Genomic DNA, 122,447 nt, shown 5'->3' with positions numbered 1-122,447 from the left:
CACCGAGGCTGGGACAGACCCTACCCCTGCTCTGCCACAGCCCCCTGCGCGAGCCAACACCCGGCTGTCACCTCTGCTCCCTCGGGGCAGCTTTTCTGCCTCTCCCCTTCAGTGAGGTGGGAGGACTATTCCGGGACAGGCAGCTCGCCAGCGTAAGATGCGTTGGGTGAAATGGTTTATACTGCAGGGCTCTTCAGCGGGATTATGCAATAGGCTCTCAGCCCAACAATGTATGTGTGCTCAGATGTCTTTATGCCGCTCTGTATCTAATTTAATTACGTCCTTCCTGTCTCATTTAGCTTAGCAGCCTCCCGCAGCTCTGGCTCAGTTGCCTGTATTATCAGTCCTTGTTTAGGAACACAAAAAACCTCATCTGTGTCGCAACGCCTGGGGCCAGGCTCCCATCCCATGACTGTGCCACAGCCTTGCTGGCACAAAACCCGCCTCTCATCCATGGGGACCAGCCCTCTCAGAGCTTATTTCCACTAGGGAGGTCCTAGAAAACCTGGCAGGGTTCTCTGGGGGGACTGGCTTCACCCTCGGAAACAAAACACACAACATCTTAGCCCCAGGTATTGCTGCTGGTGTTTCTGGGTTAGGATTTGCAAAGTGCCAGCAAACTTGAAAAATAGGTAAATAAAGGTTTCAGCCCCAAAACTGCACGGCTGAGGTGGGTAAAAGGGAAACACGGAGGGATTGGTGACAGGGTGCAGGGTGCACATGTTCCCCAATGCACAGTCAAGTGTTTACAGTACAAAGTATTTAAATAATTGTTGAGTGGAATAAGAAGGAGAAGATACAGCAATGGATGGGAAGAGAAGGTAAGGGGGAGGAGGAGGAGAGGAAGAACCATGCTGCTGAGGTCTCGCTACATCACAGAAGGTGTGAGCCAAACAGACCCCCCCAAGGAGCCTGACACCCCATTTCTCCTAAACCAGTGGGTATCCAGAGAGGTGGCAACCAGGAACGGTAAAACCTGGAGACAGCACTACACACTCCCTGCACTCCTTCAGCAGAGCCTCACAGAAGCGTGATGAGCCTGCATGAAACAGGGGAGATGCTGAACCCAAAGAGAAATGGGAGGCTTAAAGGCTCTGCTCATGTTGCACAGCCCATTTTTCCAGCTACAAAGTGTTGTTAAGCTCTGGATGCATTTAAGGGGAGATGTAGGTAAAAGAGATGGGGAAGGAGGTGCTGGCAGGGGGGTTGCCTGTCATGAAACTTGCTACTGTGCCAACAGGAGCACAGCATCAGTCACAACCTGGTGATGGGCACATGCTTTAGTGGTGGGTTTGGCAGTGCTGGGTTAATGGTTAGACTCAATGACCTTAGAGGTCTTTTCCAACCTGAACAGTTCTATGATGGTGCCAGGGAGGACTGGGGAAGCTGCCGAGGCTGAGACAGCAGCAGGGTGTTTTCAAGGGGTCTCCTAAAAGGAGCCAGATTGAAGCTGGGCCTTGCCTTGGGCACAGCTTATGAGACAGGGACAGGCAGGGGCTGCTGTGGGACATTACATCCATGTGGTTGCAGGTGAGCCTGGCTCCATCCACGCCTTCCCTGTCACAGGACAGGCAGCTGCCCACACAGGCAGGAGCGTTGGTCCCTGGGCGTCCCTCACCCCAAACCCACGGGGTGCCTAACTGATTCGCGGTGAATGCACACGTTGTGTTCACATGAGGCACATGAGAAATTAAAAAGAAAAAAAAAATAAAAATTAAAAAAAAAAAATTTAGAATTACAAACAGGCAGCTGTTATCCGCTCTGCTCACGTGCTCACTTTGCACAGCTGCACAGGGGGAACGTAGCTGACAGCAGGTACTCTTAATCTTCTCTTTCCGTTCCCGGCACCTGCTTTTTAAAGCCACCGAACTGCCAGGAAAAAGAAAGCTAAATATGATGGCTAAATATATCCTGACTAAGAGGAGAGACAGAGATGCATTCAGATTGGTTTGGCTCAGAGGCGGGCTTAGAGGGAAGAAGCAGAAAAGGAAAAACAATAGAAGAAGGGATTTAGGGAAAAGGAAAGGGGAATAGAAAGAAGCCAGAAGGACCGATAAATTCCACTGCACTCATTTCTGGAGAAAAACAAGCTCGTTTAATTTTTGTTTTTAAATGAACCCCTGTGCAGACCATGGAGCAAACACTCACCTTTTGCGGGCTCAGTGGGTTGCGCACCGGGCAAGGAGCGCCCTCTGTGTGCCCAGGGCTGGGTGGGGTCCAGTTCTCTGCTTTTCCTTGCTGGCCAGACCTGCTCAGGAAACACTCTGCTTGGCCTCAGCCCTTTGCTGCTGAAACCCCAACAGGATTTCTGCAGCAGATCTCCCAGCACGGAATTTTCTGCTAACACCCAACCTCCCCACATCTGCTCTGCACCTACTTAGGCCTCCCCTTCCCCTTTTATTATCTGGGATTGCCCTCAGCTGCTGCCTGACCCTCCTCCAGCAAGCCCAGGCTCCTTCAGACACCCTAAACTGGCCAATGACTGACCAGTACCTCACAGTCTGTCTTGTCTCTCCTCAGCTTATCCCGTAAGGATGAATGAAGCTGAGGCCTGGGTATGAGCTGCCTGCTGGAGCCCAGGGCTGCTTTTTATGGACTGGAGAAAGCTCTTCATTCGTTGTTTTTTTTCTTCATGACCTGGTCATGCTTGATCCATCCACACTGCTCCCTTTTTTTGGGAGACCTTACTTGTGCATCCCCCACCGCTGGTCCTGATGCAGGGAGCAGACTTGGCTCTTGTTTTTATGTCTGGTGAAGAGGGAACGTGATGGAAAGGCTGACAGAGGGTCAGGTGAGAGCTGTGCCACCACAGAGCAGCTGGTGCCCCAGCTCTGCCCCTTTTGGCTGCTTCTCTGTGGGTTTATTGGGCTAATAGAGAGAGTTTGCTCTGGAGCCATCATCTCTTCTTCCTGCCTGAAGGCAGGATGTGTATTGGAGATGGTCAGGGCTCTCCCTACCACCTGCCTTTGCAGCCCTGTGTCCCTCTGCCATGGCCCCAGCTGGGAAAGAGCCCATCCCCTTCTGGAAGGTCCTTTGAGTTGGATTTGGGGCTTGGGGTGGACAATCCATCAGAGGCTGCAGTGAGGCATACCCAGAAAAGGACAGCAATGCACTGGCTCTTCAGATTTTCCTTCCTTGTTGTCTCCCAGGTCCTACTGACACATTTCTGACTCATGTCCCCAAACTGTACCTCCAGGGAGCCTGGTTCTTAATTGCTTCAACAGAGCAGACTGACTGCTTAGTCATAGTCCCTCTTTGCTGCTCCCTCCAGAATGTCTCCACCAGTGAAACCAGGATCTGAGGAGGCACCAGCTTGTCCCATTCTTTTCCTCCTCAGCAATTCTGCTAGGAGACCCCTCTCCATCCCCAGGCTTGCAGTTCCCACTTTGCAGACAGGAAAACCTGCTTGACTCGCACCTTTTCAGACACTCAGGCAGAGAACAAATAGTCTCAGGCTGTTTATTACATCCTCACGGTCTCTATACAGTACAGGTGAGTAACACTTCACAATGTGGTGACACGAGGAGCTTCTCCAGCCTCACAGGGAAGGTGAGCCTAGCAAACAAGCAGCTAATGCAGAGGGAAGGTCAGACGGAACCCGAGCCCATGCCTTTCCCTGACCGGGAAGAGATCAGACTGAACAGCCTGCATAGTCTGCCCCAACAGCTCCTGCTCTTATCTACCCACACCAGCAGCACCCAAACACTGCAGAGGCAGCTACAGCATCTCATTAAAATAAAAAATGTGGCATAGGGAAGCTCTTTTGAGCTAGGCTTTCTACCTGGTGGCTCACTTCTGAGTTCAACCCATACAGTACTGCCATCCTCAGTCTCTTCTGAGACACCCATAAGTGTGTTTCCACAGGAACAAGACACCTTTATTACCTAAAACAGTCTTATTTGATGCTTGGGTTTGGACTGAGGTCCTCAAGGCCCCTTCCTGCCAGTGGGACACTGCCATCCCACTGAAGGTGGAGGTGCCAGAGAGCTTAAAGGCAAATCTGAACTCTTACATGTCCGATTTGGGTTGCCTGTAGTGGAGTAAGCAAGTCCTCTAGAGGTTAGAGGGGAGAGGTTATAAGGAGAGGAGATCTTCAATCGTGGTTTTTAAGGAAGGGGGTCTACCCCAGGATGTATTTGTATCCTGCTCCCTTCATTGCCAGTAATCCTGCAGAGATCTGCGTGAGTAAACACAACAGAAGGTGCCTCCTTCCCCTTCTTGCTTTTTAGCTGGTGGCTGCAGGCACTGATAGAGCAACGTGAAGACATTTCTCTTAGGATAACACTGTTATCTACATTGTAAATGCAAAGCTGAGCAGCTCCTCATCTGTCATATTTTAGATCCAGCCTGGGGCACGCAGCCCATGATGCAAACTGGGAGTTGAGGGGCTACCTGAGACAAACAATTCACCCCACAGCTGGTCCTCATAGCTCCCTGGTACACCAGGTCCCTCCAGAAGCAGGGAAGTTTCTTCTGCCTTTTCTTCTGTACTTCTGTGCCAGAAATGTTTGGGTTTTTTGATAAAAAACTCATTCTCTTCTGCCACCTCCCTCCGATGCCCTCAGTTCCCTGAACTCTTGAGTTTAGGGAGTAGTCTCACATTAGAGATACATCCCTCCAGTAAAAGCACAGAGCAGAACAGCTGACTCTACCAAGCAAGTGCAATACAAAGACCTTTACTGACACCATTTTTTATGTACCAGAAAGCAAAGGGGGAGCCCAGCTGTGACCCTGCTGATGCAGCCACTGCCTCTGCACAGCACGGCTGCCCTCTCCACCAGCCAGCCCCTACCACAAGCACAGCACGTGGAGCGTGGATGGGAAAAGAAGGAAGACAAAATACTGGGGACAAGAAGAGCCTCTGCAAAGCCCAGGGTGGGGGCACGGTAGAGAGAAGCGTTCTGTTCTAGCAGCAAAATGGGTTTCAATTCTAGTTCTGGGATATAATGCTACGATGCCGGAGGGAGCACAGCACTGAGGAAAAAGACAAGTGCAGCAGCCCCGGGAATGAAAGATAATGCAGAAATTATGTGAAACGTCTTGTTCTTATATAATGGGCAAGGAATAGCTACTGGGAGCTTTACAATGACAGTGGGAGGTGTGTAGGAGGGAGGTGGCATGGCCAGAGACAACTGTCTGGGAAGGGAAAAGGCAAAGAAGAGATAAGGGATTGATGGGGACGGAGAGCAGGGAAACAGGAGGTCATGGGGGGAGTTATGGGAGACTTAGGCTCAGATTTCCAGGGACAGACAGTGCTGGTGAAAGGAAAGGTGCTTGGAGAACTTTAGGGAGGAAACTATAAGGAGGAGGAAGGACCCCCAGGACAGGACATGGAAGGAGAGAGGGCTTTGAAGGGAGAAGCAAGAGGCCCCAAGGAAGGGGAGAGCTTGCACTGATGGGTGAGAGGCACTCCAGGACTGGCATGAGGTATGCTTTGCTATTGCTCTGAACGCTGTAAACATTTTGGTTTTGTGTCTATCAGTGAACATTCAGTTCAGTTTGATACATGTGCTCTTATGGGTAACTGGAAGCCTAGCAGAGTTTTACATCTCTTAGTACTAGCCAAACTTACACACAAGGCAAACACAACACTGGCTAAAAATTCTCATTTTATGTCATTTGTGCCTAGTTCTCCTATTTTAACATGCACATCTATGTCTCAGAAAAGCTTCTGTAGTAGAGGACACTAAATAAGGTACACATGAAGTCACATGCACTCTCCCCCACCCACACCTGCAGACACACACACACACCAATTTTCCTCCCCTGCTTAGACCAGAGAGACTTTGCCCCTCACACCTCCCCAGCGTGAGGACACAGACCCCTCTGTACATTAAGGAGTCCACTAAAAGTCATGGAAATCATCCCAAAGCAAAAGAATCTTAAAGCAGATTGGGGTTCTGCATCTCCATCCTGGAGTTAACACCACTTGAAGGTTATAGAAAAGAGGAGGGAGATTTGTAAGCTCTTTTGCTCTCAAAGGACTTGGGAGCTGACTGGATATGCACCAGCAAACAGAATAAAAACAGCTGAGTGAATCAATTTTTTTCCCTTCTTCGTGTGACGGCACACTCTGACATTACTAGGAACGGGAGGAAAATTTCGAAGGTGTGGGCTTGTGGAGAAGAGAAATGGGGTTTGTAAGTTATGAATATCCCTTTCACATCAGGAAGAGATGAATCAAAGACAGGATATTTGTCCTTGATAGGGATTAGTCATCACTCAGTGCTCTCCAAAGTTTTGGTTCAGTCATTATTTCCTTGATCAGCCCCTGATTTAAGGGGAAGAGCCATAGGCTGTCTATTTTAATTCACTTCAGACCGACATTTGGCATAAAAGAAGCAACTGGTGCCAATTTTTTGTTTAAGAAAACTCTAATATTGCTTTAAATAACTAGTCTGCTTTCCTTCAAGAGACGTGAACTGTAAGGGCAGCAACAAAAATAACTGTGATAGACTCATATGCCTCAGACAATACTTTTGCTCCACTCTGTGCTCTAGGATGGTGTTTCCCGCAGAGGATGTTATCTGGCACAACTTTAACGGGCAAAACACTTCTACATCAGCCAGTGTGATTGCAGCTCCTGTCAGCGCTGCAGCAACGGCATCTCTGGATGTGCCCACTCAAAGCGATTTCCCAGGCTGATGGAGGAGAGTGGGGAGCTTGGATTTACAGGGTGTTGGCTACTTTGAAGTTTCGTCATGAGTTCTGACATTAACCGAAAGGACAACAGCACCAATGCTGGAGGAGCTTGTGGAGAGATGTTACCTCCTGGAGTCACACTCTGAACAGGACTGGCCTTTGTAGCCATCAGGGAAGCCTGGGGATTGTCCTGACTCTCATTCCTTGACACAAACCTCTTGTTTCTTCTGTGTCCTCCTTTCCTGGCTGTATCTGTGATCCTCCCCACCATGGGGGGCTTTGCTGCAGAGCCTCATCTGGGGTGCATCAGCTGGCATTAGAGGTCAGCACCATCCAAGCCCACTCAGAAAGCCTGTCAGGGGCTTGCAGAGAAGTACCACAAGGCAGTTAACATGGCCTTTTGTCTTCTCTTTAAAAGCTATGACTGCATAAGCCTCCTGCTGCTGGCTCTTGCATCCTGGGCAGCACTGGGATGCTTTTTGCATGTGCAGGCAAGAGAAAGCTGGAAGTGAGGAAGGCAGGGGCAGACAAGGTGGCCTCTCTTCACCCCTTGCAGGACTCGTTTGATGCCACAGTGTCAGGAAGCTGAGCTACCTGTCACTGCAGTGGGATCACCAGCTGCAGTGACACTGGCTACAACTGGGACCACAGGCCACCTCAAGGGGAATTATTTCAGCCGAAACAGCCTGTGCCCCTGAGAGATCCTAGTCCATTCTGAGTTACACAGATGTATTAGACGGTGTTTCTTGGAGAGGGCAATTCTTCCAGTCTCTCCTCACAGTCAGTGAGGGGAGCTTTGAATCCTCCCTTGCAGGTCAATCACTGAGAGTGTTTTACCACAACGTGGAGGGGGGTTTGCCCTCATCCCCTGTGTCAGGAGGGGGCTATATAGGGGATGTGACTCTGCTCCACTTCCTATGGCCCAGATACCACCAGGGACAGCCACTGGATGCACAACTCTTTATCCTTTCCTTCCATCTTTGATTTCTTCCACAGCATTGCACAAGTTTCTCCAGACAACCTGTGCTGCTACACCTTCTTTGTCAGGTATCTTTTTTGCCATAAAGCTTTGGACGACATGGACCTCGTGGTCCATGGATGAATCATGGCAAATCCAGGGCATTTCTCACACCTATCTCATTGCTCCCACTTTCAAACAAGTAGCACAGACAGTTTGCCTGAAGCCACTGCAGTCAAATTTGCAAAGCAACATTCAGACCTTGAGCACTGCCTCTCTGGACACACATTAGGGACATCACATACCTCTACAATTCCAAAAGTTGAGCCTGAGTGTGGCTGCAGAATGCCACGTCTCTCACCACACTCCTGATCCTTGCAGTGGCAAAGGACAGCTTAGAACAATGGCCAGGATGCCAGAGCATGTTGCTTTTTCTGGCCAGTCCTCAGGGAAGGTTAACTGGAGATGATATTTGCCTACCAAAGACCTGAAGAATTCTGTTGCTGACTGAAAAGCAGGTTTCCTTAATGAACATAAAATTTGCAATTCTACTGTATTTGGACTTTAGTGTCTTAGGAACCACAGGAATACATCTCCAAATAAACCAAACATGCTTACCATCTCTATCTTTCTCCTAGAGCTATTTGTCCTAATGTTCTGCACAGCGTCCTTACGAAAAGCCTCAAAAACTGTTTCCTACCTAGTTCATGGACAGTAATTTTTAATATCCAAGCAGGCTCTCTGTATCCCATTCCAAGCACGTCATGCTCAGCTTTAGAATTCACTCTACCTAGTTTAAACCACACTACACTAAGTCTTTATCAGCAGGTTTCTGATGTATCCAACCTACCCACCACCCTTGTACAGAGCAGAGGTTTAAAGCCTCTGGTCTGTCGATAATGGAGAGAAGGAAAAGATCCATGGGGTCACTTTCCAGGCCTTCATAAAATTAAGAAAACAGACCTCTGGTCTGTAGGCTCAAATCCACAGACAGGCTGTCTGCTTCTCCACTAGAAAATATTGCAAGAATCCGACAAGCTGGAACAGCGATGCCATGGAAGTGGGGCCATCAGATGGTAGGAATTATTGCACAGCACGGAGGAGCTGCTACACCACTGACATCTGCACAGTCTCCTCCTGCAGTGGCTATCCAGGCTAGGGGAATAGGGCCAAAGAACACCTCACACCCCACTGCACACCTGGACGCCCGTCCTGCTCACCCCATGCCCCCCTGTATCCTGTGTGAAACAAGCACCATGCAGCAGGGTCTGTGTCTTCAGTAGTTGGCATTGAACCCACAGTGGACAATCGGTAGGTAACGACAGTTAATAATCAGTCAATAATAAAAACATAATTGTGATTTTTCGTGTTGCCATGCGCTGGTCAGGTACCACATAAAAAATAACCGTCTACCGTAGCAGACAGGTCTTGTGCTTTTCTTACATCTCAGCAAGGGGCAGAGAGGACATTCCTTCTCTTGACTCTCTCCCAACAGCTGACAGATCATTCCTGAGAAGCCACCAAGCCTGTTAATGTCTGCGGCAGCCAGGAGCCTCTTCTTGTTAGGTTTTGGTACAGTGCCTAACACAACGAAGCCTGAACGATGACTGGGGATCCTGAGGCTGAGCTACAGCACAAATAAATAATATTAATGAAAAACGATCATTCGCACTAGAAGGCTCGTCTGACCGTGTCTAGTGAGAGCATTTGGGATTACCTTCCTCGTGGGAAAATCTCAGCTCCTGGGCAGTCCTATGGAAAACGACCCTTGGCCTCCATCCCTGAAAGGTTAAGGGGCTGTGACGGGGTAGCAGCTGGTGTCATAAGGTGTGCAACCAAAATCGAAAGGTGAGCTGAGTTTGCTGATGGTTTCTGCTCTGAGAAGCAGCATGAATCGTTTGCCTTCTCCTTCTCTCTCCCTCCCCTTGGTCTCGGGGTCCAGACCCCAGCAGCCAGTGTGGGAGACACTGATTTGGGCTGGACATGGCTTCACAAGAGTCAGAATAGCCCTTAGGGCCCTTCCAAGCACAGGGGAGAGGCGAGAGCCAGGGAGATGTCTGGAAGGATGGAAAGGTGCCGTGGTGTTATTTACACACAAACCAGTGCAGTAATTTTAAAGGAAACCTGCCTTCCCAACAGATAACCCCGTGACTGGAGAGGATTGTGGGTTTGTGCTAGAGAGAGGCAACAACTGCAAGGTGCTACTGCTAACCAAAAAAAGAAGCACAGGAAGTCAAAGAGTCTTAATACCACACCTGGATCATGATCTGGAAGCCTCCTTTTACCCTTTCTCCCTCTTTTCTCATTCCCACTGCTTTTAACACCAAGAAAGTTTCACATTTAGACATGGGTTTTGGCTGTTGTGGGAAGCACATGGTTTCTGAGGGCCCCACAGCTGCTCTAGCTGAGCCTCCTCTGCGTTTGAGACAGCAGGTCTGTGTAAATTTTGGATCTCAGGAACCTGGGATACGAGTCTTTCTCCATCAGGCTGTGCACCTTCCCCTGGGCTTGATCAAAGCAAGAGAGGGAGGGCTCCTGCACATTTCTTCTCGTCAGCTCCCGTGTCTGGAAGTCTATGTTCACCTGGGAAAAGCAGCACAAGAGAGTTTGGTACTGAATGACCAGTTTTTCTCCTTCAAATGGCACATTCCCTCTCAGCTGGGGCTGTAAACCAGCAGCAGGACCAAGGTCCTTCCCTAAACCCGTGTCTAAACAGCCCCCACAACTCTGAGGAATTTAGTGACCCAGTGGTATGAATTCTGCCCCAAGCCTGGAAAAGTGGAACTGGATTCATAGAGATCTGAGCACTTCTGAAATCAAATTACTTTTGTTCAGACTCTTATGCAGCACGTCATCTAAAACTGCTGACTCAGCCTAATCTCTCTCCTGCCAACCATGACTTCTCTATTCCCTTTATTCTTCACTACATGCCCAATATACAGATGAACGAACTTTTAACTGGGGTTAAACTATTAATACATTCTTATTAAATGCTTTCAAATGCTTTCTGTTGATCTAAAAGAAATTGTTTGATTTTTCCCATAACAGCTTAATGTTACAATATCTGGAGCAGAGGCTTGAAAAAATAAACCACCCCGATGTTATGACTGCTGTTTGTTTGCAAAGCCAGCTAAGGGAGTTTTCCTGTTTTCTTTCCCTAGCAAAGCAATCAGCATTTGTTAGGGTTATTGTTTGGAAAAAAAAATGGCTGAAAAGTTGGTATTTGTTGTTATTAACCCAGTGTCCAAACTCAAAGGAGCCTAGAAAGTAAAGCTTGTCTGCCTTATTGTGGGTGACAGCAATACAGATTAACTTTCTGCGTCGCTTAAGGGTCATTTCACATTCTAACATGCCAAAACTATAACAGTGTTAAGGAAATTTCACAACTGGACCAAATTACAGGAGAGCCCCCATCCTACCTATACTCTACATTTCTAATCAAGATTCAGCCCTTCAGTCCTTAAAATCTCATCCAGCTTCATTAATAACAGCAAGAAGATGCTCACGGAGAGCAGTGGGCATTGGAGCGTTCCCTGAGACACCCACACACTTCGGTGTAAATCTGGGTCCTTCCTGGTGGCCTTGCAATAGCCTTCCTAGCCCAAATATAAGAGTAAAACGAGCCCTTTTAGGGGGCTCCCCTCGCAGGCACCTGGATCGTGACAAGCACCCGTGCAGTGGAGCGGAGGGACCACCGTGGGAGGGCGGGTGCAGTAAGGCCCTCGTGGTTGTGTTACGAATACAATAACACAACCCAGCATCACGACACAGGATCTGACAGCCACATCTGCCTGTCAGTACTTGAAAGAGGGCTTAACAATTCCGGGCTCTGAGTTGTGACTGCACTTTTTGTTTGGCTCGGAGTTATTGTTCGCGTCTTTTGGGAGGCCTAATTGAGTTGGGGAGTTAGTCAGTAGATAAACACTCCTCCCTGGAGAGTCAACACGTTAGTCACTCCAGGGATTATTCTATGTAAAGTGTCCTGTGAGGAATGAGCCCAATAGCCTGCTTGAGGATTGATAGTAAATGAGAGGAGCAAGGTGAAATGCTTCCAGGAAGCTCAAAGAGGTTAGGAAATGTAGGTTGAGGTTGCCAGTGAACTCACTGGCTGTGACTAATTTAGTATCGTCAAAGTGGTTGCCCTCGCTGGGGGTGAGTCACCATGAGCAGAGGCAGCTGTAGCAGCCTGGATGGCAGTGCCACCCTCCTTACCCTCTCATTACCATCACCTCTAAGAGGGGAAGGAAGGAGGGAGGGCTCCCTGGCACCCCATGGGTCCTGTGTGGGGGGAGATGGACCTGCTCCCACGGCGCAGGGATGCCGTGGCAGCCCAGGGTGCTGGGATACCCACCTCTCGAGGAGCCTGCACGTCGATGAACTCCTCGAAGATCCGCTGGGCCTTGGCAGCCAGCTTGGCTGCCGAGCGGGTCTTCTTGAAGTCCTCACAGGCGAGCCAGAACTCCAGGTTTTCCTCGCTGAACTCGGTCTTCAGGAAAGCACGGAAAGCAGCCAGTCCATCTGCAAGAGAGACGTGGGGAGGTACAATTGGAGGGGAAAGAAGGCAGGAAGCTGCCTCTTGAACATACACCCTTCCATCCAACCGTGACAACCAAAGAGCATTTGATTTTTTTTCCCAAGATCTGCGATCCCAGGATGTCCATAACTTACACCACTGCATCAGATGAACTCTTTTTAGCTGCCACGAACCAAACATCGTTTGATGCAGCTCTGAAAAAGTGTTTTTCAGCTGTCATGGCGAAAGGTTTTCCTCAAGACTGAGACACCGAACCTTTGAAAAGTTCCTCCTGAAATCATCAAGCTTGAAAGGTACCATCGCTTTGCATCTTGTGCATATTAATGCAACACTTTATAACATCTTGTTATTAAGAAAAACCTTTAATAAAACATGGCAGCTGTGGACTTGTCTCCTATGTTTTCTGTCACTTTGCTTTATTGCCTTGTGCCATTTTTAGTTCTTATTTAAACAGAGGAAGGATCTTGGAGAGTCTGTTAGAGCTACAATAAAGGGGAGAGGAAAAGGACGTGGCATAATTACAACTTGTCTGGTCGGTGGTAAAAGTGTTCTTATCACTTGCTAATGCTTAGCAATTGTGACATTTCAGTAATGTAATCTGAGTCAGCCGGGGCAGATTAGAAATATGGAAAGATTTATTAGGCAATCTGTGTCTTCTTAAACCCCTGCCTGGGCCTATTTATGGACACAGCTATTGTTTTTTATTTCCTTTCGCAGAATGGCACCAGCAGAGTTGAAGGAGCTGGAGGTTTCATACCCTTTTTCCCCGGCATAAATTTATCTCCCAATTTTTTTTCCAGTAACATGTTTCTAACTCTTCATGGTCTTTTTCTATAGGGTCTGAGTTTTTATAGTTCATGACTGGAAAGCTCTTGAGTCAGCACTGGCTAGTTCCCAGCAAGTGCCTAAAAATATTGCTGGAATCGGGAATGCACTCGGCAAGGTCATACTCCTCGAAAGGATGAGAGGAGCAGCGCTGTACAGGATCTGACAGAGACTGATGAGGGTTTGTAGGACCTGAACTCCTGCAATGCTGTGGGTTGAGGGCTCCACCTGCTCCTTTTTCTGCTGTGGGAGATCTTGGCAGTGTTGCCTTCCCTCCTTTCCCCCGTGGCAAGGACATGGAAGCTGCAATGCTTAGTACGGATCATTTTTACACACCCACAGCAAGCCCAGACCCACCAGGGACAGAGGCTGGCCATCTCACAGGATCCATCACAAACTCCCTTATAGCTTTGTCCTTGTTTTCTTGCCTATACCAGGCATGTGAGGAGAAACAGCAATCATAGAATCCTATGAGGGTTTGGGTTGGAAGGGACCTTAAATACCACCTATTCCAACTCTCCCTGCCCTTGGCAGGGAGATGTTCTTTATATTAATAGTGCCAGCCAAGAACCGTGCACCTGACTACAGATAGTACCAATGTTTAGTAGTAGGCCAAAAAATTTATCACAGACCTATAAACGGCTACAAAAAACCCCAGACACCGAGCCTGTAACTTGTGGGAATTGTTTTCTCACACTCTTGCTGCACACAAATCAAATCGTAGAATCACAGAATCACAAAATGGTTTGGTTGGAAGGGACCTTAAAGATCATCTTGTTCCAACCCCCCTGCCATGGCCAGGGACACTTTCCGTGAGACCAGGAGATCCAATCTGGCCTTGAACACTTCCAGGGATGGGGCAGCCACAGCTTCTCTGGGCAACCTGTGCCAGTTCCTTGTCACTCTCATGGGGAAGAATTTCTTACTAATCTAATCTAAACCTACTCTCTGTCAGTTTGAAGCCATTCCCTCTTGTCCTGTCACTCCATGCCCTTGTAAAACGTCCCTCTCCATATTTCTTCTCAGCAGGGCTGCTCTTGGACTGTTCATCCCCAGCCTGTCTTGGTACCAGGAGTTGCCCTGACCCAGGTGCAGCATGTTGCACTTGGTCTTATTAAACCTCATGAGATTCCCATGGGGGCCCATTTCTCAAGCTTGTCCAGATCCCTCTGGATAATCCTAAAATCTTTCAACAGGCTATTCAGATAGTTCCTTCTCTATGCTGTATATGCTATCTATATGCTATCTATAATACACTGTGCTATGTATAATATGGTATCTATGTGCTATATGTAATAAATGTGCTGTTCATATTATTTTTATATATATATATATTTGTTGTAGATCTTTAACAATGGAACACTGCCCTGTTTCTCCCTCAGAGTCCAAATCTTATTCCTGCTTCTCTTGTTTCTGGTAATTGTTTAGGACGTGGAGATATTTTTCAGCTCCTGCTGAAGCCTCAAGCCCTAAGAAATGGCCCTGGGTATTGGACAGCAACAGACAATCCTATTTCTGGCTACATGTCAGTCAGCAGAGACTGCCTAGGTTCTCAAAGGCAAAGGCAGAAATGCCTTTGGTCTTGTCTGCCAGCCAAGACCAAATTAGAGGCTAAACCCCTCTGTTCTGGGTTTCTCACAGCTCCTTCAATAATGGGCTCTGTGCAGTAACTGCTCCATCATCAGTCTGGGATAGGCTATGAAAAATGGATACACCTCATCTCAGCCGTGCTCCCTCCTTCTGTCAGCCCCAGATATAGCTGTATTATTCCAACTCATCCTGACACTTCCTAATTGAAGGACTTTTAGGTGGAGATCAGGGTTTTACACTGCTACAGTGGACAAAACCAGAGCTCTTGTCCGCAAGCACTGCAGAGCAATTAACAGTGTAAACTGGGGGTCCAAGCCGGGGGTGACAACAAAGTGGCATCAGCCCTGAGAAGTAGAGCAGAGTGCCAAAGGCATCTCTGGGAACAAGGCACCTGTCAGGATCATGCTGCCCGTGGCTGCTTTGAGCATCTCTGTGGGTAGATAAATATGGTGAAGAAGAGGGATTGTTTCAGGGCTGCTCCCCTTCCTGAAATCTGGGACACAGAAACACTTTCCAAAATCTGTGTCCCCCTTAATGCCTATACAGTTCCCAGGTCCTGTGTGGGAGAAAGTGGAGGACTGGAGAATAGAGCAGGGAGTCTTTGCAGGAGGGAAAGGAGAGGATATAATGGCAGACTGACAGGTTTCAGAATGAAGAAAATAAAAAAGGGAAGAAGTTGCAGTTCCTCAAGATCTGTGTCATTTTATATATCCTCAGCTCCTAGGATGCTTGACATTAAATATTCCAGCACCCAAGCACATTTCTCTGACTAGATAGTGAAATCTTGCTCCCCTGGTTCTGTCCTGGTCTTCTTTTTTTTTCCCCTCACTCCTTTCCTGTACAACAGCTCCAGTGTCCCAGCACTGACAGAGAATAATTTTCAGGAATGGGAGTGTTGTCGCATGGAAGTATCAGCTCTGTAAAATATAATCTGCAAAATTATCTCTGACATATATCAGAAAAATGTAATATCTGAAAAGTATCTGAAAAATGTAATAGCTGGAAAATATAATCTCTGCTGAAGGAAGGGAATGTCATGATTGACAAGGAGAGAAAGGCGTTTGCTTCAGCCCTGCCCTGGAGAGCAGCTGCAGCAGGTGTCCCCTGGGACCAGGAGGTTTCCATGTGCTCTGCCTCCTGCTCTCATGTCAATCAACTCCTTTTTATCTTGAAGTAAGTTTAGACAGCGAATGGATAAATAATAGTGTCTGGCTGTTCTCTGCTTTTTCATATATTCCTGTCGTACACTCCTCACAGCCTTCAAGGAGCTGGAAGTGGTGAGGCTGAACCTGTGAGGACCTTGCAGAGGAGGCTTTGGATACTGGAGAGGTCATCCTTGACTCCAGGCTGCCTTGGCTTTCATCTTTAGTCCTTGACTGCCAGCCAGCACTTACAGCTGTGCCTGACAGCCAGGTTTGGGGATGGGAGCCCAGGGGACTGGGTGGCAAATCACTGCATCGTGGAATAATGACAAATCTGAGTGGACGGGCAGGAGGATAATTAAGTGGGGGGACTGCCACCACCTGAGCTGGAATTTGCCCTGGATGTTTGCTTTAATCTCCTCCTGCCCAGTGAAAGCTCTCCATTTTCACTTATGGATTATCATCATTTCAAAGCTCACCCTGCACAACTGGACAGCTTTTTGCTATGGATATCAGGACTGGATTGGAGTATGGTATGAGCAGGAGAGCATCACCTCCTGAAATATCCTGGAGTGTGATTCCAAAGGGATGATTTATACAGAAAGCACAGAAATTAAAAGCAGTATTAGAAGCCTTCAGATGCAGCAGCAGAAGATATCCCTAACACATTGCTTAAAGGCGTGGCCATTCAAGAGGACAGGATGTACTGGTAGAGGTGCACAGCCCTTTGAGACAACTCCTGGGCAATTATTCAGGTGTTTAATTCAAGAGATTTGCTTGAAGCCAGAGGAGGAAATCAGTACTGATGGATCAGATAAGTTGAAGGTGAAGAAACGGAGCTCTTTACCGAGTCTCAAGAGTCTGAGAGAGAAGCCAAAGACATTTAAGTTTTTACTTTTGCAGTGTAAATATAAGCTTCAAAATGCCTTGTTCTCCATTCTTACAGACAAGAGGATTGCCAGGAAGGATTGTGCAAGTGCTCTCACATTACCCCATCCCAAGGCCTTGCAGGTGACCTGTGAATCAGACAGTGACAGGAACTTGTTTCAAAAATGGGCAATGTCAGGCAGTTTGATGACCATGTGAGGACAGGGACTCAGGTGCTCCTAAAATGCTGTTCAGACGTTGTTCTTCAGGACACAGAGAATGAATCCTTTCCAGCAAGAAGGGCTGTAGAGGAGAGGACTGAAGTGGCAAGCGGGAAACATAAGACAGGTCTTAACTAAGGTGAGCCTCAGCAGCATGAGGAAGGGCCAACATTAGTGGCCTAAAGCACTCAGGCAATGCAGCTTAATAACCACACACCTGCCACTGTCAGAGTAAGAAAGCAATCAGCAATCATTAATTTAATGCCCACATTTCACTCCATCAGCAGACTTCGTGCAGGGAGTAAAGGTAGAGTCCCCGTGGCTGCTGGGTGAATGGATTAGCTCCATGGAGCAGGATGGGTCCAGGGTTGGAGGGACAAGGTCGCACATGTACGTGCTCTCACTGCTGCTGAGCGGTGCTTCATTTAATCTTAGCTGCCTGTCACCAGCACAATGCTAATGCTAATGCTGTTCTGGCTTAGAAAGAACTAGGAGTAGGTTGGGATATTCCTGTGCTGTGTAGGAAGAGGAGGAATGTGTAGACAACAGAAGGAGAACAACAATAAAGTTTGGGCAGAAGATCACAGAGATCACAAAAAAATCTGGAGGGGGGTGGGGAGAGAGGTGAAAATTCACCCCTGAGATAAAAGTGGAAATTCAGTGCAAAGGTTCTCATTGTTGGATGCTTCGTTGAAAAGTGAATAAGGGTTGAGGACAGACTGTCCTGCTGGATTCTGGACAAATGACAAGCCATGTGTCCAGCCCTGCAAGGGATGTAGAATGAAACATGCTACTACTTGTATTTCCCTCCAGCGGCCTGTCAAAAGAAATCCTCATCTGGGTGACCAGGCTGTACCTCCTGGGCATGAGTACACAGGGGGGAATTACTCCTCAGTTACTCACACGCATGCACACACGCTCTGGGGACCCCACTGAGCTCCTCTTCCCTGGGAGCCATCACTCTGGCACAAAACAGGGAGAGATGCCAAAATCCAGCATGTTAAAGCTTAAAGCCACTGCTTCTGCTCCCTGAGCTCCCAAGGAAACACGCTGCATACAATCTGCCTCTTACTGTCTCAATTCCCTGAGAAGAGTAGGATCAGACTCCTCTCTCCTGCTGCTTGCTCAGAAGCCCTGACCCCAGGGAACGCTGCTACACTGTGCTTGTGTCCGGCAGTGAGCTCAGACAAGGCTCCTGATGTAAAATAGGGATTGTCTGGCTGACCCCAGGGTTCCAAGCTGATTTGCTTTACCCATTAGCAAAAGCAATTAGGATATTGTTGCACTGACCTATCCATCTGGGGTTGCCAGTGAAACAGAGCTGTGCTGCGTCCTACTGCTCAGCACTGCTTACTCCAGGAGGGCTGAGGGACCTGGATCCCAGTGCCAGTGCAAAAGGAAGGTGGGGGTGCAACAGCGAGAGCCTTCCTGCCTTTCCTACTCACAGTCTCTTGCAAATGTCAACACAAATTACCCTTTAAATGACTGGGGAATTAATCCAAATCACACCACTCTACGCAGAGGGGCATTGTTACCCAGCCTGGGAATGTCTGCAGACCAGCAACTGCTTCAGATCCCAGGGGTTTTCAATCCATGGTGCTGCAAGACAGCAGCAGGTCAGGACCAAACATTATCTACACAGATCATTCATTAAAACAACGTGGGGAGAGAGAAACAGAGAGCTCCACAGGGCCATCACACTTCAAGAGATATTTGGCAAAAGTGAGCATAGAATCACAGAATGGTTTGGCTTGGAAGGGACCTTTAAAGATTATCTAATTCCAAACCCCCTGCCATGGGCAGGGACATTTTCCACTAGACCACGTTGCTCAAATCCCCACCCAGCCTGGCATAATGACATTCTGTACAGTCTGTATAATGCATGAGACCTATTCAGGTCACTTCCATTTAGAAACCTTTCGGAGACTCATGAAAGTAGGAAGGGGTTTGCCTGTCTCACAGAGTACTGCAGCCTTGTGTGCCCGTTCTGAGTATGAGGGCAGCCTGCTCACCCTGACACTTTGGAGAGTCTTTAAGGGACCTCTGATCCACTTTCTTGCTCCTTGGAACAATTTTTGCACCTGACCGACCCCTTGCAGTATTGCCCACAATTTTTTTCAGCTGCTGTATCCAGCTCCCGAGTCCTGCTTGAGCAGCCCAGGGTTTTTTTTTCCCCAAATAACAGAAAGGCTGGAAGGGACCAAAACCTCTGTAACTGAGGGAGAAAGCACCACACAACCCCCTGAAATCAGCATCGCAATCTCCTTTCCAAAATAAATGAACTGTCCATCTAGTGAAGACAGAGTTTATGACAGATGTGTCAGGCAGAAGTGATCTACCTGCGGATGCTGTGAGCCTCGGGGGAAACTCTCCCTGAGCCCAGCTGGTGCTTAGCTCATGCCCCCAAGCACGAATTTTCCCTGGCTTATATTGTTCACCTGAGCAGTCACAGGGAAATTAGGAGACAATTCTGTCCTCATCTTGGCACTAAAAGCAGAATATTAGCTGGCAGCTTCACTACAGACAGATGCCAGCAGGCCAGGCACTGCTTTTTTTTTACTCCCGAATTTTGGCCAGATAAGGCATAAGGCTCCCTTACCTGTCTAATATCAGCACATCACTAACAGCAAAAATGCAACTCATACAATATAATTAATTTTATGAATATATGTTCTTCTCTCTCTTAAACCAGTGTAACTAAAACAACATTTCTGTTTCAAGAGAGCTTTTTGTATTTGCATCATTATAACCCTTGATTGCCAGGCTGACAGTTCCAGAAGCTTCAGGTGCAGAGAAGTTATAATATATTCCTTTAGAAAGTAGTTTATTAAACAACAAATTTCTTTGTCACCAATCACCAGGCAATGTCACTGTGACTGCTGATAAAAAAAGATTAATTTAAATTTTAAAGATCACCTTCTGTTGCTATTAGGAACTGAATATTTTTCATTAGTGCCAGAGAGTTATCAGAATTCCCTTCCGTTCTTGAGACAGGAAAAATCCTGATAATTCATTTTTCACTCTATAAGGCTAATTTATTAATAAAACCAGACACTCTCGGGGAAGCTGTTGGACAAAATAATTGAGCTAAGGTTTGATTTAGCATTTGCAGTAGTCACCCAAAGAGGGAAAGATCTGTATAATGTCAGGGCATAGATGGGTAAATTTGCTGGGTTTTGTAACCAAAGCATTTTTGCTGCAGTCTGTATCTAATAAGGAAAATTTCCAGTTTTACATCAGTGAGGGCAGAGCAGGGACTCAAGTTCAGGACGGTAACAGTGATGTGAATATCCTGTCCTCCTCCTCTTCTTCATCCCCCAGGCATCCCATAGTCTCTTTGGAGCCTTTTTCCCCTTCTTGTTCTGAATTTCCACAAAAGAATTGTTCCCTCTTAGCCATACCCAGCTATACCATATATTTTTTTCCTATTGACTGCAAGAGCAATGATCTCAACTAGATACTGCTGCTAAAATTATATACCGTTTTTTTCTGCCTTGGTCAGCCAGCCTGCTTAAAGTTGTCACTTAATTCCCTGCCAAAACTGTTGTCAACTCAGTAGAAACCCAGCAAAATTACATTTTTACTTAATAATATAATTCTACACTTATATTTTAAAATGTAAGTGCAGAAAAACCTGGATCTCTAAGCAAGCCAGACAGCTCCTTATTGCAATAAAAGAGTCCACCGCCCACGTTGACTTTTCCCCAACCTTGTCTTGCTCGGGTTTTATTCTCCAATAGAAACACATGAATGAGCCCATGCTGTGAACTTCTCTTTCTTGTTTATAATTTCTCAGCATGAAAATATTGGCAAAGCAGAATCATATTTGCTGAACAGAACTGATACAATTGATCTATTGAACGGAGTGAGGTGCGCTGCTTATAGGCCGGCGTGAGTTTTCTGGATGGGAAATTTTCGGGTCTGCATTGACAACTGTAAATTAGATTCTGCTCAGGGCGACCACGGATGATTTCTCTGCGACAGAGCGAGTTGTTCAAGGTTACTGAACCAGGCAGGGTGTTGTGTCGCGGTGCTCCCAGCAAAGGCTGCGCTTCCGCACGGCGTGGCTGCACAGCGGCTCAGAGAGCAGCTGGAGGGAGAGGGGAACGAACTGGAGCCGTGGATCTCGGGGGGATTTAGTGAGTTGAGAACCTGCTGTGTGCCTGGACCCAGAGGCACGTGCAGGGTTGCAGCCTCAGGGTCCTGCCTCCAGTACATCCCCAGGGGCGGGAGAGGGCTCAGGCTGCTGATTTTAGCTGTTGTGGGTTTCCAGGCAGGAGCAAAGCCGGGAAAGGAACACACAAAAACCTTTTAAACAGAGGGCAAGTCCTGCCTAAAAAGCATGGTGACCACTGGGTAGTGAGCAGGTGTCCAAGGCACCCTTCCCGTACTATGCAACACACACTTCGCCCTGACTACAACAGGTATTAATGGTACAACAGGGGAAAAAAAAAAAATGTGTAGAATTTGATCTCTACTCACATTTATGGGACAAAAGGACATCAAAAGAGTCTGCCCATCTTGTTGCTTCTTCTGTTGACAGTCTTCTGTAAAGAAAGGAAGAGGCAAGTTACAGGCAACCCATGGCTGCTGATCCCCTCTGGAGCTGTTGGGTGAGGACACCAAGGAAGGCTGGAAGTCTTCTCACCTAACTTTGGAGGTCTACAATGTACAGGTCTCCGGGTCAGCCACGCTACCCTGGGTTTACTTTAGAATCAGTGAGGAGATACTAAGGGACTTGCCGAGACTCAGCTCAGTTCCTCTCACACCTGATGTGTGATAGTCAGGTAAAATAAGCCAGAAGAATCACACCTGAAAAGGGACTGATTTTCCCTTATTGACTCTAAGCAGAGGCCCAGTGAACAAGCTCAGGTGCAGACATTTACATTGTAAACGCCAAAAGTCAAGTGAAATGAAACCCACTGCTGCAGAAATGTTTATTTCTCTTGCTTGCCTTTTGGGGGAAGATTAGATCTTAGCTCAGGTATAAGCAGTGACTTGTGATCAGATGAATCCCACCCCAGTCATCTCCAATCAGGACTCTGGATGTTCTGAATCGTCAGCCTTAAGCATTGTACAAACTATCCCCCAAATTTTGGCAGTGTTTGATAGCAAGGCTCAGGTGAAGATGATTGTGGCCTGAAATTGCGGGTCACCTCTTATACCAAGCCAACTACTCAGGCTTTGATTTGTGATGACAGAGGTGTAAATTACATCCTCAAGTAAGTGCAGACATGTCCCACCTACAGCAGTGGAGACTCTGCAGGTGTCCTGTCTCACAGGAGAACTTGTATCAACGATCCAGCTGTTTCCTGAGGCTGTTCCTGCTGTGTCAGTGCCGTTTTGTTGTCCTTCCCTGTGGCTAAAAGAACTGGTCGCTGCTATACAAAGTACAACAAAAGGAAGACAATACTGGAAGGGGGTGGTGGGCAGGGAGGGGGAGGACAGAAGTGGGGTTGGGGTGGGATGCTGCAGCTATACTCACTTCAAAGCCCGGTTGGGCTTGTCCGGAAGAATAGCTGTGAAATCATTATATGAGTCTGATTTGTGAGACAGGCAGCCCAGGCGAGTCCTCATCCCTCTGTTCCTGTGGTCGATGTGGGGGAGCAGGGGTGTTAGCAGGGGAAAACCAAAGAAGATGATGATTATAAGTCTATCCAGAGTGGCAAAAAACAAAAACACTAACCCAAAAAACCTCAGTGGCACTGTGCCTCATCAGACCTGTGTCCTTGGCTCCCTCATCTGTGGGAGTGGTACTGAGACATGTCCAGGCAGATGCCAAGGATGGACACAGCACCAGAACAGCTGAAGGCTCACCCACACCAGTCATTCAGCTGCTCTGACTGGGCAAAAAGGCTTTTAAAGGCTGTGCTTTGGGATGGTTTCTTGGAAAGTCCTGCTCTGGTCAGGTGCGGGAGGAGAGCAATGGGCAGCAACACAAGAAATCAGTCACCCTGTTCTAGCAGCACCAGAAACACCACAAACACCAGGCCTGGAGGACGGGAGGGGGCTGGAGGAAGAAGAGTGGGAGTAAGACACCTGCAAGGTGAGCCTGTGCTGCAGAGCCGTGAGTCCCCGGCCAGGATCGATCCCAAGCAGCTTCTTTAGGCTCAGGGTTACATAAGCAGGATAAAACTGCCTCTTTCCTGACGCGCTTACCCAGGCAGAAAATGGCTTTATTGCTTTTTTTTTTTTCCCCTGAATTTCAAACCAGCCCCAGAGCCTTCGATCCTCCGCCAGCCCCTCGCGTCCTTGCCAGCCCCTTTGCGGGACAGCAGCCGCAGCATCCTCGATTACATAACCCCGGGATGGGGAGGAATACAAAGGGAGAGGGAAATGGAACACACACGTGCATCATACGGGACTGGCACCTTCTCCTCTCCAAAACATAAAGGGGCTGGTGATAGGTTTCCATGGGCTCTAGGAGGGCAGAGCCTGTGATTTGCCTCTCCATCCCAAGCGCATCTCTTCTACCAGATTCCCTGGAAATCAAACCAGACCGTTCTCTCCTCTGGACCATGGGAGGAAGATTTAGCGACTCAGTCTCCACTCCTCAGCTGCTGGACCTACTTTTGGGCTGGAGGCAAGCCCAGCTGCCAAACAGATGCTGAATAGTTTCTGTGGCTGTAGGAGTACAGGATTTTTTCCCTTTCATATGTAATTCTTGCAGAACACTTCAGCACCAGCACCTGAGCCAATCCGTAGCGTGCCTGTTTCCCCCTTCTCCTCCTGCCCTTTGGAGAGCTTCTATTATTGCACATTTTAATGTAATCTTAAAGTAAATTAAATGTTAATTAAATGCACCAAGTGTCTCCCCGGTGCAGCACAGGCAGCTTGCAGCATTTAACAGGCACAAAAACCAGGAGATCTTCACTTGCAGGAATTGTTGCACAGCCTCCAACTGCGGACCCACGGCCATGGGCCGGGGATGCTGCGCTCCATAAACCCCAGACATCAGCACAGAGAGTGTCACATTTCCAGCTGAGGATGCTGGACCTGCAGTGCTCAAAGGGACACCAAATCTCCTATGGGAACCTCCTGGTACCTTTCCTGACGCCTCTTACCTCCAGCCTTTCTCTTCCCTGCTCTGTTTGCTCTAGCAAGCTCACGAATTTCCCAGCAAGAGGTGTGACACACATTACCGCAGTGCTGCTCAGAATTCCCTCTGATGCCTGAGATCAAGGGACTGCAGCAGGGAATCAGAGTGTATGGGGGTTAGAGACACTGTGCCATGGGCAAGGAGTTTGTCTGTCTCTCATGGAACACCCTTCTCTTGGTGAGGACTTCCAAGACAGGACACGGCAGAAAGAGAGGGAAAGAAACTGGGTCCACAGGAGGTGGAGAGGCAGGGGAAGGGCAGGAGGGAAGAGGGGACACTGCAAGGAGCTGAAGAGCTTGCTGGACAAGATAGACAGCGACAGGATGGGCAGGGGTGAAGGATGCATTGTGTCTTTCCAGTTACCTCCGTGGGATCAGTAAGGCAGCCATTCAGGCATCCGGTTATGGTTAACCCTTTAACTGGCTGGCTTGGACCGCAGTCTGGGCTGTTTGCAGAAGGCAGAAGTGCAGCAAGGAGGGATTTACTGTCTCATGTTCTGGCACTTAAAAATATATCAAAGAATCCTCTTTGCCAAAAACAAGGAGGGCCAGTTGTTCTCAACCCATTTGATCCTCGCCTCCTAGCGCAGAAGGTCAGTTTTTCAGTGGAAGATGTTCAGAGTTGAGGGATGATCACAGAGGAGAGACAGCATTTCCTTCTAAGACCAGGACCGTGGGCTAAGTCCAGCTTCAGGTCTAAAGAGATTTGAGTTTGGCGACACAGTTTCACCACAGAGCAGCAGGAGTTGGCATTATCGCACTCATCATTCAACACCTCTGAAGGTCTCTCCTCAACGGGCAGAGCTCCGGGCTGACCTCGCTAAGAAGGCCAAACTACCTCTTGTCCCTGTCCCTTCAGGTCATGGCTGGTGTTACTGGCCAAGCATCATGGAAAAGCTGGCACTGCAAATAAAGTAACAGGAGGACTTCACGCGTCTGCAGGTGCTAGTCCTTTCACCACCACAGGCTCAAGCACTCACACAAAAATGACTCAAGGCAAGCAGCTCCTCTTTGGGGTGGTGGGAGCCTTTGGGGAGCCACCAAGGAGATGCACAGTTTGCAAAGGGGAGGGAAGGAGGAAGGAAGAGAGGGACACTGGGGATGGCGGGGTGCCCACGAGCCTTGGCACACAGGCAACTGGTTGAACGAATCTCACAGAGAGTGAAGGTGAGATCCACCAGCCAGGAGACCAAGGAGACAGACAGCAGAACTGTACAATGAGCACAGAGTAAAGGTTTCTGATGTGACAGAACAGGGCCAAGCTCCAGGTAACCTCCACGTCTTGTTCTCTTGCCCACTGGGAACAACGGAGGAGGAGACAAAGGAGGTGATGAGAGCGGGGAGGGTGTGCAAGGAGTCAGGACCCTGCTCTGCTGGGGCTTGGGAAGATCACGGAGCTTGGGCTGCCCAACACAACATCCCTCTTAAAACCTGATTACATTAAAAACGCACAAAGCCTCTTCCCCACTAAATTAATGGAACTGGGATTGCACTGCATGCCACTGAGTGCATTCTCTTAATCCCTACCCTGACCAGCTGCTTCGATGCGCTTTAACTGAAATCAATCCTTGTAATTCCTTAAGCCCCTTTAAATTTCCTCATTAACAGCCTCACCCGCATGTGGGGCCACAGCACACAGTCAACTAGAGTCCAGCGACCCCTGCTCCTCTTTCCCACTGCTGCTCCAAATCTACAGCTAGAAGCAGAGCTGAGTGCCCTCTCCCTCACAGCCTCCTTTAGCAGCCCGATTTTTGGGGTACTGTTATGAAACAGCCTTCTACTCACCCCCACTCCCACCCACTCGTCAGCCCCCTCAGCAACCACCTGCGCTGCTGAGCAGCACCCAACTTCCCTGCAATCCCAAAGTCTGTCTGACTTCACGGATGCTGAGACCTACATTTCCCAGGAAGGCAATCCCACTGCTCAGCTGGCAGACCTGCGAATATTTCCTCGCAAATAAAGCCAGAGAGGTATTACTTTAAAATATAATCTGTAATGTCTGGCATCACAACAGGGGTCCTGGTGAGGGGTTTAACCTCCCACTCCATCATTCATCCTGCCTCCCCCTCCTATGAAGGGACCTTGGTCAAGGAGAATTGCCAGTCTCATCATGGATGTGTTTTGGGGGTTTCTCCTTGGGAGACAGAAAGGGAGGGGTGTGATTAGGACATTCAGGTTATCAAACCACCTGAGCAAAGATAAAGAAGCCATCCCAATAGAAAAAAACAGCAGCACGGAGGTTAAAAAAAAAAACAAAACAAAACCAAAAACAGCAAACCCAAGCCTTGAGATCTCAGGGGTTTCAGTAGATTAGGACCATCCATCCATTCACATGCAGAGAAAGCCAGAAAAAAAAGCGATCACAGAGGCAAGTGCGGACAGACAGACACAGAGATAAAGATACTCACTGCCTTTGACCTGTCCTCTCTGCTGGTGGGTCTGTGCCGACAGCGTGGTCAGAGAGGCTCTGGGGAGAGAGCAGAGCGTCTTCTTCAGAGACAGCCCCCTGCCCGGGGCGAGAGTCACACCTCGACACCCCTCCTCTCCCCACCTCTCTCCGGGCAGCAACAGCAGCAGCAGCAGCAGCAGCAGCAGCAGCAGCAGCAGCAGCAGCCGCGCCGCTCAGAGCCGCTCCCGCATCCAGCCAAACCCTCCAGCAGCCCCAGCCCGGCTGCGCAGCCGGCTCAGCGGCGGCTCTGCCGAGGAGCCCCCCGCATCCTCACGCTCCGCCGCATCCCCGCCTCACCCACCTGGCAGCACAGCCCCAGCTTGTCCCCCCGCGGGGATGGGGCCCCGCCGCGCACGGGCGGCGGATGCCAGAGGCTGGCGGGGAGCATCTGGGGGCGGGGAGGGGGGGATGCCTGCGAAAGCGCTCGCCGTTGTCACCCTCGGTATGTTGGAATAAAGCACCCGCCTGCATCGTTTTAATCGGCTCCTCAGAGGTTTCAGGGAGGCTGGTGCTCTCTCTCAGATCGCAGATCACCAGGAGTTGCCACAGACAGAACGGGTGGGAGAGTTTAATTAAGGAGCCCAGGTGTCAGCAGGGCCAAATAAGATTTTAGCACAAGGCGAAGGAGGACCTTGTTGCTGGGCGTGGGATGACAGAAGGAAAAATCCACCTGGCAAGTCAGTGATGTGACAGACCCCTTGTCTCACCTGGTCTGTGCAGTCCTGCTCACTCCCTGCAACCTCCCTCGGTGCCCTCACCCCACCCTTTAAGCTCCAATCCCTTTTTTTTCTCCTGCACCTGCCTCCATCCTCCAGAGGATGTGTGTGGGATGTCCCGTGCACCCCAGTGACTCTAACAACAACCTAACCCAGGGCACAGACACAGAGCCCCCCAGCTCTGGGCTCAGCTCCACCATTGGTGACAACATCTGGGTGTCACACAGGCTGCACAGGCACTGACGGGGGTCCCTGGCTCACTGAGAGCTCAAGCCACGGGGCATCCATTGCTTTTTTGATCCTGACAAAGTTGATTGACTAAAAGAATAAAAATAAATTAAAAAATAAAAAAAAAGTCTTCTGCAGTTAAATGGGCTGGAAATTTTTAGTCACCTTCCTCTCTGCTAAAACATTGCTGGCCTTGGCATCCTGGTGCTACTAGCAGGAAGCATGGCTTGAGATAGAACATCATCACCAGGCACCACACCTGGGGAAAGAGAGAGTCCTGCAAAACCTCCTACAAAAACACAGGGATTAGCAGCGCTGCAACAATGGTCTCAGGTCTCCATCAGCTTGGATCCCCTCCTTGACAGCTCAGTGTGGCAAGGAAGTATTTGCCTTGTTCTCATCTTCCCATCTCAAAGCCCAGGTCATTCCTGACTGGGATTAATCATGTCTCCAGTTATCAGAAGACAAGCACTGAAAAAATGCTGTGGCTGGCTAAATCTCCTCTAAACCACAGTCAAAGGTTGAGGTTCATCTTGTGCCTCTGCTCCCACAGGCTGGTTTGTTCAAGTTAAATAACAGTCAGCTGCAGCCCTTGCCCCAAACCCCAGCCAAATTTAACACAATATCACCAAGGGTTTAATTTCTAACATGTCATTTTCGTTTTAATATGTTATTTCCACTCTCCCAGGTTCTCTCTGAGCACCACAGGGTGTCACGGGTGACAATGTTTTTATAATACTTCCAGGACATCCCTCAGATCTCATTTACCCCACAGACATTGTGGGGTGGAGGAGTTCGGCAAAATGTTCAATCAGCAGAGCTCTGGATAATTCTGGTCCGTTATTCAGATACTTTGAGACTTTGCTGCAGTCCCTAACAGATCAAAAACTTTGATCCACTAATTCTGGATGGGATAGGTCAATGGATCACTCGAGTGCTCCCACTCCTCCCCCTGCTTTTACACCAGTTTTATATATCACAATCTCACAGCCATCACAGTATGAGTCCCACAAATTCCGTCTTTTCTAGTACATCATTAGAACCTTTTTGTGACCTCAGTGAGATCCTGAGCAACACAAATGACTCTAAATATCAACATTTTTTTCTTCTAAAAATTTCCTGGGGCAGGTGTGAGTTAATAGAGAACCAGAATAAGTGAACTGTTCTGACACAGGCACTATGGGAAATGTAATTAAATTGCAGATAAAGAGAATTATGGGGTTTTTAGAGTGTAATATTTTAGAAAGCTTCTGAGCAGTAGGTTTATAGCAAATTCCTTCTAAAATAGCCCTCCTGCTTCTGACTACTCTGTAGCTTCTATTTAAATGCTTTTGATAAATAAACAAACAAAAACCAAAAACAAACAAACAAAAATCCAAAACAAAAAAACAAACAACAAAACTCATTTTGATATTAGGCTTGAATCCCATCCAAAATTTTAAATCTCGCCAAAAATTACTCTACAGCAATTTCCTCCTGACCTGCTAACAGCAAACACACAAGCAGTAAACACGTGCAGCACTGGGTGTGTTGGCTGTCACTTGGGAGGAAGGAAGGGAATCTGCCACCTTGCTCCCTGGATGTTAATCTTCTCCCCCTCCAGGGTTCTTCTCACCCTCCCTATTGTTTTCGGTGCCTCCCCACCTATTCCACGTGTTTTGACCACTGATCATCACTCAAATGGTTTTTACCCAAAACCTTCTCCCAGACCAGACAGCTCTGCCAGCTTCAACTGATGCCCATTTCTGCCACTCAGATGAGAGGTATAATTATGTGGCCTGAAGACAGGTTATGTGGCTTTTACCTCTCCAGGTACAGGGATGCTCCTCCTAGGGCTGGAAGATCAGAGGATGTTAACATTGACTGGCTCATTTACTTGGCCATGGGTTTGCCTCAAAGAAATCCCCTCACCCTGACATATAAGCAGACTTCTCCCTATCTTCTCACTCTTGTTCTCTGTCCTCAGGGGTCTGCTGCAGCTCTGGAATGCCATTATTTTTTGTTTAACGAGACATCACACTGAGCCTGCCGCTGTCGCTTCCACTTCTCATTTTCAACTTTGTAGCCTTGTCGTATTTACAGTGATCCCTGCCACAGGAGCTTTGAACTTCTTTGCATTGTGTTTGCTCTTACTTTGTGACTTCTCTTGGGTCCACGGCAGAATGTCTCTTTTCTGGTGCAGCGCTGCAAGGAGCTCATTCGAGGGGTGTGCTTTCACAACCTGCTAGTCCAAGAGGATTTTCCACAGTGCCAAGAAAACTATCCTGTTGCCTCTGAGATCTCTCCAGAATGTGTTCAGCAACCTGGTGTAATGGAAGGTGTCCCTGCCTACGGCAGGGTCTTGGAACAAGATGAGCTTTAAGGTCCCTTCCAATCCAAACACTTCCATGTAGGCTCTGTGACTGGAAATTGCCAGTTACACAAGGCCAGCTGCCTCTCGCAGTAGTCCTGGATTTGGGAATTCAGATGGGCTGCATTCTGCAAAGCTGCAAAGCCTGTCTTTAGCTTTAGCACAATGACAAACCTGCAGCCACAGTCCCCTTCTGCTATATTCCAAGGGGTATTTGGTCTTTTGCTGGAGGACTGGAAGGAACAACCCCCGTTGACCTAGAGTGACACTCTGAGCAACTCTCTTGTGACACGAAGCGTCATTTGATCTCCTCCATGGTCATTCAGAATGTATCCAGAATGCAGACTGGTACCTTTATTGGGCCTGACCCCAAGGGAATTCAAATTAGTAATTAATTTATCTTCAGAGCTTTCTGTTCTCCACCCCTGTTTGCACTTTAATCTGGAAAGAAATCATTAGTAACTGACAACTGAGTCTGCTCACTGTGCCAAGGCTGCCTGATGGCTAATCTGAGCGTCCAGGAGAAAACACCGTAGTCCAGCACAAGATGATTTACTTGGAAGGAAGGAATTAGGACTTACACAGATCACTTCTTAAACTGCAAAACAAACCACACGCTTCTCTTACTTGTGAAGAACCATCAGAACAGATCCCCCTCTTAAAAAAGATCTCCAGTAGCACTAGAAAATATCCACGGATGCAGCTCAGAATGCTTTCAAGGGGTTAATTTATCCATTCACCTTAAATCTCAAGTCATTCTCCACACCAGGCAGGGAGGAAATCCTGAAAGGTGAAACAAGGGGAGCTTGCGTTTCAGGTAAAGGCGAGGAAAAGAGGCAGCTGATGTACTGGATGGTGGGTCGATCAAAGAAGCCACCTCACACGTGCTAACAAGGAGATAGGAGACACCCACCGAGTCAAACTCCCCTTGAAAATGAAAGAATATATTTAAAAATAAAAACGAGTTACATAAAGTGTGATCTACAGTTCTGTCTCTGGCTTAGCTCGAGAGCATGGCAGCTATTTAAATCCTCTTTTGTGTCAATGATAAAAGTGTCTCCTGGACATGTTTGTGGCTCTCGGGCATCGCAATTCCGTGGCAGAACAGATGCTTCCTCTGCGAGATGGCTCCTGGCCCCCGCCTGCGCTCCACGCTCCCTCCCTAGTTCCTCCAGGCAGGTAGGACACAAAAAAACCAACAGCAAAGCAGGGTGGGAGGCTCCAGGCTGAGAGGGGCAGACAGGAATCGAAGGGAAGAATTTCCCCTTTTAAAGCACTTTGTAACAATATCGTAATCGTTCGCTGAGGAAACACGGTGCTGTGCCCAGGAGCAGCTCCAGGTAAAGAAGCGTGTCATGCCTCTGTGTGTGCGTTGGAGAGGATGCTGTTAGTGTGGAGCAGGGAGGCAGAAAGGATTGGAGTTGACACAGAGCTGCTCTGTGCAGCCTTGGAGCCCTCCCAGCTTTCAGCATCGCTGCTGCTGTCAATATGGCAGCGGCTGTAACACAGTCAGTGTGTGTGGCTGGGAAGCCAAGACAGATCCACCCCAACAGACAGAGTTCCACAGTGATCCCCTGCCACAGATTCTCTCTGTCCCTCCAAGGTTTTGACTGAGATCTGATGCTCAGCACAGGCCAGGGAGCGAGGTTTGCTGGCAGACGAGGTTAATTTTCTGCTCAGAGATCATCCGAGGTGCTTGCTATCAACCTGCATTTTGTGAGCTGAATACTGCAAACTAGCTGTTTACTGAATGCTAAAAATTAGCCCCACGACCTCAGGGTTGCAGTCCCAAATCCCTTTATGATGGGCAAGGTCTGTGCTGCTCTTCTCTTATCGTTGTTTCAAAGACTCGGGCTTAGAGGGCATCCAGGTCCCACAGCAAGGATTTACAGGGGCTATTAACCACTGCATGGATACACAGCATGGAACTGGCAGGTCATTCCCACCACAGCAAAACACCTGAGCACGTGCTTCACTTTAAACACACAAGCAGCTGAATGGGTATTTGTAGGATGAAATACAAACAGAGTAGCCACAGGGGTGAGCTGGGATTTCTCTTTCATCTCTGGAGGCTGCTGCTCTAGCCTTAACTAAAATATAAGTGAGGTGAGTGAGACAGGCTCATCCTCTTTCTGCAGCAGACAGTGGTTCTTTCATAAAAATGTCTGCTGCATCCAACACTGATCTCTCCTCAGGAAACTGGCTGCAATCAGTGCCTGCGTCCTGCCAGGCTGGATAGAGACTCCCACTGAGCTCTGCCAACGCCTGCACCAGTCACGCTCTAAGGCCTGGGCAACGTCCCCAGAGCCGCATGGAAGGACGGAGGGCAAGAGGCCAGGCTTGTCCCAGTGCTGCTTTGGAGGAGCCAGGGGCTGCAGGGACAAGAGAAGGGCAGCACAACGGGAAAGAGAATGCTCAGCCCGTTCATTATGCAACCCCTACACTCCAGGTGGAGGAATGCAAGGGCATTCCACTGGGGTGGGTTGCAGACATAATCAGCCACAGGGAGAAGATGCCAACACAACGGGTCCCTTGTATTTGTTAGCTGTGCCAAACAACCAGCTCATTTGCCCCACCCATAAAAAGGCAAAGAGATGACCCTCACTGCTGCAGGGGTCTCCGTGAGTTGCAGCAGCCCTGCAGTTGGGGCAGTAGGAGAATGAGCCCCCAGCCGGTTTAGCTCCCTGCTCTTCCCCCAAAGAGTGCACATGCCTCTGCCATCTGCAAGTTTTCATTACAGTCTCAGCTCAGTGCAGCTCTTTTGCCTCCAACACAGTCTCTTTTCGCTCCAATTAGCCTTATTTTTAACCAGCTCAGCCCCAGCATTCAGCCCGGGTGTTAGTCACAATGTCACAGATACCCAAATATTCAAAGGAAATACAATCCACCATTTTAAAAACACAACAATAGCAAAGCAGAGGAGGGGGGAGGGGGGGGAAATGAAAAGATGGTGAAGATCTCAGAGGTGCAGGCACCAGCACAGGCTGACGTTTTCTCCCAGCATCAAAGGCCCAGCGCTAATCCCATTGCAACGGAGATCACCCCAGGAGCAGTCCCGCTCCTCCATCAGCCCAGCCAGGGCTGGGCTGGGCTGAGTGTAAGAGACACGCTGCTCTTTCCCTGCCTGCTAATTACAAGCAGTGTCTGTGTCCCTTTGACCATTCATAAGATGCCACCGGAAGATTAATGTACAGGGAGAAGCGCTGCCGTGCCATGAACAGGGTTGACATCTGAGCAGCACCCCTCTGCTCCCGCTCTGCCTGCAGAGTCATTCTTTCCCGCAGGAAACTGGGACAGGAGCAAGGAAAAATCCCTCCCCCAGGGGCTCGTGGCTAAGTGAAGGACCACAGGGCCTTTCGTGACCCACCAAGGCCCTCCTAGCTCTTACCTGTCTTGCAGCTACGTGGCTTTTGGTGCTTGATGGACATGGCTGGCTGGGGCCCTGAGGAACAGTGCCTGCAGACTCCCGGTGCATCGGGGAGGGAGAGGGGACCCAGCCTGGCCACAGTTATCTCCGCAAGAGCAGCAGCACTGTGCCACTTTTCCTGGCTCCCCAGCCCTGCATCTCGTGAAAAGAACAAGAGCTGGTGGAAGGAGGGGGGTTAGGAAAGAGAGGGAAGGGGGAGAAGGGAGAGCGGGAGCGCGCTCTCGCAGATGCATACACACAGAGCAGACAGAGGCTTGTATAGGATGGCACTGCCTGACTTGCTCTCATTACTGCCGCGGGCTGGCTGCTGCCCACAGAGAACTCACCAGCCTCCGCTGCTGACCGGGGGCACGGTGGGGGAAAGGGACAGGGAAGAGATTAGGACCTCATGGACCATTGGAGCAAGGAAAACTACCGCTTGGGCACAGGGGGCTTTGTTGTCTTTGTTTGCTTTTCCCTGGGAGGGGAAGAGTTGTGCTAAGGGGCAGGAAAGGGATCACAGCGACAGAGTTCAGATTTTCATGGATGACTCCTTTCTTCCTTTGAACAAAAAGCAAATTCCCAAGCCCAGTCGTCCGAGGGATGGCACAGGGCTGGCCTGACCTGGGGTTTTTAAAGATGACATTGCATCAAGACAGACAGAAAGTCGGTTGCACATACCCAAAGCACCAGCACAAAGCTCAGCCTCCCCCTCTCGTTCCCATCATCTGGGTTGTGCCAGTACAGATCCAAAGGCCTGGCAGGGGTGTTGAAGGGGTTGGAAAGGCAGTCCAGCCATGACACCTCCCCTTTGGATGCCGTGAGAAAGCTGCATGCAGAGCTGCCAGCAGTCCCCGACACTGCTGATCTGTTGCAATGACAGATCCAAAACACAGGGATTCAGAGATCCAGCTGTAATCCTCCCCAAAGGGACACCAATTCCTCACTCCACAGGCTTTTACAATGTGCTGTTCTAAAGCATCACATGCTTAGAAGCGTGTGCCCCTCTGGAAGAAAGCAAGAGCTTTGTGCCTAATGCCTTTTTCAGCTTTTTGAAAGCTCCCAATGCCTCTTCCCCTCCTCTGTCCCAGTGCTTTACCACTCAGAGGGGCTGAGTCTCACCTGAGGGGCTCAGTTTGGTCAGAAGGATTAAAATGAAAGCCAAGTCAGATGCTTGAAACCCTCCCCAAAACCCCCAGTCACCCTTTTATGGCAGCTGCCCACTCTGAGGTTTCCCACTGGTGTTTGCAGACACATGGATCTCCAGCCCCAGGGCAGCTGTTAATAGAAATCAATGGCTGATGCACAGAATTACAATCACAGAGTTTCCAAGTCAATACCCTCCAAAGCAGTTAAGCTGAGAGTGCTAGGCCCATCTCTAAGTGACTGTGTTCAATAACACACCTTTAACACTCACCTGAGATCACACACAAATTTCTACAGTAGAGCGGGATAGGAGCAGTCCTACCAAGCCAAAATCCAGCACCCTAACTGCCTGTCTGCTCCACTGGCCTCAGGACATCAGCACCTAGCTCCAGGAAACCTTCCCCCTCACGGGTCACTTTGTCAAGAGCTGTCAGAACGTATTTCAAGTCCCAGCATTCCATCAGCCCTGCAATAGAAAAAGGTCTCACTGTGCATCCGTAGCTGTGGATGGCTTCTCTGCCTGTAGCAGCACATACAAGGCCCAAGGGATGATTGTTTCAGGACACAGAACCCGATATTCCATCCTTATTCCCACCACAAGAGGAGCAAGAAGCTGAGGCTTGATGGTATGTCAAGATCCTGATTGTTTTCCCACCACAGAGAGAGCCCAGTGGTACTGTGGACCTGGATCCCTTCAGGATGCAAGCAATGGGAGCAATATCACTGCAAAGGGAGCTGCAGGCATCTCTCTTCCAGCTCTCTGCATGGGTATTACTTACATCACTAATAAAGCTGCCCAGAATCCCCGTGGATGCACATCAGCTTTTTTACACCCCAAGGCTGGGAGGTTTCCAAGCGTCATCCATTCTCCACAGGGCTTGTTCTCAGTGAGGATGTACTGCAGTGCCATCTCTCAGCATGTCTAGGGGAGGTGGGCATGAACCACCTTTGGGGAAAATAATACCCATATCAGTGTCATCTGGGGAGTGAGGAGCCATCTGCTCCGTGCCCCAAAGCAGGAAGCTAAACTTCCAGTCTCCAGGAAGACAAACCCTCCAGCATCCTTGCAGTCATGAGGCTGGGGTCTGACTTTCCCAGAGGGGACAAAAAAGGACAAGGCACCTTGAAAGATCTGCAGGGTTATGCCCAGGACCCACAAGGGGACACTGTCAGTGCCACTGTCTGTCACTGCTATGAAGGCTTTGTAGGGGCAGGCACAGCTTCTCCCCGGGTGATCCAGGATTTCCAGCTGCGTGTGAAAAATCAGGTTTGTTTCGTATGCATGCAAAAGCCTAAACTTAGCAAGCAAGATGTTAATTTGCGAGGGGAAAATAGGCCATATTTATGCAACTGTGAAAAGCTGCAGCGAAGGCTACAGATCCAGTGGGAGAGGACTGTGTGCTCCAAGCTAACGGCTTTGTCGAGAGCTTCAGCAACCGCGTATTCATCGCCCCACACCCCAAAGAACCAGCTTTGAGGCCTTCCAGGCTAAGAATAGAGGTCTTGTTGTGTTTGCTGCTCTGCAGCCTGGGTTTTGTCCGGGACTAGAGGCACCAGGGTGTGGAAGCCTGGCTGAACGAGCACTGCAAATGACAGCATCTCTGCCTGCCTGCGAGCAGGGCAGGGCTCTGGGCTCAGCATGGACGGAGGGCACAGAATAAAGGGTGAATTCATCCACAGCCACACAGGACAGCATTAGTGCTGGCCCTCTGCTCACAGAGACGTCCCCCGTGGTGGATGGGGCACCCGCAAGACACGACTCCCTTGTGCACAAACAAAACCCAAGCATCTCTCCAAGCAGGCAGCTGGGGCAGTGCCATGATCGAAATTAGCAGCTCGCCCTGGCTGTGAAGCCTGATGGCTTGGATCCCACTCGGGAACCCCAGTCCCTGCAGGGACAGACAGCTTCCCGCTGGCCCATGACATTTCTTTCCCCTTCCATTCACACACACACATTCTCTGCCCTACTTAAACCAGGTCATGAATCCAGCAATCCCCAGCCTTAGAAATGGAAACCCCAGAGCTGGCCACTCCAGGGTTTTTCAGACATTCCACACTTAAGAGGTCTTTCAGCTCCAGAAATCATCATGTGGCAATGCTGGCACTGGTGGGAAACAGCATGATACTGCTACTTGTCTGGTTTGGAATTTGTGACTTTGGGATGCTGGGGAAGCCTTTTATGGGCTAAACTGGGCTTGCAAATGGCAGCGAAGGCAAACTCACTCCTATGGGGAAACCAAGAAAAAAAAAAAAAAAGGACTGAATTTTGGATGATTCTGTGGCCTCTGGCTCCACTAGTCCCTGATCCTGGTGGCGGTATTCCTGTATTCCTGGACACTTACCTGAAACCAGCAAGGGATGAGACTTCCAGAAAGGATGGTGACCCAGGGATTTGAGTACCTGCAGCAGAGTCCAAGTCGGGGGCAGCACTGAGCAAAGGCATTGACTGCAGACAGCGATACTGGAACTTCTGTGTGTCTGAAGTCCAGCCTAGGAGGTGAGAGAAACCATCACATCATCAGGGACCAACAGACCAAAGGCTACAACAGATATTAGGTGTTGTTTTCAAATAAAAGGGGACAGAAATTAGTCTTTTGAAACATGCAAGGAAAAGCTCTGCAAAACAGATTAATTTCCTGAGGGAAAGCATAGTCTCTGGAGAAGGTCTTTCTTGCTAAAACATCACATAACAGAGAACTCTCTTGGGAAAGGACTCCTCAGATAACCTGTCTCTCTCCTAAAGTAAATGCCCGTGGGAGCAAACTCTTAGCAAAAAGTGTTTCTGGAGGGAAAAAAAAAAAAAAAAGTCTTATAAAACCTGTTATTGATTCTGCATTTACCCTTGCTGCAGCAGCAACACACAGAGTTCAGAGGTGAGCCATCATCTTCCAGTGCTCCTTCCTAATCAGAACTGAGAAGGATATAACAATAACCCTGCTGCTCTCTCATTTCCTCCAGCTGTAGCTCACGGATCACTCAAACCAACCCGCTGTGAGCAGCAACTCTACAAAACGTGTTTTGGAGTCACACTCTGGCTTTGTGGAGCACAACAACAGGGGACATCCCATCTGTTGCTGTTTGTTTAGCCCTTGCATTGCTGAACTAACATCTGAGAACACTGCTAAGCCTCTGTTTAAAGAGCAGTGCACTTGGAGGAGAGACAGGTCTTTACGTTCTGTGGAAGACGGATTGACTTGATTGGCAAAGAACAAGAGGCCTGAGAACCAAGTCATCCCACTCCACTGCCCACTGCTGCAATTAGATGCTCTCATGACACTGGCCACAATCCAGACACTTGGTCAAATGCAATCCAACCCCTTTGACCCTGAGAATTGGCTCCCATGCCCGGAAAGCCACATGCCAGGTCTGACTAAGCACCTGCAGATTAATTCATCTTTCAGATTTCTATCAGTGTAGGCCAGCAAAACCCAGAACCACGCTGTGAGCCAGCAGAAAGTCCCTTATAAATAGCCATGAGTTGGGAAGGTCTGAAAATTCTATAGGAAATTCTCACAGAGGCAGAAGACAGCAACTGAGCACCACTAAGAATCCGCTGCAGAGAGCATCAGAGACCAACCCTTCGGCTCCTGGCAACGCCTACAAGGCCAGAAAAGACTCTGGAATTCTTAGGGAAAGGAAGGCAGAAGAATTCCAATGCCAGGCCATGCAGCTTGTACTATGTGTTAATGCCATACAACTGTATTTATTAGCCAAATTGTGCATATCCTGCTTGCACAAGGACCCCTTATGCATGACTCAAAATGTCCAGATAAGGTGACATACAGAGAGGGGGTTGTATTTCAGGATTTTTCATCACCTGCCTTTGCACAGACACCATTTTCCTGACAGTAGGCAGACAAGATGTTTTCCATAGCTGCATGGACAAGTGAAGCTGTTCCAACCCAGACGATTCTGAGCTCAGACTGCTCAGACTGACTACAAAGGCAAGTCCTAGGAGTCCTGTGGACTTCAGGCAATACCCACAATATGCAAAGGTACTAATGTAAATAGCCTCTCTGCTCTTGATAAATCTAGTATTGGGAACGTGATCGTCCTCTGGGACTGTGAGGTTAAAACTGAGAGAAATATGCAACGAGACCAAGGGGAAAAAAAAAAAAAAAAAGATGGACTTTCACAACTACCTGACTATCAGTATCTGTCCCTCTTGGAAAACATTGACACGTGATAAAGAAGATGGAGTAGTCACATGCAAAACAAACTGTCACAACACATGGGCATAACAGGTCAGCTCAGTGTGGGCCAGGGACTGAGCTTTAGGGCAGAAAGAAGACAAACCGATTTATTCACCCCATCAGCTCCCTCACATCAGTCTCTGCCTTCCCTGCTCACAGAAAGGAGAAAGCAGCTTTTCTGCATCAAATGGGATCATTCAACACCCAAGTCACGAAGCACCAAGCAAACAATGCTGCCCTTGGCCGGACCAGGAGCACAGACTGTGGGGGATTGTGACAGCACACAGGGTCTCCTTGGGAGCACAGCTCCAAACCCCAAAATTAGGTATTCTGGGTGAGAGCCCACTACACTGAACAGAAGGAAGAGACAGCGATGTGTGTTTTGCTGTCTGCATGACAGTTTACACCCCAGTATGGCATTTGCCTTTGCCCAACAGGACAAGTTTGTTTGACTCATGTTTAGTGTGTGACCCAGTGTAAACACCAGCAGCTTCTGCTGTCAGAACAGCCGGTGTCTGCTGCTGACTACAGAGCTGCTTCCCCCTAAATACAGCACCTTGCACTAATCTGATGGCATGGCAAATTCCTGGGTTTTCCAAGACTATTTCTCAGTTTATCAAGGCTTGAAACCCAACCGTATCCTCCCTCCCACTAGCCTGCAGATTCTCCAAACTTGTACTAGTTTGATAATAAATGTAGGAAATTACATTTTCTAGTCACCATCCCAAATTGAACATTCCTGGGACAAGCATCTAAAAATACATACTTAATTTAACTTGTAGCAGCTTTCCAGTACCTAAAGGGGGTTTACAAAAGGCCAGAGAGAGAATTTTCACAAGGGCATGCAGTGATAGGACAAGGGAGAAGGGCATTAAGCTGAAGGAGGGTAGATTTAGATTAGATATTGGTAAGAAATTCTTCCCTGTGAGGGTGGGGAGGCCCTGGCACAGGTTTCCCAGAGAAACTGTGGCTGCCTCATCCCTGGAAGTGTTCAAGGCCAGGTTGGACAGAGGCTTGGAGCAACCTGGTCAAGTAGGAGGTGTCCCTGCCTATGGCAGGGAGTTGGAATGAGATGATTTTTAAGGTCCCTTCCAATCCAAACCATTCCATGGTTCTATGATCATCCAATCATTCCGGATCCAGCTTCATCTTGAGTCTGACATAGTATGACTGTGCCAAAAAGGCTTGATATTTGTCACATACTGCCTCTCCTCTAGCAACAAGGCCTTTTAATCTTGTCATAGGATATTACCTCCTCCAAACAACCACAGGGTTTACCTGTCCAACATCTTCCAAACCTGCGCTTTTGTTTCCGAATCTTTTCCTCCTGCAAATGAAAATTAAACTGATCTGTAATCACCCAGGTCCTCTTTCTTCCTTCTAGAGACAAGTATTGAACGACTTTTACAGCAGTCTGGTTCCCCATCTATCCACCCAAATTTGTCAAAAATCGCCACAAATAATTCTGAAATCACTTCACAGCTAACTTTGTTAAAATTCCTGACACCCAGGCAGCTTGAGAATGCCTGATTTCCCAAGAGCCCTCTTGAATGTAATTTTTTTCCTCTATTCTAAGCAGAGACTTCACTATTTGTCATTATCACCAGCAGTGCTAGTCAGCACTTTTTTCTCTTGAACTTCTGAACAATGACAACCATGAAAAATAAACATTTTGGCCTTCTTGACATTTTTTTCATAGGTCTTTCTGTTCCCATGATTATCCCACATGTACATCAATTATGTGAGGAGGACCAAGGGAAGTGCTGACCTCATTTGTCATGCTTACCAGGACTACTGAAAGGAAGGGTTGTCACAGACAGAACAAGTATTCCTTACCTTAAGGGATCATGATGAAGTAAAATGCATTTTTTTTTTCTGTAGGTTTAGAGAATAAACTGGGCCCATGGTTACAGCAGGAAAACTGTTGTTATTCATTTAACAGTGGCGCTTTGGGTCGCTACCACCAAAACCTCATTCCCAACACTCCAACACTCCAACTATCAAACAATGCATGAAATGGCAATTGGCAACCGGTAAGTGGTGACCAGAGTGCTGTTCAAAAAGATGTGGATAAGCACATGGAGCTGCCGGGGAAGAATCGCCTCCCAAAGCCCCTGCAACAGAGACCACAGGGACTAAGGGAATTGGAGTCATCCACAGTCACAGAGATCAGCATCAGCAATCCTAGCTCCAGGGAGGGAGAAAAAAAACCCCAAAACAAACCTACAGCAGTTCAAAAGCAAAGTCAAGAGAAATGCAAGAGCTGCCAGACAGGTCATAGAGGTACTCGGCTCAGTTAGAAACATCCGACTGTTCACAGCATCATGTTCAAGTCCTGACTGCTGAGAGCAAGGTGAATTAAGCAACTCACCTGCCTGAGCATCCTCACAGTTCATCTGCTTTCATGATGGACACAGCCTTCAGCAGACTTTGGTGAAACTTCTCATCCTCAATTTTCCTTATCCTCCAGGTTTACTAAATAAACTATAAATCAACTTCCACATTAAATGACATTTTCTGCTTATGAATTTGTTGAAATGCCTAAAATTTTCTATAAATATATGCCTGTTCTCCATAATAAGATGTATAGTATCACGGAATTTATATATCAACACACAATGTGCACCTCCAGCTTTTAGTTCCCACTACTGTGAAAAGCTAAGGAACAAAGCAGCAACCTACTTTATGATTTCAAAAGGGAACATTAACCCCTAGGAAAACACACAAAAATCTTCTGTCTGTGCCACTGGATATTTAAAGAACAGCTTCAGTATTTCCTACTGTTGCATAATAGGTTCTGATTATTTTGACACTTTCCAGTATTTTTAAACCTTTTTAAGCAAGAGCCATGGGGAGGCAGCACATATTAACTGCACGTTATTTTATTTCTCTCAGCTAATTCCTGTGCCCTCCAGACCTCCATCACTTACTCCTATTCCCCACTGAAGCTGCAGCAGCTGTTTAGGAGGCCGTGCAGTGTGCTGGATCCAAAAGTCTGGTCCCGGCTGAAATAATGAAGGGCCGCTTACCAGGCACCCCCCAAATGCTTTGATCAGTGCTGCCAGCGAAGCAGTGAGGAGCAGAAAAAAGGGATGGAAATGACCTTGATGTGAAGAAAAAGGCCTGCAGGCTCCCAACTTAAACAGAAGGTTTTTCAGGTAGCATTAATGAAATGATAAACTCGCAGAAATTGCCCTTCAGAAAGCATCATTCCAGCTGAACATCATCCTGACTACAAAGTACTTCTCTGTGTATTAATTCAGTCAGCACAGATACTTAACTGGTGAGTCTACATTTAATACGTGTTTATATTCATTAATATTTATCTCATCTCCCACAAATGAAATTAGTAACAGCATGCCAGATATTTTCTTCGCATGGCTCCTGCAAATGCATTAAACACAGCAAGCCATCTCCAGAGGCAACTGTGGGCAGAGACTGGCCCTGTGTGCTTCTGTGGCAGCTGTGCTAAAATTATGCTCCTCCCATTAAAAGAATCCTTTTTTTTTTTTTACTGGATCTGGCTTTAGTTATACAATATTAACAGTGAAAATAGGAAACGAGAATTCGTGGCTTCATATGCTTTCAGTTTAAATTCTATTTAAGCATTCTTGGGGCTTTTACAAGACATCTTAAACATCCAAATCAAGCTCTTGCCTTCCATAATTGCTTTTTTAATTTTTACTATGAATACAACATGGCGCTTTTTATTTAAATATCAGCATTCTTTCCTTGCATAGAAGCACGGGAGGTTAGAGATGAGTGAGCTTCCTACGTGAGCTGTAAAGTATTCGCAGAATCACAAAACGGTTTGGGTTGGGAGGGACCTTAGTTCCAATCCCTGCCATGGGCAGGGACACCTTCCACTATCCCAGGTTGCTCCAAGCCCCATCCAGCCTGGCCTTGGACACTTCCAGGGATGGGGCAGCCACAGCTTCTCTGGGCAGCCTGTGCCAGGGCCTCCCCACTCTCACGGGGAATAATTTCTTCCTAATATCTAATCTAAACCTACTCTGTCAGTTTGAAGCCCTTCCCCCTTGTCCTGTCACTTCAGGCCACTTAAATAGTCTCTCTCCATCTTCCTTGTAGGCTCCCTTCAGGTACTGGGAGGCCGGAATTAGGTCTCTTCTCCAGGCTAATCCTGGGATGCTCCCTCTGGGACAATCCCTGTGTGACATCGAGCTAGTCAGCCTGTCATCCACCCACATCTCCTCATGGTTCTCTGGTTGAGTTTGTATAGAGCTGTAAAAAAGCAGCAATTCTACAGTTACTCGGGGCTGTAATCACCTCAGAGAAATCTCACAGCTCTTTTCTCTGGACACTGTTGTTTTGCCACTTCAAGTGAAGTGATGCTGTGTGAAAGGATGGGAGTTGCTCAGTCCTTCTCCTCAAAGCCCTGGCCCTGTAATTGCTGTCAAATTAGTTCTGTTCATGCTGCAAGAAAAAAATACACTTAAGGCTTTTCTTGTACAGAACTGTACTGGACATCTTTTTCCTTTATATACAAATAAAAATCTAATGATAAGAAAAATTGAATAGACGACAAACAAGGAGCCTGCATTTCAAAGGACACAATCAAAGAGCTTGAAGCCTTCAACTACAATTCTCTTCAAATTGCTCAGTAAACAAGTCAGATTCTCAGGACCGAGATGGTTTTAAATCCATCACTCCTCAAATAGAGGATAATTTAAACAAATCCAATAGTACACTGTGATTGTTTTTCCAGAGGAAACTGCCACCAAACATACCACTTGTACCAACTGTTCTCAGAAATGGTTTTGTGTCGTTCACTTTGGTATACAACCTGCTACTTGGGCAAGTAGAAAGTGTTGCCAAAGCTTGCTGCTTGCTTTTTCAGGGACTTTGTGATCTTTCTGAGCTGTTAATACTAAAAATGTGTACATATGTACATGGTTAATACTAGTTTTTGCACCAAAAAAGTACCTAATCACTGAAACTGGACATTGATAAATAGAAACAGCAACACATGTTGGGTCAAAAAAAAAAAAAAAAAAGGCCAAAACAGTCAAGAACAGCATCCACCTTTGGCCATCCAGCTGCCAATGGGTGTATGGAAAATCACTGCCAATAGCACAGGATGAAGGGATTTCCCCAGAAAGGCAGGTGAAATCACCTAAAACTGTACAGCTTAAAACAGAGGAGACTGAAAAACAGAGGATATTAACTCATGAAGTAATAAGCAGAGCGGAAAACTCAGAAGCCATCTGAACGTCATTCCTGCTATAAGCTACACAGGAAGGTGCCTTGTGGAATCATCAGATGAGAGGTTTTAAATTAAGTGAGAGGACCTAGTTTTTAGAATAATGCATAATTTAACAGAACTCATGGCTATAAAAATGTAGAAGGGAGCCTACAACAAAGACGACAAGGTGTTTTTTGCAAGGCCATGCATTGACAGGACAAGGAAGACATTCTTCCCCATGAGGGTGGTGAGGCCCTGGCACAGGCTGCCCAGAGAAGCTGTGGCTGCCCCATCCCTGGAAGTGTTCAAGGCCAGGCTGGATGGGGCCCTGAGCAACCTGGTCTAGTGTAAGGTGTCTCTGCCCAGAGCAGGGAGGTTAGAACTGGATGGATCTTTAAGGTTCCTCCCAACCCAAATCATTTTAGGATTCCAGGAATCTACGAAACACAAATATATCTAAAATATGACCAAAATAATGGGAAAACTACCAACAACACTTTTCTGCTCTACAGTAAACACAAGGACTATCAAAACACAAGCAAGCTGGCACCTGATGGGTTATTGGAGGCAAATGTGACCAATCCATTTGAATGTATCTGTCACGGAGCTCTGCTTGCTGTAAATTGTGGCTGGCACAGCTGGTGACTGCATGTAATCATCATTTTTTAATTACATAAAACAATGCTTTGGAAAAAAACCACAACAAATTAGAAACACAAGCCTAAAATCAGAGCCCAAACGTTTAGAGGTGAAGCCATGTGAAGCTGACATGGGGGATTTCCAGCTGGTGCCGTTTAGGGGGCTGTTGGTGCCTGTGCTTTTCTTGCTGCTGTTACACAGGCTAAAGAATGCAGGAACCACCCTTACCAGACCACTGGTTACAACAGCAACCAAACAAATCACCATGCAAGCAACCAGAGGTAAAAATTAACTGGGGGAGAAACAGAAATCCTCACATAAGGTCTCTTTATCCTTCTGCTCTTCCCATTACAGACTCGTTTTCTGGGACTGCCTTCATTCATCAGACGCTGGGCATCAGCGCAGCACCACCCAACACCATACCTGCTCCCTTCCTCCCACTGGGAGAGGTGCTGGTGAAATCCAGAGCAGCAGTCGTGACTTTCCTGGGGTTGGGAATGTGCAAGGCACCACCTCCTTCCTGCTCACACCCAGAAGCACTGGGTCCAGGAATAACCAAGCAGTGTCCTCTGGTTTCCACCACACTGTGTCCTTCACATCAGGTCTGAACCAAGGTCACTGTGCTCTCCAGAGGGAACAACATACACCAGTGTCCTGTCAGGGGCTACAGGGGAGTAACAGCCCAGAGCAGTTCCCACCTTTTCCCCATGAGATAAAATAGTGGCTATAAAATCCAGCTGCCAACAGCTGAAACCATTCTTTGACTATTTCAAGCTGACTTAATACAAATGATAATATTTTCATATAGCAGCGCTCTGTTTTCAGCAGAAGTGGGAATTAATCAGCACCCTGAACCTCGGTGTATGGGATTACGCAAAGCTGCTGTGTTATATTGTAATACAGTAAGTTTTACTGTAATTTAGCTAACTCTACAGAGAGATACCAGGATAATACAAGATTAAACTCCAGCTTGAGTTCTGAAAAACACTTCCTGTCTTCAATGCACTCTGTACAAAACTCTTGCAGCCAAATTCACCCAAACCGCCCAGGATGGCTGAAATCAAAGGCTGCAATTTCTCCCCAGCTTGGTCTAACCTGGAGTGTTCTGGATAGGCTTGGAAAATACTAAGAAAAATAAAACAAAACAAAACAAAACAACTAACACTTTGGCTGCTGAGAATTCCACCAGTATGTTACATTCCTGTTCTGGAGGGGGAAAAAAATACACTGAAACACACCAGAAACTTATCTCTGCTGTTACAAAAGGGCAGTATAAATTTACTAGAGGGTTGTTCAGTCAAATCCATTGAAACATAATCAGGTAGTTCTTCTACAGGTGGGGAATAAACTGTCTCCATTTTACCAGTGTTTTGTTCAGATCCAGCAGAAGAAAATCAGCAAGCAGGTGGGGTCAAAGGAGTACAGAGGCCTTATATCCAACCCTGGCTCCTGCAAATGCGTTCTTGTACAATCCTATCACCCACCCCGATGTTCATTTCTCATCCATGCAGTCGTGAATTTGTCTGGAGTGCAGAAGACCACATCAGGGAACATTCAAAAAGCAGAAGCTGATCTGTTTTAGCCAGGATCCAACACAAATCCTCAGGGAGCACCCTGCGTCCAGCTGATGATTCCATTCCCAACAACGCCACCAGTATCCAGCCATGTCAAACCACACAGCAATACAGATCCACCAGCTTCTTCTTACACACCACACCTCTAATGAAAAGATTGACTTTTAATAGGAGTCCAGAACTTGGCATCTTCTATCACAGCTGACATAGCAGCCTTTCTTCACAGGTCTGTCTGATACAAGAAAAATAACGAGGAGTAGAAGGAACAAAGGGCCTGTGAAATCTCGCAGCTTGGGGATTATTTTTAAAAGGTGTTTCTGATAACACTGTGCTGGCTTTAACATCTATTTTCAGGATCACAGGCCAGCAGTTTTTCTCCAGCAAGCAGGAAGATACCAGTCTGCAATATGACCACCCCTGACTTCCATGGATTTCTTTGTAGTGCCTGTCTACTCTTGCTTCTCCCAAAATATGCAGCCAAGTGTGCCAACCAGATTGTGGTTTCAGTGATTTTCTGTAGATCAGGCTGCCACAAGCCCAAGCAAAACCTTTCACAATGCCCCATAAAACAACAACAACAAAAAAAATTAATATCCTCTCTGTGGCAACATTCACACAACACTGGCAAACTCCCATACTTGTCTTGCAAGGCACCTTCATTCACAAATCCAAGCACAAATGGATTTGGGACGCATCTTTTCCACTGACCTAATTGTGGCAGGACGGCAGCAGCTCAGACAACGTGTTTTGTTGGAGTTTTTTTTCTCCCCCCTGTAGCTGTGTCACAGACTTATAACTGCAGTACGTCCTTAATGTAGCAGTGGGTAAACAAACACCACACAAAGCAGCTTGCACAAGAGGGACGTGGAGGGCTCGGAGACAGCTCCCTCACATGTTTTAGCAAGTGCTCTCAAAGAGAACATTCCAGGCAGTGTTACATTTCTGCCTAAGCTTCTTAGAGCATCAGTTTCCCTTTGAACACTTGATAATCCTAATTTGGGACTCACCAGAGGTAAACAGAATTTGCCTTTGCAAACAGGTACTAACCAAGTGACACAGTACCCCTCATTTCACAATTAAAAAGCAAATGTCAGCGCATTATCTTCTCAGTTACTATAAATAACAGTCTGGGGGGAGCGAAGAACTTTTCAAAGTAACTTATCTTCCACATTCCATGACCTCAAACAAGCTTCTGACATCCCTGCTTTGGCAACACAGATGATCCTCATGCAAATTCCATGCAAATCTTAATCACACTATCAGTAAAGAAACTAAGTCACAAAATCCAGCATCTTCTAAACCAGCAGTCTGAATATAACACAGAGCCTGTAGTGGCTTTATTCCATATCACCACTAACACAGGAATGAAAATGTCTGGTGTAACTGTCATAGGGTGACTCTCCTCTTTGCAAAAGCAAAACCAAAAAATAAATTGTTTTTAGAATCATAGAATGTCCCGAGTTGAAAGGGACCCACAAGGATCACAGCTTAAAATGGATCTGCTTAGATCCATTTCTCTCTGTAAACTGATCCTCCATTAGTGACAGCTTCTATTTAAGGAAAATTTAAAAAAAAAAAAAAAAGTAACCTAAAGGTGAATTAACTTCAAGATAAGAATGAATACCTCATACAAGGGAAAAAAGAAGGAATTCAGCATTTGGCTAGAATGAACATGAATACAAATCCAGGATTGTTTTAAATAACATTTAACCATGCTTTAAGACCGAAAATAACAATCATACCATGAGATAAGAAAGGATTTAAGTTTTCTTTTACACATACAACTCCATTTCATAATCTGCAAAGCAGCAGCAAGTCAGCTCTACTGTCACTTCTGTATGGATGACACTCAAAAACTCCCCAATCTTAAGAGCCATTTCCCTTATGGATTCTTATCAACAGGACAGTCCAGTATTTAAGAAACAACAGCGTGCATCACCATGCCATGTTATCCCACAGCTGGCAGATAACCCTTGGAGCAGACCAGGATTTGATAGAATCTACAGGACAGGCTCTCCAGCAGAAAGCTGGAGCTCCGTATCAGCTCAGCCAAGAATTGCAGTCTTCCTTCTGTCCTCGTGCACTTCCCCTGCCATGTGCCTCCTGCCGCCCTTCCCAGCTCGGACACAGTGGCTCGTGGTTTTCTTCCTTCACACAACCTTCTGATCTTAATCAAGTCATCTCTTCCTTCTCTTTTCCTCAGCTTCCTCACCTTCCTCCTTTCCTCCTGCCAATTTACTGCTTCCTCCAGGCTAAACAGAGAGTGCAGAACACCCACTGGAGTGCCTCTACCTGCTGTACAAACACTGCACAGCAGAGCTCAGTGCCCTGGCCAGGTAGGATGCTGTTCACTCCTGCACTGTGGATTCTCTGCTGTGGGACAGAGACGAAGCTACATGGGAGGAATGTGCTGCTGCATCACTCATCACTGTAGCAGGGGGTTGGCAGCACCAGGCAGAACTCACAGAAGACCGGTAGTAACCCTGCTACGCTGTCACAGGTTTCTTGTCATCTCCTGGAGGGATCAGGGGTCCCCAAGAAAAACTGGCAGCTTGCAATAAACACAGAAAGCCAAAAGCTACACTCAGCCAAAACCACACTGCCAGGTGAACTTTATTTATAAACATACAAACCCCTGAATTACTGTGCTGAAAAGCACAGGGACCACAGGCCCCAAAGACAGACCATCACCTCTTTGACGAATATTACGAGGACAACCGTTGAAAACATTATTGATGCTTCTCTCCCTCTCCTCTGAAGGGAGAACATAGCTGAATATGAACTTCCCATGGCAAAGTTCACATGATCTTGTATCTTCCAGCACGAGACGAGTTGCTGATTGCACTGAAGTTGTGCAGTGTCCAGAGCTGTTGGCCCAGCACAGCTTTATTGTCACAGTCCTCAGCTGACATGATTTAATGATTATCAGGAATACACACTGTCCTGCCAGGGAAGCTGACTATCTTCTCCAGATGGGAGGAGAAATACTTGACAAGGGACATGTCAAAAGTGGGGACTGGAAAAAAACAGATCCCATCTTCCCTCTAATGACACCCTAAAGCAAACAATCTCAATGTCCTATGCTAAAATTATATTCTTTTGCTTTTCTACTTCTCCTTCCAATTACCACCCAATACTGAATTCCTATCAGGGAGCCCTCAGATCTACTTCCCATTCAATCCTGAAACTGCCACTGTTCAGTGGAGTTGGACTGTCCCCCACCCTGCCACAGCAACTGACATTTTTTGAACTGAATCCATTTAGAAGCTGTAACCACCTCCGGTTACACAGATCAGCTTACATCACTGGCTTTAAGTTAGTTTTAATTTGCCTCTTTTTCTTCAAGAGGCCAGGAAACCTGGATGTGATACGGCTCTAGTTCTTCTGGAGTGACATAGTCTGGAGCGTTGGCCATCAGGTCTCGTCCCCTGAAGGATTTTGGGAACGCAATGACATCTCGGATACTTGGAGCGTCAACAATGAGAGAGATCAGCCTGTCAAGTCCTAGAAGGAGAAGACAAATTGGTGAACCACTTGAGTTATGGCTCTATATTACTTCCTCTGAGTCAGAAAAATCAGAAAGATTGAGTGGGTAATATTACTGAGCTTGAAGAAAAAGAGCGAAGCAAAATGAATTCTCAACCAGTAGCAGAGTAACAGACTTGCCTCAAGAGAAGAAATGCCGACCAAAATAAAGCCTTTCAATATTACACAAAGTTCTGCAACGACAGAGACGGTGTCTTTGCAAACACAGCATAACAAAATTGGGGCAGCTTAGTGGCAGGACACTGTCAGGGCACTGCTTGAGTGCTCAGAGCTCTTGGTCAACCAGTTCGGAAAGATTACAACAACCAGGAGGAATTCAAAAATAACAAGAGCCTCTGGGTGTCTGGATGGAGGGAAGTCACACTGAGAGACCACAGATTAAAATGCCATCTTTGTTTTTTGTAGGCATTTTTGTTTGTTTTGGGGTGTGTGGGAAGGGTGTTGTTGGTTAGTCGGGGTTTTTTCCCCTCTTTTGTTAAACTCAAACTTGCAGCATTCTAGGAAAAAAAGATCCTGACACGATCTGAATTAAGTGAGTAAAACAGATAAGGGAGAAGGGAAGTGAGACTGAAGCAGAGGGCAAGGGTGTGAAACACAAAGTACTAAGCTGTCCCAGACCTCTCAGCATGAAGTACAGGGATCCTGCTCTGGTTGCACAGGAATGAGAACAAAGACAACCTAATCTTGGTGACTAGACCTCCGTTTACTTCCCCAAAGCTGCTGCAGAGACGGAAGCACTGTGTAAGCCCAGCGTTACCAGGCAGATGTGCCAAAATCAACACCTGAACAGCCACCTCCATCAGAAGGAGACAAGGCTTTTCCTACCAAGCATGTTCCTGGGGTCTAGTATGCTAAAGAAAGGGCACAACACACCTGCATCTGCAGAGCTACAGAGCACTTACCTAAGGCAATTCCTCCATGAGGGGGAGCTCCTGATCCCAAAGCCTCAAGCAGATGGGAAAGCACCTCGGAATCCTCCTGCAAAATTACTCAAGTGTCACTGGACAAGCAATGCTCTTCCTATTAGCAACACAAGATGAAGATACAATTAAGTCATCCATTGCTCGGGGCTAGGAGTTATGTTTCTTTATCTGAGAAGCACGTGAGTGTCTCTTTCAGAATATTAAATTAACATTTAAACTAATTAGTCCTTTAAATCTCCGAGAGAATATTAGAGACATCTGTAGGTGTTACCTTCAGCACTTTCTCCAGCACAAAACGCTGTTGTTCTGCACTGTGAATTCTGATGGAGCCACCTCCAACCTCATTGCCATTCAGCACAAGGTCGTAGTGCTGGCTACGGACCTGCAGGGAAGAATGAACAGGCACCTCAGCGAGGCTGGGGCACAGCTGCATCCAACAGCAACCTGCACAGCAACGGCAAACGCTCTGGGAACGAAGCCATGAAACACTACAACACTGGTCTCTCGGGGGTATGTTGCAGTTCAGGTACCAGTCCTGCTGGAGGCATGGACTGCCTCTGGCAGATGTGGAAACAGCAGAAATCCTTTTGAAGGGATTGATCAAAACCTGAAGCTCCTTTTGTCAGGGACACACGTGGATACTGCCCCTCAGAGCAATGGGGAAGCCATCTCTTCCAAACAGACACAGACAAGATCACAGAATGGCCTGGGTTGGGAGGGACTCTAAAGATCATGTTGTTCCAACACCCTGCCACAGGCAGAGGATACATTCCACCAGGCCAGGTTGCTCATAGCCCCATCCAACCTGGCTTTGAACATCTCCAGGGATGAGGCAGCCACAGTTGCTCTGGGCAACCTGTGCCAGGGCCTCACCATCCTCACAGGGAAGGATTTCTTCCAAACATCCAATTTAAATCTACCCTCTTTCAGCTTAAAGCCATTTCCCCTTGTCCTATCACTGCTTGCCCTTGCAAAACATCCATCTCCAGCTCTTCTGTAGCTTATCTGGGCACTGGAAGGGGCTTTAATGTCTCCCCGAAGCTTTCTCTTCTCCATGCAGAAAAACCCCAGCTCCTTCAGCCTGTCTTCATAGCAGAGGTGCTCCAACCCTTTGAACATCTTAGTTGCCTCCTCTGGACTCATTCCAACAGACCTATGTCTTCCTTATGCAGTCAATTCCATGGAACAACATCTCTTTTTATACTAAAACCAGCTGCTACTTGCCTAGTTTTCCATGTGAGCTGCTGTAAAAGAGACAGCATGGCAGGTATGAAGTTAGTTACCTTTATGGGATCAGAATAGAGGAGGCTGGCATCTGAAGGATGTGGGGCAGTGAAGGGGTGATGAGCAGATTCCAGTTCAGCGGGATTCTCGGCCTTCGGGAGGAAAAGGGGGAAATCCACCACCCACAGAAAGTGAAAAGCTGTAGGATCACGGAGTGCCAGCCCAGCTGCCTCAAGGAGGATGGCACTCAACAACCGCAGGCTTCCTAATGCAGAGCACTGCAACAGAGAAGGGAGAGCGTGAGACAGGGCAACTTCACCATCGGGGAAGTCATCAAGCACCGACCAGGGAAAGAGAGTGGTTCACAAAGGCAGCATCAACTGTAATGCACTGTTGCCTTAAACACTTCCGTCTTGTATCCTGAAACATATCCCCTTCCTGCTGAGGTGGCAGCAGCTCCAGGGTTTGACAAAAAACAAGTAAGGAGCCCGACAGTCCATTTTCTTCCCTCTTCACGGAACTTTTTTAGACTAACCTCAAGCTCCACATATGTGGATTAACTGGAGGAACCCATGTAAGTTTTACACTTTGCAGACAGAGAAATGAAGGCATAGAGAAAGAGTGTGTACAACAAAACTTTGGCTATCAAGCAGAGCACAACACCTTATAATACACCAGTACTTGGAAGGCAACATCTGCTGGCAAGAATACGGAGAAGGGTAGGGACAGAATCTCCCACCAGTGCTGCTAATAAGTCATTCACTTATGGGAGACAAAATTACCTAGCTGACCTTGTTTTCCAACAAGGTGCTTTAAAAATTAGGTTAAGGTGAAAGAAAAGGAGGCACTGATTTGTTGCAGGGTTTTTTTTCTTATATTTCAGCCTTCATTTCAGTTACAATGCCTTCCCAGAATTTGACTGGGGGCAATAAAAGTAATAGGTACATTTCATGCTTTATTTGCTGTTGCTATAGCTTCTGCTGGAGAGAAACAGAGAATTAGACGATGACCTATTTAAATAAGAAGAATCAGACTAAGGTCAGATAACATCAAAACCATCATCAGCAACAACACTCAACTCACACAGCCAGCCAAGAAATGCCTCCTACCACTTGCTTATGTTCACCAGCTGCCAGCAGCACCACATCATCCACCTGCATGTTCAGTGCATGGATAAGCTCCAGCTGCTGCTTCTCACCAAGAAACTTGGTAAGCAGGGACTTCAAGCTTCCATCAGGCCTGCGGATAATTTCCATGATTTCCTAAAGAGAGATTATGTTTAGTGCAGTGCTGCCCTCTCTTGCCTTGAAGCATCACATGGTCAGGCACTGACTCTCAGCTATTAAAAACTGCTCTTCTACCTTCCTCTGCCCTTAAACACACTTTGCCATTCACCCATTCCAATAACTCAGCAGCATTCCTGTCTCACCTGGTTAAACTGGGATTTTGCTGACTCCTTTAATGACTCCAAGTCTTTGTTTTTAAGATACCTCTGGGGAAAGAACAAGAGAATACAGTAAAGATCAGCAAAATCCTTGGAAAGCTTGACTAGGATTCAAATTACTAAGCTGTTTCTAACCTTCTCAAATTCTTTTGCTTCTAGTACAAGTTCTTATGAGGGCTGTGGAACAGGACAGGGCCCACAGCACCGGGTTGTAGTTGGGTGTCCCTCCTAGAAGCGACCCCTCCAGGTGTACAGACAAATGTACCTGGTCAGCAGGGTCAGATCACACCAACTAGCTGCCTCCAGCCTACAGAAAAAGCAGGTTACACCACCACACCGTTGATGGGGAAGGCAGAGCTCAATTTAGGGGAACAGAGAGAAACCAACTGGGCTGACTGTCACAGTACTGCAAAACGCAGTAAATGAGTCCAGATCTTAATTTTTTTTCATCTACTCTAGTGGTCAGAAAGGCTCGAGATTCCACTTTATTGTTGCTCAAACACACACCTCAGTGCCCTCTGGTGGGAAGCCACTAACTTGCACTTTGTGTAAAAATTAAAGGAATCCTGAGAGAAACCATGGTCAGAAAGTCCTACTCCCAAAAGAAAACTCATTATTTAGTGGATTTATTTTTGCCATACTGTTCAAGCTACAACAACGCCCACAGCCAGAATTGAATCTGCTTCTCTGCCAATATATCTGGCTGTGTCAAACAAACTTCTACATCTATTGTCAGCTTTGGATTTGATCTGTGACATTCTCAAAATGAGACATGATTTGTGCCCACAAATGCAGCTAAAGCAAACATGAGAAGGACATGTACCCTGACCTTTCTCTGCCTAGCCCAGAGCTGTGCCATACTCAGCCCTGTTTCAATCTCTTACCACGAGGTACAATTTATTATTGAGATGCACATCAAAAGGCTGACAAAAAACAAGGTGAAACCCTGGGAGGATTCCCTATCCTCAAAGGATCTTGCAGCTTCATTCTCTTCTTGCCCTTCCTAAGGATAATACAGTCTTCCCATCATCTGATCATGTCCATCCTAACACCACTCAGCCCAACCTTTGGACATTGATTACAATGAATCCCAAGTTCCCTGAAGGACACAGCAAGGAACATTTCCATACTAATGAAGAAATTCAGATGGCATTTTATTTATTTCACATAAACCATAAGCAGGGATGTAAAAGCATCACTTACCACTCCCTGAGGGATACAAATGGCTCTGATGGTGCCACGTGGGTAACTGAGTGCATTCTGCACAAACTGAATGTCTGACAGACGTAAAACATCACTGATATCCACTATCTGAGAAAGGAGAGATGGGAAAGAGCCTTGGTAGTAGGAACATGAAGCAAAATTCCTGTACCTGTGTCTTAACACCTTCAACTCTATTCCCTTTTAGGAGCTTTTGCTCCTAAAACACTCAAGGTGCCTTGCTTCCTGACAATACATTATCTTTAAAATAAAATTTTATTAGAACATACGTTTTCTGCAGCCAACTAATCAAACCCACTCCTCACCAAGACCTGTACAAAGGGGTCTGATGGGACAGATCCCTTGGGTAAATTACAGCACTCAGAACTCCAGCCAATCATGTACATATGATCTAAAGATTATTAAAACACTAACAGAAAGAAAAAGCTGCAAGTTTACAGCAAGCAAACCCTCACCTTCATCTCAAAGCGAGTGTCTGGTTTGTCAGTCCCATACTGAGACAGTGCCTCCTGGTATGTCATGGAAGGGAAAGGAGTTGAAATGGAACCTCTTTCCTCAGGCCAGGAATATTGCAGGAGGCCCTCTATCAGTCTCTGGATCCCAGCTTGATCTACAAATGACATCTCTATATCTATCTTAAAACAGGAAACAAGAGGGGGAATTCTACATTAGCTATAGGTTTTGCTTTCACACCGCAACTTGCAGAAGCTCCTGAGCACAAAGGCGGCAAAACAAGAAGCAATATATGACATGACATCAAATCACAACTGCATTAGTCTGGCGATGTGATTATGATCTCCCTACAGCCTGATGACTCAGGAAACAACCACCTCAGAGAGCCCGATGAGGTAATGATGACAAGGACGTAAGAAGCAGCCTTGAATGAACCAGGCTAACTCTGCCTGGGATCTCAAGGCTGAGGAATGGGATGCCTGACCCAGCAGGACAGAAGGAGACTGCATCATCAAGCACAAACACACACACCAAACAACTCTGTACCCCCCCAAGCAACACCAGACTAGCACAAACCAAGCCTTCAGAAGGGGAAACAGCTAAAAAAGACATCTAAGATGAGGCAGCAGCACGAGCTGGTTACCTGTGTGAATTCAGGCTGCCTGTCAGGCCGTGAACCCTCATCTCGGTAGCAGCGAGCAACCTGGAAGTACCTGCAACAGCACTGTTCCTTAGATAACAATTTAAAGCACCCTAAATTACAGCTACAATCAATATTGTGGCTATAGAATTAACTGATCATAAAAAAAGACAATGGGAGGAAAAAAAGAACAGAGAGAGTGTTCTGGTCCTTTTGCAGCAGATGATCTTTGTTCTCAACCCTTGAAGAGCGTGAAATTTTGAGTGGAAGCAACTGCATCAGCAGCTGTATCCATCTCCAACCATATCTTCCAGAGGCACGTGGAGGCTGCCAGGTGAGCTGGTCTCCAGCAGCCCCATACTCACCTCTTTTTCACCTCCCAGTACACTCTACCGACAGCCATGCAAAATTCATAGACGAGACCTGGCCTGCAATTCACTGTGTGAAGAACTGTCTCCCTCTCCTTCAGTTTTATTTGAAGAGGCAAGCCCAGTTAAAAACTTGGTATTCAAGCACCTTGAGAACATGCTTTCCCTGTCTCTGTTATGCTCAGAAGCCCAGTCTTGTCTCAATTAGTTTTGTAGGTTACTCTTCTACGAGAAGCTTTTACCACACGTTGGATTTTCCACCCTTGAGGCAGACTGTGCTTCCGATCAGGTTTGCATTTAAAGCAGCAGTGAAGATTTCAGCCTTCCAACAGGATACATTTCCTCTGACTGGAAGGGCAAAAAGCCTGGCCTAGGTGGAAAGCCTCAAGTACTTAAGGACTCCTCTTCAAAACACAAAACCCTTGGCAGTAAGTTTTTGGGGAGAAGTATCTAAAACTTCACAGATCAAAGCAAGCCAACCCTGGACGGGCCATGCACTGAACAGGACTCCAAGAAACTCTTACCTGTCCAGGCCTCCAACCATGAGGAGTTGCTTGAACTGCTGAGGACTCTGTGGCAGGGAGTAGAACTTGCCTGCTTCCCTTGAGGGCACAATGAATTCTTTGGCTCCCTAAGCATCAGAAAGAAAATTGACAGAGTTCGACAAGTAAGTGGTCCCAATTCTTGACAGAGCACAAGAGGGAAGGACCTATTTCCCCATTATGAAATCCCACTTGTGAGGAAGTGGCTCTTTGTACAACACACTTAAGATCTGTTAACCAACTTGGTCCAAAATATCCCAAAGGAGAATTCTCCACCTCCTGGTCTGAGAGATTAATACATAATACATGGGTGATACCCCATCCAAGATAGGGGTTTAAATGCAAGAACTCCACACTCGCTGCATCAACAATTCCTCAGCTACAGCTCTCTTCTCTGTGACTATTTTTGAAGTGAAAGAAAGGAACATAAATTCAGAAATCAAATTTACTTGAGTACGACAACTGCAATAACCTACTGGCTACGAGATAAATGCTGGGAAGACAGTGCTTTAAGGAAGTTTTTTGGTTTTATAATCCAAGGACAGACTTGCATCCAGCACATGCTCTACAAGACAGAAGCTTTATTCATTTGAAGGTTCAAAATTAAGACTCAAGTTTTCACCTCTCCCCTTTCTGCCCCTTTACTTTTAAAAGGATCCATGGATCATATCAGAAGTTAAAAGAGCTGTTACTCAGTGAGGGAACAGCGATGAAGGCTGAGTGGCAACTGACAACAATTCCACCATGAACTGCCTGTGCAGCTGCAGGAGGTCAAAAAGCATCACATACATACCCCAGGGGTTCTTTTAAAGAGCGTTGGAGTTTCTACATCCACAAACCCTGGGGAACAAACACATGCTTCAGACACAGAATATGCTGAGAGCAGGAAGAACTAATACGACAGAGTTAAGCTAGAATATGGTCAGTCAGCCAAAGAGGTCATCTAGCACACCATGGAGCCTCTCCAAAATCCACAGACTGCTGCTTCTAAGAATAATTCCTGTAATGATAGATTTAAAGGCTCTGAGCTACCCTGATGTCCTGCCAGAAACGCTGATGACAGAGGACTAGAATCAGGCTGAAAAATTGTTCATTCTCTATCCATTCTGAACTAGGCACTGCTTTTCCAAAAAGGTGTCTAAGAGAAGCAAAAGCCCTAGAAGAGATCCATCCCTCTGACATGCGTCAACTGGGTGACCAAAAGCGGGAAACTACCTGCAAAACTTCCATTTCTCACTGGAACCAGCTTATTGGAAACAACTCGCTTGCAGCATGCCAAGAGATTTCAACATTGCTCTTCAGGCCTGGCAACAACCCTCTAAAGACCCCAGCACAAGCAGACATGTCCTTACTAAGTGGGACCCGGTTTGGAGTAGCTGGCTGGGATTTCTCCCAGCAATAGGGAACAGCAGAAAGGAGAGTTAAAATGTTCTTTTCTGCACACTGTTGTTGAAGTACACGTCTCACCATGGAGGTTGCAGAGATACTCCCTCATCCTCATCACCACTTGTGACCTCAGCCGCAGGTTGCGCTGCAGCTGGGAGCTGCGCAAGTCCAAGTAGCGATACTGCATCCGTAAGGCCTCCGACTTCTGGGGAGGAGAGAGAATGGGGATTCAGAGACAAAACTCGAACTCCATGTCCACTGCAGCTGCTCCTAAAGCCACAGGAAAAAAGGGAGAAGCTAAAAAGGAATGCTGCTCAACTGCCACAAATCAACCACTCCCCACAACCTACACAAGCATCCACCAGAGTGTTTTCACACACGACAATCACTTTCAAAAAAAAAAAAAACTGCCCAGAGAAGCTGTGGCTGCCTCATCCCTGGAAGTGTTCAAGGCCAGGCTGGACAGGGCTCTGAGCAATGTGTCTAGTAGAAGGTGTCCCTGCCCATGGTAGGTGGTAGGAATGAGATGATCTTTAAGGTCCCTTCCAACCATAATTCAAAAAGCCCCACACATTTACCATGATAAGAGCTGCCTCTTGTTTCAAACTCAAAGACAAAGCTAGCATAGCCCTATTCCTTCACTCTTCCCTTTACTATCCTTACACTGACACTTTGAAATCTGCAATCACTCAAGCCTTGTTTTCTGCTTAGCTCTTAGAAATACATCCTCACAGGAAACAAGGAGCACCTCTATTTTAAATATTATTTCCCCAAAGCGAAGCTGGGAGAACCAGACCAAGCTCTCAGATGTTTTGCTACCAACACAGGCAAATTCCCACTATATTGAAAAGCCACCACTTTGGGGAAACAACAACAACAAAAAAAAACAAAACAAAAAAATTAAAACAAACAAAACAAACAAACAGACAAACAAAACAGACACCTTGATAAAATCCTTGATTTCAAAAGGCAGCTTCTTGCAGAAGTTCAAGATCTCTGCAGTCTCCGCTTTCACTTCAATATCCCCTGTAGGCATTTTCTGGAGCAAAGAGGCAAGAAAAAAATTAAAACTCAAAACAATTGGACAAAGGTATTTCACAGATGGTCAAAGGGAAAAAAGAAACCTTGTGGTTATCTTCCCTGCCTTCTAACACAGTATATAACTCAGAGAGCTTCTCTCAAGGACAGATTTCTCCTTCTGTTCAGAAAAACACAAGTCACCTCACCAAAGATGGCAGGTTCTTTCCCAGGAGCATACTGGTCTCTTCAAGAAACACAATTACTTTTCCTGTGCCTTCTCCTCAAAGGACATGTTAAGCAGAGGAAGTCAGGCTCAGCGCTTTCTAGGGCACACATATTTGAACAAAACACTACCAATCAGTACCTCAGTTAACCTCAGAACCACACAGTGTACACGTTTTAGTGTACATTAGCAGCAGCCCTTAATACAAGCCAAAAAAGGCAAATTGTGAGGAACTTCTCAGAACTTCCAGTTCTGAACACCAGTTCTCAGAACTAGTCTTCTCTTTCTTCAATCCCAAGGGAGAGCAGGCAGCTTCCCTCACATAGCACTGAGGCACAGCAAAGTTCATTTGAGCCTGTAGAGCTCTTGCTATTTACCAGGAGAAAGCACGTACAACCTTCCAACAAAATGATACATGAACAAAAGAAATAAAGGTGTTGCTTGAAGCCTGCATGCTTCATGGATATCTACAAGTCGTCAGAGCAAAAATTTATGATCATAAATCCAGGTTCTCTTTTTAGATCATGGTGACATTGTACAATCCTGACAGATTACCCTACAGCTGATTACAATGAGAGCTGAGGAATACAGAACATTAAAAAAAAAATCAATCAGCCTCTGTTGAGGTTGAATGACAACAGCAAAATCTATTTTGAGTAAGAAACAGGTCATCACATGCTGTGGAACTTGCAACGACAATATTTATTTTTAAGAAATTTCTCCCTCACACTTTGAAAGCCTAGAAAAGCCAGCCATTATCCTCACAAAGAGCTGGGATGCCGTTTAATTTGTGGGTGCCTGCAACGTGCTTTGAGGTTCCCCTAAGCTACATGACACAGCAGTTATTTCACCTCACATTATCTGAGGATAGGCTGTCACACACCCAGAACCGACGGCAGCGCTATGACACCAACACAACCATAAACCTACAATCCAGTGTTCTTTTCCACAAGGAACAAAACCCCCGAGAGATCCCACCATCCTCACCGGATTCTCCTGCCCTGGCGGCCGAGGGGACACGATTCCAGTCACTCTCACCACAGACTCCACTGGGGCATTAGACAGGAGCTTCTTCACGTGGGAATGTGCCTGCAAGGAGATGTCAAAGTCTCACAGAAATTAAAAGGACAGGGCAAATGCACCTCATTTCTTGACAGCCCATTTGAATCCAAAATCACTCTTAAGCCAGGGGAAACAGCACTAATGTTTCTGTTGCAGTGTCAGGTCAGGGTCCCATAACACTTAAACCTCCCCTATGAGTCGGAGCACTGGGTCTGACCAAGCACTTGGTTCTGCTCTCTGTGTCTGCTGGACCCAAGCTACCAAAGGGAAAATAAAAACACAAGCTCGTACTCTGGTAGCACTTACCTCATCCTGTGGAATGATAATCTGGGTCAGTCCCTGGAAATCCCTCAAAACCAGAAACAGGCCTTGTCTGATCCATGAAAAACACAAAAGGAAAAACATTTTTTTTTCACAAATTTAGTAGTTTCTACTTTATAGAGCACACGGTAACCGGCTAATTTCTGAACCCTGTGACTCATTTCAAAGCACTTCCAGCTACTGAAAGTACAGATACTTCTCCCACACCTGAATCCAACCTGAACAAATAGTTTCAGATTGTGACCAGCCACAAACAACGTGCAAATAACCAGGAGAGGCAAAATTTTAACTTGAACGTTAATCCACATTGAGCAGGGATTCTGGACACGTGCATTTTCCTGCTGGGAAACATCATTCAGCTAAACACAATTAAATGAGCGATAAAGCTAAAGTTCACATGGATTTAAAAAACAAAAATAATCCAAGAAGGAGAACACTGGTCCCATAAAAAGTTCCACACTGCTAAACCCAGAATCATAAATCTTGATCTCTTCAGCTGTAGCAGAGACAGATGCCATTGTACTTTATCCATCAAGAAACTGTCAAAAGGAAAATGCTCTGGCTGCCTTTAAAAACAAGATCACAACAATCACATTGCAATAATCCTAATTCTGTTTCCTGGATCCCCATCCACAGTTGTTCAAAGATGAGGTGCTCAGGACCTCCTAAAATAAAATTAAAAAAAAAAAAAAAATCCATGCAGAGAACAATGCTGGGTAAAAAACAGCCTCTCTGGGCTGTGAAATGCAAAAAGGCAACTTCTGACAAATTAACTTCATCCAAGCCACAGAATCTATCTCCATGGTACAAGCACATAGCCACAAACAGGACATTTTGGGGGCACTGTCCACATTTTTCACCCTACATTTATAAAATGTTCAACTCCATTAGGAGAGATTGTATCACACCACCTACAAGGAAACTATTGGAATTCACATTCCATCCTCTACTACCTTTTCTTAATACTTCTTTTTTTAAGCAAACCTTGCATTCTTTAAACATGCTTCATTAGATGCTGTGATTGAAAAGACAACATTATTTGCTTGAAATTTAAGGACTCCATATAAAAGAAGTTGTAGAATCACGGAATAGTTTGGGTTGGAAAGGACCTTCAAGTTTAGCTCGTTCCAACCCCCTGCCATGGGCGGGACACCTCCCATTAGACCAAGCCCCATCCAGCCTGGCCTTGAACCCTTCCGGGGGGATGGGGCAGCCACAGCTTCTCTGGGCAACCTGTGCCAGGGCCTCCCCACCCTCACAGGGAAGTTATTTGCTCACTGCCATAAGAATTGTTATAAATAAGCTATTTCTTCATTTCTCTCCTATACAACCACGATAATTCTTTACTGCTTTACAATGCTGCAGTGAGGATAAATTAACATTTGTATGTAACTCTCAAAAAACTGAAATACTGATCTGACTTGTTTCTCAGCTGGTTTAATCACTTCAAAAAGGAGCACTGTAGGACATAAAAAGATAACTTGAAGCATATAAAGCAGGGTCTGAATCCAGCCCTAGAGCATACTCTGGATCTGACAAATAATCATCTCCATTTTCACTGCGGTTTGCATTTACCTTTGATACTGAATCCATCCATACAGGGTCACCTTCTGTCCCACGTGAGCTGAACGCAGCTCTCCACACGTGTTGGTCCGAATGACAAAACTGTTGAAGTCTTGAATAAAAATAATAAAACCTCTCATGGCTTTTTGCAGACGAGTGAGACAGAACAGTTAGAGAGTTTCCCCTCCCGAAACAATTAAGCCATAAACAGAGAAATTGCTTCATATATACATCTTCAATAAGATACTATGACATCAATATTAAGTGAGGTTAGTCCAAACATATTTTAAGTGGGATTATTTCTGTATCTCGGTCAAACCTTCACACAGAAATCTGAACACAGCCTTGCTGCAAACTGTCGCCCTGAAAAGTTCAGGAGGAAGAGAAGGAAAAGCCACAGATAGGTCAGCCCTGAGGGATGCTGCCCATTCCACATTCAAATCCAGGATAATAGAACAGTTTGGTTTAAAGTTGAAGATCATTTACTTCCAACCCCCTGTCTAGTGGGACACCTTCCATAGACCAGACTGCTCAGTCCATCCAACCTGGCCTTGGACACTTGCAGGGATGGGGTAGATACAGTTTTTCCGAGCAACCTGTGCCAGGGCCTCACCACCCTCACAGGGAGGAATTTTTTCCTACTATCTTAATCTAAAACTGCCCTCCTTGAGTTCGAAGCCCCTTGTGCTGCCACTGAAGTTCCTGATGAAGAGAAGACAGAGCACCAAGGGGGCTTGGCAAGCCAAGGCTGAAACATGCATGAAACAGACACTACCGTGTATACTGATTGAAGCTTCCTGCCTGCAACCACTGAGAAAAGGCCTGAACTAGGATTACAGAAGACTTTGCCCAGACCCCAGTCTGTAATCACAGCTTAAGGTGTAAAACCAAGCACACGGTTTACAGAATGTGCAATAGGTTCAGCTTGCAAGAAGTCGGAAGGATGCCATTACCTAGACATATATAACTAACTACAGGAGCCAATCTCACTGCCTTCATCACAGCCTTTACAATTAAAAGTAAAGAAGGGCTTATTTTCCAGCTATTACCTCAAGCATTCAGCCACCCCTGTTGTTTATAGATTGTGTGCTGCGGAGGGTAGGGGGTCAAAAAACAAAGCTCAGAAAAAAACCTAGACTAATTGGTCTTTATGTACTTTGAATCGTGATTCACGTTGAGATGCCAAAGCTCAAATAGAAACATTATTTAGAGAAGACACTTACTAAAGCGATACAGGCAAAATAACTTACCGCAAGTGTGACATTAAAAGAGTGCGTGGACTACCCTGACCTGTGCCCCGGGGAGGAAACACACACTCAAACTCCCCGAGGGGAGAAAAAGGACACCCCAAACCCCCGGGATGAGACAAGCGCTCCTTCCTCACCTGGTGCCGCGGGGGCAGAGACAGCGGCTGCCCGGTGCAGCGCCCGCGCCAGCAGCCGGGGAAGGGCCATCCCGCGGCTGCACCCGAGCCAGAAACACGAGAGCACCGCCACAGGCCTGCGGGAAGTTCAAAACGAAGACGCGGGAGGTGAAACCACGCCAGGCCCGCCGCCTCCTCCTTCCCACCGCCTCCTCCTTCCCTCCGCCCGGCCCGGCCCCGCCCCAAGATGGCGGCGGGGGCGTGCCCCGCGCGCGCGGGGGCTGACGGGAGGCGGGTTCGAACGGCGGGGCGGCCATGGCGGCCATGGCGGCGGAGTCGGCCGAGGACGGGGCGGCGCGGACCCAGCCCAGCCTCGGGCGCCTCTCGCGGGGCCTGCCCTTCGGACGGGCACACGGCCGTCTCGGCACCAGCCCCAGCGGCCGTCTCGTCCTGCCGGCGCCGCTCTCACAGGTACGGCCGGGCCGCCAGGCAGGGGAGGCGGCGGCGGCGGCACCTCCCCGTCTCCCCTCCCTTGTGCCCTCAGCCGCGCCTCCCCGCTCGCGAAACGCATTGAACGGTATTCCCTTTTTTTTTTTTTTTTTTTTGTCCTGTCCTAGGAAAGCGGGGATCCGCAGGGAACAGCGCTTCTGCTGCGCAAAGCCTGGACGCTGTACAGCGTGACCCCCCTGTACCGCTTCCGCCACGGCCGCCTCAGGGACTACGCGCGGATGCTCAGCGCCTTCATCGCCGCCGAGAGGCAGAAGGGGCTGGCGGTGGAGGTGGGCGTCGAGCTGGACATCAAAGTGACTCTGTCCAGCCTTCCCGAGCTCCGGGGCAGCGAGCAGGACCAGCCTGCCGTCCTCGTGCAGGTAAGGAGCCCACCCCGGCGGCTTTGGCAAGCGAGGTTTGCGTTTTGCACGAGCTGGTTTTGCCGTCATAAAACACTCTCTTTAAAGAAAGAAAACCAGCAGAAAACTATCTTTTAGTTGTATGGAGTAACTACTGTAGCATCCACTGAGACTGAATGAAACTGAGTCCTGTCTACTTTTAAATGGAATAGAGCATCATAGTCTTAAGCTGGACCAGGGTTGCACGAGGAGGAATTTCTTCACGTAAAGAGGGATTAGACATTGGAACGGGCTGCCCAGGGAGGGGGTGGAGTCGCTGTCCCTGGAGGTGTTTAGGGAAAGACTGGCCCTAGTCTAATTGGCAAGGTGGTGTTCTAATTGACAAGGTTGGACTCAGAGGTCTTTTCTAGCCTAATTGATCCTGTGATCTCCTAAGCAATGCATACAGTTAATTGCAGTTTTCAGTTCAACTCCTTAACAGGATCAGAGCAAGACTATACAGAGCAATCTGTCTTTTGTTTTAGTTCAGCAGTCAATTTACTGCCAGAACTCAGACCATTTAGTTTCCTGGATAAAGCTGCTATAACCCCTCCTGGTCACAGATTGACTCTAATCAGTATTTCTGAAATGCTTTGCCACAAGTGAAATGTGCTACTGAAATGTCAAGTTCACTGTGGTAGCGGTTGTAGGAAGTACCATGGATTGGCTCTTTGGAATTAAGCGTCATAGATCTCAGCACTATTCCTGAGGAAGTTAAAAGTGCTTTTTCCACTGTTTTCAACATAACTGCACTCAAATTTCAGGGATGCAATGGACAGACTGAATAATTGTGTTTTACAGAAAACAGTGTTGCATATGAGGTCCTGATAAAAAAAATTCTATCAAACACTTGAAACTATAAAACTGGTTTTGGCTAAAAAAAAAAAAAAAAAATCATACTTGCTCTTCAGCATTCAAATGCTTCTTCTCCCCATCCCAGCTTTCTTCAAGGTCACGAGCTTCCCCCAAAAACTCAGAAGACAAGATCCTGTGGTCGGGCTGTTTCTGCTGCGTGTATGGAGATGATCTTTCTGAGAACATGCCGGAGGACTTCACTTGTTTACCTCTGTTCCTGGCGAACGGGGCAGAGAGCTACATGTCTGTTGTTGGAAACTGGTTCCAGAAGACTTTTGACTGCATCTTCCGCCGTCTGGCCATCAGCCCCTTCAACCTCAGCTGGATGGTGGCCATGTGGGCTGGGTGCAAAGTGGACAAAGCTGCCTCTGCCGTGGAACTCGTCTTCTCTGTCCCCCGCCTGCCCCAGCCTCTGGATATTTCATATGCCATCCACCCAGAGGATGCTAGAGCCCTGTGGGACACCATCCAAAAAAATCCGGGAGAGATCACTCAGGAAGAGGTGGATGTCTTCATGGACTGCCTTTACTCCCACTTTCACAGGCACTTCAAGATCCACCTGTCAGCTACAAAACTGGTGAAGGTTTCTACAACGATTGCCTCGGCACACTGCGATGGGATTGTAAAGGTGAGGCTTTAAGTAGCAGGTTGCCTAATGTTAGCTGAATAAAATAGCTGCACCTGAAGGTTTCGCTTTCCTTTTGCATGGTTTCCTACAAGAAGCTGTTATACTCTTAAGCTTTTACTAGTCATATTTAGTTCTGGAGTTGGGAGAGCTGTCAGTACAGTATTTTACTACTGTGATGCAGCAGAGGCTACTAGTTTTGGACCAGAAATAGGCTGTGGCGTGAACAGGAGAATTTCTTTGGCCATAAAGAACTTTTTGGATTTAAAAAGATACCCAATTTAATCCAAAACCTTTAGAAAAACTCACTAGCTTTCTAATACTGTGTTTTTTAAGATCCTTCACATGTAACCCTTTTCATAAAGAGGCTGGTCTTCTTATAGATATCTGTATAATATCCTTCAAACCATTAAGAATAAATCCTTCAACAGAGCAGCTGACTAAGCACAGGGAGCACATGGTAGTTGGCTTCCAAACCTTTGAGGGTGTGGAAATCTGGCACCTGCAATTTTTTTTTTTATCGTGTTTTTTTCTTGCAGATGCTACACAGCCAATACCTCTCTGGAGTGCTGATGCTACTGACCGAACTCGCAATCTCTCAGATACAGTGAGAGCCATTTCAGCAAGTCTTCGTGCTACAAAGGCTTCCTGTTGAACGATGTATGCTGGGAAACCAACAGGAAACTCACTCCTGCAGCATCTTCTTTCCTCTCGTGTTGGTTGTCCAGAGCTGGACTATACCTCCTGCACTTAGCTCCGTTACAAGCTGTAACTCCATGCCATGCACAGCCAAGACAAGGAGACATTTTGCCCTAAAGAAGGGCTGCAGTACAGACTTGGGGTAGTTCCTGAGCACCTTTGTTTTATCAGAATCACTCTGTTCATTTATGTTTAGGAGATGAACTCTGATAGGTGTTTCTGTCGTCTTCAAAGGGCGAGTTGGTTTTCTCTTAATTAGACAGCAGCCCAGGCTACACAGACCTTAGCCTTAGCTAAACTGTGACTACTCTTGGGCTAGTCTAAATGCAAAATTCAGCACACCTGGAAGAGGGAAGGTGAATGCTCTACAATCCAGGGCAGAAAAATCGAGGTTTCTAGCTCCCTGCCTTGTGTCCAGCCCGTTGGTCCTCTCAGCTGAATTAATACAAAGGAAGTGAGGTCTGTAGATAGGCTTTGCATGATGTTTGGATCTTGGACGTGATCCTGTAGGCCAGAGAGCTCTTGGGGTTAGAGCTGTGAGCTAAAATTTTATGTTGGTTCTCTCCCTTCTTGAGCAGGTAGTGCACAGTGCCTAGCCAGAGATTAAAGGGGGCAAAAGGAAGCAGTACCTGCTAAGTCTTAAGATTTTTGTAATATAGTACTAAAGAAAGAAAATATTTTCTGTCTTTTGTACGTAGACTGGTCTTAAGGAAAGACCACCTGTGCCCAATTAAATATTATTCTTGCATGGTGCTTATTTCCAACTATAGCTTACCTGGCTAAACCACCACTTGTTACCTATTAAATAATTTTGGAAGCAGCAAAATTTAAAGTTTACTTTCTTGCTTCACACTTGTGCAGCATCTCCAGGCGCTGATGATTTGTGCTGTGACCTTCTCCCTAAATAGGGATGCAAGTTTCCTTTCTTTTCCCAATTTAAAACTGCCTAACATGACATAACAGCATGCCTAGTTCCTAACCTATTTCCAGAATTAGACAAAGAAACATGCACTTGTTTTTAGATTCTTTACTAGTTGAAGATGGATTGTTTTTGCATGTCAAGGCTGCAGTCTGTGGTAACTCTTACCCTGGTAGAAGGAGCTAAGTGATCTTCTGAAGATCCTGACAGCTCAGCAGCTACTTAAACTATCACTTCTGGTGCTTTATTTTCCTTCTTATTAAATATCTTAGACAAAGTTTGCTATCTGGAGTCAGAAGAGCACTGGACAGAAGAGTACAAGGTGTCACAATAACTGGCACCTGTATTTGATTTGAAAACACAACTGTTATACCCAGGGTTTAGTTTTAAATCTAATGCTCAGCTCTTTCCAACAAATTTGCATAAAAAGGCTCTAAAAAACCTAAATTCTCTATAGCCTCTTTCAACCTTTTCCTTGTCTTGTCCTCACTGATAACTGCAGTTAAGTGAGCAGAGATAGACTTACCCAGATATTTAGCAGAGATGCTTCCTTCCAGAAAAAAGCTGGTTCTGAGTGATGTGTTTCTAACTGAAGGGTAACACTAAACAGCAGAGGTTTAAGTCCATTTTACTTGGACTGGTATTTGAAAAAAAGACTCCAGCATCTGTGTCCACATAATTCATACTCCACTGCTTTCACCCCAAGGAACAAACCAAGAACAGCATAAAAGAAATTTATTAAGATAGCACTATTTATACAAGTTACTCATGCTAGAAAAAAGCATAAATGATACATGTAAACATTTGTTTACAGAATACTTATTTTCCTTGTAAAGGTGCAAATGATCTCCAATGTAAACACAAGAATACCGACCTTTAGAGGGAAAAGGGCTTTTAAAAAAAGGTTTAATGACCCATTTATGACTGTAGTGTAATTTTTACTATATTCAAGCACATTAAAGTCTGAGTTACATGAATCAAACTATGAAATTAAAGAACTTAAGATGTCAGCACTTGCCTTTTCCTGTCTCAAGAATTTACAGTCCTCCTACTCTTTTAAACCCAGATTTAGTAAAGTCCACAGTTAGATCAAGTGCAAAAGGTCATTCTTTCATACTCAATAGAAATTACAGTACAAACAGAACCACTGAGTCGTGAGTTCTTCCTTCCTCTACCCCCACCCCCGGGTGCCTCCAGTTACTCACAGTTCCAGCAAACAGTCCTTCCCCTCCAAAATCTAATGAGCCTCGTACCTTTCCCTGCTCTAAATATACACAGGCAAAGTGCACAAAAATCACTAAAAGGGAGGGCACCATCTCATCATGGTCTGGAATTCTAAAGACACAGACAAGAGGGCAGCTGAGGTGGTGCTGGTCTAAGCCTTTTTCAGCAGGAAGGAGCTGGCTGCAGGTCTGCCCTTCTAGCGAGAGCACAAGAAGTGAATGTCAGAATTAACACACGATACCTGCACCCCAGCTTCAGGCAAGAACTGGTATCTAGCGGGCAACAAACAGGAGGAAAAAGGCTTTTGTAAGTGAGCAGATGTTTCGAGGTTCACATACAGGGGAGAGGAGAGATAAAAGCTGAACTTTTGTACCATACGCTGTACAGTAAAAAGGCATCGTTAGAAATCCTTTTCTCTCTCACCTGGTTTTGGGCACTTCACTGATTCAGTCGATAGAGGAGAATTCCAGTTCTACTTCTTGCCTCTAGCAAGAGTGGAAAGATACTCAGGGCACCCATCCTCACAGCTCTCCTGGACTCTAAGGGACCCTAAATCATACCACAAGGGCTGGAACCACAACAGCTGGCAGGACATGGCCCTGCCCAAACCACCAGCTGGTCGAAATGCAAATCACACAAATACACACATATATATAAAATACATATATATAGATAAATATATATATGCACACATATATATGTATATAAAAAGCTGGAACTATCGCTGTGAGCGACTCAAAGAAAATACATGATACAAATTAAATGAAAAAATAAATATACTCTGTGCACAGAAAAGCTTCTGTGCAAAAGGTGGCACCTTGCAGGTCAAGTACTTCTTTGAAGCTCTCTGTAAATAAGGCAAAAGCAATGTTTTCTGTATCACTTTTCTCTTTCGCCCACCAAACAGCTGCCACATCCACTGCTCACACAGCAGGAAACCCTCCTCCTTGCCAGACTCCCACTACAGCATGTAGTCTCTACGTCAGCATCGTTTTACGCTACAGTAACTGTTACAGTTTGGTTTATTCGAAAAATGTAGACTATTTAGAAAAAAATACGGACATAAGCAACACTTCTACTTTTGTCCAGTGGTTCCTGGAGTCTGACAACGTGGTCTCCCGTTGGGCACACTCTCACAGAAGTCATTTTTGTAATTCCATAGAAAGAGTCACCGGCTCAAAGAGTTACATTGGATCTAGACCGTGCATACTAGAGCTGCAAAGAGGTCCAGTGTCAACAAGTCTCTTCAGTTTTTCTAGGAATGAGAACCAAGGGAACTCCCTCCCGCTGGATGCTTACCATATATGGGATTCACAGTGTGTCATTTTGATAACTCCTACGCCTCCTCCCAGCCGCCGGTAGTTCATCCCGCCATACAACCTGCAAGGACAAGGTTTTGGGGTCACACTGGTTCACAGCCCTCATGGAGACCCCATGGGGACCAGCCTTAGGGAGCACAATTTGGAGCTATCATGGGGGAAAAAAAAACCCCAACCAGCTCCAGTGAGCACACTTTGACCATCGCTCATTTAAAGTAGATGAAGAAGTTGGGTAGCACATCTCACACACCTCCAAGGTAAACAGCTGTATTTTCTCAGGCCTTTGTCTCTCAATACAGAAACTGCTTCTCCTTTTGACACCAGATTGGTGTTACTCAAGTAATGACTCCTTTCTCCCTGTCTGAATACACAAGAAAACAACTCTGCAGGTTGTATCTGACCTTGGGCTACATTTTGGGTAACACAGGAGCCAGAAGAGGTTCGCTCCTCACAATTCAACTACTTTTATTTCTAATTATTTTAGTAATTTTATATTGTTCATCATGGCTAGGCTTCGCAAACGAAGATGAGGGAATTTTATATTGTAATACCCTAAATTCAGCTGATTCAACTAAGATGTAATGCATCCCAAGCACCATCTATTTATGAAATGATGCCTGCATTTCATATGGCTATCTGATCCCTACAGACTCCAGCATCCCAAGCATTTCAGCTGCATATTCCCAAGGCTCAGCAAACAAGGGGACATTCCTCCACTGCTGCTTGTGACAGCCTTTCTCAGCAGGAAAGGGTTAAGCTAATACTATTACCAGTAGGAATAAGGACATTAATTTCCCTCTATTCCCCACTCCTGCCAGATTACTACAACAGCAAGAACACCCATATAGGTTTGAAACTAATTAGATTTGGGAATTAATACACAATCAATTGCTTTTAAGTATAGTTATGACTAGAAAGGCTACTTTTCCTATTTTCTGCTCCGTACATATTTTGGATCAGCGATTCAATATTACTTCTCTCAGCTTATACACCAGATGATATTCTTCCAATTGCTGTCTTGCAGACTTAGGGGAATAAACATCAGAATTCCCAAGTGTTCTGTCTGAGCTCCTCCAAAAGGATTTGGAAATCACAGCCTCAGCTCGAAAGCAAAAACGTAGTAGGCCAAATTCTGCATCGTGGCTGTGAGCTCCTTCTGCTAAGGGCAGGCTTTTTTTCCCCAGTTTTACTGGGAAGCAGGAGACTCAGCCCAAAACAAAGACAAGGGGCATACTGGGGTGCTTTCCAAAATGTGATTCTTTCTTACACTTCCATACAAGGCAACAGCCACAGTGTGAGTGTTGTGCTGGCTCTACCACACATAAAGTCTTCACTGTGGGGTGCATCACCTTTCCAGTTTGTCTGGGACAGCTCCAGCTGGGTGGCAGCAGCTCCAGCTGGATTTCCCTACTGGATTGTTTCCCAAACTCAACAGTTACCTCCATGTGTTAGCATCTGGATCAAACACCTCAATGGTCTTCAAGTACGTTGTGCCATCAAAACCCCCCACTGCCATCAGCTGTCCATTCACCACAGCAAGGCCAACCTGCAAAACAGCCATCACAGACAGCAGCTACTTAGCTGGCATGTCCTGAAAAGAAGGGATGAAATGAAAACATTAATAAAAAGATTTAATAACCATGTTTGGTGAAAGGCAGTCTGCAGGAGAGGGTTGGGGTATTTTTCTTTAGGGTGTGGCAGAAATAAAATATCCTAAAAAATGAGACATGGAAAGTTAAACATATATCTCAAACTAGACAATCTCTTAAAGAAAAAGCAGAAGGTTCCCCCTATTGACAGCTACAAGAAGTAGAACCATTTGAATGATAATAGATACATGAAAATCTAAACGTTTTCCATCCAAAACTTATGTTCCAGATTGAAATTCTTCCTCAAGTGTGACTTGCTGTGACTTCCAGCCCGCAGCCTGGAACACTTACTTAAAGTAGAAGAAACACAGGTCACAAACCTCTCAGGCTGGGGCTTGGACCACCTGTAAATCATGTTGGCCCCCAGCCTTTCTGCTTAAGCCATTCTGCAGAAGCACAAAATCACTGAAACGTCAAATAGACGATCGCTTCCAGCAGCAAACATATGGTATAACATAGAGAGAGCAGAAACACCATGTAAAATGGTCCCTGTTTTGGCTTTGTGGAAGTCAGAAGACTCAGGAGGGATGCAGATACAGATGCCTCTGTTAAGCAGTTTCTACAGAAAGCAAATACAGAAGCAGCTGATAAAAAGTCAGTGTCTAATCAGTAACTAAAACGAACAGTGTTGGACAGCGTACCATGTGCTTTGATGACAAACAAAAACATGTTCTCTGCCTCCAAAACCAGTAGCTGCTCAAATTATGATTCATAGATGCCTCAACAGGCACTGAAATACTAACACACAGATAAGAACTAATCCACTCTTTACTATATAATCCAATATCCAGTGATAAATATTCGTAACATCTGCATGTGCCCAAACACAATGATTACTTAAAACACTGTGTTCAATCTTTCATTCTACAGAAAGCACCAAGATTAGCAGCTGATGAGAACATGCTGTCACTCTCTATACTCATAGGATTCAGTGAAGAGAGGCAACAAAGTAAGTGAAAGCCCAGAAACCCTGTTCCCACACACACCTCAAGGCAATGAAACAACTTGGAAGGCAAGGCTGGAAATTTGTATCTAAATACATATCTAACATTAAATACCTAACGTTACCAATTTCCCAGCTTTTTCCTGGGAATGTGGTATTTTCACCTCCTAATTCATCCAGAGAGACTCAGGTACTGATTTTGATAGCGTTCTTTAACAGTATCTCATACCAAGTGCAGCTATTTCACCAAGTAAAAACCTAAAAACTCCTCTCCTTCAAGCCTAAGCAGTTGACTCCATACCAGGGACCAAAAATATTTAAAAAGACCTTCAAATGACTCCATTTTCCCATCCTCAGGCACTTTAAACATCTCTCTAGGGCAAGACACGGCTACCACTTCATTCTCTAGTCTTGCTAGAGAGCTTTTTGCAAACCTTTCCCCACACGGAGAAATCAGGCACACGGAGAAATCAGAGGGGAAAAAACCCCACAAGTTGACACTACCCTGTGCCCTCACCACATGCTTATGTGTGGTATAGACAAGCAAACCAAGCCAAACTCACTCCGCTCCGGCGGGACGTCATGGCCACAACGGGAGACCACTGGTTGGTCCGAGGGTTGTATCTCTCAGCACTGCTGAGCTCTGTTGTGTCATCCCTGCCTCCCACAGCATAGATCATGTCCTGGTACACTGCACAGCCCAGGTGTTTCCTCCTCGTCCCCATGGGTGCGATGGTGTGCCAGCGGTTCTCCTGGGGGTTGTAGCGTTCCACTGCAGAGGAAACGACACGGCTTTGGACAACAAGGCTGGCAGGCAGTGGGGGGGTTTGCACTTTTGAACACTCATCCAAAGTCTTGCTCTAAAGACACTACAATTTCCACACAGCAAAGGTGTGATGAACCGGTGTGTTCTCTCTTTTCTTCCACAAAACACTTGTTATTATCTCTCCTGTCTCCAGACCTATACAACCAATCACATTCAGATCTTCACTCAAGAGGGAGCTGGCAATGCTACAAACTGACCTGCATTACCATCTTGCAGCAGTTTTACCTTTGGCACCTTCCCTCCTACAGCAGAAAAGGGCTGCTGCAGGAAAAAAAGATGTGCTTGCAACCGCTATGCAAATGATCAAAGCATTGCATTCAGGACACGCTGCCAAATGCAGCACTGAGGAATTAAAATATGCCACACACAACTAGGTAATAGGGGCTCACAAGCCTGGAGAGTGAATTACTGTATAGCAGAATACTATTTAAAGAAGAAAAAGCACCTAAAACTGATCACTGTCTGATTCAACAGCCATTTGGGGACACTAAGGACAAACAGGACCTTGACAAGTGCTGACTGGAATTAGGGACAGTAAAAGGCATACCAGTATTGAGAGGAGAAGTTCCATCAGAGCCTCCCACAGCATAGAGGAAGCCTCCCAGCACAGCCACTGCAACTCCCAGGCGCCTGGTGCTCATGGAAGCCACTCGAGTCCATTTGTTTTCTTTGGGATCATACCTGGCAAAAGAATAAACACCGGAGTTTAGTGAAGTGTTGACATCTTCACAAAGGGGCAGCAAGACTGGCCCGGACTTGATGATCCCTATGGGCCCCTGCCAACTCAATGTTCTGTGATTCTCTCCAAAACAAAATCACCTTAAGATCTGTATAGTTTCTACCTCCTCTCCAGCTTGTCTTACATCAATCGACCCTCTTTATCCATGCGCCCCACATCTTCCTCTTTTTACTTTTGTCATAGAAAGTACCTTTCCACAATGTTGAGACAAGAGACGCCATCCTGGCCACCCACAGCATAGAGGTAGCCCCCCAGAACTGCTACTCCAACACTGGTCCTGCAGGTGCTGGTGGGGGCCACATCACTGCTCCACTGATTGGTCTTGGGATCATACCTGGAAAAAAACAGCACAAATTATCTGTCTAGGTCTGCTTTAGACTCTCCTATGTTCAGGAGCTACTAAGGCTGTGAAACCTGCCTATCTCGAGCTTAAACTGCAACACAGCTCTTTGTAAGTCAGATAAAACCCCTGAAGTGATATAATGCATCCAAGTACATGTTATTCTGGGGATGTTCAAACTGCAGCTTGAGATGATTCAAGCTGAAGATCAAAGGTTTAGGTTCCTGAGACAGCAGGTTAGCAGGGACTGGCTGGCATGTGGTAACTTGCAGCTATGCAAAGAGCAGCAGCCAGTTACTCTGCTCTGCGATCTCTGCAGTTCACACGAGAACTCAGCCAGCACTGTGACCTCCACTTCCAGATGAAAGATGAAGGAACCAGATGGACTTGGGAATCCAGAGACAAGGGAACGTGGTGCATAGCAAGAAAGTGCAGGACGTGGGAGATGTAAAGCTACAGTCATGGCTTGGGAAGCTGGGAATAGGCAAGGAGATAGGTGGGAAGATGGGGAGGCCCGAGGAGGGAGGAGATATATTTATATAGCTTATTGGATTTGTTACACAGCCAAGATTTAGAGTACTAGAAGATTTGAGTCATGTTTTGAGTACAAGATTTGAGTCCTGTGGCTTTTAGGCATGAGAACTGCCATATGCAGCTCCCAGAAACAGGAAGCTTAGTAAAACTTGTTAGACTTAAGTCTTTCACAGGTCTAAAACTGACCTATTTTTCTTCTTCTGTCTAAGTGCCAAGGTTCCTTAATTCTCTAGTTGCCACTCCACAATAAAATTCCAGGATCTTTCCCTCAACAAATAAGAAATGCTTACTGTAACCTCACCTTCCTGAACAAAGCTAAAAGACAAACCAGCAATTGCAAAGGAGGTTAACCAGGATCATCTCTCCTCCCAACAATTATACCCAGACCCACCTCTTAGAGATTCCTACCCTATTCCAAAGGCTATGGCTTGTCCCATTAAGCTGGGGATAACATGACACAAGCTGCTATGCATGAAGTCCTAGTTCAGCAGCAAAACAGCACGGTATTGAAGGAGTGAGCAAAGGAGGAGGAAATAGGGGTAATACGTAATATAAATTTCAGGTTTTCACTAGAACAAGAACACACTTGGCAAAACGAACTCATTCCTAAGAGGCTGCACCCGGGTTTAAACATTCAGAGTGAGCACTCTGCACAGTGGCCTCATGGAGACCTACCTTTCTACGCTGTTAAGATACGAGGAACCGTCGTGGCCTCCCACAGCATAGAGGAGATCATCCAGAACACTGACTCCAACGCCACAGCGCCTTTTGCTCATGGAAGCCACCATCCTCCACTCGTTGGTCTGAGGGTCGTAGCGCTCCACACTGGAAATTGCATCCCCGCTACACCAGCCCCCCACTGCAACCAAACACAGGAGACAGTGCCATTCAAACACCCTGAGCTGACTCACTGCGTGAGCTCCTGGTACAAATAATCCCTTCGGACTCTGCCAGCCGCGACCCAACAGCCCCATCTCTGAGTCATTCTGAAGTTCATAATTAGTATGATTTTCAAGAGCATTAACTTAAGTTCGGAAATACTGTGGCATTCACAGCACCAAAGAAATCACACAAGTGAGAAAATGAAAGTTAAGGCAAACCTCCAAATATTAATGCACGGGTCACTTCACAAATATGTTGCTGAGAATGGCATTATGGGAGCACTACCACCAGAAAATCCTGCCTGGAGTCTCCTGGCCTAAGCCAGCAGGGATGATACACAGAATCACAGGATATTCTGAGATGGAAGGGACGCACTAGGATCATCGAAGTCCAACTCCTGGCCTTGCATGGGACAGCCCCAAAAGATCATACCATGTGCCTGAGAGCATTGTCCAAGCGCTCCTTGAGCTCTGTCAGGCTCGGGGCTGTGACCACTTCCCTGGAGGAGCCTGTTCCAGTGCCAGACCACGGTCTGGGTGAAAAACCTTTTCCTAAAACCTAACCTAGACCTCCTCTGGCACAGTTTCACGACATTCCCTCAGGTTCTATCACTGGTCACCCTGCCCCTCTGATTCCCCCTGAGACAAAGCTGCAGAGTGCGACTGAGGTCTGTCCTCAGCCTCCTTTCCAGGCTGAACAAACCAAGTGACCTCAGCCACTCGTGTGTGGCCCCTCTAGACCCTTCACCATCTCTGCAGCTCTCCTTTGGGCACTACACACGCATCTGCAAAGATACACACCTGCAAAGAGCACCTCTCCACAGCGGATGGGTTTGCGTGGCCTAGTTCTTGGTCCCTGCATCAGCGGCCGCTCTTGGGGCAACAGCAGATAGTTTTTAGCTTCATCCACTAGATCCCTGTGCAAGACAGGAAGATATTAATTCCTAAAGCTCAGCTGCAGTCTCAGGAGAAGGTATGAATCAGAACCGACGGGAAGAGCAGCCAGCACTAGGCATGCTCTTCAAGTATTCACAGATCAGACAAGTGCATAAATAGCTCTAGTTAAAACTCACGCTGTCACCTAAATACTCATTAGCTGCTTACAAGCCATTTACACAGTGATAGCAGTAAACCAGTACCAGTATTTGGCCAGAGTTAATAAAAGATATCACTTGCTTTAAAAAGACTGATAAAAAACTATGACAAGGTATTCGTCAGGCTTGCTGCCCAGAAAAGAAAAACCCAGTCTGCCTCAAGCTAAAATTTATCAGTTGTTTTGCCTCAGAACAGAACAGGAGTTGTAAAGCACACAAATACATAATACACACACAACCAATAGATGGAGATAGTACCCTTTGATGAATATTTTCTCCATCAGCTCTGGCCAGCTCACACTGTCCATCCATTCATGACTTGCCACCTGGACTAATTCTAATATTCCAAACCCTTGAATAAAACAAAAAAAAAAAAAAAGAAAAAAAACGTCCTCCTTCCCTCTACAATTGTGGAATTCCCCCAGTATGAATGCTTATTCAGTAAGAGTTCAGCCTATCCCTTGGACATTTTTACAACAAGCACAAGATAAATCGTGTGCTTTGTGGATGATACAGAACTCTGCAGAGCCAGACAGGTGACACTCGTACCATAAGAGGGGGAAATGACAACTTCCCTGCATTAGCACTGTGGGAAAGAGCAGACTCTAATCCCAGAGTCCAATTCAATTATCAAAGTGCAGACATTTTACATAGAAAAACTACTTGAACTCTTACTGAGATCATCACGAAAGCCATGCAAAAGCTAAGCTGTAATAAAAGGCCACGACTAGAGGGGGGGAAAAAAAGGCAAAATGGAAATCAATACACTGAAAGGTCAAACCAACAGCCAAACTGCACACTCAAAGTTTGCTATTTCACTGAAAACTAGAAGGAAGAAAAACACTTCTAGGGAGACAGAAAACACTTTTTCTTGCTTCTCTTCTTCTCCCAGTTGCAAAAAATGAAATTGTGAGGCATCACCCACTTAGCACTGACAAATCATCAGTTTCAGAGAATAACACAATCCAATTTTGTGAATCACTGAGGAGATTTACCGGCATTCCTCATCACTCTTAATTAGCGGATCAGAACCCACTGTACCCACAAGGAACTTGGGACTCAGCAGTGGCAGGCGGACATGCTGCAGGACCTGAAACACAAACCAGAACGTAACTAGTTAGCCACATACACCCACAGAGATGCAAGAAGCCAAATGGAAAACAAAAGAATCGTAGAATGCTTTAAATCCCTTCCAACCCAAACATCATCTGGTTCCAATTCCTCTGACATGAGGAGGGACTCCTTCCACTAGACCAGGTAGCTTCAGAGCTTCATCCAGCCTGGCCTTGAACACTTCCAGGGATGGGGCAGCCACAGCTTCTCTGGGCAACCTGTGCCAGTGTGCCTCACCACGCTCACAGGGAAGAACTGTTTCCGACTATCCAATGTAACCCTGCCCTCTGTCAGTTTGAAGCCATTCCTCCTTGACCTGTCTTTCCTGGCCCCATCACCTTGTAGGATAACTTCAGGTACTGGAAGGCCACAATTAGGTCACCCCAAAGCCTTCTCTCTCCCAGGCTGAACAATTCTCTCAGCCTTTCCTCGTAGGAGATTGCTCTATCCTTCTAATCATCTTGGTGTCCTCTGAGCTTGCTCCACAGTGGCTAACAAATTTTGATAAACAGTTAATAATTCCTATGGACACATGCAGGGGCATTTACGTACCCAGAACCTGGCACTTTAGTTAAATACAGATCATCTTACAGCACCTTTGCCTTTTCAGTATACCAGTTTAGATACCCAGGAGAAAATCGGTCTTTGGAAGGGGACAATCCACTGGACCTATTAACAGCTGAAAACAAGGTCACACTTGGAAATGTGACAATTAAAAAATGACAAAATGTCAATACATCTGCCTGAACGCTAATTTAGTTAGTAGTTTTATCAACCACTTAGCTCTCTAAAACCTGAGCGGTATTGCAGAGCAAATGAACAATAAGTAATAACACTCCTTCACAATGGTTTAGAATTTGGAGGTGTAAGCAGGTATAGACAGTTATAAAAGCATTAAGAGCTGCCTTGAGAACATCAGGTTTTTCCAGTTTGGTTTGTTTATTTAAAGCCATTTTCAAAAGCTTTCCAGTAAATAAAGTTGTATTTAATGTCTACTTCCAAAGCAGAAACACTGAGGCAGGCAGACACGCACCTCTTTTGATCAGCCAGCCCGAGACTTCAGAGGCTTTGGGCTGACAGCTTTGTCAGAATGGGTTCTGCTCCGTGAAATGCCTTGGCTTAGATGAAGCACTGCATTCCAACAAAACCATTCTGACAAGCTCCATGAGGGCTGAGGCACAAATCAAGCAGCAGAGCTTAAAGATGCACCGCAAACCGAGACGAGCCTTTTCTTCTCCACTTTGTTTTTCATACAGCACTCAAAAGCAGTGCAGGCAGGTTTGTCTGGACAGACGGCTGGAGTGAGCTAGTTTAGCAAGTCCTACCTGGAAGCAATCCAACAAATTCCCTATTTAAGGTTCTAGCCAGTACAGCTTCCAGCCTAGATGAAGGGACAGTGCAAGCCACCTAACACGGGTGGGAGTCAGAGAGAAGTTCAGTGGCTCTCTGTGCATTCAGAACTGCTGTGGCACCCCCCTATGACCCCCTCCTTCACCCTCGGGATAAAGCAGCCAGGAATGTAACTGTGGTCAGCATTACCTGTGGCAGCTGGGGTCTTCTTTCCTGAATGCTGTACTTCACCCAGGCCATCACGGCATTGAACACCTGCTCTTCGCTGCGCACATTTAACTCGTCGCTGGATATTATGTCTATGAGCTGATTGGCAGGAAGCAGCATGAACTCCTCGCTCTCCATTACCTGGGAAAGCAAAAAAAGGTAAGAAAGTAAGGACCAAAGCACCAGAGCCACCACTCCAGCACTTTATGGACGAAGCCAGTGATATGTCAAATACCCATGAGTTTCAACACCAGCATATGAAGGGTTTGCTGCACAGAGAAGAATTGCAGTCAGTCGCTACCAACACAACAAGGGCCCTTTTAGATGGGGATGCAAGTAACAGGGAATTTTACACCAAGTTTTTTTATAGGACGCTTCTAAAGGGTTAAAACCACAAAACACACTTTTTGATCGGGTTTCAAAATTTAGGAGAAAACAAAGCCCTTCTTTAAAATCAGTCTCCTTGTCTGCAGTGTCTAATATATAAGGCAGAAATAATACTGTGATAAATATGTGACTCAAAAGCTATATTGGGGTAGAGAGATTCACAAGAAAAACAAAACAGTGCACAAAAATAAGAGTCTCAAACAAGTTACCAGAGGCACTGCAGAGAACATGGAAAGCCTGAGTACCGATTTGTGGCAGACCAGAAAATATTTCAGGAGAGGGACTCATTTGATCCTGCCTCTTTGATTTGCTCTAAATATATACATGGAGTATGCACAAGTGGAGATGCACTAAAGAGGGAATCAGAGCCTCCTGAGCCCCTAAGGACTGATCTCTTGTGAAATTCAAGCCACTGACAATCTGCAAACACATTAATTCCTTCAGCATCCAAGATAGCAACCAAGTTTCTCAAGAGGCTCTGGCTGCAGCCGGAGGACTGCTCACACAGCACAGCACAGAGCACACGTGAGTCACAAACACTGCCTCGAGAGCCCGCACACAACCACAGCTCCTGCACAGACACCAGGTAGATGGGAAAGATGCAAGGACCAAAATAAAAACTGCAAAAATGGCTTGACTGATAACTGCCAGATCGGTTCCCCTACAAGCATCCCCAGTTTGTGGCTTGTAATCTCGGAGAGGTTCAGTGGCTTGTCCTTATCATTTGCGACCACATTAGAATTCTGTGCCTTACTTCATGATTTGCTGTATAAATTAAAGAAAAACATTCTTTGACACACTCATCTCAACAGCAGTCAGCTGTGCAGTCCTTTTAATTACCTAAAGAAGTTATTTAAGGGCACTGAACAAACATGCAGGAATTGCCAAGTAACTGACAACAGAAAATATTGTTAAAAAAAGAACACAGCAGACAATAAGATCCAGACTTGGTTCTTGGGTCCTACGGGCTTCCAGGGGCAGTAAGGACCACAACAAGGCTGGCCAACACACTCCTTAGGCCCTAGACTAAGAACTGGGTTGGTCATAAAAGATCTTTATCAGCATTTTTCCACAGTCTCCCTCCCTTCTACAAAGACAAGTTTATGTGTAAACTTCCCTCCGAGAGTTTGTAAATGCAGCCTCAGACTCTCAAAACAGCATCTCTGGACGTTTATGAGTTAAGGATGGTCATCCAGGCCCTCCCACCCTCACAAAACCCAGCTGCATTGATGGCCTTACAAAACTCAAAGCACTGGAAGCACTTTAAACAGAGTTATTACTACTATGGAACTTGTTAGTTTACATAGTAAAACAAATTATTATTTAAAATGCTAAGGCTTATTTTGGTTTAATTATAAGGACACTCATAATTACCTGACTAATATTAATGATCTATTTGATTGACTTGCTTACTGAACAATAATTGGATGGGTTTCATTTCCTCTGCAATATTCATGTGCATCACTGTTTTTACAGAGAGAATAAATGTCAGACTATACCATATGGAGTGCAGTTTTTGTCTCCTGATAAAAGCACAAGTTGTTCATCCTTAAGTGTATTTTTTCCCTCCACACAGATGTCAAAAGACCAAGCAAGAAAAAAAAAAAATTACAAAGGTTGTTTTTGTACAGAGGAGTTGTTAATAGAACCATTTCACATTACATGCACAAGATTCACTAGGGGTTTTAGGCAAGAAATTAAATTGGGGGGAATGGAAAAACTGGAAAAACATTTTACCCAGAAGTTAATGATGTAATGCAGCAATACACATAAAAATTAATAGAACCAGAGGTTAGCACAGCAGAGGACATGAAGCAATTCAAACTGCATTCAAAGCAACTGCATGGCTTGGCCTGATGCCTAGTGCTTAGTATTTCACATTGCCATCCAGGAAATTCCCATCTCCCGTCCCTATTTGCCAGCTTGGAGGAACCAGGACCATACAGCCTCTGCAGAGGAAGGCACATTTTTTTGTCAGTTCTCAGCCTCCACAGTGGAGGATGGTTAAGAAACCAAATCCTTGGCTTCCATCAGGGATTACCAATCCACTGTTCCGACGGAAAGCACAGGCAGAAGGAATACAATCCCCACAAGCAGCACCACTAACATTTTCTGCGGAGAAACAGTGGAAGCAAAAGAAGTGGTCATTAGGCATGAAGAGCTGCAAAACCCCTGAGGCACAGAAAGGGACACCAAAACCTGCCCAGGCCAAAGAAATAGTGCTCAAATCCGAGCCATTGTTTTCCAGAGGCTGCAATTCAGTTAAGTCAATTATAATTTGCATCATCTATGAGGAAAAGCGTTTTCTTGAATCCAAAACTTTTGCCTCTGTGTATTTAACAGGGACAAGGAAGACAGAGAGTTGTCTTCAAGGGACTGCAAAAGAAAATAAGCTCATAGCAAGCAGCTCTTAAAAGCCAGCTGTGTGTATTAATGCTAAAACATTTTAAAACAAAACTGTTAAGCTGTTAAAGTTATTTAGAGGCTTGTAAGCATGCCCTACTCATGTAATAATAAATTCTAACCATTAAAATGGCCAAGCACTGAAAATAAATAACCATCTGGTTACCATCTTGCTCCCCCAAAAAATGCAGAAGAATAGAAGTGCAGAGCAAGCACAGAGCACAGGAAATGGCCATCAAAAATGTAGTGAAATCACCAAGTTCTACAAAAAACAAACTCATCTTAAACAGCAAATTCTATTTGGTTAGAAAAGATGCATTTAATTGCAACTTTTAGAGTAAACTGATGTTGTGTCCACAGTTGGATAACAAGTATTATGTTCACTGTGTCCAACAGTTATGTTTTTGATTCTGCTCAGATTTTTCTTAAGTTCAACCTGACTGAAATTAATACAATTCCAACTGGCTTCCTGCATGTCCAAGATAAAGACAGCACGCTACAATCACTCACAGCACTTACACTCTGCTGCTTCTCTAGGGAAACTAAATTAGCATCAGGAGTTGATACTGGATCCCTTTGGAAGGGATCTACCTGTGAAGTTGGTGGGAAGAGATTTCTCCACAGCAGGCTACCTGTTCCAAGGGATGGCAGAGGGCAGTTTCTGGAAGAGGCAAGAGATGAATCCCTCCAGCAAATGACTCGACCTTCATGCTGAGCACACTCCTACAGAGTAGCTGCTTCTAAAACAACACAAATTCCTGCCCTTCCTACCAGGGCTCAGGGTTAGGCTCCTTTACGTATTTGAGTGTAACAGTTCAGTAAAGATCCATCTCTTGACTATTGCTCACAGAATCCTTAATTGTTATGCTGATCCTTCCCCGGACCAGCTGCTGGTATTTTTTTTCCCCCCAAATACCATTTAAGCAGAATTAACAAAGGATGAGATTTGAGTATATAAAGGTCAGCTACAATATTACACGTCTGAATTACTTTCAGACAATTTCTGCTGAATAACAGATGACAAACCCTAGTTCTGCTACAGCAAGGGGGTTGAGGACTCCACTGAGGCACACTGTGTGCTCCCCCATACACCCACTTTTCCAATCCCAGAGCTCAACACCAAGTTTTTTGGCTCTACTGATGTGCTGTCCTTACTTAAACACCTGTCTGCCCCTCCAATCATGTAGAATCCACAACATCTCGGAAAGAGGAATGGAATGTCGTACCACTGTGCTGCCATGTCAACTCTAACTACAGCCATGACTCTGCCTCTCATGTAGCACTCACCACACAACTCCCAGAGAAGAAATGTCGTGGATTATATACAAACCACCACTACAGCACAGTCCTACCAGTACCTCTGCCCTCTTTCTTCCCCGCCTAACATCTGGCACCCATCACTGTTAGATCATAGAGCAGATGTGAAGGCAGGATTTGGAAAGCAGGACAAAACGAGAATCGCTCAATGCTCTCACAGGACACGTTAAGACATTTTACCCTGTGACTCCAGCACGCCAGCTTCTTACCTCCTGGAAGTTATGCTGCGTGAACTTGTCAGCAATCCTCAGCAGTTCACGGCACGAGTGAGTGTCAGCAAAAGCTCGGATGCCCAGGCAATTGGAAGGGTCCAACTGTCTCTTAAGAAACTCGCAGCAGGCCTCCTGGATCTCGGCCAGCTGGAGCAGGCAAGCAGCAGGCAACAAGGTCTGGACATTCCCCTCCTCTACAGTGATCTGAGAGGTGTAGGCAAAGTCGATCAGCAGTTCCATGGCCCTCTCATCGATGTCCCTGATCACGACCTCCGTCTGCCGGGACTCTGCCAGCTCCCCGGTGAACATGGCTCGGAAGTAGGGGCTGCAGGCCGACAGGATCACCCTGTGGGCGTAGATCTTCTTGGCGCCCACTACCAGCACCACATCGCACAGCTCCCGGTGCTTCCGGAGGAGGTTGATGACTTCCAACGTCTGCCGGGGGTGCTTGTCGGAGATGTAGGGCATGCGAGCGGGCTGCGGCACCCCCTCAGGCAGCTTGTTGGGATCTCCGAGTGTGCAGCGGCTGGTCACGTCCATTCCGGTCTCTCCTGGCCGAGTACTGGTACACCTGCAGCGCAGGAAATAATAGTACAGCACCATCATCAGCGAGCCCACCACTAACCAAGCACCAAAGCCCTGCAGCTCGCACTGGTTACAAGCACAGAACCACCAGAGCCCGCGAGTCCATGCTGGAAAACAGGCATGTGATCACACGAAAGAGGAATCCATCCCAAACCCAAGCTTGCTTGGAAGTAAACAAATGCCAACTTGCAACAGGCTTCTGTTTATAGCTATTTTTATACGCTTTCTATGACACACCGCTGTAATATCCAGCTGCACTCACATATTTATGAACTGAACCTTGCAGTAGCCTCGTGCGGTGGAGAGGCATTATCCTCATTTCAGAGAGTGACTCAAAGCTGACTTGGCCGCTGTCACTTGAGTTTTCTTTGACAGAGCTGGAGATGGATTTCCACTGCAAAGAATTCCAGCTCCATGATTTAACCAAAATTCTCTGTTCCTCTGCCTAGGTTTTTAATAGGGTTATAAAATAATCACTGTAGTATCTGAACACGCTAAACTGTCTCACAGACTTCAGTGATTTAAGATGGCCTGCAGCCTACCATGAGTATCTTTCAGGTTCACAGAACACCCATTTAATCATCACCTTTTCAGTCATTTTTGAATTATGGAGGCTCCTGCCTCAATCCACCTTCCCTGACACATTTCAAAAGAAAGTTAATCTTTCCCAAGAATGGCAAAGTAAGGACTATAGAAGGAAAACAGGATTATCAGACCAAATAGTTGAAACAGTCCAAGTGTCCACAACTATCAGCCTACCAAAAAAAAAAAGAAGATAATAAAGTCAGGATGGTAACTTTAGAGATGAAGAATGACTTAAGAATATATAAACTAAGTTAATGGCACAGAGTAGGAAAAATGTCCTAGCTAACTGATGTAATTCTTTATGGCAGTTCAGGTACCTTTCCTTTATCACTCACTGCTCTGAAGAGCTTAAGTGCAATATCCTTCTGTCCAGCAGCACAACCACGCTGACAGATCATGTTTCACAACATGTATGCCGTGACCCCAGAAAACAGGAGCCCTTAAGCAGTTCCGCAGGGATGAATCAAGACGGCACATCACTCACCTCACTTTGCACAAACATCTGCCTGCCCCCCAAGCTTCACTGCCAAGTCAACACTGAAATCAGTGCTAAACAAGAAGAATTAAACCGAGCTTTACTTTCAGCAATTAGACCAAATAAGCAGATCGGCGCTTACATGACTGAGATGCCGTTTTGCACGTTCCAAGCATGTGTGAATTTCTGCCACATATCATGCACAATTATTTGAAAAGATGCACCAGTGAAATATCAATTACTAGGAAAATAAAAGAAAATCAGGAAACTGTTGCCTCTTCCCATGCCAAAGGAAAACCATCACTTAGAGCAGTAAAAGTATACTGAGCGATGTATCAGAACACTGATGGTTTATGGCTGTTGGAGATCTACTGGAAGAACCAATACGTGCTGTCTCTACTACCAGCTTCTCTGGTGCACTGGCATATGTGAGCTGTCATTGCCTCACTTTGTTCATATTAAGAGTTAAAAGGAAATCTAGCTTGGCTTTGCCATTGCTCAAGGTATTTTGCAGCAGGCTTGAAGGAAAGAATTAAAAAAAAAATAACTCGCATCTTTTCCTCTCATTATTATGTCAAATGCACTTTCTAACCACAGGGAAACCAGTCCCTTTGCAGCAGCTCAAATTATGCACTTATATCTCAGCCTGTTTTCCCATTCCCTCCACACCCTCTCCTTGATCATCATATTCAGATGTTTCAGACCATTACCTCTCCCTCATATCTTAGTTACACAGATCCAGCTGGGCCTCCCCTCTGGGTTTTGCTGCTTGCTCCTGCTCAGCCTCTGCACCTTGAATGCCTTGGTTTTTTTATCCCTACTCCATCTTTTTTACATCCATCACCATTCTCCTTTCCTGACACCTCTGACAACTCCTTCTGCTGTTATACTGCTCTCGCTCTCCTCCACCCACTCTTGTCCCTCACAACCCAAATTCACCTTGTGGGTTTTGTCAACCCTTTTCAAAGCTCTGCCAAGTTCCTCACAAAAAATGCAGCTAAGACCCCTTAGCAGCAGCACACACAAACCAAGTTTAATGATACCTCTACAAAAATCTTGGCTGAAGATTAATTTACCTAATTGGCCTAATTTCACAGTCCTCAGCAGCCAAGGCCAGAGGGTAAATTATTTAAACCCTCCACCAAAAGACGGAAAAAGGTGGTGACAAACACTCCCCTGTAGAGTTTAGCTCTTGCTAAGCAAGCCAAGTGGATTTCATTGTGCAATAGGTGTTTGAAACTATGTCAAACCAAGCCCCCGTAGAGAGAAAAAGAGCTGGAAGGGACCCCTCAGGGTCATCAAAGTCCAACTCCTGGCCCTGCACAGGACACCACAACAATACCACCACATGCCCAAGAGTGTTGTCCAAAAGCTTCTTGAGCTCTGGCAGCATTGGGGCTGTGACCACTGCCCTGAGGAGCCTGTTCCAGTGCCCAACCACCCTTTGAGTGAAAAACCTTTTCCTGCTATCTAACCTAAACACTGTAGGTTTTCCTCAATGCCAAGAAGAGCCCTAAAGCAGATCTCAAAGAGCTTTTTAGGTTGGCACAGGATCCAAGTACGGAAACATTAGATTAAAGTTATGCTGCCACAAGGAATATAGAGGAGCCTGCCAACCCCACCACCTACGATTTCTTTAAGAGAAATAGGATACACCATCTTATGCCACATGATTACTTGGCCAGATTTAGGCAGCAGTCCTAGTCCTTCCTAGCCAGGACAGAACAGGATTTTTCTCCCTAAACGAGGCCCCGCTGAACACTTTAACTAACTGAAAAGGAGTCTGGTTAGTAAGAACTGGAGCCATTCCTGCACTGTTCCCATCAGCATTTATCTGATGTATCCATACTGTATCCAGCCTCCTTCCTCCAGGAGAGAAACTGCCAGTTAACGATTAAGGAAAACTGAATGGACGGAAAAAAGAGTAATAATCAAATCAGAACTCCTGATTCATCTATAACTTATCTCTGGGTAATGCAGAAGCCAGTGATCAATGGGTTTAGGAATTTCCACACTGGATCAACCCAGATGTTTGATGTTAAGCACCGTGGGTTGCTGTTATAAACAGGCACAGAAGTGTGAATTGAAAGGGCAATGTCTGATGGCATGTGCCTCCACGAGGATAATAATTCCACTGCATTATGTGTGCATTATGCATATATATGCATAGAGAATGAAATGATGAGTCAGTAGCTTAGAGGTGTGAAAGACAGAAGGCAGCGCTTGATTCTCACATGGCAGGGGAGCTGCCTCCCCCCGCACACAGAGCTCAGAGCTGCTCCTGGATACTCGAGGTGATTAAGGAGGGCTGAGGATCAGGCGGAAATGTGTATGCAAGGATAAAAGATTCACACCCAACTATGCAGATATTCTGGGATTAGCTTCCATCAAAATGCAGGGCTGGGGAAATCAGCAAATACAATGGGATTAAGAAAGGGCTGACAAAGGATCAGTTTTTGTAGCACACTGCTGAGAAGTACAAATGAGAGCACAGGCAGTCTGCAACACTAAGTCAGCTAAATAAACAGCCTGCTCTGCCTCCATTTTATTCTGCTATACCAGCTCTCAAAACTTCATTCATTAATACAAGCATCTACGAGATGTCTATCCATCCTTACAGCAGCTTCTTCCAAAATTCAAAAAAAAATACCTAATAACACGCCTACTGTCATAAAGCACTTTCAAATCTGCTCTTTTGCTTATGGTAATGTATGTCTTAGCACGAGACCACAAGCTGGCTTTAACACAGTCCAATAGAAAACAACAGGGTGAAACAACTTAAGGCCTGTGAAACAGAACAAGTCTCAGGCTAAAAACATCAACTGAAATCCAAAAATCATACATTGCTGTAGTGGGTTTCAGAAGCAAGAAATTTTAATAGCAAATAAAAATAATAAACCAAACCAGTAGCGATTTCTGTCAATGCCTTTGCTTTGAAGTTAACACATACATGAAAGAAATATTTCCTATACTCATTACAGAACTCCTAGAACAAAGACCTTTGATTTGCCCCAGCCTTTTGCAATAAAAGTCACCACAACACTGCCAACTAAGTACATGGAAATGCTTTATTGTGGCAATCACTCTAGGAATGAGTTAGCTAAAAGTTTGACTATTACTAAAAATACCATTGATTCACTTTCTTGCCTAGCCAGCGAGATACTTTCTCAATAAAGTTAAGCAAACAAACAGATAAACCTGCCTGCAATATTATTTTATTTTACAGAAAAGGAGAACATCTGGTGCACTTGTCCCTATTTACATTATTTAGTTTGATATTCACTGACCAAGCCCAGAAAACTGTTCCACCAATGAGGATGCCCACCGTCTGAAAGATGAGATCACTGCTGGAGTCTTCCAAAACCTTCCTGAGCCTTTTGTACTTTGTTTTGAGCAAGAGTTATGCCCAAGCAGCTGAATAACTTCCCGAGAGCCCCAAGCCCAAGATCAAGATCTGAAGCCTCCTTTCTATTGCAGGGTCTGCCTGCCTGTGCTCAAAGCCAGCTCTGATACAGCACTGCTGAAACCTGGGAAAAAGTTGCCAGGAAAAAGCTGGTGAGAAAGAGCTGGAAGAGCCTCCCCACTTTGCCTGGGGACTCCTCAAGCCCTCATGCCGATGTGAAAGACGTGTCTGCACCTGACTGTGCACCCCACTGATACTGACCTGCCGAACTGGCCTCCTGCCTTGATCTCTGTCCTTCCTCATCCCTACGGACCTGCCTGAGGTGTATGGGACTTCTGGCTGACCCTGACCATCAGATCTGCTCTGCCCTTGTTTGGGTGCTGCAGGACCATGCCCTTCACTGGAGAGGTTCCCCCTGCCTTGCTTTTACCTTCAGCAAAACCGCATTCTCTTGCTTCCCTGACAGTGAGCAAGAACAGCCTGTCCCAACTATCCCTTCATTCCTAATGCAAGACACATCCTGTCTGAGCATCAAAGCATCTTCTCAACTATAATCTTGACAGGAATAGCTGGAATTCCTTGTCTGTTCAAACTGTACTTCCCACCCTCTGAGTGCATTTGATAATTTGATACCATTTCTCTGTATTTACTAACCGAGTACCGACCAAGCCTCCCTCCCCTCTCTTTGCAGTTCTTCCCAGGACGCTCCCATGGCATGTTAAATGGCTGCAGAGCCTGGAGTAAAAGGATAAAAGGAAGTGCTCTGCCATCTGCTTAGCTGGACTTCATAGGAAGATCTGAGCCCGATATCCAATCAGAAACCTTTTATCATTTTCTGCTAAGACACACAGCAAAAGAACAAACAGAAATTTTAACAATCCACACAGAGGCCCTTTCAAGAAATGAATATAGAGCATGATACATAGATGAGCTTGTTAGGCCAGACTGCAGCAATAATAAAAAAACAACCCTCTACTTCTTCAGCCCTGTGCTGTTACCCACCACTAAAACTACCCAGTTTGAGTGACAAACAGAACTTCCACTATAGCAACTACAAGGCCACAAACCCAGAAAAAGATATACGAACTTCAGCACTTCGAATCTCTGCCTCAAAGCGACACGCAGAAAACAAGAGCCATGAAAATAAATCCAGAACCACAATTTCTCCACAAGGAAAGTGAAAAATAGAGTACAAGAAAACAAGAACACAAGCCAAGCCAGTCACCAGTTTTATGCCACTCTGCAAAAACATTTTGAAAAACGGAGCACAGTGTAAGAACCCGAAAAGCTGTGGGTTTATGCTGGTTAAGATTTAACCAATCTCCATGGTAGAAGGCTAAGATAGACGAGAACTCCTCTGCTATTTAATCTGTCTCGGAGAAAAAGGAATTCACTCTAAAATCCACATACAGCCTCTCATTGCCTAAACCATATTTCTTATCTTGGCAAAAGTACTGAACAATACACAGCCCCAGCGATGCCCGTATCACGTCCCAGGGTTTACTCATTAGCTTAACCGCAGCACAGTCCTTTTTTGTAGCGCTTGAGAAGTTCATTTAATTAAACAACATCATGCCATTCTTCAAGGGCTTAAATGAGTATTTATTTATTTCTTCTTTACACAAAACTGAGGCTAATGGTTTCTGTAGCTAAAAATGTTCTGTATATTCATCTATGGTTAAAATTCTTGCCCTTTCTTATGTGACTGTTTACAGAACTATTCATAATAAAGTTTTCCTTCTTTTGACATCCCGAAGAGCATAGACTAAGCAAAATGCATGAGCTGACTTAATTCAGAGGAGAAGAGCTTCAGCTTCCATACAGCCTGTATCACGTACAGAAATATATTTGCTGTTAAGTTCTGTCGTGGGATTGCCATCAAATAGCAAAATGCAACTAGAACTAGCAGGAAACCCTGTTTGCAAACCTGTCATCGTGCTGAATTACTGTGACAACTTTTTTTCTATATGACAGATAATGTTTCTGACATAACCACAGCAAGAACTCCCCTGAATTAAACTTCAGCTGCATCTCCAGCTCATTAGAGCTGAGGCAGCTGGCATCCATAATTAGAAAAGGAAATCTCTTTTTCACCCAAGACCTCACCCATCAAACTTCCTCACTTAAGGGAAAAATAATGCCCCTTGAAAATCAAGTTTAAATTTATTCCCAGGCAGATTATTTTATACAATTTGAATACCTAAGTAGTTAAACACTGAATTTTAAATATGACAGTAAATGGGGGAAGTAAAGAGGGGAGAGGTAGAGAATTACTATAACTTGTGTTCCGTACTCTGGTCTTGTAAATATTGAAAACTAAATCCATTAAAGTAAGGACTAAGGAGGAATGATTAATATTCTAGTTCTCCCAGTCAGGTTTAAAAAAAAAAAAAAAAGCTAAAACTAAACAACATTTTACAGTCTAAGCACACATGAAACCAACTCAAATCGTTTCTCCTGCCTGGATAAGAGGAGAACAAAATTGTTTTTTGTATCTTACCTGCGCATTGGCTTTCCGTCCATGCACCGTGAAGAGAAACCTTCACCCTACACTTCAAGACCTGATCCAAAAGAAAAAAAAAATAGAGAAAAAAATAAAGGTGATTCCTGAAGCAAGAGAACCCTTTGTCCCCCCTCTTCAGTCTGCCTCTAAGGCAACAGAACTGACCACAACCACATACTAGTGTGCCTTCAAGCTCTTATCCAGCTATAAATTCACAGCCCAGATTAATGATGCCCAGATTGCAGAGAATAAAGCAGAAGAAAACATCATCAACATTAAAAATATTTTCACCACAGCTGCATAGATTCCTGAGGCAAATGGAACACACACATCATAAAGTCAGCAAACTGCCTGCCTCCCTGAATCCTTAAAACTGTTCCACCAAAGGAAAAAAATATCTGGAGTAACAGGGTGCTCACTCTCAGTCCTTGCTCAGAGCCCGGAGGTATCTCTCCCTCACACATTTAGCAGAGATTTAAGGCAGGCTGGCACCTAATAAACAGCACAGCGCTGCTCACCAGCTACGCTGCAGAGCCAGAAATTGATAGAAGATAAAACTTGTGTCTGGAAACTGAAGATAACTGTGCCCCAGAGGTAAGAGGGATGCTAATAATGGTACTACATCTGCAAAGATTAATGATGCTGCCTGATGCTTGCTACACTTCCACTCCAAATATTCATTTTCTGAGACCAATAACAGTTGCAAGCTGCACAGGCCTTTCATATTCAACCACTAACTTCTAATTCTAATGTAAATTAACCCTTTTTACCAGGGCATCACTTGTCCCAATTTAATTTTTAAGGACTATTCACTGAGGAATATATTTAATTCAATTATTATTTAAAGCAATAAGCCTAAATTTTTTTCGAAAAAAAAAATTATCTATTAACAGAACAGAAAAGTGTTCTCCTTCCACGCTGACAATCACAAATCTCTTCCCATCCAAAAGGGTAGTGAGATGGGAAACCACTCAAACTGTGGGAAGAGCAATGACAGCATGAGAATGAATTAACTCTTAAAACAAACAGATGTAGAAGTCAAAAGGGAAAAGCTTGAATTTAGGAAGAATAAGAGCATATTTGGAAGACAGAGATTGTCAGATTGGAGCCCTGCATCCAGCAATACACGAAATATTTTTGGCACAATTTAAATTAAACTACAAAATGATTATAGCTCTACCTGGCTATGTGAAGAAGCACCTTATTTTACGTGCAACATTGTCTAGATACTTTATCCCCGACACACAACCCGAGCGGTTTGCCAGATAATGAAGAATAAACTCAGACCTGCTTGCCTGCCGCACTTGCAAATTACTCAGGTTCACACTTCCCCGCAAATAAAGAAAGGCAATTCCTCCCGGTTAGGGCACCGCATACCAATTTAAACTCGAGCTCTGGCTGCCCAGCCAGACAAAGGGGCTCCCGGAGAACCGAGCCTCCCCGCATTCCAGCGCGGGGAACACCGCTGGAAGCGGCCCCTCCGCACCATCCCGTGTGCGAGCACGTAGGGATCCGAGCACTTTGCACGTGGAAGGGAACGCGGACCAGGCTATTCTTAGCCCCCAGATTGCATCAGATGTAATCCCCTTAAACCCACATCAAAACTCCGAGGGGGGGGCGGAGGGGGAAGGAAGAAACAACGCCAACAAGAAAAAGCCATTTAAGCCGAGGTCCTTGGTGCTGCCCGCGGGGCAGCAACAGGCTGGAGAGGCGGTTTTCCCAGCACAGCCTGGCCCGGGCTCTCGGGCTCCCGCGGGCACCACTCGGCTCTCGGCGGCAGCTCCTGCGGGACGGGCACCGGTGCCCGGGGCAGGGGCAGAAGCGGAGCCGACCCGCAGCGCGCAGGGACTGGAGCCCGGCCCAAGGACTGAGCCGAGCCCAGCAAAGCCGAGCCGAGCCGCGTAGCCCCGCATGCCTCCCCGGCGCCGGGAGAGGCGGGCCCAGGCCGCGGCGGTACCCAGGCAGGGCAGCGCTGCCGAGCCCACCCCGCCGCGCCCCGGCGGGGGCAGCCCCGCAGAGCCGCCGCTGCCCGGCCGGCCCCACACAGCCCCGCCCGCTCCCCCGCCCGCTCGCTCACGCCGAGCTCGGAGTCGTCGTCGTCGTCGCCGCCGCGGCCGATCCGCGGTCCCACAGAGCCGTCCGAGCGCGTCCTCAGCCGCAGGAAGCGGCCCGGCCCCCGCCAACCGCCGCCGGTGCGCGCCGGGCCGCGCCCGCCCCTTCCGCCCCCGGAGCCGCCCGCCCGCCCGCCGCAGCCCAGCGCTCACCGTCCCCGCACGGCCCGGCCCCCGGGGCGGGCACGGCCCCTCAGCGCCCACGCAGCGCTCCGGAGCCGGGGTGGGGCAAAAGAGCGGTGCGGTGCGCCCGGCCAGCCGCCTGCCTCGCCAGCCCTGCCCCACCGTCCCACGTGGTGACCAGGGACCGTGTCCTGGAGCCCGTGTACCCGTGAGTGGCAGACGCCGCTGCGTGCACGGGGCCCCGTGGGGTGATTGTCGTGGAATCGCGGAATCGTCAAGGTTGGGAAGAGACCTGTAAAGATCGAATGAGCCCAGCCATCAACCCAGTGCTGCCACTGTAACCCCTAAACCGCGAAGCCACATCGCCCAGCTACAGATGCCTCTTAAACACCTCCAGGGATGGTGACTCCAATGTCTGACCACCCTAACGGTGAAAAATTATAACCTACTGTGGTCCCTTCCAAGCTTAACCATTCAGTGATTCTGTGCAGGGCCAGGAGTTGGACTTTGATGGGATCCTTCCCACCCAGGATATTCTATCATTCTGTGAACTGTTTTGCCAGTGGTGGTTGCTCCTCATGTCCCTGTAACATGTGCCCAGTGCCTGCCCATGACCCGCTGGGTTCCTTAGTCCACTGAATCTCCAAAACTGGTGTGATTGCGAGCATTGCACCTGGAGGAGGGATAGTGACTTGGAAGTAGGTGGCTAACAATGCCAATTGGGTGCCCATGTCCTGGCGGGAATCCCAGGGAGTGCCTGGGGGAGGAAGATTTCAATATTCTCCTCCAAGACACAGCACTGGGAGCAGCAGGCTTCAAAAAGTACCTACCCAGGTCCTCTCCAGCTCCGCCTCAGCCTTCATCGCCCACTGGCCGGGCAGAAAGAGCCTTTGTGACATCCAGGAGCCTTGTGCCACAGCAGCCCATGACGACACATCGGCTACACCTGCAAACACATTCCAGCGGGGCAATCCCTCAATCCAGGGGGTCGCTGCCTGAGCTCTGCTCTGGGTGACAGCATGTTGAGGTTGTTTCCTCAGTGAGACCACGATGAGGCTCCTCCTGGTGCTGTCCCTGGCCGTGGTGCTCTGGAGCCTGTCTCTGTCACCCACTGATGCCAAGAGGGTCAGGGTCAAGACAGCCATCATTCCTAAGGGCCCAAAAAAACCATCCCTTGTCACAGAGAGTGTGGCCTCTGACCTTCCCTACCCTCTGGGCCATCTTTGGGTCTACCTTGCCCGGGTGGACATGCCCTGGCTGCTCTGCAGGAACTGGCAAATCATGGGGGTGCTTGGTGTGCCTTTTATTATACTTGGCATCTGCAGAAATGTGCGGGAACCCTCGAGTCAGGCGAGAAATCAAGAACAGACACACAGGGAAGGACAGGCAAGCAATCAAGAGCAGTCACACAGGAAGAGACAGGCTCAGCAGAGCGTGCAGGTAAGCACAACAACCTTGGCCAATAAGGCTGGCTATGAAAACCCAGCATGGGCAAGAGAGCCTCAGCAAGGGGGCCTCTGCCTCTTCCCCAGGGACATACCAAGTCGCAGGTCTGACACTCTCTGGAAGCCCCCAGCATGACATGGAACCTGCCAGAGGTTTCCTCAGCCCAGCATGCTGCCTGGAGCAGTCCTGTTAAGGCTGGAGTGGTCCCAGAGGAAGACAAGGCCAACAGGACCCTTCTTAGGCCCCCAAGCTCCTGTGCACTTCATTGTGCCCCTGGCTCTGTCACTTCCAGGGAAGAGAACAGGCAGCTTCACAGTCCATGAGGACAGACCGCCGGGCAAAACGCACCATTAATCATGCCCAATTTTACAAGATGATGAGGGCTGAAACCATGCTGCTGCTCAGGACCACCAGGTCTGTGCATCGCCTTTACCTGCAACAGCTCCGGCACGAGTACTACCAAAGGAAGGCAGCAGAAAGATTTCAGAAGAGCAGGACCTTCCCCAGATCCCCTGGTCCCAGCTGCAGCTAGAGCCAGTGCTTGGCCATTGGCAATGGGAACAGCAGAACAGGTGAGCACTGCTGTTCATGCAGGGTGGGATCTGAGGCAGGAGAGAATTGCCACCCACGTCTGTGACGTGCCCCACGGGTACCACATGCCCAAGGGGAGGGACTCCCATTCTGTCGGGGTGTCCACATCCCCACAAGGTTCCTGGCCGGTGTCTGTGTCCCACCGAGGTGCCTGGGGGGTGTGCCCGTGTCCCTGTAAGGTGTGTGGTGGTGGCTCCCTGTGTCCCTGCAAGGTGGCAGGGGCCAGTGGGTTCCTCAGTCCTTAGAATGAGCGCTGGAGAACAGAGGGTGCCGCTCCTACCTATGGTCACTGCCAGAGGCCAGCAGCAAGTTCTTCCCCACAGCAATCCTGTCCCCACCTTGGCATCAGCACATCACCATATTCTCACCTGAGGGGAAACTGCACGGGGGAAATTGCAGGGGCAGCTGTGCTGGAAGTGCTCCCGAGGAGGGACAGGGACATGGCTCATAGCTGAGCTCAGGGACCCCAGAGAAGGGATAAAGCTGGCACCAGCTCCTCTCCCAGCCAAATGGGGAGATTTAAAGACCTTTAAAATTCACAGACTGGCTGAGGTCAGAAGGTTCCTGGCAGCTCTTTGTCCAAGCCCATGCTCAGGCAGGGATGTCTCAAGCAGTTACCCATTAACTTCTCCAGGTGGCTCTTAATAACTCCAAGAATAGAGACTACACACCACCTCTGGACAAGCTGTGCCGATGCTCACAGTTAAGTGTTTCCTGATATTCTTAGGGAACACCTTACTTTTCAGTTTGTATCCATGTCCTATCACTGGTTCTGTCATTTCACCCTCCCTCCTACTATTTATATACATTAATGTTTCCCCTCAGCCTCCTCCAGCCTGAACAATCCCACAACTCTTAATCTTTCCTCATAGGAGAGATTGTTCCATCCCTTCCTGACCCTTCGATGGACTCTCACCAGTAGCTCCTGTACTGAAGAGCCCAGAACTGGACACAGCACTCAGGTGTGGCCTCACCCAAGCAGAGAGGAAGGATCACCTCCCTCAGCATGCTGGCAACACTTCTCCTAAAGAAGCCCGGGATACCCTTAGCTCTCTCCTGCAAGGGCACATTGCAGGCTAAGCACGATCCTCACAGCCTTCTCTGAAGACCATGTGACCCCAGCACATAGTGGTGCATGTGATTGTTCTTTCCAAAGTGCAGGACTTTGCAATCCCCTTTGTTGAGCATCAAAAAGTTTCTGTCAACCCATTTCTCCATCATGCCGATCTTCAGTAAAGATGTTGAATGGGTAGGCCTATTATGGACCGCTGCCTGCACCACTGGACACCACGCTGTTGGGACCAGCCCTTCAGCGCATTTTCCATCTATTTCTGGGCTCATCCAGCCCCATACATCAACAGCTTCACTATGAGGACATTACAGGGGACGATATCAAAAGCCTGGCACAAGTCAGGTAGACAACATGCTCTGCTCTTCCTTTATCTACCAAGCCAGTCATTTCTTCTGAGAGATCAAATCATTTAGGCAGGACTTCCCCTTTGTGAATCCATGATGACATCACGTGGTTCACCACAAAATTATTTACTCCTTTGCTAAAAGCAGCCTCACCTTTGCCTGACACCCCTAATGCCACCCTGCCTGACATCTCTTCAAGATATTTACTGGGAAGGGCTGAACTTGTCTACCTCCCTGCTGTCCTGAGAGCACAGAGGGGTTCCACCTCTGGAAAAGCACCCCCAGGCACACGTGCACCAGGACTTGCTGAGAGATGGTTTGCCAGCCAAAAGCCAGAGCCACTGCCTCCAGCATCTCCTCCTTCACCAAAGCAGCAGTCTGTGCCAGCAGCTTTGCTCCAGGTTTGGCTTTGACTTGCACAACTAGGACAACATTGGCCAAGTCTGCTTGCATACTGGGACCGCAGTCAGCAACATGCAGTACCGAACAGGAGACAGTAAACACCAGCATCCATTTATTCTGTCTTTATTCACTGGGGAGAGGAGGCCACTATTTTATCTTGAGGGCTGTCTCAGCTGCTTAAGCCCCGAGAAGCCTCACCAGCTCTGAAGGGCTGTGATCCCTCTTACCTATGGCAATACGTAGAATTAGCCAGTGCCAGCCCTTGGTTATGGCAAAACTGACATGCCCTGGGGAGTGCTGGAAGACAGGGAGGGGGATAAACGGCTGTCATGTGCCCCCATCACAGACCAAGAGGGAACCAGTTTGCCCCAGCACCAGTCACTGGGGGGAGGTGTTTCCTTTCTTGTTCTCTGCACAAAGACCAAAGCTTGTCTCAGCTCACATCGGGCTGGAGAGCAACAGAGCATGGTCTAAGGTCTTAAACTTTTAACCATACAGGGCAAAACCAATGCTCTGGAAAGACTGAAAAGCATCAGAGAGAGCAAGTCTAAGGATTCCTGCTCCAGGCTTTGTGGGATGGATGCCTACGAAATTTTGTTTCCAGTAGGGGAAGTCAGTCTCAGCAGCGTGGGGCAAAGCATCTTTCCTGGCTACTATCCCACTACATTCCCTCCACTGGCTCCCATCAAGCCCCTGCCCCAGCCCAACTGCCTCACCTTGCTCCCCAGGAATCCCCAGATCTGCAGTACAACCCCACCAGGACCCCCAGACACAGCTGTTGTAACACTACTAGATTAGGGGAGACTAATTCTCACCCTGGGCATGGGAGGGCATGCCTGAGGAGCCCTCGTGACAACACACTGCAGGGACAGTGTTGTCCGCCAGGACACAATGAAAGGGACACAGGTCAGGCAACAGCATGCTCTGAAAAAGGGGAGCAGAGGACTTCTGGGCACCTAGTTTCACACTACCCCGCTGGGGCCTGTGGATGGCACGTAGGGATGCCAAGCAGCCCCAGGATCACCACACACTGCTGAGCCCCTCAGCTGCCTTTTAAAATTTATTGCCCCTTTCTTTTAGAAGAGGCTGGTTCCCCCTTAGCTGTATGTTGCAGACCCCAAATCCCCCACACAAGAGCAGAACTGTTCCAAGTGAGGAATGACAGGCACACCTCTGGCCTGCAAGCCAACCTCCAGGCTCAGGGCTGAGCTCAGGGCTCAAGTAGCAGTGCCACCACAGACACAGCCACCAAACTCCAGAGGGACTGAAGGTATCCACATGTTGCCCCACACACGCCAGGCAGTGAGACTGCTAAAAATGCAAGATGCCGTGTCTGTATAACCACACTCCCAGCACCACCTACCAGGTCCTTGCTGGAGGGTGTGACAGCAGCCCCACACCTGTGGTGGGAAGGGGTTTCAGAACAGAATGGGATGCTGTTGAGGGACTGAGACTTGGACGTGCAGAGACAGTCAGGGAGAGGTATTTCCACATCATTCTCCTAGCTCCCAGTGGCACTGGCCAGCGCCTGCCAGCCAACACCAGGTTGCTCAGACCTGAACAGCAATGGCAGGAGGAGGCAACCCCGGCCCAGCTGTAACACTCATGCCACACTCAAGCTGCCACCTCCACCACAGCCCAGTCCTTCTCTGGGATGGAGACCTGCGATACTAAAGCCGTTGCTGAATGCTCTTCCTTCCTTACCGACTTTGAGGTGAAGATCCTCACACCAACATCTCCCAGGACCCTCTTCCCGGCCCCTCCCAGCAACACTGAGCCTGGCAAATACCTTACGGCAAGTAATTTTACGTTATTCTGCATTTACACAAAAATAGAGCAATTCTATATTTATAGAGATTTATAGCCGGTTCCGTGATGGAGGAGTTATTGAGCAAGGCCAGGAGCTGTGGGCGGTCCGGGCTCCTGAGCAAACCGGCTGCTTCTCATTTGGCATTTCAAACATACAAAATTAAAGGCATTTGTCTCCGTCTGGTTTCTTAAATAGATAAGGGGGTATCGAACGGACAGTATGTACAGAGGGGCAGTGGCAGGGCCTGGTGCCCGGCCCGCAGCCTCACACCTCCGCCCGTCAGTGAGGCCGGCTGCTGGACTCTGAGGGCTGCCGCTGGCGCGGAGGAGTGTAGCCGTTCAGGTAGCCGTTGCTCTGGCGTTTGCTGAGTCCTCCATTAAGAATGTCCTGGATGTGCTGCACTATCAGGTTTATGGCCACTGTGAGCAAAAGGGGGAGAGGTTGCATTAGGATCGCTGCAAATCAACCAGAGCCAAGGCAGACCTGATGCCCCTGCTGTTTCTCTCCTGCTCCCGATCCCCTTCCATCCCAACCTTGTGGGGAGGAGCTGCCCCGCTGGGACTTCATCCCGCTGCCCCAGCTGAGCCTGGCACTCAAGCCAGTATGGTCAGGCTGATTCCAGACCTGGCTGACCCAGGGGCTGTCAGGCCTTGAAAAAGTGCATTCCCCTTTATGTGTGATGAAACAGGAGTTTGCTTGGAAGCACTGCATATAGATGGGCTCTTAGACTTGATCAGAGAAACACAAACTCCCAGTCGCCAATGCTCCAGGCAGGAGCAAAGGGAACAGGTTCATCTCAGCACAGTGTGGTAACAGCACTCTCTCGGGCTACAGCGGCCTGGGTCACCTCCATGGCAGGTCCTGCTACCTCCCACGTAATTCCACTACAAGAGCAACAGCTCAAAGCCACCTGCCTGGGGTCTGGGTCCACTTACCTTCGTTATCTGCTCCTCTGGGAATGATCACGTCAGCATACTTCTTGGTCTGGGAGGAGAGAGAGAGCACTGCGTTACAGGGAAACTGGAGAGACACCAGGCTGGGGCATCGTCCCTGCTTCCTGGGACAGGTCCTTGCCCTCCCCTGGCCAAACCCAAACCCACTGATTGCTGATAATACATTTTGGATGCTCTCTTTTTTATTCTGCTCTGTGTTTTGAGGGTCATGCTTTGTGCCCTGACTCCATTTTCATGAGCTCATACAGACGCCAGTAAGAGGCACTCTAACAAAACCTGGAATTAAGAAGCCTCATGATCACAAGACTCCAGCATCTGATGCTTTTGGGAACATCCTTCCCACTGAATCCATCCGGACTTGTCTGAGCACAGCCACATGATCTGCTTGGAAAGGGGGGAGAATTCCCTACCACCTCACTTGCAAAGAAAAGTGTGATTCAGGACACCAGTTCTGACCTAGTTTCACCTGCAGGTGCCAGTCTCAGTTTGCTCTCCCATTTGTGTCAGTTTTAGAGCTGACAGCCAAGCTCCGCCAAGCCAGCTGGGTGATGGGTATCACCTGACACCTCCAAGTGCTTCCAGACATATCAAAAGTCACCAGGATATGTTGGACCGTTTCAGCGCTGGACTACTTGGCCCAGAGCTGGTTTAGGAGTCAAATAACAGCAACAGTGGGTGCTGAGTCTGCTCGATATCTGCATGCAATTGCTCTGCAGCTGAGCACCAGGACGGCAGTGGGAGCAGACCACTGCAAAGCTGTGGGTAGGGACAAAGCAGTTTTCTGCCCTCCCTGTTTCACGTTTCATCCTCCTACAGACTCCTCATCAGAAGACACTGATGAAGCAGCATCTGCTGCTTTACCTTGCTGGGGATTGCAAGGAGAGGAGCCTTGCAAGCTGGACCTGCCTTTTTGGAAAAAGCCTTTCTGGAATGACACTGGATTTGGTTCCCAGAGCCACAACTGAGAAAAGGGAGCTGCACATGAGCCAGGAAAAGATCTTGTAGCACAGAAAGAATCAGCCTCTCTTATGGGAAAGGGCAGAGCTGGCCAGGCTGGCACAGAGGTGCTCCCGAGGCTGGAGGCACAGGTTTAATTCCTGCCTCTGGAGCTGGCCAGCAGTTCCCAGTTTGCGGGACTCTACTGACTCAATTCCTTCAGACTAAGAAAAAAATTCCTCACGTAACTTCCTCATACAACATCTGCCTGAAGAGCCTTGAGAACAAAGGCACAGGGTCCTTTCCATGAGAGCCAGGAAAGGTGTACAATGGCTAATCCTGCAAACCTGCTTATTTCCCCTGCAAGTTCTGCAGGACTGGTCTCCCACATGCACAGTCCCTGTCTGCTAAGGAGTCTTGCCTCCAGTAACAGCTCCGAAAACAGCTTCCTTTCTCCAGGCAGACATTGCAACCCTGGCCCACCCTGGCCACTCACCAGTCAGGAAATGCAACCTGCAAGGCCACCTCCCATGGCAGGGAGAGAAGCAGCAGCTTCCCTGCTCTCCCAAGCATGAAGCCAGCAGCACTGGAGGGTGGAAAGGGCAGGCAGGACAGTCCAAAAGAGGAGGCAGCCACAGCAGACACTGCCTGGGGGCAGTGATCTCCCCTTCCCTGGCTAAATGCAGCCAAGAATCTTCCCTCCCAGGCTGGCATCTGCTGAGCTGCCCAGTGGTTTGTCAGGCCCTGTGCAGGGAGGGGTTTCTCTTGTCATGTCGCCTTCCCCTAGGGGAATGGTGATCTCACCAGGAAGGCAGTGGCTGTGTAAATAGTCCCCATCTTGCCCTGCCCTGGCCAGTGCTGGCAGCCCCATTTTGGCCAGAACTTGCAGGGAAGGAGCAAGGCACAGAAGGCTGATTGGAGCTCTGGGCACAAAATGCTCCTGTCTGAGGAGCTAGGCAGGGTATGAGGTGTTTGTGGCAGACTCCTGTGGGTGTCACTCCCCTGACTTACCGGCAAACAGAACTCCTCGAAGGCAGGCTTGACGAAGGTGATGTACTGAGATAAGATCTGCTCGAGGTCCCTGCCTCGCTCGCTGATGTCTCGTAGCACTGTGGGGAAGATATAAGGCACAGTCAGGAGCTGAGACACAAATCTCTGCACCTTCCTTCCCTTCAGTACAGCCTTCAGCCAGCCACTCAGCTCTTTTGCCCGAGGTCTCTGTTCCTGGAAGCTGTTGCCCACGTGTCTGAGCATATCCCAGCCCAGCTACACTGTTTTAACCCACTTCCAAGCCTTCCTGGGAGCCAAGGGCTGGCTGACCTGACCAAGGGCTTTCCTTGGCCTCCCACCCTTCTCAGCTCCACAGGCACATTCCAGTCGTAACCACTGTCACCCCAGTCCTGACTATTCCCAGCCTCAGCCCTTGCCTCCCTCCTGTGGCTCTGCCTTGCTGGACTGGACATTCTCTCAATCATCCCAGTGCAGACATGTCCAAAGAACAGAAAAGCAGTGAGATTGACCCACAGACACACTAAGGCCCAGTTTAACTCAGGTCTACAGAGGCAAGGACAGTGAAACTTAACTCCCTGCCCAGCTCGGCCAGGCTCCTAGTGCTATCCTCCGCCAAGTGGGTCAGGAAGGCAAAGGAGTCTGAAGGTGTGCTTGGAGGAGGCGAGCTCAGGAGGAAGCTTCAAGGCAGGGGAGCAAGCTGGCCTCCTGCTTGTTCTGCCACTTGGGCCTTACACCCTGTTCACATGAGCTCTTTATTCAGGCCACTGCCATCTCTGCTCTGAAGCCACTTCAGTGTGGACAAGTGCCCCAGTTCAGCAGGAATTCAATCCGTGGGGAGGAGCCAAAACAGCCCTGTGGCCGAGCAGAAGGCTCTTGGCTCTCCCCAGGGGGCTATCTGGCTTTCCCCCAGCATGCTAGTGCCTGGCACTGGGCTGGGAGAAAACCTTCCCTCATGTCCCAAGCAGAGCCAAAGCACAGCGCTGCCAGCCTGTGTGACCTGCTGGGCAGCCGCTGCCCGTGTGCTCGCAGGGCCAGGACAGTGCTGGTCTGGCACCATCCCCACGTCTCTTTGCCCTTGGCCAGCAGCTTCACAGCGTGCCCTTTCACAGCCCTGCACAGGGGAAGTGATGGGGGGGAAAAAGGATGTGTGCCAGCTCCCTGCCTGCTCCCGAGAGCAGGAGCAAGCCCCAGCTCAAACAATACAGAAGAAGAGGCAGGGAAAATAAACACAGGCTTCTGTGTTACAGCTCCCACACCCTATTTGTTGTCTGTGCCAGGGCAGGGAAGGGTGTCCTTACAGCATGTGCAGGAAGCCCAAGAGCTGCCCCAAGGTGCAGGGGCTGGTCCTAACAAGGCAAAGCTCTCCTTCCTGATCCCAGGGCAGGTACCTGGCCCCCAAGCAACAGGTCCCAACAACCCAGGCTAAGACCATGCACCCAATCTGGAGGGGTCACTCACACGGCAGGCAAATATTCCAAGGACAGATCGGCACCCATTTGAAGCCAGCAGGCATCACTCAAATCAGGCCCAAAACACGCATGTGACACCAGACCTTTGTTTTACAGAAACTGGCCAAGGACAGGGCAGCGAGGGATCTCAGCCAGAGTCAGGTCCCTGATCCCCATAGGTCAGGCTGTTTGAGGTACCTCACAGACCTTGCCCCTTGCACTCTGCTAGCAGCATTATTCTTGGGAGAGGGGCCGGGATGGGGACAGTGCGAGTTGCACATACTGAACCCCAGCACTATCGATCAACTGAGCTGTCAGCAGGGTTTCCAGGAACCTCACTTCCTGCTGCTGCCCAGCTGAAAAGCCCATTGATGCAACCCTTTTGGACTTCTGGGACAGAAAGATGACTCAGGGCCACATCACAGTGCAGGATCCCAACTTTTGCTACGAGCTCCCTCCAGCTACGTTCCAGGGGCATGATTATACCTTTGGCACCTCACACACAGGCTATCCTTTCCCAGAAATGCCAGGGAGACATACAGTAAACAGATTTAATGCTGCAGTGGTCCTACCACCTGCTGACAGCAGACAAATAGCCAGATTCCTACCAGGAGAACGTGAAGTTGCCCTAACTAGGAGACACCAGCACCTCAGTCAGCAAAGCTGCTCCTCTGCAAGCAATTCATGGTGAGTGGAAGAAGTTCAAGCCTTACAAGAAGCAGTGTGAGATCAGCAGTGACCCGACCTGAGCTGGCTTTAGTGCCCACTAACTCCACACAACACACCTCTCCTGTCCTGAGTGACCACCAGAACAGATGGAGACCAAAGTCACAGACTAAATTAACTCAGTGGACACTTGAGGCACATTTACAGGGATGGTCCATAACGTGGGGAATGATATCTGTGTGTTATATCAAAGGATGGAAAGAAGGGTGGTGGGTAAAGAGAATGTATTGGAAGAGTGTGGGACCTGAGCGTGAAGGAAGTGGTTTGGAATAAGAGGTGAAGAATGTGCTGGTTTTGGCTGGGATAGAGTTAATTCTCTTCACATTGGCTGGTAGGGGGCTGTGTTTCATATTTGTGCTAAAAACAGTGTTAGTAACACAGAGATGTTTTTGTTGTTGCTGAGCAGTGCTTACACAGATCCAATGCCTTTTCTGCTCCTCACCCCACCCCAGCAGCAAGGGGAGGGGACACAGCTGGGACAGCTGACCACAACTGACCCAAGGGATGTTCCATACTGTATATAGGATGACATAAAGCTGAAGGAAGGAGGAGGGAGGGGAGACATTCAAAGTGATGGCGTTTGTCTTCCCACATAACCGTTAGACATGATGGAGCCCTGCTTTCCCTGGGATGGCTGAACACCTGCCTGCCCACGGGAAGTGGTGATAAATTCCCCATCTTGCTTTGCTTGTGGCTTTTGCTTTACCTCCTGAACTGTCTTCATGTCAACCCACAAGTTTTCTCACTTTTGCCCTTCTGATTCTCTTCCTCATCCCACCGGGGGAGGTTGGGTGAGCAGCTGCGTGGGGCTGAGCTGCTGGCTGGGGTTACACCACGACAACGTGCTGCCCTGTGGCTGGGTGTGGATCCAGGCTTCTGCACAACAGTCTGTTTAAAGGGATTAAGGCTCACATTTTGGGACCTTGCAAGTGCGTATCTGTGACCTGCTAGTACATCTCCCTGCACTGACTGTGCTGTCACCTCCCTGGATGAGTCATGCAGGAACAGTGGGCAGGGTCAAGAGGGATGCATATAAAGGAGATTTTAATCAGTGCTGATGACATCCCAGTAGCTGAGGAGGCTGTGTATCTGTCTGACAGCAGGAGGGCAGGCAAGACCAGCTCCACTGCCGAGTGGAACAGTCCCATGCACACACAACACTCCCAGACTGACGCACTGAGACGCTCCTCTCGTCACAGCACGGAGCTCTGGAAGGAACCACTCTTCTTCTGCATCCCCAGACACCCTGTGGAGCCTCTTGGAGCCAGGCAGGGGTAGGGACAGTTCAGACAGAAGTGAGTTCTGCCCCAGGAGTCCTCAAATGCTTTTTCAGTCAGCCAGGAGGTGCTATACCCGTGACCCACTCCTAAAGGCTGTTTGGAAATGAACAGCATCGCAAGTCATGCAGACCCTGCAGAGCTGGAGTCCCTCCCATGTCAGCTGGCAACCCACAGCCAAGCCAGCCAGCCGGACGAGGGGAGTCGTAGAGAGGGATATTCCAGTTTCTAGGGCTCTTTGCCCCCAAATCATAACCCCAGTGCCAAGAACCCCAAAGGGGCTCCACGCTGCATTGCACAGACCAAGATGTACAACCAGACACTCCATCTGCAGCATCCACAACGGACATCCTCACGCCCAAAAACCATCCTCGGAGCACTTTACCTGTAAACCTGTCTTTATCTCAACCCACAAGTTTTCTCACTTTTACCCTTCCAATTCTCTTCCCCCAGGAGACCCGTACGCCAGGCCCTGAGGGGGATCTATCAGGCACTGCCGTCTGACTGAACTGTTCAGATGCTTTGCCTTGCCCACTGCACCCTTCCATGCTGATAACTGCACGACTGGCAGCAGCTGCCACACAGCTGCTGGCACGGAGCTGGTGCCACGGGGCCACGTGAGGACACGGCATGCTCAGCAGTCACAGTGCTGCACGCATCAGAGCAGGAATCCCAGGCAAGGCAGCAAAAATCCCAAGAGACATGGAGCAAGGTGCTCTCCACTGCCACAAGCTGCCCTCCGCGACGCTCTGCAGCACAGCTTTTGTGCCAGCTCCAGTTCTGCTCTTGGTCACTGTCACCCGCCTCCACGACCAGCTGCCCAGATCAGTTAAGGGGTATTTCTGTCCCTGGTGCACAAGGCAGGTCAGGGCCTCACCTCTGCGGGACAGCCGGGTGTCCGCATCCGTGTCCACGAAGAGCTTCATGCGGAAGAGGTCCCGCACCTCCTGGCTGTAGAAGGCCAGGATGCCTTCGAAGAGCACCACGTCGGCAGGGTACACGGTCACCGTCTCCTCTTTCCTAGCAGGGGGAAGAGAGTCAAAATATGCTGGTGGGGAGGGAAACCAAAGAGAGGAGGAGGGAGGGGGGGGGGGAACAGCGGTGCTCCTAGGCACTGCTCCAACCCTGGGACATCACTGCTGCACCAGGGAGTCGACCAAGGAGAGGGCAGACCTACCCCACCGTCGTGAAGGGAATCCAAGGCATACGTACGCTTCCTGGAAGGATAAAGGGCAGAGCAGGAAGCACACTAGCCCTTCTCCCCCCACCTCGGCCAGCTGCTGCTTCCAAGTGTTATGTGCCAAGCCATAAAGCCCAGGAAAGCCTATGCATGGGGCTTGACCCACAGGAACCTGCACGGCCAGCTCTGCTTCCCTTGGGAACCAGGCAGCGCTCCCCTGACAGCACAGCACTTTTGTGGGAAACAGAGCAGGGTCACACCATCCATGACCAGCACAGGCATGCAGAAACAAGCTGAAGAACACATGCAAGGGAAGTGTTACAGGAGCAAGAACTGCCATCTTCCTCCTTTCCTGGCACTGCTGAGCTGTTTGAGACTGGAATACTTGCTAAAGCTGCAAACAGTCTATGGGGAGAGGAAGTGTAGAAGGGGGGAAAAAAAGAGGGGAGTCTTAATCCCCTTCCACTGATGCCTTCATGTTGCTGGATGTCACTGCATTGGCTATGCAGCCTTCTAGACCCTCAGACTGTTCCTGTATCTGCCCTGGATCCTCTAACCAAGGGGCTGGAGTAGTTAGGACAGAAACTTTTGGCTGGCAGGTTAGGTGCCTAAGAGCAGGCGTGAGAGGGGCGGGCAGTTTGGGCTGGGTGCTGCACCACAGGGCGTTAGCGGAGGCACAGCGAGGCAAGGCAGGAGCAGCTGTTAGACCTGGAGTGGGAGACAAAGTCATAGACAGGAATCTGGACCGTCTTCCCTTCTGTGATCTCTTTGAGTGTTTTCACGATCAGCTCGTTGTCAAAAGCATCTGAGGAGAGAGGAAAGGTTACCCGAGGCAGCTTTGCAACCTCTCCCACCCACCAGATGCTGAGCTTAGCCCAGCCAGAGCCATTGGAACCCTGCACTGGGACAGACAGATGTACAGATTTGGGAGGAAAGCCCTGCACCTCCCCATGGGCGTAGCAAAGCCCAGCTCTCCCAGAGCCATGGGGCTTCATGGCTCTGCAGCAGCCTGGGATGTGGCCCACAGGGATCAATACCGCCCTTGTACAGCAGCACTGACAGCCTGGGTGCGGGAAGGCACCTCCTCCAGGGCTCCAGCCCTTGGAGAGACTGGAGCAGTGTTCCAGCCTGGAGCCCCTGGACAGACAGGGCTCTGTTTGCTCAGTGCTCACTGCCTCTGGCCATTGTGCTCATGGGGACGAAGGGACAGCGGTTCTGGAATTTCCCCACCAGGCCCAGAGATGGTTCAAAGAGCCCCTGTTGTAGTGACAGGGCACAACCCCCTCGGTGGAGGGGTTTGCAGAGCAGCTGCACAGACGGTTCCCTCCTTGAAGGAGGGACATGGAGCTGCTGGCTCCAGGGGTCTGTGCCAGGCCAGATCCTCCTGTGTCCGATCCAGCTGCACCAAAAACCAATTTGTTCCTTTGCAACCTGGTCTAGTGAAGGGTGTCCCTGCCCATGGCAGATGTCTAATGAGGTTTAATGTCTCAACACAAACTATTTGATGATTCTACGACAAAGGTGTTCAAACTGGGGGACATTTTTGCAGGAAGAGGAGCATCTAAAGAAGCGTTTGCAGGTTCACAACCTGCTCTTTCTCATCCCAGACACTCCATCCCCGAGGCAGTTTCTTTCTCAAGACACGTAGGCTGTACTGCAGGGGACAGAGGTGGCCAACTAGCCACCCAGTCCTGCCCCATGCAGAGACAGAGCCCCAGTGTCCATGCAGGCTCTTTGCTGGTAGAACTGGGGGGTCCCACTCCAGCCCTTGCCCCACACCATGTGGCAGAGCCCCAGCACTGTTTTCCATTCACCTGGGTGGTCAAAATTGAACTGGCCTTTGAGTGCTTTGGATTTCTGCTCCGAGGTGAGAACCCGGTAGAAGCTGTCCTGGCTCACAATCACCACCTGCTTCTGGCGGTAGTCCACCTCGTTCTGGCCCAGCAGCTGGACGATTTTGGAGCATACTGAAGACTGGGAAAGGAACGGCAAAGGAAGCAAGTCAATGGCAAGTGGTATCTAAGCGGCACAGGGCTAACGTCTAGGTAACATTCCCTCCTGGGTGCATGGAGCACTGCTTGCTGGACCTCCAGCTGAGAGTTTGTGGTCAGCATAGCCTTTGAAGGCACAGACCAAAGCTACTGAGGGAAAAGTGCTCCAGAAGCATCGCTGTGGCGCCTTTTAGTGTGACAGCAACACCAAGCTTGCTGCCTGCCTCCTTCTCCTCCGCCCCTATGGCCTGCCCACAGTTCCTGTTCTGGGTACAAGGCGGCAGCAGGAAAACAGTTGGCTCCTGAATGGGTTCAGCCACGTGCCCAGGGGACCCATCTGCTCCAGCCTGCCAGGCAGCTCCCCAGGGAGCAGAGCTGTGGGGCACCAGGGCTGAGCCTCCTCCCTGGGAGGAGTCCAGTGCCTTGGCTCCTCCAGCCCTGATCCAGCCCAAAAATCCCACCACAGCACGGTGTCCTCAGAGGGAGAGCCAACAAAACCCGGGATGAAAAGACACCAGGAAGAGAGCCCTGGGACTTTATCAGGGATGCCTGCTGCCAGGGCTGGGAGGAGCAGCCACGAGCATATCCTGGTGCCTCCTGGCACAGCAAGCCTAAAGGCACTGCAGAGTCAGCGGCTGGAGAGCCACGTGGCTCTGGCTGCCGGTACAAGATCCCCAAAGTGCTGCTGGAACAGGGACTGGCACCTCTCACACCACACGGAGCAGGCTGGGCGCGGGTGGCCAGCATGGACTGCTGGCACTGCAGGAGGCAGGGTCACGTTGGACCCTGCCATTGCAACACGACTCAGAGCTTGGGGGACAAATCTCAAAGCCTGCTTCAGTCCCTTCTCCTTAGTCACAGGAGTCCTTGGCCGCTGTGTAAGGCAGTGATGTTAACTGCATCACCACCTGGCAGCCAGCACTGCCCCGGCCAGCACGAGCCAAGGTCAGGCTGCCTGGGGAATGCTCTGCTGCCTGCAGGAGCCCTGCATGTCCCGCCTGCTCCTGCCCCACGGCATCCATTGTTCAGGACAAAGTGGGTGCTCCTGGCGCCAAACTGAGCTCCTTCACCTCATGGGAATCATGCTGGCTGCAGATGCCCAGCTGAGTGCTCCTGGCCCCAGTCACCACAAACACTCTGCTGAGCCCTCTGCCTTACAAAGAGCGGTTTGCTTGCCCCAACCTGCCTACCCTGGCCTGCCAGTGGCTTTTTCCACGCTCCCACCTCCTGGCTGGTTCAACCATCTGCTCCGTACCTGGCTGGAAACCTCCAGCTGCAGAGCTGAAGACAGTGCTGGTGAGAAGGAACAGGGAGGGGAATGTATGCCTGGCAAAGGAGGTCACCCCAGCAGGCAGAGGGCAAGGCTGTTTGCCTGAGAAGCTGGAAGATTTGACGGCATTCCCATCTCCAGAGACTGTCTCTTCCCCTCCAGGCCAGGCTGACCTGACTTGGCTGTGACCGCTGGGCTGTGAGTCAGCCCCAGCCCAGCTGGGGAGCCTCCACACAGCTCTGCTGCGGAGTGAACTGGCTCAGGCTGCCCTACAGCAGCCCGGGCAGTCTGGGGCACAACTCTGCATTTCAGGTCAGGGATGTGGTCTCCCTGTGAGCATCCCACCTTCTCCTCCTGCTTCTCATAGCTGGCTAGCTGTGCTTCCCAAGCCACGCTGGCAGCCCTGCCCTGCAGCAAGCTGCTACCGCCCAGAAAAAAGCCCTGCTAGTCAGTGCCAGTCACCTGCCCTTTGGCACGCGCAAGCACAAAGCCGGAGCCTGCTCTCTTGTTTCCTCTATTTGCTCGCTCCCCACATCCTTCTGCAGCCTGTGTCAGCCCCAGTGCTTATCCAGCTGTATCCCGTAGGTTTCGCAAAACCAGGGCGTGCACAGTGCCTCTCCTCCGCTTTTCCTGCCTGCTCTCTCTCTCTCTGACACCGCTGCCTTCCCATGCGGCGAAGAGACGTAGCACGGCAGGGTTCAGCCGTGGCCACAGCTGCTGAGGACAACCAAACTTCCCAGGCCCTTTGCCATTAGGAGTGAACCACCTTTCAGCACAGCCACACAGATTCCCAGTCTGCTCCACATGGATCTGCACCAGGAACCGCTTTCCCCAGCCCAGGGCTTCTTTACTTTGGATCAGTGAAAGTAACACGCCAACTGCGCTCACTCTCTCCCCTTGGACCTCGACACATGGATGGGCAATAAAATCATTTGAGAGCACCAGAGAGTTCCTGCCAGTCTTTTTTTTTGCCTTATGCACGCTAAAATCTCTGGACTGCTGATCCTGGAAGGTGGAGAAGAGTCTCCACCAGCTCTGAAAATCGCCCTTCTGTTCCATGCCCTGCAACTCAAGACACACAATGGCAAGAAAAACCCAAGGAGAAAACATCCCCCGGCAGCTGGAGACTGGAACACATATTTCCTTGGGCTTCTAGGATGAGCATCAGAGCATATCCCAGCTGCATTTGTCATCAGGGCTCTGGGGTGGACATTGGCTCTTGCAGAAAGCATCTAGGCAGATGCTAGAGACTCCTCCCTCTTCCACGGTGGGCTCTGGAGAGCTGGCAGGAGTGATGGAGAAAGATGACCATGAGGATACCCTGCTCTCAGGACCAAGCTCAGGTTCAGCACACCACACTGCCTGGGTGAGCAAGGATGTCACCTGTGGGCTCTGGGAAGAGGCACACATATTACCTTGGTCCTGCAGGTGCGGGCCACGGCACTGCTCACACACTAAACCTGCATTAAGTGCAGCAGGACAGAGGGACATTGGGGGACAGTGAATGTTCCTCCAACCCCAGGGCTGCATTCAGCTTGCCTTAGTGGGGCAGCAAACCTCATCAAGGTCCAAGTGAAGCTTTTTCCTTTCCTCACTATCATTTGTGATGGAAGCAATGGTTCACAAGGGGCATTCCCTGATGCCAGCTGAATACCTCCTACAGCTGGACAGGCACTTTTTTCCCCTTGGCTGATAAACACCCTCTGTGAAGGAGGAAGAAAAACCAGAAACACAGAGCTTGGAAATTCCCCGACACGATGGGAACAGAAACTCCTGGCCTCGGGAAGTGTCCCCCCAAATGACTGGCATGTCCCCTGCTTAAACCCTCTTCTCCCACACCAGCACAGCATACATACACAACTGTGAAATATTCACTAATAATTAGAAATGGCCACAGCCAGGCGCTGGGGAGGCTGGCAGGTGCCCAGAAAGACCAAGACTGGAGCGTGACTCCAAAATACCATGCCAGGATGCAAACAGCCAGGATGCAGGGTAACCCAGGGGACATGTGATGCTGGCATGTGCACTCAGCACGCACTTGAAGGGACAACCTGGGCTCAGATTCCTTCCTTTACAGATTCTTTGTGCCTTCTCCCAGGAAAGAAGACAACTATTATTTCTTCTCTGAGAAGCCCAGGACTGCAGGAGATGACTTGAGGAAGATGACATAATGCTACAGATGAATCCCAGCAAAGAAAAACTCTAGGATTTGAGCCCCATCCCTACCTCTGCCCTACATGACACATCTCATCTGCAGAAGAGAAGAGCCATGCCAAGGCTCCTTCCTTCCACTCAGCCCCTTCTCCATATCCACATAATCCATGCACACCTCGCCACGACCCAAGACGAACACTGACAATGATTCAGCCACAGTGCACTCCTGGCAACAGGATGCTTTCTCAAGCAAAAGCCTTCCCCTCCTCCAGAACCTGGTTAAAAACTAAATATAGCCAGGACCCAGCAGCCTCCATGGTTGCCAAGCAGACCTTTCCCGTGTTAGCCACACGAAACCAACGCAGGACTTTCCAAGCACGCAGGCAGGGAGCGAGCCCCAGCCCCTGCCATCGGTCACGACTTCCCACACGCTGCACCGAGGGGAACTCAGCTCCTGCTTTGAGCAAACTGGCTGCAACCCCCAGAGCTGCACTCCCCCAGGCTTTGTGCTCAAGCTGCTCCCTGGGAAAGCTGTGCCAACCAGCCCACACCACACACAGACGGTGGGGAGGGAGGTATCCGCACAGCACAAGCGGCAAGCTCGGAGAGGTTATTCCTGAACAGAAGCAGCTGCAGCTCCCCTTGCAGGACTCCTCCTCTGAACCAAGCACACAAATAGCCAGTGTTCAAAGAAGAAGCATAGCTTTATTCTGCTGGGAGGGAAGATGCAGAGCGCACCTGGGGGAGAAATCCAGCATATTTTCCCAGAAGGAGAGAGGTGGTGCACAGGGGAAGAAACTCAGACGGGTGTTCAGAGGCCTATCCCTGACATTTATGTGGAATATATTAATCACCTATTTAATTCATGGCCTACAGCCAGCTGCTCAGATATTCTTCAGGAGTTGACTAATTCCCCAACATTATTATGCAGATTATCCCACAATCCCTCTTGGGTAGCTCTGATCAGGGAGTGAATTATGACTTCAGATGGGTACTGCCACAGTCAGCCACCATGAACCACTGTGTGAAGGTGCCAGTCAGGACACAGCTGATGCCTTCTGCTCCAGGTTTGCTGCAGCAGCCAGGGGAATATAGGTCAGGGCTAGCAGGAACTCCTAACCTTTGTGTAGGTGGATATGATAAAACCTACTCACTGAGAGCAGACTGTCCATCCCCAGGGAGCCTGGCACTGCAGAGAGGTGTCCAAGCTCCCACTACAGCTGCAGGAAGGACCTCCCATCCTCCCAGGGACTCTAGATGAGATACCCAGCACAAGTGCCTTACCCAGATCAAGTCATTCCAGCCCTAAAGAAATACTGAAGCTGCCAGACCTCTCAGGAGCACGTGAAGAAGGCCTGTGCAAGAAGCAAGACCTACCAGAAGAGGTGTGTGCTGGGCTCCAGTGTGCAAGGAGAGGCACAGCCTCCTGCCACCACCGCAGGCTGCTTGCCCTGAGCCAAGCTGCTGCTCATGAGGACAGTCCTCCTCAGCGGAGCAATGCCCTTGGCCCACGACAAACGTTACAGCCAGGAGCAAGGACAGACTGCAGCAGTCACATCCCACCAGGGAGAGGAGCCCAGAGGTTATCTCCAGGGACACCACTGCAATAACGCCCTTCCTGCAGGATCAGGATGCAAGCAGGATTCGCAGGGGCTATTGATGGCTCTGCATCCGCAGCAGCCTGCTCGGGGTGCCCTCATCACATGCCTGTGGATAAAACAACGGCTAGTTTTGGGATCTTACAGGATTTTCCCTAAGATCAAACATCAGGGACCACTGTAATTACTTGTTTCATTTCTCCAGTGTCCCCTGTAGCATGGTTCTCTTTCCAGGCATCACACGGGGCTATTACTCAGTCACGTCCCTGAAATCAGGAGCTGTGGCAGTGCTTCCCTTCCCTCCAGCAGCACATGAGTTACAGATTTTGGTCTCTTCTTGAAGGTTATGGTAATTATAGAGTACTAGGAAGTGCTCAGTGGACTGGGGTGACACACAGAACAGATACCAAATTGGGAAGGGTCCCAGAGCATCTATCAAATGTCTGCCCTAGTTCACGACCCACGCAATCCTTTCCAGTCCTAAAGGAGCACATCCGTACAGCAACACTGGGACTGGAAACTTGCTATTCTCGTACCAAAAGCCTGGGCCTCCACCCAGAGCTTTCCCAGGCAGGTTCACCATTCCTGCCTTTCCCTTCGTAAGCCACAGGCCAACTAGTCCAGGAGTGGGATAGCCAGGTCTCTGTTCACTCACCCTGGGACACTGTGCATGTGACCAGCAATCCCAGGCTGGAGCATAAACAGGCACAAACACAGAGGCTCTAAACACAGATTATGCACAGGGAGGAAAACAAGCCCTCTGACACAATCCCTCCCAATCCTCCGGTTTTAGGCACAGGATATTTTTCCCAAGCCCCTGCTGCAAACTCCATAGCCCGGAGCTGGCTAAGCCCACGGGACTATGGTAACCAGGCTCCATAACGAACCCACACATATTCCATCAGTAACAGGAAAGGGCTGACCCATCAAAACGTCCTGTGTATCAGTCTGATCGGGGCTGGCACAGAACAACGTTCTACTAGAAAGTTTGACGAGTCTCTAGCACACGTTGACACCAGTGTTTAACAAGTCAGACCTTGTGATACAGGGCTCCTGCCAGCCACGGAACAAACGTCACCAGGAAATGGTGCTGAACTGGCACAGGGCTGCTGAAATTCCTGCTAGTCCCCCCAGGTCACTCCCCAGATCTCCCCCAGGCTCCTCTGTCAGCCACACCCAGGTGGTGACATGGTGGCAGTGACCCCTGGGCTGCTGTGGGGGACTTCAGCTCTTGCTGGGGAAGGGGACTGAGCTCTGTCACCAAAGAGGCCCCATGCAGAGATGGAACTGCCTCATGCAACTCAGACCACTGCTTCCCTGGGGAACAACACGCTGGCTGTCCCACCCTGGCTGGGCAATGCCAGCCTCCTTCAGCTTGCTCACGCTTCTAGGCAGGCAGCTCAGACTCAGCCAGCCTTTTTGGTGTTTAAAGCAAAGAGCCTGGTGGAGTAATAGTGAAGAACACATCTGGCTGAACACAGGCTGCAATCTTGGTGCTCTGCAGTCTGGAAACTCTGAGGCAGCATGTTCAAACAGACATTGGTAACTTCATGTACTAACTCAAGACCCAAATGATGCAACCACAGGGCTGCAGTGGCACCCATATTCAGCCCTCACTAGTTGATGAACTAGAGTGATGAACAGCCATCAAAAGCATTCAGCCCTCTCCAAATCTGTCTTTTTTTTTTTACAAGCTCCTGTTGGAAGGCAGCAATCAGCACCTCGCTTCACGTGGGGACAACAATTAATGCTTCAGCATGAGCTGAAAGAGCTCTTCCCACCCTTGCAGCCACCCCAGTACCAGATGCTCCCACTGCTGCTGGGAGCGAGCTGCTCCAGCACGACCGGCAGAGCTGGAAGGTCCCAGCAGCTAAACTGAAGTGAGGACACGGGAAGGGCTTTAGGGGGTATCCCAACACTTCCCAGCGCATCTCAGTAGTCAGTTCACGGAACTTTCCTCCAGCCCGCAGCCTGGCTGCCTGCCTTGCATGCTGCAGTCCTTGGTAGTCAGGAAATCTTTTGCAGGAAGGAGGGACGAAGCTGTTAGCACAAAGACCATGGGTATAAGAGGGAAACTAGAACTTTAGCAGGGCACTTGAAAATGCATAGGATTAAAGAAAATGCTACAAACAGCCTTAGGAATCCCTCTGAGAAAATGAGGTGGTTGCAGCCATCTCCAACTTTGACACAGGAGGGGAGGGTCTTAATGCCATGTCATCTCCTTCACCCCAGGAAACTGCAGCAAGCTCTGCCCAGGCTGCACAGTGCTTAGATTTTGGGAGACAGTGGAAAAAATGCTGCCTCTGAGCAAGCTTTTGTGAAGAGCCTGTCCCAGCTGAGCTGACTCGAAACAGCCACCACGCAGCTGGCAGTGCCCTCACAGAAGCTGCAGCATCCCAGCCTGTCCAGGGTGCTCTGTGGCTCCCTAGTTTTGCTCCCAACACAGTCCAGATTTCTTTTCAGAGCCAAAAGCCAGGGGAGCACTCAGGGTTCCACCTATCCTATTTGAGTGGTCAAACTTGCTCAAGCCTCTTTTGCTCACTAGGGAAACAGCACTCAGCCCTCGAGCTTAAGTTCTCACAGATTTGCCTTTAAGAAATACCAGCCAAACACCCCCCAACTCTCTGGGAAGGCTGGCTGCTTCCAACACCAGCTTCCCCAGGGCACCACGGGACACAAGTTGTGGCAAGCTACAAACAGGATCTCTTCTTTCCAGAGCCTGACCATGCTGGTGCATTGAAAGGGGCAGGGGGAACTGTGGAGCCTTTTATTTTCCCCCCCATCTCAGACTCAAAAGCAGCAGTGGGAAGCCCTGGGAAGGCAAATTCCCTGCGTTATCGTTGGGCTGGTGTGCTGCCAAAGGGGTGTGTTGTGACAACAACCCCCAATTGGTGTCAAGGCGAGTCGGATGGATTTGTCACTTTCCCAGTGGGAAAGGTGCCTGCTTCACCTTCCCTCTAGCACTTTGTTTTCACCTAGAGCCAGCACACCGGCACAGTAGACCCTAGGCTGGATTTTAACTACAGGCAAGCCCTTAGCTAAGCACATCAGGCCCACCAGCGCTCTCCCAGAGTGTGCTACGGCACCTGGCATCACCCAGCACAGGACACTGTCACCAGGCAGGTGGGGGACAGCCCCCCTCTGCAGCCCTGCCTTGCATCTGCATCACACATGAATTTGAGGGCCTGCAGGCACAAGCCCCAGGTCCTTTTTCTCCTGTTGCTTCTCCACGTGCAAGGTTTTTCTTTTTTCCACCAGGATATTTCTTCCAGTCCTTCCCCATCAACTTGGTAATGATCTGCTGGGTGCCCTTCAACGGGCAGTACCGCACAAAGGTTTTTAGCAGTGAGCGATCACTGGGGATGGGGTGGGGGGGATCAAAGCTGAGAGACAGGAAAAGCCAGTTAGTAACATCTCCCTTGCTAGGAAGAGCCATTTCCCTATTATTTTTTACTAAGGTAGCCTGCTGCTATTAAGCACTTTCCCTTTGAAATTGAGAGCCACTGTAGCGTACTGTACTGTAATCACTGCTTTTACCTTGTGGGCCTGAGACACCGTGTTCAGAGACATAACAGTTCAGCAGTGCCAGACACGATGTTATTGGGACAACTACAGGGAGGCAGACCCACGCATCAGAGAACAGACAAACCCAGCGTGTTTGAGTCACCAGGAGCTGTGCTGCAGGAACAATCCAGCTTCGGTTCCCACTGGAGAAGATTGCATTCTCTCTCACCATCCCTCCCCTGTTACAGCTGGATTTTTCCCCCTTGCAGCAGCAACAGCAGTCCAAGAATCAATAGGGTACTCAGAGGCACATGCTTAAAACACTGGGCTGAAATACAGCAGTTGGATTATGCCATCCCTCAAGAGGAAAAAAGGGGTCCCCACCTCTAAACACGAAACAAAGCAGAGATGTAAGGCTCATCCTCCTCCCATGCCGGCCCACATTCAGTTTCCTTAGCAAGAAATATTTCAAAGGTATAGCTACTTCCAAATCTATTCATGCTCTCCAAAATGCCTCTTAAAAACGCAGGTGGAACGTGCTGCCCTGCATAGAAAGGCTGATGATCTGTGGAGCTGGTTTTACTGCTCTTAAATAAGGAAAAAAAAAAAAGTAATTTTCTTTTCATATTAGGAGAGAAAGCGACCTAGCTCAGGTTAAACGAATAAAATAAACCCCACGGTGTGAAATAACTCAAATAAAAATGCTAAAGGGCCATAAGGCTGCCCCGCGCTGCAGTTCGGGCGTAGCAGCCTCCTGGGAAGACCCGCATTGCCCCGGCGGGGCGGCTGCCCCGGCCCCGCAGCCCTCGCCCCGCTCGGCTCCCACCTGCCGCTGCCAAAGGCCAGCCCCTCCCGGCACAGCAGCCAGGAGGTCGTTCTGCCGCTGTGAGTCAGCATTTGCTGCAGAATCCCCGCTCCTGCTACCCCCCAAAGTTGGGCAGAGAAGGGCACCCCCACGGCACGACCGACACCGTTGCGGAAAAAAAAAAAAAAAAAAAAAAAAAATTAAGAAGTGCCTCTTCCCCGTGGGGCGGGCAGCCCCCGGGGATGGTGCAGGTGAAGAGGAAGGGGGCAAACGCCGACTACAGGCGCAGACGGGAGGATTCTGCAGGGGGATGCCACCTTCCCCCCACGCTGAGCCGGGGCCACCCTCGCCCCGCACGGTCCCCGGCCCCCTCCCCGCCTAGACCCCCCCCTCCTTCCCCGGTGAGGCGGAAGGGCGCAAGATCCTGGCCGGGAAGAAGGGGTAAATCCCGTATCCACCCCGTACCCTCCATCCACGTGTCCGCGGGGCTCCGGCCGCCGCCCGGGCAGAGAGGCCTCGGCGGCCGCACTCCCTCCGCAGGCTCGCCCTTCCCTGGGCAGCCAGCGAGCCCAAGCGGCTCCATCCACACCCGCATGCCCATCCCCAGCGCCGCATCCCCGGCCGGCGCGGCGGGACCGTGGCGAGCGCACGTGGCGGGGCGGCCGCTCGGACCCGCCGCGCTGCCATGTGGCCGCCGCGCCCGGCGCGGGGGGGGGCTGCACCGCACAGCACCGCACAGCACCGCGGGGCTCCCCCGGCCCCCCAGGGGCTGCCCCGCCGAGCCCCCGCACCTTGCCGCTGGCCGTGCCGCCGCTGACCCCGATAAGGAAGGGCTCGCCGCCGCTGGGTTGCCCCTGCTCCTCCAGCCGCTGCTCGCTGTCCCCCGCCATCCTCCTCCCCTGCTCACAGCCGCGCCGCCGCACCTCCTCCGCCTTCGCTCGCCGTGCGGGGCTGGATTTATCTGATGAGTCAAGGGCCTTCCTCCCCGCCTGGTTCACATCCCCGGCGCTGCGGCTCCCTGCCAGGTGCCTGCCGCAGCTGCACATGCTCGGGCCCAGCCCGCCGGCGGGCGGCACTGCGACCGCACGGGCCCGCACCGCGCCGCGCCCTCCCCGCCCGCGGACAAAGGCGGTGCGACCGGGCCCCGCTCGGTCCCCCCACGGGCTCCTTCTGCCTGTCTGACCGCTCGACATCATCCCAGCGAGCGCTGGGAACCCCCACTGTGTGTCCCCCACGAACCTCCATTGTGTGTCCCCCACGCCGGCCGAAAAGGACAAGGGCATCCCGGTGTCAGCAATGGTGCGGCCAGCGGGAGCAAGGCACTGATCGTCCCCCTGTTCCGGGCACTGCTGAGGCACCTCGAATCCTGGGGTCAGTTTTGTGGCCCCTCACGACAAGAAAGACATTGAGGTGCTGGAACGAGTCGAAAGAAGGGGAGCGGAGCCGGGGAAGGGTCTGGAGCACAAGTCTAATGAGCGGTTTGGGGGGATCAGCCTGGAGAAAAGGAGGCTCAGAGCGACCTTATCACTCTCTGCAACTCCTTGAAAGGAGATTGTGGCCAGGTAAGGGTTGGCCTTTTCCCCCAGGTAACAAGTGATAGGACAAGAGGAAATAGCCTCCGATTATTCCAGGGGGGTTTCAAATCAGAGATTTGGAAAAATTTCTTCACCCGAAGTGTGGCAGGCATTGGAACAGACTGCCCAGGGAAATCGTGGAATCACCATCCCTGGATGCATTCAAGAACTGTGCAGATATGTCACTTGGGGACAGTATTAAGTGGCAAGCACAGTAGGGCTCGGTAAATGGTTGGACTGGATCTTAGCGGTGTTTCCCAAACTTAATGATTCTTAATGATTTTCCCACCCCACCTGGGCCCTGGTCCTGTGAGCACTTAAAAGTGCTTAATAACAACCCAAAAGCAGGAATAAAAATTATGCTTATGTCTTTGGCAAATGGACCCGTGTGAGAAGAGTCATGACTGCTCTGGAGGCCACAATTCAGTCAAAATGCTCTCGACAAAATGGAAAAAGACTCTGCAAAATGTAGGGTGCAATTCCATGCAGACAAGTGCAAAGTACTGTACTTAGGTAGGGATAATGATCCATGAAAATGCAAGATGGGAACCTGCTGGCTAGCCAGGCCTTTTATAGATAAAGTTCCTAAGTACAGTGGATCAAAGAGTCGATTCGTGGTGCTGCAGTGAAAAAGGCAGACGTCCCACTGGGGCATATAAACCTTGGCAGGTACTGTGTTTTGAGAAAGGTGAGGCCTGATGGAGAGACTGCTGTGGGGTCCCGGGAACAGTCTGGGGCCTGGTTTTGCAGGACTGCAGGAACCATCCGTGTTTAGTTTGGGGAAGGTCCCTGCAGGGCTGTAAGGCTGCGGGGACACGATAACCATTTCCAAATACTTAAAAGGCTTCCACAAACAGGAAGGGAATACCTTTATCTCACCCACGGGGAATTGGAACAAAATGTTGCCAGCTCAACACTGTAAGAAGGGCAATTCAGGATAGTCATCCAGGGACATTTTCTAAGTGTGAGAATGGTTAAGTCCTAGAACATGTTGTTTAGGGAGAGTAAGGACTCTAATCCACAGAGGATTTAGAAAAAAAAAAGCATTAGGCAAGCTCCTGTGTGGAAAATGTTTCATGGAGCTGATCCTGCATCAAGGCAGGAGATGGCCCAAGCAACGCCCCAAGATTCCTGGCAGCGCTGTTCATAGGATTAGAACTTTCATTTATGTTTTTAACTCTCCACTTCAACAGAGTGAAACAGGTGTGGAAATGTTTGCCGGAGAGATCCCACACCCGAGCCCTCGTCACGCAGGATGTGAGACAGGATCTCCTAGGATGCTGTGCCTCCTCTCTGCCCACCATTCCTAATTCCTCTGCAACAGTGCCTCGCAAGACTGTGGTTTGTGCCATGGGCGCATGGCACTGCATGTGGCTTCTACCAGGAGAGGAAGTGCTACATGTGGACAAGAACTTCCTGCAGGGATGAATTCCAGTGGATTCCCATGGCCCCACGCCAGTTTCCAAGCCCTGAACACGGGCACCTGTGCAAAACACCGGGCCCTGGGAGCTATTCGCAGCTCTTCTTACCCCTCCACTGACACAGCTGTATCCAAATGACAAAACCCCCTCAGTACAGTGAGACCTTCAGGTTCTTTGGTCCTCCTCATGCCTACACTCACTGCTGCCCTGCTGTGCTGCAGCTGTTTCAGGCTGTGCTGTCCATCCCGAGAGCCTCTGTAGGATGCCCATTGTGGCATTTCACCTCCAGGTCCCCTTATTGCTTGACATGTGGCAGGAACAGACATACCTTCAGGGGGAAGGATACTCCTTGATGGGAAGGATACCCCTTGATGGGCCCTGAAGGAGTAAGAGCTAAGGATATCCAAGGCTTATTTAGAACACAAGAAGAACTTGCAATGGCTGGAAGTGAACCAAGTCTAAGTCCCAGTTAGTTTTAGGTGGCATCTTTCCTCAAAACTGAGAATTTTACACACTTTTCCTATCTGCTGGTCACAAACACACTGTGCAAAGCAATTGAATCTTTTGTTCAGTTCAAGTCTGGAGACTTCAGTATATGAAATCTATTGGGATGTGTGCCTCTCTAATCTGGTTTCAAGGTTACCTCCATAAATATTACCTCTGCTGTATCTAGAATGTTTATAGACTGTGCTGGCCCTTAACTCGCACGTCCAGAACTGTGTACTATGCCAATAGTTTTCTTTTTCTCATATCCCAGGCTGTTACATCGAATCTAACTGCACCCAACTCTCATCTGTCCTTTACAAGTTGATCAAAGCACATAATGCTGTTTTAAAAAGGAAATGCCATTGAGAGTAATATGCTGTCTGTTGTCTGAAAAAAACCTGCTGATAAGGATCCTGGTGTGATTCAAAATGACAGGATGAAATTACAAAGAGACTGTGTCACCTCTACCTCCAGTTCAGAGCACTGACACTAGAGAGGAAAGAGGTTCATGTCACTGACTGTCTCCTCCTGGCCCAGCTCTGCCAAAACACCAAAACACCAGTATCAATAACTGATACTCTGTGAATCATTTCCCACAGCAGTATAAGAGAGAGTATTTCAAAACACTGCCTTGATTGATGTTGATACATCTCACAGACAGGAAAGCCAGGGAGCTCTGAAGAGAGAGAGAAAGGGTGGAGGATGGCATACAGCACAGGGAAGTGCATGAGGTGGCACACAGGAGGGAACAAAATAATAAAGAATCACCGAATGGCCTGTGTTGAAAGCAACCTTGAAACTCATCTTGTTCCAGCCCCTGCCATGGGCAGGGACACTTTCCACTGGACCAGGTTGCTCCAAGCCCCATCCAACCTGGCCTTGAACACTTCCAGGGACGGGGCATCCACAACTTCTTTGGGCAGCATATTCCAGTGCCTCACCACCCTCACAGTAAAGAATTTCTTCTGTATATCACAAGTCCTGCAATATCATCAGCTGTCAATAGCTTCCCATTGCTCGCCCTAAACCGAAATATCCGTCCTTCATTTCATCCCTGTCT

At 48.3% G+C, this 122,447-nt stretch overlaps 5 protein-coding genes across 12 annotated transcripts; 1 reads left to right on the top strand and 4 right to left on the bottom strand.

The window, feature by feature from the left end:
* Nucleotides 1-3,445: 3,445 nt before the first annotated feature.
* Nucleotides 3,446-33,134, bottom strand: RGS8 (regulator of G protein signaling 8). 6 transcript variants are annotated; one of them, XM_027895889.1, is made up of 7 exons: nucleotides 26,628-26,669; nucleotides 26,286-26,344; nucleotides 24,242-24,780; nucleotides 22,265-22,366; nucleotides 21,262-21,326; nucleotides 11,952-12,118; nucleotides 3,446-10,183 (listed from the first exon to the last, which is right to left on the bottom strand). In XM_027895889.1, exons 3-7 carry the CDS (start codon nucleotides 24,265-24,267, stop codon nucleotides 10,001-10,003), a joined length of 543 nt encoding a protein of 180 aa, XP_027751690.1. In that variant the 5' UTR covers nucleotides 24,268-24,780; nucleotides 26,286-26,344; nucleotides 26,628-26,669; the 3' UTR covers nucleotides 3,446-10,000. The 6 variants fall into 6 exon arrangements, with proteins under 6 accessions (XP_027751690.1, XP_027751687.1, XP_027751686.1 ...); XM_027895886.1 differs by lacking the exons at nucleotides 24,242-24,780; nucleotides 26,628-26,669 and adding an exon at nucleotides 33,009-33,125; XM_027895885.1 differs by lacking the exon at nucleotides 24,242-24,780 and having other exon boundaries at nucleotides 26,628-26,753.
* A 15,242-nt stretch (nucleotides 33,135-48,376) lies between these two features.
* On the bottom strand, nucleotides 48,377-63,248 carry DARS2 (aspartyl-tRNA synthetase 2, mitochondrial). The gene is made up of 17 exons (XM_027895893.1): nucleotides 63,102-63,248; nucleotides 61,730-61,829; nucleotides 60,140-60,206; nucleotides 59,759-59,860; nucleotides 58,472-58,567; nucleotides 57,610-57,733; nucleotides 56,936-56,982; nucleotides 56,125-56,231; nucleotides 55,236-55,305; nucleotides 54,595-54,774; nucleotides 54,122-54,229; nucleotides 52,904-52,966; nucleotides 52,584-52,736; nucleotides 51,534-51,752; nucleotides 50,522-50,632; nucleotides 50,230-50,305; nucleotides 48,377-49,285 (listed from the first exon to the last, which is right to left on the bottom strand). The coding sequence occupies exons 1-17, from the start codon at nucleotides 63,169-63,171 to the stop codon at nucleotides 49,104-49,106; spliced, it is 1,875 nt and encodes a 624-aa protein (XP_027751694.1). The 5' UTR covers nucleotides 63,172-63,248; the 3' UTR covers nucleotides 48,377-49,103.
* A 140-nt stretch (nucleotides 63,249-63,388) lies between these two features.
* On the top strand, nucleotides 63,389-66,349 carry CENPL (centromere protein L). Its single transcript, XM_027895920.1, has 4 exons — nucleotides 63,389-63,551; nucleotides 63,698-63,949; nucleotides 64,908-65,450; nucleotides 65,987-66,349. The coding sequence occupies exons 1-4, from the start codon at nucleotides 63,396-63,398 to the stop codon at nucleotides 66,056-66,058; spliced, it is 1,023 nt and encodes a 340-aa protein (XP_027751721.1). The 5' UTR covers nucleotides 63,389-63,395; the 3' UTR covers nucleotides 66,059-66,349.
* A 1,434-nt stretch (nucleotides 66,350-67,783) lies between these two features.
* KLHL20 (kelch like family member 20) lies at nucleotides 67,784-91,424 on the bottom strand. 3 transcript variants are annotated; one of them, XM_027895918.1, is made up of 13 exons: nucleotides 91,333-91,422; nucleotides 91,152-91,212; nucleotides 83,601-84,174; nucleotides 79,267-79,425; nucleotides 77,610-77,704; nucleotides 76,322-76,437; nucleotides 75,315-75,498; nucleotides 73,956-74,099; nucleotides 73,574-73,707; nucleotides 72,764-72,972; nucleotides 71,048-71,154; nucleotides 69,589-69,669; nucleotides 67,784-69,504 (listed from the first exon to the last, which is right to left on the bottom strand). In XM_027895918.1, the coding sequence occupies exons 2-13, from the start codon at nucleotides 91,172-91,174 to the stop codon at nucleotides 69,474-69,476; spliced, it is 1,857 nt and encodes a 618-aa protein (XP_027751719.1). In that variant the 5' UTR covers nucleotides 91,175-91,212; nucleotides 91,333-91,422; the 3' UTR covers nucleotides 67,784-69,473. The 3 variants fall into 3 exon arrangements, with proteins under 3 accessions (XP_027751719.1, XP_027751720.1, XP_027751718.1); XM_027895919.1 differs by having other exon boundaries at nucleotides 67,784-69,669; nucleotides 91,333-91,424; XM_027895917.1 differs by lacking the exons at nucleotides 91,152-91,212; nucleotides 91,333-91,422 and having other exon boundaries at nucleotides 83,601-84,206.
* Nucleotides 91,425-97,365: 5,941 nt separating this feature from the next.
* UCK2 (uridine-cytidine kinase 2) lies at nucleotides 97,366-118,961 on the bottom strand. Its single transcript, XM_027895921.1, has 7 exons — nucleotides 118,698-118,961; nucleotides 108,399-108,558; nucleotides 107,293-107,389; nucleotides 106,282-106,424; nucleotides 101,954-102,051; nucleotides 99,989-100,037; nucleotides 97,366-99,472 (listed from the first exon to the last, which is right to left on the bottom strand). Exons 1-7 carry the CDS (start codon nucleotides 118,950-118,952, stop codon nucleotides 99,333-99,335), a joined length of 942 nt encoding a protein of 313 aa, XP_027751722.1. The 5' UTR covers nucleotides 118,953-118,961; the 3' UTR covers nucleotides 97,366-99,332.
* Between the last annotated feature and the right edge of the window lie 3,486 nt (nucleotides 118,962-122,447).

The sequence above is a fragment of the Empidonax traillii genome, unplaced genomic scaffold (genome assembly GCF_003031625.1).
Source record: "Empidonax traillii isolate 1590-97213 ecotype Southwest subspecies unplaced genomic scaffold, ASM303162v1 scaffold474:size1423191, whole genome shotgun sequence".
NCBI classification, from domain to species: Eukaryota; Metazoa; Chordata; class Aves; order Passeriformes; family Tyrannidae; genus Empidonax; species Empidonax traillii.
Note: the sequence above shows the minus strand (reverse complement) of the source record. Positions and strands in the feature narration are given on the sequence as shown.

Coding starts and splice junctions, on each gene's coding strand:
- RGS8 (XM_027895886.1), bottom strand. CDS start 33,095: ATGCACCGGGAGTCTGCAGGCACTGTTCCTCAGGGCCCCAGCCAGCCA. Junction 26,345..33,008: donor GCCACGTAGCTGCAAGACAG/GTAAGAGCTAGG, acceptor CTCTCTCCCCAG/AGCCTCTCTGACCACGCTGT. Junction 10,184..11,951: donor ACGTGCAGGCTCCTCGAGAG/GTGGGTATCCCA, acceptor TGCTTTTCCCAG/GTGAACATAGACTTCCAGAC.
- DARS2 (XM_027895893.1), bottom strand. CDS start 63,171: ATGGCCCTTCCCCGGCTGCTGGCGCGGGCGCTGCACCGGGCAGCCGCT. Junction 54,775..55,235: donor GGCAGCCTGAATTCACACAG/GTAACCAGCTCG, acceptor TCCTGTTTTAAG/ATAGATATAGAGATGTCATT. Junction 49,286..50,229: donor TCATGGAGGAATTGCCTTAG/GTAAGTGCTCTG, acceptor TTCTCCTTCTAG/GACTTGACAGGCTGATCTCT.
- KLHL20 (XM_027895917.1), bottom strand. CDS start 84,206: ATGGTGCTGTACTATTATTTCCTGCGCTGCAGGTGTACCAGTACTCGG. Junction 74,100..75,314: donor TATCTTAACAGCGTAGAAAG/GTAGGTCTCCAT, acceptor GTTTTTTTCCAG/GTATGATCCCAAGACCAATC. Junction 69,670..71,047: donor CCAGATGCTAACACATGGAG/GTAACTGTTGAG, acceptor TTGTCCTTGCAG/GTTGTATGGCGGGATGAACT.
- UCK2 (XM_027895921.1), bottom strand. CDS start 118,952: ATGTGCAGCTGCGGCAGGCACCTGGCAGGGAGCCGCAGCGCCGGGGAT. Junction 108,559..118,697: donor GCGGCACGGCCAGCGGCAAG/GTGCGGGGGCTC, acceptor TTCCTTTCCCAG/TCTTCAGTATGCTCCAAAAT. Junction 99,473..99,988: donor CAGAGGAGCAGATAACGAAG/GTAAGTGGACCC, acceptor TTTTGCTCACAG/TGGCCATAAACCTGATAGTG.
- CENPL (XM_027895920.1), top strand. CDS start 63,396: ATGGCGGCCATGGCGGCGGAGTCGGCCGAGGACGGGGCGGCGCGGACC. Junction 63,552..63,697: donor TGCCGGCGCCGCTCTCACAG/GTACGGCCGGGC, acceptor GTCCTGTCCTAG/GAAAGCGGGGATCCGCAGGG. Junction 63,950..64,907: donor AGCCTGCCGTCCTCGTGCAG/GTAAGGAGCCCA, acceptor TCCCCATCCCAG/CTTTCTTCAAGGTCACGAGC.